General features: G+C 39.3%; 4 protein-coding genes across 8 annotated transcripts; 2 read left to right on the top strand and 2 right to left on the bottom strand.

The window, feature by feature from the left end:
* Window positions 1-3,409: 3,409 nt before the first annotated feature.
* Window positions 3,410-37,192, top strand: tepsin (TEPSIN adaptor related protein complex 4 accessory protein). Of its 3 annotated transcripts, none has more exons than XM_052033132.1 (13): window positions 3,410-3,638; window positions 7,238-7,310; window positions 11,838-11,929; window positions 14,425-14,518; window positions 24,883-24,950; window positions 25,150-25,234; window positions 25,912-25,983; window positions 28,471-28,665; window positions 29,029-29,197; window positions 30,474-30,587; window positions 31,933-32,011; window positions 32,803-32,937; window positions 34,755-37,192. In XM_052033132.1, exons 1-13 carry the CDS (start codon window positions 3,600-3,602, stop codon window positions 35,466-35,468), a joined length of 1,929 nt encoding a protein of 642 aa, XP_051889092.1. In that variant the 5' UTR covers window positions 3,410-3,599; the 3' UTR covers window positions 35,469-37,192. The 3 variants fall into 3 exon arrangements, with proteins under 3 accessions (XP_051889092.1, XP_051889094.1, XP_051889093.1); XM_052033134.1 differs by lacking the exon at window positions 34,755-37,192 and adding an exon at window positions 33,324-33,406; XM_052033133.1 differs by lacking the exon at window positions 25,912-25,983.
* Window positions 37,193-37,755: 563 nt separating this feature from the next.
* Window positions 37,756-55,972, bottom strand: si:dkey-21c1.1 (uncharacterized protein LOC100150256 homolog). Its single transcript, XM_052033113.1, has 3 exons — window positions 55,855-55,972; window positions 47,176-47,287; window positions 37,756-41,459 (listed from the first exon to the last, which is right to left on the bottom strand). Exons 1-3 carry the CDS (start codon window positions 55,869-55,871, stop codon window positions 41,235-41,237), a joined length of 354 nt encoding a protein of 117 aa, XP_051889073.1. The 5' UTR covers window positions 55,872-55,972; the 3' UTR covers window positions 37,756-41,234.
* Window positions 55,973-56,354: 382 nt separating this feature from the next.
* On the top strand, window positions 56,355-63,205 carry LOC127579990 (uncharacterized). 2 transcript variants are annotated; one of them, XM_052033111.1, is made up of 4 exons: window positions 56,355-56,500; window positions 57,622-59,877; window positions 61,385-61,495; window positions 61,771-63,205. In XM_052033111.1, exons 2-4 carry the CDS (start codon window positions 58,494-58,496, stop codon window positions 61,797-61,799), a joined length of 1,524 nt encoding a protein of 507 aa, XP_051889071.1. In that variant the 5' UTR covers window positions 56,355-56,500; window positions 57,622-58,493; the 3' UTR covers window positions 61,800-63,205. The 2 variants fall into 2 exon arrangements, with proteins under 2 accessions (XP_051889071.1, XP_051889072.1); XM_052033112.1 differs by having other exon boundaries at window positions 56,436-56,575.
* A 2,430-nt stretch (window positions 63,206-65,635) lies between these two features.
* Window positions 65,636-82,478, bottom strand: LOC127579957 (cleavage and polyadenylation specificity factor subunit 4-like). Of its 2 annotated transcripts, XM_052033045.1 has the most exons (7): window positions 82,354-82,478; window positions 81,063-81,113; window positions 77,699-77,851; window positions 76,747-76,842; window positions 74,080-74,173; window positions 68,926-68,965; window positions 65,636-65,908 (listed from the first exon to the last, which is right to left on the bottom strand). In XM_052033045.1, exons 1-7 carry the CDS (start codon window positions 82,454-82,456, stop codon window positions 65,795-65,797), a joined length of 651 nt encoding a protein of 216 aa, XP_051889005.1. In that variant the 5' UTR covers window positions 82,457-82,478; the 3' UTR covers window positions 65,636-65,794. The 2 variants fall into 2 exon arrangements, with proteins under 2 accessions (XP_051889005.1, XP_051889006.1); XM_052033046.1 differs by lacking the exon at window positions 74,080-74,173 and having other exon boundaries at window positions 65,774-65,908.
* Window positions 82,479-144,179: the final 61,701 nt, after the last annotated feature.

The following is a 144,179-nucleotide window of genomic DNA, read 5'->3' on the forward strand; positions in this document are numbered from 1 at the left end:
ACAATTATTCAGTCTTTTAAAACACTTAACTCATGCCATTAAATCATATCTGCAGAGTGTTTTATCTTAAGAATTAACATTTTTCCCCCCAATACACATTCCTTGGTTCATTATACTGCACTCCAGGGACAAGACTGGTTTAGTTCTCAAGTGATGTTGAAAAAACAAGCTAGTTTTGGAGTCTGGGATTGGGTGGGCAGATGGCAAGCCTCAGAGGCAGCTAAGATGGAAGCCAGAAATCCAGAAAGTGAGAGCAGGTTTGAAAATCCAGAACATTGTAGTATAGGCCTAATATTGATTGGTAATCACAGAAGGAATTAATGGGTTGAATAACTTCAGAGCGAAATAAATGATCATAGCAAGGCAATAAAAGACACCACTTAAGAAACTATGTGTCACTAAGAGGGCAAAATACAGTGGAAGAACTAAACCACATAGGAAATGATTAAATTAAAACTAAGGGTTCTGAAAAGAGAACAGAAAATGTTGAAAATACAAAAATTATCACCCATCCCGACAAGAGAAATACTGTTTAACACATGATTGCTTAAACTATTTTGACACTGAGTAACATGTAGCACCTTTTATTTATTGGAAGTTGAATTATTTTAGTGTCTCATTAACTTGCTGTCCAGTAATTAAATCTAGAGAGTCCTCCATGCATTCACCTTAGGCTGTTTCCACTGCCTTATCGTTATTATCAGCGACCCAGCCTCATTGCCTTGAGGTTCAGCAGTGATCAGACCGAGCTCCCTCATTCTCAACCCTGCCACCATCTCTATGCTGTCAGGCTGTCTTTTTAATGGTAACTCGTGAATTACGGAGCACAGAAACAGGCCTTTCACCCACCATGTCCATGCTGACCATCAATTACCCACCAACACTAATCCCATTTAACAACACATACAGTCCCTAGCTTTCTATGCCTTGGCAATTCAAGTGCTCATCTACATACTTCTTAAATGTTGTGAAAGTACCAGCATCCACTTTCCACTGAGGCAGTGCATTCCAGATTCTAACACTCACTGGGTAACAAAAGTTCTTCCTCAGATCCCTGTAAACCTGTTCCTCCTCACCGTAAAACTATGTTCTCAATTTTTGCATACATTAATCAGATCACCACCACGCACCCCACCCCCTACTCCAAGGAAAAACAAACTCAGCCTACCCAACCTCACTTCACAAGTGAAACACTTTCTCCCAGTGTCACAAACCAGCAACAAAAGAAACACACTGAGCATGATTCAGTGTTAAAAACTATTTTATTAATCACTACTTATGATAATACGTAAAATAAAAGTAAAAAATGTTAGTATGTTAGAATTCAAGAATGTTAAACCTCGAACGTTAACCCCAAAACTAAACTCTTCGTGTGTGTGTGTGACAAAGTCCAAAACTCCCAGTTCCTGAATGGTTCTTAAAGTTCAGTTCCGCAAGCCATAAGGTGAAACATGAGCAAGGGCTTCTTCAACAACCACCGTTGTCTGAAGATAAGATGTAGATGTAGAAAAACATAGAGAGAGTACATACGAAATCCAAATGTTCCACGATGGAACCCAAACGACACTTCAGTGTTTACTCGGTAGTGACTTCCTCACCCCGAAAAGCATCCGAACCGTGGTCGTCCACATACAAATACCTGTTTCCTCCTACAGGTCAGCAACAAAGTGAACTCCACCGGATTACTTCCAACTTCCATACATGGATTTCAGTGGCAAACACAGTTATTGTTTCTCATCCATCGATAGAGAAAACAAGCAGGCTGGTGTCTCTCTCCCTTCTCTCTCTCTCTTTTTCTTCTTCTTCAACAACGTCATTACGTCCTTTATCTTCTATTGACGTAAGCACGCCCCACACACACATACACACACACTCTCTATCTTAAAGGGACTTTCACTGAGTCCGTAACACCAGGCAACATCCTGGTGAATCTCCTCTGCACCTTCTACAGTCCAATCACATCCTTCCTCCAGTGTGGTTATCAGAACTGCATGCAGTACTCCAGCTGTGGCTTAACTAATGTTTTGCAAAGCTGTACTATAAACTTCCTGATCTTTTAGTGTCCTAACAAAAGCTAGTACCCCATATACCTTCTTCACTGCCTTATCTGCTGTGCTGCTGCCTTCAGGTGATCCTTGGACACATTACTCCCAAAGGGCCCTACCATTCATTGTGTATGTCTTACCCTTATTCATCCTTCCAAAATGCATCACTTTGCACTTATCAGGATTAAGTTCCATTTGCCTTTGTTTTGTCCATTTTACCAGATTAGCCTGCTCACTGTCAACTCCACCACTAATTTTTGTGTCTTTTGCAAATTTACTGATCTTACTTCCAACATTCATATCTGAATGTGTTGTATTTTTCTTCAACTGATATTTGCAAAAGACCAGGAGCTATCAATTTCATTTTTTTCCCATTTATGAGATTTGGCAGTGCTAGCAAGACCAACATTGATTGTCCATCCCCAGGTGACCTTGAGAAGGGACATAGAAAATTTATTTTCAGGTTAGGTGTACGACGTGCAGGAGAACCTGCAGGTGGCAGTATTCCCATGAGCTGCTGCCCTTGATCTTACAGACAGTAGAGGTTATAGGTTTGAGAGGCGCCGTCATAGTAGCCTCCGTGAGTAACTCCAGTCCAGTTTGTAGACAGTACGCATGGTATGTACCCCTCCATCCTGATTCGGAAATGTATTGCTGTTCCTTTATTGCTGCTCCTTTATTGCTGCTCCTTTATTGCTGCTGGGATCTAAATCCTAGAACACCCTCCCCAACAGCAATGTGGGAGGACCTTCACCAGGAGGACTGCAGCAGTTCAAAGTGGCAGCTCACCACCACATACTGAAGGACAATCGGAGAGGGGGGCAAGAAATGCTGGCCTTGCCAGCGACGCCCAGATCCAGAAAAATGAATAACTGAAAAAACTCCTGACGCAGAGTTTCGACCCGAAACATCGACAATTCCTTTCCTCCCACAGAGATGCTGCTCGACCCGCTGAGTTCCTCCAGCTGACTGTTCGTTGCTCCAGATTCCAGCATCTTTAGTTTCTGATGTCTCAACTAAGTCACCTCAGTCATCCTCCCACCCTACCCTCACCCTATATCTCGCTGCTGCCTCAGTGGTTACTGCTGCACATCTGTGGCCCTTCTTTCCGCTGGGGGCACTGAACACAAGTGATTCCGGAGGAGGGGGGGCTGACAGCATCGGACCCTGTGGTTTATTGGGCCCAGCAGCTGGGGGAAACAACTGCTGAATAAAGACAACATTCACCCACTTCTTCAGCGCACGCCGCCACGAACTGCGGGAACCTCCTGAGCCTTTCCCTGGTGCGGATCCACACCTCATTCCCCGCCATCGTCCCGAACTGAAGCGAGAGATGTCACCCCGCCAACCGGCCGTCACCGAGGCGCGGCCATGCCGCTGCCACCGAGCGTCGCGGCGGAATGACGACCTTCCCCCTCCCACGAAGCCCGCCCTCCGCCGGCCACTGATTGGCGGATGGCCCCACAGCGTGTGTGCGGGTGGGGGGCTCTGCGGGCAGCCGATTGGACCAGCGGCATGTCAGTCGGAGGTTGACGTGCGGCCGTGGCGGAGGTGATGGCAACGGTCGGCGAGAAGCTGGCGTTTCTGCAGAGAGTGAGTGGTGTTGGCCGGCGGCGTGTGGTGGGGGCGACTTCCACCGGGAAGGGGCCTGGTTGTAGCGTGGGGTCCGGGTCCGGGTCCGACTGCCAGTGACGGAGGGCTGGAAACGGCCGGCCGCCGCTCCGACTGGGAGGAGCGAGGGTGCAGCCTCTGGGTGACCGGGGGAAGCGCCTTGGCTCCCACGGACCCTTCTCTAATGGTTCAAGCACTGCAGCCGCTTCGTGCATGGCAAGATCCCACGGTCATGGCCAGTCAATGTGTTCTGTCACTTGCACATCTTATCCGTGGATTCCAACATCACTGAACACCAGGCTAACGCCCAATATAGGAGACATAAGAGATACAATATGGGAGACACAAGAGACAAGGAGACTGCAGATGCTGGAATCCGGAGCAACAAACCATCTGCTGGAGGAACTCAGCGGGTCAGGCGGTATCTCTGGGAGGAAAGGAATTCTCCACATTCCAGCATCTGAGGTCTCTGGTGTCTCCATTGTACTGCCCCACTGCGAAGTCTCTTCAAGGTATGCCAACTCTGAAGAAGTTTTCCTTCAGCCCTAACGCAGGATTTCGATGTGAAACGTCAACAATTCCTTTCCTCCCACAGATGCTGTTCGACGAGCTGAGTTCCTCCAGCAGATTGTAACACCCAACATAATTTTATGCGACCCGAATTCTGAGTCATTGATTCTGAGTTATGAATTTGAAAGCTACCGTGGCAGCTGGGGAATTTAAATACAAGTATTTCAATAATTCTAGTATTCAAATAAAGGCTAGACTCAGTAGCAACAATCACAAACTTACTTGATTGTTGTAAAACCCTGTTTGGCTGACTGATGTTCTTTGGGGAAGGAAATTCGTTGTCCTTTCTCTAATTTAGGTTATATGTGACTCCAGAGCCATGTATGAACCTTAATTCCCTCTTTGCAATTATGGGTAGACAATAAATTTCTCGGTTACCAGTGTTGTCCACATCCTGTGAATGACTAAAATAATGGTGGGGAGTGTGGTTAGAGCAAAATTATGACCACTAGTAATTATCTCAAAATATTGTAACATTAAGGATAGGTGTGAGTGAAGTTGGCAGATTTAAGTTCCTGCCCAGCTGTTTGAAATCATCCAATGTGATCTTTTGTGTCCACCTGAGAAGACAACATTTAATGTCTATTCTGAAAGATGGAATGTGCCTGTTCCATCATTCCCACAGTGCTCCACTAGAATATCAGCTGACAGTTCTGAGCTCCTATTTCTGTAGTGGGACAAACCCACAACCTCTTGATTTCTCTCTTGTAACTTGATGACCCTGCAAGGTATCAGGGCTTCTCTAATTCTATCTCCATGTTCTTTTCCCAATTTTAGTTGCTGTTCCATTGGTATCTATGGATTCAGCTGTTAAGACCCTCGGCTTTGCAACTCATTCCCTACACCTCTGCTTTCTGTCTTTATGAAGAACTTTAATAATGTTTACTTGGTCATCTTATTTGAGGTTCATCGCTGTGAATCAAGTTGGAATGTTTTACTACATTAATGTGCTATATGAATACAACTTGTTATTACACAGGTGGCTGTAAATTATCCTATGGCACAACTTATGTGCACAATAATGATTACAATTCAAAAGTAATTCATTGGTTGTAAAAGACTTGAGACATTTTCTCTATTCAGACATTAGAATAGTAAATCAACAACGTTTTACTAAGTTCACTTGCAACCTTAATGTCACTGAGTGTTGTCCTTGTTAATAGAGATTCATTTAACTCTGCAGCACCTCCTAAAGATGGGTTAAATTAAGCATATGACAGCCCATGAATCATTGCTTAATAATGAATTGCACTTTGTTTCCTGTATACATTTGCTCAGAGATGCAGCCCCTAGTACTAAAACTTTTAATGTTTTAGGTTATGACAGCAGCATGAAAGTGACTTTGCAGCAAATTCTTAAACTTATAGTCCACTTTCAGCACATATTTTCATCCTGGATACAGACAATAATTAACAAAGAAAATACATATTATTACTTTTCACAATATTGGGGTCTGAGAAATACTTTTAAAAAGTAAGATGGGGAAATCTGGAAATAAAAATAAACAATGTAGCAGTAAAAAGTGACTGTGAAGCTCTGCGTTGTTGTTAAAGCTCACTTGGTTCACAAATATCCTGTAGAAAGGAAACCTGCTGTCCTTGCCATTCAGGCTGATCTGTGACTCCAGTCTCATGGTTGATTTTTATCTTACCTGGGAATGGCCCATCAAAGTACTCATTTGTATCAGGGAATGAATGAGTAAAAAATTTATGCCTGCTAATCTGAATACAAGAAAGTTTCCCAAAATCAATAAAATAAATGACCTGATGATCTATTTGTGATGTTTGACAGACTGTTGGCCAGGCTGCTCATTAAACTCCTTTGCTTTTCTTCAATTAGTGCTATCAGATCATTATACAACCACCTAAGGAAACAGAGAGCCTTGGGTTCAATCTCATCTGAAAGTTCAATCTTTGGCAATGTGCATTTTCTCAGCACTATTCTGAAATGTCACCCTTTGTACAAAGGTACAGGCTTGAACCCTTGATTTCTGACACAATGGAAAGAGAGCTATCACCAACCCATGGCCTACATTCAACTTTTACTGTATTAAGAACAGAGCTGATAAACCACCTGTACAAGTTCTTGAACATATGTATGGATCTGGAGTTTAATTTTCCACTTCTGTATCACTGTTAAAGCAGAAGTATAACTACTCTTGAAGAGTAACACTGCTGTTGATTTTACTGTCCCCATTTGGCTGTTAGCCAATACCCTTTTTGTTTTAATTTTTAAGCACCATGGAGAGGAGTAATTTCTGAATGATTTGAATGGCCCATCAAACCTTGTTCACTAACACAATGAGCAAACTAGAAGGCACAATCAAATTGCTTTATTTTAAAAGTTCCTTTTGACCTAAAGTACTTTGGCATTTTTCCATTAAAATTTGAGATGGAATCATACAAGAGATAAAGCACACAGATAAACACTGAATTTAGCAAATTATACTAATTCACTCTGTGAAGGTAACAATGTAATCTTTTAATATATAAGTTTCTTCTATATTCGGAATAAATTTAGCAATGCACTTGATACTCGCTCATATTGGTGACTTTAATTATAATGTAAGGCCCATTATCGCCTTAAGCTTTGTTTTTCCCTCTGAAATCCAGCAGTTTTCACCAAACAACAAAATTGTACTTCTTAAGTCCCAGATTTTGTCCAGTTGCTGGAAATTCTAAATTTTTCCCATGTTACGTTCCTCCTATTGCTTAGATTTTTGGTACCTCCAAAACCTCTCTCATTGGTTTCTTACTGTCCACAGCTCAAATCACACTTCTAGTTGTGATATAAGATGTGGACACAATCATAGGCAGTTTGTATGATTTACAAAATGTATTATAACTTGCTTGACTTTGATCATTTGTAGATCATTAGGGTTTCAGTCTTGCAGAGCTACTATACATGCCACATCTCAACAACAGACATCATCTGCGACCCTGTTTTTGTGCAAAAGCTGGTTGCTGTATTTAAGCTCCTTTCACCTCCTTATTTTCATTGTTCCTTTCCAGCTTCCAGTGCTAATGAAAGCAACGTCGGATGATGAAATACCATGTCCTGGGTATCTGTTTGAGGAGATTGTCAGTATCCTTGCACATGATTCGTATAGGATTTGTGTAATCCTAATATTATTAATTATGAGCATCTGAATGGTTAACTGACTGATGTAGGTTTTACATTGCATTTATGAAATAAAGATTTGGAGTTATCATTATGATGATTATTAAAGCCTGCAGCTTATAATTAGGAAGGAACTATGTAAAAATAAGTGACTAAGAATGAATAATCATTAAAAAAACATAAGCCTATAAAATACTGCAGTACAATTTGGAAGTCATTCATTTTGCATAATAATGTATACACATGTAAGTAAAGCAATGATGTCCACTAGTGAATCCTCAATTTAATTATCCAGTAATTGTTATAAGCACCAGCATTTCTGGAACACATTTTAAGCACGTATCATTTGCAATCGGAGCTGAACATGTTTACTAATTTTGAAGCTAATTAGGTTTATGTGGTAATGAAGTTTCTTTTATTATACATTAACATTGTGAGTGACACCAGTTTTAATAAGTGGAGTGTTTTCATGATGATCTGGAAACTAAACCAAAGACAGAAATGTCAGTGTTTGATAGTGAATAGGAGCTGTCGTGGCAAGATACAGGAAATGCATTATCATGTTTGTGAACAGAGTGGAATTTTGTACTTTCATGAAGACTACTACATAAATAGCAAATACTGGATAAGAAAGCCTAGATCACAAAATTTAAGAAACAGAAACCAATTATTTTTTTGTGACTTGGTACTGTACAGTCCTCTGATTTTAGCAAATCACAACTCAACAGGACATATACAGTAAATGACAGGGACCTCAGGAGTGTTCATTTACAGAGGGATCTTGGGGTGCAAGTTCATAGCTCCCTGAAAATGATGACATGGGCTGACAAGCTGCCAGAGGAGGTGGTAGAGGCAGATACAATTACAATGTTTAAAAGGCATTTGGACAGGTAATTGGATAGGAAACAAATAGAGGCATATGGCCTAATGTGGGCAAATGGGATTAACATAGTTAGGCATCATGCTTGGCATGGACGAGTTGGGCTGAAGGGCCTGTTTCTGTGCTGAACAACTCTATGACTCTGACTCATTGTTCATGATCTTCGTGTAAATGATCAGAATTTTGCATAACACAATCTGTATAATTTCATCATCCTGGATTTATGCTGAACTTTTCTAAAGATGAACTCTTCAAATCGACAACATGAATGTGTATTCCCAATTGAAAAAGTTGCATTGTTCTAAAAATCTATAACATTGAGCATGGCAGTGATCATAAAGAGCCACCAAATGTAATTGTAATGGAAATATAGTGTTTTTATTTTGAATTCTAATTATTCCAGGGTCTTGTAAGAGTACACTCCATTTAAGTTTGCATCTGCTCTGTTGACTTTGGGTGGGCGGAGCATGTCAGGTCGTTGCTTATTCATTTGACCACCATATAAGTCTCCTGTATAACAACAATATGTAATTATAATGTGCCAAGGCACTTAGAGGAGCATTCTCAAACATTAAGCCACATACAATATTATGGCAGACCAAATACTTAGGCAAAGAGGTAGGTTTTAAGGAGTATACTTAAAGGAGGATAGAGAAGTGGACAGGTTAAGGGCCTTGATAGGTGAAGAGATAACTACTAAATGGTGGACCAATTAAAATCAAATGCTTGAAAAAAAATTGGGGATGTTCTGGTTTTTTGTAGGGTTGAAAGGCTAAAGAAGGTTACAAATTTTAAATTTTATTTACAGCGTGGTAACAGGCCCTTCCGGCCCAGTGAGTCCTCACTGCCCATTTTAAACCCAAATTAACCTACCCTTACGTCTTTGGAATGTGGGAGGAAACCGGAGCACCCGGAGGAAACCCACGCAGACACAGGAGAACGTACAAACTCCTTACAGACAGCGACGGGAATCGAACCCCGATCGCTGGCGCTGTAATAACGTCGCGCTAACCGCTATGCGGGATAATTTAATGAATGGGAGAATATTTTGTGGGGGAGGAAGAGATAAGAATTTTAAAATCAAGGTGTTTAACCTGGGAGTCATTGTAAGTCACTGAGTACAAAGATGATTGCCAAATAAGGTTTGGTGCAAGTTAGGAGATGGGCAGTATATCTTTGACCTCCAAAGTTTATAGAACAAAGGAGGCAGGTCAGGAGTATGTTGGAATAGTCAAGTCTAGAGTTAACAGCTACAAATGAGGGATACGGCAGCAGATGACCTGATGCAGAGGCGGAGGGAAAAGTTAAGAAGGTGAAAGAGGAGATCAGAATAATGGTAGATGTGTGGCTCACAGTTAATCTGGGGTCAGATATGACATTGAGGTTCCAAACAGTCTCCGGCAACTGCCAGGGAGAAATATGGAATTGATGTTTGTAGAGTGGAGCAGTGGATTTGATTATCTCATTAGTTAATTGGAGGCAGGTTTTGCTCAATTAATTCTAGTTAGCAGACCAAGCATCTGACAATGGCAGTGGAGGGGAGAGGTGCTGTGAGACAACAGAAAGCAGTCAGTATGCAGATTGAAACGAGCTTTGGTTTTGGATGGTATTGTCAAGGCGCAGTGTAAAGGAAACCAGAGAAGTGGTGCATGACTGGGAAGAGAAGTCACTGTAGATGACTCTCTGGGTGTGATGAGAATAGCTTGGACAGCAGCAATGTGAATATGCTCCTCTGCAGATGGAGAACAGTGAAAAGCCATACGAAGGTGGTGCGGTCATCTGTGTAAAAAAAAAAGCTACAGGCAGGCCTAAAGATAGCAGAATATTTAAACATATTCAGAGGAACATATTTGTTTATTTATTTGAACAATAATTTTAACTGCCCCGTGTTTATCTGGAAAAGTGAAACTGATCATTGTAATAGGCACTTTCTGGTTCCTCTTAATTGCAAACGATAAGTTCTTGACAATGGAGAATCAACAGGAATGAGACTGATTTTAAATGGATTCCTTCTGAAATCGTCAACATGCCTTCACTTCCCAGCTCCCTTTCTAGTTCTCCCCCAATTATGCGTTCTGACGCTCCCATCATGGCATCTTGCCAGCCCAAAAAAACAATTACTGTGACACATTGTTACTTATTGTCCTCCATGAATATAGAAACAGGAGGAAGCAGTTCAGCCCATCATGTCCATGCTAGCTGTAAAAGAGCAATTCAGCCTGTAGCTCTGTAGGTTATAACATTTCAACTGCATATCTTTTAAATGTTGGTTTCTATCTTTTCTGCCCTTTCAGGCAGTGAGTTTTAGACCCCCAACATTTCTCTTCATCTTTCCTTTAATGCTACCAATTACTTTAAATTTTTCTCTCTAGGTCATTGACCTTTCTGCTCACGGAAATGGATCCTGCCTATCCACTATCTAGGCTCATGTAATTTTATACTCCCGTTAATTTTCCCTTCACTGTCATCTGCTCCAAAGAAAACAATTTCAGCTGACCCAATAATTTCTCAAAGCTACAATTCTCAATCCTGCAACATCCTTGTAAATCTCTGTACCTCCTTTAGGGAACTGAGATTTGTTTGTGTCATATTTAATAATGGGAATATAATTTTCTTCTTACCTCCCCTCTTCCAATATTCAGCTTCATGTCTGATCCTTCAGTGCTCCAATCCAAATATCTTTTTTCTCCCCTTTATTTTCATGTTAATCTTTACTGACAAAATCTGTAGCCTTGCATTAGTTTTTATTTTAATTTTAATGTGTTTATATTTTGTCCTATGACTGCATAAATCCCAGATTGTCTCTGCATTGGCAGATTGCTTGTTGCACATCAGGTCTTCAATGAGTTGCAATTTCCTGTCGAGAAGATAGTATTTTCTGACCTTAACTCAAATTCTGTCCAGTTGAAGCTAATTTTATTTCATTCCTTAGCCTTGGGCTGTGTGAAACCATTGATGGTATTTGTGTCAACCCTGAGCTGTGGTTTCCTTTACACTTCGCCTCGACAATACCATCCACCATCACTTATTTCAACAACCAATCTCATTTTATTCATTTTATTCCCCCTCCCCGCATTTCGACCCTTCTGCCAATGAAACCCAGAATAACAATTAAAATCATTATCTGTTTTAGTTGTGTTGAAGCCAATTTACATTAATGATCTCTACATTAAATTTTAAAATCTTTATTTTGTTTTCCATCAGTTTATTATACCATACCTCTCGGGTGTTGTTTTTCAGCTTTATAAAGCGTGTGCATCCTTCCTTTCTTGCTCTATTATTGTGGCAGAACTTTTGGTTGCCTTTGTCTAGCTCACTGGAACTTGCTTCCTCAACCCTTTATTCCATTATTTCTACTTTTCACATCTCACCTTGCACATCTTTTATCAACCCTCTTAAATTTTCCTTTCTGGTTTGGTGTTTCTGTGGATTTTTCTTTGTAAAATGCCCTGAAATGTACTGTGCATTGAAAGTATGAAGCACTGATTGATGCTGTTTATCTAATTCTGTTATCTAGCAGATTGCTCTTGTCTGTATATGAGAGAAATAACCACACTTATGTGGACAATGCAAGTTTACTGGTTTTTTCCCATAATTGAATGGAACTACAGAGGTTTCTCATGAGTCTTTGGGAACTTGCCAGTGTCTACTCGAGTACCTGCTGGAGCGACTGCAGAGCAATTCCTGTAATGTCAAACTAAAGGTTGGTGGTGCTTTCTTTTGAGTTCATGTATTCTTTGCCACTATAGATCAAATATAGTTGCAAAGTTCTTGGTTCTCTGAAAAAACTTGTTTGTCTTCATTGATTTGGAGAACATTTCTTTTTTCTGGAAATGTAGTGCAACAACATGCTGGCACAATGTGATGTTAAATGGGATGGCTGGGGGATGTGGTGGGTGACATGTATGATGGTTATAGCATTTTACCGATCTGTCCTCCAACAGATCACCTGGATCATTGGGGTAGAGCCCCAAGAGAGTGTCAGTGGTTCTGTGGAACATCAATTTGATATGCTTCCTTAAGATGCCAGCCTTCATGGTGCTTCAATTGCCACCTAGCACTTATCGGTCACCAACACAGTTAGATCATTGCCACTCCCACCAAGAGCTGCTTAAGACCATTCAGCAAGGCCAGTTATAGTTTCTACCCCTGAAAGTTAATAGTCTTGTGCTAGTTATGCTGCAGTAATTGGCTAGGGGCACTAGGAAAGGTAAAGGCATGAATAATAGAGGAACTAAGAGAATTAGCTAATGTCTGTACAGTGGTTGACATACTGTGACTTATAAATTTAAGGATAAATTCAGGATGCTCTGATGGTCAGCAACAACGGGAAGGTAAGACCAAGACTGTGGATGAATTGGGGTTCGTCTTTAATTGTGCAGTTGTTTGAGTTGGTCATCCCTAAATGACCTTGAACACTGGGAGTTAAATGTCTATCATTTTGCATTGGGTCTAGAGTACCGAATGTCAGATTTCCTTTCCAGAAAGATGACAGTAAAACAAATGGGTTTTTATGACAATCCAGTAGTTTCAGTAATGTCATGATCTCATTGATGCAAGCTGTGTATTTATATTTATTTAATAATTGACAGAATTTAACTTCATCAGCTGCTGTGATGGGAATATGAACTCTTGTCCGTATGTTAAAGTCGACCCGCGCTTCTGGAAAGAATCAGACAACAACAGAACCAAAGAACTTACGATAAATGCTTTATTAGCTTTCGCTAGTGGGAGTGGGGAAATACAGAGACAGAGTAAACCATGTAACTCTAACTCTATACCAAAACCCACTCAAAGAAGACTCAGCTACAGCGTATTTTTATACCCTTTTTCGTGGGAAAGCTAGGTGAGAAACTACACTTACACAGGCAATTGTTTACATAAAGTTTTGAACATAACAAGATATATGTAAAAAATCTACTTCTTCCCACTTGCACCTGCCATTAAAACTAGACATAACTAAATCACACTATAGTGAGATCATTCTTTACCTTGAGAATCGTTTCACAGTGAGAACCATACTAAAAAGCATACTATTAACTCTTACACTGCCAGTCGTTAACCCTTGTGTTCCCAGCTATCTTTCACACCTAGATCATTAAATAAGATCTCTGGAGTACCACTCCTGTAATATTATCACAACAGTAGCCCAATAACATATATGTGCTTTTATCCAGGCCATATCAATAGCACCTTATTCGATATATGCAGACATAGCTATCTAAATACCTATCTACAAAATAAAAACGCAAATGCTGGAAATACTTGGAAAGAGATGTTGTTTGACTTGTTGAGTGTTTCCAAAGTTTTCTGGTTTTATTTCAGATTTTCAATATCTGCAGTTTTTTTGATTTTTCAGTTACCAGAATTCCCATATCTCTTTGTTGCTAAGCTACTTGTAGACATTCACACTTGATACGTTATCCACACCCTCGTGTTTTCTGCCTGATGTTATTTATCTGTTAGTTTTAAATTATACAATATGCTCTACATTGACCTTGGGCTAACTAATCTAAAATTGCCTGTCTCAGGATATTGCATACAATGTCTTAGTGCGATTAGTATTTCATTTATATCACTATTTCAACACTTTCTTTTCCCTCGTGAACAGTATAGAAGGTTGTCTTAAGTGCAGTCTAAAGTTTCAGTAAATTACTTGTAGTAGTTTGAAGTTTACAAATGGGGCATAAATTTTAGTGCCTTTTTATTAAAGCATTGCCAATAAAAATATCAGATGAAATTTAGAGTTAAAAAGGGGATAAATGTATGTTTATGACTTTGCAACAAAAGCAAAGCTAGTTCAGGTCCTTGATTTCCAATTAACTCTCTGCAATCTCTTTCTTTAGTTACTTTACCAATATAATTGAAGAACGTCTGGCAAATAAATGAATTGCAGAAGTTCTGTATGATTTTACTTGCTAAACAATTCCCAATGCTTAGACACAGAAAAGCTTTCTTTTCAAATCATTAAGTTTGTAAGGACTCAACATGTACTACCTATCTGAGAAATCTCATAATTTTGTCTGGTTCCGTAAAGGTCAGAAAGAGTATCAAACTGTGGATAAAATGTTTGTATTTATCTGCCCGCATCAACCATTCTTACATAGATAAAAATTGACCAAAGATGCAGCTGTATTCTGAAAGACTGCACCACTGTGCAACAAAAACTGTCTGCTCAATCTTTGTATTTATTGATAGGTTCTCAAAATATTGCAGTATGTCTGTGGCCATGGTTCCCCTCAGTTTACACTGGAGCTTCGGAGGAACGCCACTCTTATTCAGGAGGTAACAGGTAAGAGATAAAAATTAAATAGAAGCTTTAACAGACACTATTCTATTGCTCTAACAGAGTGCAACTTCAGCTTCAGTATGTAAAATAGAAGATGAAGATTAGCTGCCTGTAATATAGCCCACTGGATTTTCAAGGAACTTTAAGCAGTGTGTAAATATATGGAGAGTCCATTTCCATTTGATTTCCATTTGTTTTCCGTTCCCACCAATGTGAAAGTTCCACCCATATTTCTAATTTAAATTTCTCATGCTCTGATGATTGTTTGTTTAGTACTTTTCACCACAATTCTGTCTCACCACATGATGAGGATTGAAAAACCTGAAATGTTTTCCCAATTGGAAGGTTAATAGAATATGTTGCTTATTATTTTAATGAAAATATATTTTCTTCACATTGAGGTAACATACCACTCAGCTGTCTCTCCTTATAAGGGAATGGACCAGGCTGTAAAATCTTTACACTTGATTATTAGCAAAGTTAATTAGTCAATTGATATATTTTGCTATACAGTTTTTGTGATTTGGTGAATTTATCCCAGTTGGGCTGGCAATATCCACAATACGGGGCTGGCACATTTTTGACTTTGTTACATTAAATAAGGTGGACTCAGTGTTTTCTCTGTTAAGTCCTAACCTCCAGCAGTATTTTTGACAAAGGCAGTGAACACATATGAGGGTGAATAAGACCATTTCCGTTATGATTTTACAATGCTCCTCCGTTTCTTGACCAATTACAACTTAGTCGATTAAAATCTGTCTGGCATCCAACTTGAGGTGGTTTGAAAGACTGATATTTATCTGAATCTGTGATTCAATGTTCAGGTTGACGGTTACAGAAAATGCCTTTGTTTCAGCAGCAAAGATACACCCATGCTGAAAGTTGTTTGGTTATTTGTGTCCTCAGTCTATCACACTTACCTTTTGTTATGTAAAAATTGAAGTAAAATTCAATGTTGATTTTACAATTGGGAATTTAAATTCAGTTAATTAAATAATGTGGAACTTTTTGAAAAGTTAGTTTGAAAAATTGTGACTATGTCTCTACATTATCATTAAAAAACAGATAGTATTCACTAACGCCCTTCAAGGAAGAAAATTCAACTCCAGACCCAAAGCAATATGATTGACTCTTCCTTATCCTCTCAAATGACTCAATGAGCCATTCAGAATAAAAATAAAACCAGATGAATCACCCAGCAACTTCCTGGGCACTGATATAATGTGCCAGTCCAGTTGACCTTGCAAAGTATTCCTCACAAACTATGGGGACTGGTGTCCAAATTGGAGAGCATCCCACAGGCTAGTCAAGCAAAAGCCAACTCATGGAATTATACATTTCAGACGATATTGCAGACTCTTTCATCACAGTCCCTGGGTAGATCAAGTGCACAGGCATTACAGAGCCACCAGTTGTACAGTAGGGAAGGAGTGGCCCTGGGAGTCCTCAACATGAAGTCTCAGGGTATGAAAGCCTGATTACCACCTCCCTCTGCTGATGAATTTAGTACTACTTCATACTGAATAATAGTTGAAAGAAACTTGAAAGTGACAGGAGCAGATTGTACTCTGGGAGGCGGGGTTCAATATCCATCATCAGGTGTGATTTGACAGCACAACCAGTGACTAAGTTGGCCAAATCTAGAAGGACACAGTTGTCAGACTGGATCTATAGCACATGGTAAGTGAACCATTAGAAACTTGACTTTGTCCTCAGTAATTTATTTGTTGCAGATGGATCTGGCCATGATGGTGTTAGTAGCAGCAATCATTACTCCTGTGGAGGCACCTCAAATGAGGACAAGGGTTCCTTATATTGTGTGGCACCAATGTTAAGGTACAGGCAAGGATACTGGATAGAATGGCTATGACACCAGACAATATCCCAGCATAGTACAAAGACTTCTGAAAATCAATAGCAACTATCACCAAGCTGTTTCAGTATAGTAATTGTACTGGCACTTATCTAACAGTGGAAAATTGCTCAGGTATGATTAGTCCACAAAAAGCAGCTATTTACTGGGTTTAATTTCATCAATTAGTGATAAAAAGTGTCTGAAGCAGTATTTACTTAGATATCACATGCTCACAGATGTTCAGTTTGGATTCTGTTACTCTGCTCTAGTCATTATTATAGCCTTGGTCCAATCATGGGCAAAGGAATTCCAATAACATTTGACTCAACACCTCATATTCCATCTGGGTAATCTACAACCCAATGGTATGAACACTGAATTTTCCAATTTCACATAACCTGCACCCCCTATGTAGCTTTCTTTCTCCTGATCAACCCACTGAGTTTGACACAAAGGAGATTTAGTAACAAGAATCAAGGGATAAACTCTCCACTGGCAGGTGTGAGATGTCACACAAAGGAAGATGGCTGAAGTTTTTGGAAGTTAATCAGGATGCAGGAATTCTTCAAGACAGTGTACTGAATCAAACCATCTTCAGCTGTTTCAGCAATGATCTTCATTATTGAATTGGGGATCTTCAGTGATGATCACATAATGCTTAATTTAATTGACATCCCCTCAGACAGCTAAGTAGCCTTAAGTAAAGAAATTTCTTTTCATTGCTATGTGAACTGACCAATTCTTCATCTTGTGACTGTGACCCTTAGATTTAGATCCTCCGTCCTGAACAAACAATTTCCTAGCACCTACCCTGTCAATCTCTCTCAGAATCTTGTAAGCCTCATTGAGGTCCCCTCTCACTCTACTAAACTCCAGTAAATATGAGTCATCTACATTCAGACTCTCCTGTTCAGACATAAGAAAATGCCTTTCATTGATTATTAAACTAATTGAAATGATTAGAGGAAGAAAAGGGACTCGAGGAATGTTTTTCCTTTCTACTGGAAACATCTGTAACTTTGCCAAAAATGAAGCATTGTGCTAATCACATATCAGTTTAACCTATTTCTGAGTGAAAATATTCCACAGAAGCTACCTCCAAGGACTACTGTAAGTTATAAAGATGATTGAGGTTTTTCTTGTGTTTGTATAAGCCTAAAGTAGTTTTGTGCCTACGTTCATTTTACAGTTTTAATAAATCTTTACATGACAATGATTTGAATGTGAGGTCATAATTACGCCTGTGGTGATTGTTCATTACAATACAAAGGAACTTCATTTCCTGATTAAGTAAGAAGCCCAAAGTGTTGTGGAAAAATACAGATAAAAAGTGATTTGAACACATTTATATTGTCATTACTTAAGTGCTACAACAACTAGCAAGACCATATTGATTGAGACTAGCTGTAAAATGTCAACAAGAGAATCGTAGCACAAGAGGAGAATGTGGAAGGATTTTAAAAAAGGTACAAACATTTGGATTGTTAGGAAGAAACCTTGAGAGGAGATTGTGACTACCACCTATAAAGTGGTTTGAATATCATTATTTATTAACATGCAGGCAAAAGAATAAGCAATCAAAGCTATGCTTCAAAAATCAGCAGAATTGAACAGCTAGTTTTAAAAAAAAATGTAGATATTAACACGGGTTTATAATACAAGTTTCATTGTTATATGCTAGTATCTGACTTGCAAGTTGATCAGAATGACTCCCTTCACAGTTTTGGAAGAGGCATTAAGCTAACTGCCAAACTGACAGCTTAAACAAGCCCAAGTGCTTCAAGTGTTAGTGTATTATTGTTCTAGTGTAATTTCAAAGCCTCGTTGAACACGAATGAAGGATTAAAGAAAGTACTGAGTAAAGTTAGCCTTAACTTTAGATGTAAGGTTCAAATGACACATTGGACCAAATGTAATAAGCAAAAAGATGATCAGCAAATTGGCAAGTGCATACAGGCAGCAGCCTCACCGCTGGGCGGGGTACTGTTTACCATTGGGGAAACACAAGAGACTAGATGTAAGTTAAAAACAATGATGGTGAGTGGTTTCCCGAATGGAGCACTCAGATCTAGACAGAATTGGTCCCGGGAAAAACAGTACCCCTGCTGCCTCTGGTACCTCTACCTTAGTGTAAGATGTGTGTTGAGGGTAATGAGTGTGGTGAGGATTTGAATATGAAGATAATCCAGGCAGAGCATAGATATTTTTTGGTACTGATTTTGATATTTTAACCTATAGAGTCCCTGTCTAAGAATAGTTTTAATATTTTAATTGATGATCTTAAAATTTTAAATTCTGAAGTTTTAGATATTAAGTTTAAAGAGTGTATTTTAAGTTGTGGAAGGTCTACAAAAAATAGCATTCTGGAGTCCAAGGTTAGTGACATTGCTTAGTGTTTTTCAAGAAATCAAGGTTGTAAATCCCATCAGGCAGTTATGCTGTGAACAGTGTGCTGAGGAGTCTATAGCATTTAATGCTAACATATAGCAAAATATGCATAAATATTTTGAAAGAAAATGCCCTGATGTGTCGAATAGAGTTTAGTGTGAGCCGTGGGATAAGATCGATAGATAACACGTTATTGCATGCCACCATGCAAAATGTCAGGTCAATATAATTAAACAGAATGGCATTGGTGCTGGACAGGAAAGAGCTGGGTCTTTGCACTGTTCATTATGTAGTATGGATTTTGTTTTAACTAAAATTGGTTTGGGTCAATGTGAAAGGCATAGGCACCTGCTCATTTGCAACATAAAGAGGGCTTGAGCTGGAAATTTGTTAAATAGTTCTGTGATGCCATCGCTGTTGCTAAAACAGAAAGGTGCATCCTCATCTACTTGGATTGAGGAAGAGACAGACAGGTTATTAGAACTCGAAGTATGATGGAAGAAGGAATATTAATATGTTAACTGGTATCCAAAACAAACGTCTGATAACCATCACACAGCCAACTTTATGAGCAGGCATTCAGTGCTGGAAGAGAAAGACATTGGTTTGGGTGGGAATATTGAAGAGAATGATACAGCTGCAGACAGCGACAAAGATGCAACTGTTAAGCTGTTGTTGATAACAAAGAGTCAAATTTTGATATGGCAAATGTAGGTGTTTCTGGCGAGTGTGTAATCTCTCATGATAGATTTTCACATGATAGAGTGAGGAAGGGCAATATGAGTTATAATAAAGTGTCTATCACACAGTTTTATGGAGTATCAATATAGATTAAGAAGAAAGAAGTAAATAGTGGATCACAATATGTTGTACTCCTGTCAAAAATTTCAGCTTATTGGTTGGACAGTGATAACACCCTTTTAAAAAAGGCATGCAGGTTAAAGAGAAGAGGGATTTCCAACTTGTGGACAAGAAAATGATTTGCGAAATGTAAAAGTGAATGCTTAGAAATGCAGAAGTTGTTTAATGAAGATGAACGAGGATTAGCGAGACATTAAATAAGTGGCCCAGTTAACCTAGTCTGCCCATTAGTGCTCAGTATTTTAGAAGAATTTTATAATTTGTGATCAGTAACAACGAAAACTGCCAAGTTTAGTTCATGTCTGTTTAGAATGAATAATGACAATTTGTTAGATGTTACTAGTGTTGCTGAGTTTAGCAAAGCTCTCAACATTTTTAAAAAAGGAGAAACAGCTGCTGGCCTAGATTGTTTAAAACTTAGTGAGGTCAGGAATATGGATATTAAGATTTTAGTGCAGTTTTATTCTGTGGTAAAGTGCCAAATAGCATTAAAGATAGTCGACTATCCTTGTATTAAAATCTGATGACCTGGTCAAACTATAAAATACTGATAACTGGAGGCCTATTTCCATCAGCATTTTATGCAGGAAATTTACCAAGACTCTTACCAAGAGATTAACTGAGACAGTGATCTTAAATAGTCATCAAAAAGGCTGGGAATGCAATCAGAAAATAGCAATTTTAAATAATTTATTATTGGGGACCAAGAAGAATTGCAAGAAATCAGCTGTTGATTTGTAGATCTAACTGAAGATTTTAATTCTGTGGGATGTAAATAGTAAAAACTCTGTGTCTCATGGGGATCAGTAAGCATTTCATTGACCTTCTCATGGATCTCTATTTAAATTCAACTATAGTGATCAAAGGCAATGAGATGAAGACCAACCCGTTCCTATTCTTTACAATATTTTTATTAAATCCATGAAAAAAATACAGAGTACATGCATCAAAAAAGAAAGTAAAAATACTACTGAATACATTGTATTAAGTCGTACTTAGGATTACAGTACTCTAAATCAGTAATCACATATAGTAGTTAGTTAATAAGGAAAGAAAAAACTGAAATATTTTATTACAAAAAAAATCTACCCCCACTACCAAAATCCAAAGCTGTTAGATAGAAGAAACAGCAAGTTCCTATTAACCCGTTCCTATTAAAAGGAGGGTACAACAGGGTGATCCACTCTCCCCTATTTTGGGTAATATTATTAAGGACATTTTGTTAAGTTTTTTTAGACAAAGAGGGATGCAGTTTTCATTTAGACAAAGGCAGTACAAGATGTACCACCATAGCCTTTGCAATGATATCCTCATGAGTGGCTCTTACAAGGATATGGCTAAAAAATCTTAAGATCATCAAGAGATTTTATTTGAAAACTGGGTTCTAGTGTAGGGACATGTTCGGCACAGCTTTGTGGGCCGAAGGGCCTGAATTGTGCTGTAATTGTTCTATGTTCTATGGGTTAGAAATTAATGTCAAGGAAATGATTGGCTTTTATATGACTTCTAAAAATAAAACTTTTATATATTGTGAAGTGAAAAGTTAATAATAGTTAATTATATTTTATTGTCCCTAGTTCCTTTGTCAAATATTAGGGTGCCTGGGTAACCCCTGGATTAGTTGTATGAGTGATTGTTGGAGTGTTAGTGTAAGAATTTGACCATAACTAGGTTGAAACCCATATAGAAACTCATTTTGTGGTATTTATGATTCCTGCTTGTTATTATTCCTTGATTTTATGTGACAATTTGCAAAATACTTTATTAAAATTAAATGAAATTATTAGGAATATAGTTAGGAAGTTCTGACATTTATCTAATTGAATTAACAGTGGTATACTGTATTTGAGAACACAAGATGGGAGTTTGCCCAAAATGGAAGTACAGATTACCAATGCAAAAATTAGGAAGTTGAAAGGTTTTACTTTACAGGTTAGCAATGATTTGATCCCCCTTCCTTTCATTTACGTGAATATTAGTCTGGGAAATACTGTCAGTGGACATGAGAGTTTGAAATGTTTTGGGAAAGCTGAAATAAATAAATAGAACCTAGTTGCTGCCGATATTCATGGTAATTCTTGCAAAAAGATTAGTAACTGGCAAGATAGAGTCTACAGTATTAGGGGTTGGGATATGCTTTCAAATCTCCCCTCAGCTTTCTCTTCAAAGAAAATAGTTCCAGCTCCCCTATCCTTGCAGTTATAGGTGCTCATCCAAGGAACCATTCCTGTAAACCTTTTCTGGACCCTCTCTTATGCCTTCACATTCTTTCTATAATGAGGTGACCAGAATTGAACACACTCCAATTTAGGCTGGATCAGTGTGTTATGTAATGAAGGTTTAGCATGACTTTCCCACTTTTATATTTACTGCCTCCATTGATAAAGCCCAGAATTGTGTTTGCTTTATTAACAGCTTTTTCAACCATTCTGCCATTTTCAATGACTTGTGCGCACACACCTCCAGGTCTCTCTGCTCCTGCACCCCTAATGGAAGAGTATCCTTTATTCTAATTTCCTCTTCTCATTCTTCTTATTAAAATGTAGCATCTGCATTAAGCCTCATTTGAACAGTGTAAAATCTCTGGCTCATAAGTTGCTCAAAATTGAAAAGGAGTGTTTGGGATGATATTAGGAACTTCAAATCCATGTGTTGGGAGCAGAAGAAACCCAGCACAAATAGTGGAAGAAATTACCCACTACATCAAGCAATTCCTTCCCCATACAGTGTGTGGGGTCTGCAGATCCAAATGGCTTTGCCAGCCACCTCAAAATCCACAGAACTGGAGTGGAAGCAAGTCATCCTTGACCCAAACAAAAGAGAAGTTGTATTGCTGTTCACAAAATATCAAACAGAATAAACTGTCGGAAGAGGATCAACAAAATGGAAAGATCAAAATATATTCAATTTTGAGATTTAAATGAAAACCTCAAAATAACAGTAACAGGTTATGGGCCAAACGCTGGCAGATGGGATTAGCTTGGATGGCACATCTTGGTCAGCATGGACCTGTTGGACCGAAGGGACTGTTTCCGTGCTGTATAACTCTGTGACTCATATATTGTAAAAAAAAAATAGAAGAAATAAAGAACAAGTATTGCCAGTCTGAAATTACTTGCATTATGATTTATCTAGTCCAGTTGACTGCCAGAGAATGTTGTGTAAAAATTCCAGTTAAAAATTGTTAATGTTTAAAAACTCCTTCATAAGAACATTGTAAAAGATTTCCATTATTTTAAACTTTATCTTAATCTTAAACGAGCCTTTTTTTCTCAGATCTTACTGCAGATTGCATAATTTTTATCTGTTGTGTGCAGTTTTTCAGTATCATATTTCTGAAATGATTACCCAAAGCCATACTGGCAAGCGTATTGGTGTGTGTGCAGCTAATGCCTGCCTGAAGTATATAACATGTTGTCCTTCAGTGTACAGCATTGATTTGATGCTAGGACTGACAATGTGGAGCTCTACACTCCAGCTAAAGCCCTGTGTTATTCTGGCTGAAAATGTATTCAGCTCTGAAAGAACTGCACCACCCCATAACCTCCAGAGCTATTCAAGAGGATCATCATCTGCTTTGAAATTGCTGATTGATTTCTATTGGCTGTTGCCACGTTTGTACATCACTTTCTAAAGTGTCTGATTCACATGACTGTGTGGCTAGGCACAGCTGAAATGCCATGTACAAATTTGCCAATGACATCACTGTTGTCGGCAGAATCTCAGATGGCGATGAGGAGGACTACAGGAGTGAGACAGATTGACTGGTTGCATGGTGTTGCAATAACAACCTCGCACTCAACGTCAGCAAGACCAAGGAATTGATTGTGGACTTCAGGAAGGGGAAGTTGGGAGAACACACACTAGTCTTCACTGAGGGGTCAGCAGTGGAAAGACTGAGCAGCTTTAAGTTCTTGGACGTCAACATCTCAGAGGATCTATCTTGGGCCCAACACATTGATGGAATCACGAAGAAAGCACGCCAGCAGCTCTAACTTCGTTAGGAGCTTGAGGAGATTTGGTATCTCACCAAAGACTCTTGCATATTTCTACAGTTGTACGGTGGAGAGCATTCTGACTGGTTCCATCACTGCCTGGTGTGGAGCCTCCAATATGCAGGATCAAAAGAGGCTGCAGAGGGTTGTAGCCTCAGCCAGCTCCATCATGAACACAACCCTCCACGCTTCTTCGCCTCCGCCATCAGATTTCTGAACGGTCCATGAACACTATCTTGTTATTCCTCTTTTGCACTATTTATTTATGTTTGTAACTTATAGTAATTTTTACGTCTTTCTTCTTGTACTGCACTGTTGCAGCAAAACAACAAATTTCTCAACATATGTCAATGATGATAAACCTGAATCTGATTCTGATAAAGTTGCTTAAATCGAAGGACTCATGCTGAGAATGTTTTCTCCTGTCAAACCTAATGCATAAGGCATCTGCTCCCAGGAGTGTATGCACTAGTAAGTATTTCATGATGGGTGAATAGCAGAGTGCATGCAGGAGAAGTGGGGAGATGGAGAGAGGTGAACGGTTATCTGGAGTATGCCTTATCTACCCACGGTGCTCAGGAGAAACGGTATGTTAGATGTCTGCAGTTTCAGTATGAACATCCTCACTGAATTGTATCACCTGCTTCAGCCACAATGGAGCCTCTTTAAGAGGCACACACAGGGTTTTGATATTGGAGGCTAGCTTTAAGTAGTGCAGTTAAGTGCCAGATTTTCACCCCCCGTCCCCATTGAAATATGCAGCAATTCAACAGGGTGGATCATGCGCACTGCAGTCATTTTAATTAGCAGACAGCTCAATGTTGGCATGCCGCCTGCATTAGAAGCAACAGGCACGAATTAAACCCCAGCTCATCTTAAGGGACAATGGAATTTAGCTTCCATGGTGTCAGAATGGCCTGCTGCGTTTGTTTTATGAAGATTTCAGTATTTTCGCAATGAAATACTTTTCCAGTTATTATATTACAGTCCTGCACAACATGTCAGTTCCCAATTCTGGCTTGTGTGTTGTATCCACCGTTACACCTTTTTAAACACTGTACTACTTCCTATGTCTTTTTTGAATTGGGGTACAAGTTGAAACACAAAAAGGTGTGTTTGAATGATTATTTTAATCAAAAAATAAACTGTAACTTGTATCAGTGTTGTCATTTGTAACATTCTTCTCATTCTTGGAATAAATTTCATGTTCCTGACTATTCTGTATTGTGTAGTTTCTAATTAATAATTGGACTGTTTTCTTCTGCCAGTTTTCAGTGGGCCTCCGGATCTGCTTCATGGAAATGCTTTATACCAAAGAGTACGAACAACTGCAGAGGTATTTACATTCCTAAAGCTTGGATAAATTGGTGCGTTTTGAGAGTCATTTAAAGGTTTTCAAATTAATTGTGCTTGAAAATTACGGAATATTAATTCTGTGGATGTTTAGTGTTGTAATTTATGTTTTGAGTGATGCACTACAAAGAGGTCATGGAATCTGTGAGACCAGTGATTAATGTTGTCTTTTATTTTGGCAGGATTTAGCAAACTTGTTATTCTCTGATGCTTTGCCGTATCAATCTTCTTGCACTTCATCTCCTTCCCGAATGGGTCCACAGACAGGTAAAGCTTGTTGTTTATAACCTGGTAAGGTTTGAAATGCTCCAATTAATTTTGTAAGTCACCTTTCAGATTCTGACAATAATGATCTTTTGCCATCTCCATCAGCCCCTTGTTTGTAATTTTGTAATTAAATTTGAAAAATGTTGATTCATAATGATTTACTTTATTGAATTTTCAGGAAACTAGTTTAGTTAACTAGGTTAATATTGTTTAACTGTGTTTGAAGGTTTAAATGTATTAGTCCCAATATGCATTGAGATTAACTTAAAATGTTTAATTGACATTGAATTGAAACCATGACAGCCTATTGAACCAGATCCTATGTCTTGTGCAGTCTGTTTATGATAGTTTAATGTGTTGCTTCTAAATGTTGTTATTGTAAAGGGAATAGTATCAAATGATTAAGCTAATAACTGGGACTGTCTAACCTCTTTCTTTAAGGAAGATGATTTCTTCATTTAATTTCTGGGGTTTAGTTGACCACAGTGATTAGATAAAGGAAATGCTTAGCTCATCACTGATACATTCCAAGTAAAAGGTGTATTTGCATTAAAACTAAGTGTGTGAGACTGTGAGATCAAATTCTGGTTCAGTCCTGTATATAAGCATGTTTATAACTATAATGCAAAGCAAACGTTATTGGAATTTACTTGGAAAGTAAGTTACTGCTTTCATAGGAATGGGATCAAGCCCTTCATCCGGGTCCCTAATGCAAGGCTTTGGGTGCACAGCAGTGAAAATGCCTTCAGGTAAGTGTTGAAACTGATGTATCAAGTAGAGTTGAAACAACAAGCATTGTAAGTACTCAAGAATTCAGGCACACTTCTGGAGAGTGAAATAGTTAATATTTCGGGTTGATGGCCTTCTGTCAGACCTTGCATTGATGTGAAACATTAACTGTTTATTTCTTAACCAATGCTACCTGACCTTCTGAGTATTTCCATCATTTTCTATTTTATTTCAGATTTTCAGAACCGGTAGTATTTGTTTTGGATTATTGCTTAATTCACAGCCTCCTCTCTCCTTGAAACTAGGCCTTTCTTTCATGCCAAAAGAAATGCATACTATATCTCTGTAATGAATTATCCATTCACTTGCTTTGACATAAGGCATTATTTTTATTTTTGTTGACATTGTTAGGCATTGACTGGAATGAAGCCATCTGGGCTTAATTTAGTCACATTTTATTAGTGTTCCTCAGATTGTGCTGTTGAGCACAGATACTTATTTGATTTTTGACATTTGTATATTTTGACAAATTTCTATCTATGTGATTTGAGATTTATTTTAGGCATTTTAAACCTTTGCCCAATTTTAATGGATAAACTCCATGTCTTCGTGATGTGTGACAGTAGAATGGTGACTTGGCATATACTGTACGATGCCTTTACTGACCCATGTTCAGTGAGGAGTGTTAAAGCATGCCAGATGCAGCCAAAGATGTGCCTAAAATTTAAGACACTTGATGAAGCTGCAGCAGTGGACTATATGTACATGGAAGCAGCGCACTGTGCTTGGAGCTTCAAAACTAAGTTTCAAAACTAAGAGATCCAATCAAAGCTTTGCATTCCTACCATATCCATTCATTAACAGTGGTACACAATCATTTAATGAGAGGACTGACTTTGTGAACAATTCCATCCTTAATGATGGCAGAGCCTTGCACACGAGTGCAAATGACAAGGCAGAAGTACTTACAAAGTCAGTAGTGCTGGCTGGATGACTTGTCTAAGCCTAATCTGACGTTCCCTACACAGAAACTAGACTTTAGACAATTTGATGTGATTTACATGATGTCAAAGAAACAACTGAATGCACAGGGCACAGCAAATGCATCATTCTGCTATGATGCTCAAGTCTTGTACTCCAGAATTGGCTGGGCCAACTCAAAACAGTTACAACATGGATATCCATCTGATAAAGTGGATAAATGTCCAGACGCATCCTATCCACAGAGAGCCAGACAAGTCCGACATCAGTCCACTCAATTATCAGCAAAGTGAGGGAAAATATCACCAACAGTGGCATCAAGCATGGCATACAAATAATCTACTCACCAACGCTCAGTCTGTCTTCTGCCAGGATTACTCAGCCTTGGTCTCAGATATTTGCAAAGAGAGCTAAATTCTCTGGCTAAAGTGAGAGTGATTGCTCTTGACTTCTAGGCAATGTGTGATTGAATGTAGGCTGAAAACATTCATTATAAAAAGCTTATAATGATTGTTGGAGATCAGTTATCTCATCCCCAGGGCATTGGTGCAGTAGTTCCTCAGTGCAGTGGCCTAGGTCCAACCATCTTCAGATACTTATTAATGATATTCCTTCCATTTTAGGGTTGGAAGTGGTATGGATTTTATAGCCTTCAGTTCCAATCACAACTCTTCAAATGATAAACCAGTGTATGCTTTTGTGCAACAACATCCAGAGAACATTGTAACTTGGTCCAATGAGTGGCAGGTAAAATATGCACCACAGGTGGCAGGCAAACACTGTTTCCAACAAAAGAGTTTAACCATCTTCACTTAAAGTTTAATAGCATAAAAATTTCCCATCATTAACAACCTAGGTGTCACTATTGATCAGAAACTTAACTGATGCAGCCACATAAATAGTCTGGCTACAAGAGCAGGTCAAAGATTTTGAGGTGCATGTCAGCAGTATAATGGAATTCTTTCCATTTGCCTGAATGAGTGTAGTTCCAACTGCACATCAAAAAGCCCAGCACCACTGAGGACACACAAGCCTGCTTAATCGGCACTTCATGCATTACCTTAAACGTTTACTTCCAACCACAACCACTGGCACACTCTATCAAAACAGTGTGATTTGCAAAAAGCCCTGTAGTTACTCATTAAAAATTCTTCAACACCACCTCCAAAAACTGTGACCTCTATTGCCTAGAAATCAAAGGCAGTTGGTGCAATTTCCCTTCCAGGTCATTCATTATCCTGGTCTGGAAGTATACCGGATTTCTTTCGTCTTGACTGGATTGTGGCATTCCCTCCCAGTACTTTCATCACATGAATTGTAGCAGTTTCCAAAGGTGGGCAGTAAGTGGGCAATGAACCGACTTTGCCTGCAATGACCAATGTCCCATGAATGAGTTAAAAAAATGCTTTTCTAACATTTCCATATGTTGATTTATCAACTCTGTGTTATTTCACATTGTACTTGCTTGTTACGAGTCTGGCTCTTAACTTATAGTCAGCAATTAAAAATGTTAATATGTTTATTAGGTTCTGCCAGTGATGCTATTCTTAATAAGATACAGAAAGCAGCAGAAGCAGTAGCGAATGTTGTACTTCCTCAAGAAACCCCCCAAAACCACGGAAACCGTTGTAATGGTGAGGGCTACCAGCCAGTATTGTCAACCTCCTCTGAAGCAAAAGAAGTGAAACCTAAAAATCCTATTGGTGCACAGAGTGCAAAATGTAAGTTCATCTTCAGGCATTAGACAAGTTTCATTTGTACATCAACTTGCACTTGAACAAATGTACTGATGGACAAATGAACCTTTAAAGAAGTGTTTAATTTCCTCTCACTTCTCATTCTTTCCTTGTGGCACAAGCTAATTGACATTGCTTAACCTAAAAATGAATTAGAATTTTTTTTATTTTCTGCCCCCAATGTCTTTGTTTAACCTATAGTGGTAGCTTGTCTTTAAAATACAAGTTTTAAGCAAATGCAACAGCAGAGATGTTTGAAATCTGAAAGAAATCACACATTGAGGGACTACCATGTTTGTTCTTGTGGCTATATTTGATTCCATTATTATTACATCTCTTCCTTTACAGTAGCTCGTCGTCAACCTGGTCAACCAGGCGGAGGCTGGGAAGAAAGTGACAGTGGGCACAGTTCCCAGAATTCGTCACAGACTAATTATGTTTCAGACGGCAGCAATGGTAAAGCAGCTACAGACAGCCAGTCAGGAGGCAGTAGAGAGAGTGGAGACTTGATGGAAAGGTATATGACAACTTATTGCCAGCCTTTGCTGGAGTTAGTGTAAGCACAAATGGGGGCCTAATCTCTGATTAAAGAGCATCATCAAATGTATTTGAAAACATTAGAAAAGGTAACAGATGCCTGGGAACACAAATGTCTGGTGAATGAGATTCTTGTTGCACTGAGGATTGTGTATGGTGAACTGGATTTGTGCTTTTTTTCTGTGTGAACGTTCTTGAGTTTCAGTTCTTTACAACCTACAGTCATCACTGGGATGAATGGAGCAACTGAAGTATATTCAAGTTTGCTGAATGTATGTAGTTAAGCGGAAAAGTAAACTGTGAGGAATATGCTCAGGGATATGTAGACAATTGTCCCAGAGATGATAGGTCGAGTACAGTTGCCCAGAAATCGGAAAGCACAGTGTCAGGGAAAAGATCATTACGTGATCCAGTTTCAATGTTACTTCGAGAAACCATATCGATAATCATTTCCAGATAAAATTGAATCAGTTCTAAAATTGGGCCTGGCACTTCAGTTGTGATCCTCTCCAGTCTGACATTTTCCAGCATCAGCAAATACCATGACTCACACAATGCCCGTATCAATGCTGCACACAATGTTCATCAAGGGATAGTCTTTCTCAAACTAGGAGTACATATTGCAATGATTTGTTGCTTTTCTTGGCATTTAAATGTGAGCAAGTTCTGGCTCTTATCAGTTCTCCAATTCTGACATTGGAGAACTGATAAGAGCCAGAACTTGCTCACAGTTTTCAAGTCCACATAGAGTACTATTAATGACAAGTGTTTTCTCCAGCAGTCAGCTGCAGAGATGCTTGCTCAGTGAGTGCTTCGTGGTGACACACTGTTACGAGATATGTTGTTAACACTGTGACAGCGAATCAGTGATCTGTCAGGAGGCAAAGGCATGGCCATCTGTAAAGATCCCTACCTCCAGAGAGAGTCTTCTGAGGCACTATATCCAGCCTAGACCTCTGATGAGCAATGCTGAGGTTTTCCAAGTCTAACACCACATTCTGCAAATGGTCTTTCTAACAGGTTCTGTTATTGTCATAGCTTGTATGTTTTAAAGTGGTTAAAATAATATAACTAATACATTTTTTGTTATCTTCTTACTTGATATCAATTGATCTTAACATGGAGGACAATAAATATTTTGGTCCAATATAGTTTAATGCATTTCTCAAGAGAGACAAAACTACAATTGAATTTATGTTTGAAATATTTTGAAGGTTTAAACTGTTTTATGAGTCTCTTTGATTCTTGTTTGATAGAGTTGAATCAGTAAACCTGAATGACTGCATGCAGGAAATAACTTTGGTGAACAACCTGACCCAAGGATCTAATGTATTCCTGACCAGAGATGAAATGCAGCATTTTATTAAAGAGTGAGTATGATTCAGTTAATGAGCCATTGAATCAAATCACATAAATCAGTTTCTGAGATAAGTAGCCATCAGCAGATTTTTACGTATTTCACATACATTTTAATGGACTCTTGGTTGAAAACTGATGCATTTAAGATTAAAATCTAGACATCCCAGCCTGTTAATAAATTTGGGGTTCACACTCTTTATTCTTCTAATTCTGATTAAAACAATTTCAAGAATAATATTGTTTTAAAGGACGTTTGATTATAATGAATCATCTTAAGGAAATTCTCAAGAATTAATCCACAATGTTTAAGGTTAGTCTTCATTTCTGAGAAGAGTCTTAAATAAAAGGATGGCAAAGTGTCCTCACAGCTCTAGCAACCTGGGTTTGAACCTGGCTTCTGGTGCTGTCTATGTAGAGTTTGCACGATCTCCTGTGAGTGCATGTATTTCCTCCAGGTGCTTCAGTTTCCTCCCACATCCCAGAGACGCGTGGGTCAGTGGGTTAATTGGCTGTTGGAAATTGTTCCTACTGTGTCAATGAATGGTAAAATCTGTGGGGAATGGATGGGAATGTAGGAAGAATAGAATAGGGTTAGTGTGGAATTTAGTGTAAATCAGTGTAGACTCAGTGGGCCAAAGCTGAATTCTCTATGACCTTGAGTTGAATGCTGCTTTAGTCTCCCATCAATCTAAAAGGAAAATCCAGGAGATGCTAGAAAATCTGAACTAAAAATAGAAAATGCTGTAGGTCAGGTAGTTTTGCTAGAGAGGGAAATCAGAGTTAATACTTTTGGTCTCTTGGTAATGTAGCCCTTAGCATGACTTCTAAAATTCAAACTGGAGCATTACTGCTGCATTTAGGTTTCTCATTTTAGACGTGCTTTGGCAGCATTCCCTTTAGTCACAATATTTAAAACCAATAATATTTCCAAAACTGTTGAATCAGATAATTAGAAAATCCAAGTCACGGAGGCCTAAGTGCCCAGGTGCTTCTGAGTAGTTAATCAAATCAATTATAACTTGATGAATGCCTGTTTATGGACAGAAATGATAAACAAACAAACACATATGAAATGAGAATCAGTAAAAGACCAGCTGGAAGCACGAACTGTGTCCTGGAGCAGCTCATGCCTAGCATGAACCCATCTCTCCTGGAAGAGGTAACAGACTAGCAGGCAAAAAACTTAAGACTATCTTAATAGAAAGAGAAGGATGTCACCAAAAGTGTTGCATTTAGAAAATGCATTTCAGCATTAACCAATTAAACAACTGAACTGTTTTAAACTTAGTTTTGGGATATTTTGTTTTGCACAAATCATTTTGTAGTAACTCAGCATATTTTTATGATCAAACTCAGGTGTGGATTACTCAACTGTGAAGTGGTTGTGGAGCTTCTCAGTGAGAAACTGAAGGACCCCTCTGATGTCGTCAACATGGTATTTTCTGTGAAATTTTCAATTTTACCTTCTGTTAACAGAGGTTTCATCGTATCTCATTATCTCTGAATGTCTTAGAAATGTCACAGACAGCACAGATAAGGCACAATGTGGATGCAAGCCTTTCTCTTTCAAAGCTTGCAAATCAAAATGATTACACACATTAGGCTGATAAATTACCACCCTGTGCATGATCCCTGGAACCTGATGTTCAATACTGAAGATTTCCAGTTCTATAGAATTGAACCAGTGAAGTTACATGGTACTAAAAGTCTATTTCAGCTAACCAATTAAAATTGAAATTTAAACATCTACTAATGGGTGGTCAGGATTAATCAACAAACAGTTGTTTTTTTAAGCATGTGGAAAGAAGGGAAAAGGATGTTTTAGAGTCAATTAAAATGTATTCTAGGTGCAAAGAGAACTTGAGCCCAATGCATAAGTTATTGAATTTCTCCCTAGTGGTGCAGAGTTCCAAGGTTTCCTTTATACAAGCAAATGGACTGTCACTACTGTTTGATGCTGTTTCCTTGAGTTAGTAATTTTCCATTGTTGTAAAGAACCACTGCATCCACTAATTCATGAGATACTGCCATGAATGTTGAACTTCTTCATGAGCAATGGTAGACCTAGACCTCCACAGACATCTTGGATTCCTCAACTCGTGTCTGTTTTCAAAAAAAACCTGCAAGCAAGTTGTACAGCTTTACTTGCTAAGTTTTTAATGTATGCTTGGAGAACTTGCTTGTCATTTTTGATATATTCTTTCTGGTAATTTGTTTTTGCTGTAGCGATCGATGAACATTCTTACCACCCTGATGTGCTCTGACCTGTTATCAACTGACCAAATATTTGCAATTACCCACAAATGCTTGCAGCAATTGAGTGAAGGTGAACCAGGACCTGTGACCAATCGAGCCACAAAGGTAAGTTATCTGTCAGAATCGGACCATTTACTGCAGTTAAGAAAATGTTTTCTGTAAAACTTTTTAGCATTTATAATACATGAAAATACTCTCCATATGCCTACAATTTTAAGAACAATTTGAGTGATTCAAGTCTAATGTTCATTTTCTAGCCTAAAACAGTCAATGCTGTAGCCAGTTATTCACTGTTAATAATATTTCATTCTTCAAAATTGTACTGTATATTGTTACTCAATTTTATTTTCTTCTGATCAGCCCCCTTATAAACCTGTGGCTTGGTCTTGTTACCTTCAATAATATTACCCCAGTCAATTGGAATTCATAGTTCTGTAACATTTTTATAAATTATACTTCTGACATCTGAAAATGTAAATCTTAATTTTTAGCTGTGATTATTACAGTCCCACAAACTGGGCTGACATTTCAGTGCACTGTGGGATAGTGCACTAAAATGAGATGGAATCTTGTTCAGGTGAATGTAGCAGAATTTGGGTAAGACCAGATCTTATGACTAAAATTCTTCTTTCCACCAACACAACCTAAAACAAACCACCAGATTATTTATCATTTTTATTGCTTAGGACTCTAGTGTGCTTGATTACTTCCACGTTTGCTTACACATACATTAGTAACTGCATTTCAGAATCAGCTCTGGTGTGATGTTCTTTGGGGTGTCATACACACTTACTATATGCTTTTGCTTAACGATGGTTGGAGTATGCAAGCAGAATTTTCCCCTTCCGAATGAAGTACTACGGAGGATAAGGATTCTTGTTACTCCACAGAAGAATTGTCACTAGAACACAAAATCTTAAGCACCTTGCAAAGCCCCTTTCTGGACATATGTAGTAGATCCAATTTTTAGGGGATATGATTACTATTAGGTTCTCTCCCTCCATTGGAAAAGCTCCTAACTTTTCACCACCATCCTGGGAAGTGCTATGTAGAACTTGTGACAAAATCCAACAGGGATGTACTGAGTTCATTCCCCCTAGGGCCACATGCATACTCACATTGTCTCAGAATGTCTTGAGTAAGACTTCAAAAATGATGGCATTTTCTGCTCCAGAACATTATCCAGGAACTTCTACCAGAATCACACTTCTAGATGTTTGAGTTTAACCAAGGTAATTGCCTGGTTGGAAAGCTGCAAAATTCTCTTGGCATTCCACTGATTTCCAGCATAATTGCTGGGAGATTGCCAGAATGTTCCAAAGAAGCTGTTTAACAAAGCATTTGGTTGATGGTGGTCCTGTTATTTGTGTGGAAGCCAGTTCACTGTGGATGTGATCCAACCTGTAGAAGGATATTTCTTGATTAATTGATAGGAACATTGTCGAGAGAGCCTGGGCAAACTGTGTCCACTACTCCCACTCTGGTTGTAAGACCCAGAGCTTCTGTGAGCATGGGGCAGATTGGCACCACTGGACCAAAGTTTTGCTGGCTTTGGCTATTGAGTTGCTATCCTGCCTACTAAGTATTCTCTGGTGGGTCAGGACTGTGCATAAACCCTGTTGTAACCATCAGAATACCAATCCAAGGAGTTCGCTGTCAACTGCAAATATTAATAACTTGGAGACAGCATATGCCACAGAACTGTTCCCCAGCAAAGAAAAGGGTCATTAAAGAAGGAAAATTAGTTGGGAGTGGGCAGGAAAAAAAGTTCAGATATTCTTAAAAATGTGTTCAGTATTTGCAGGAACTAAGACCTGTAAGTTTGAGAGGATTTAAGGTCCCATTGGTGCACACCAAAGATGACTGGTCACAGCCATCAAAAGATTCAGAAAACATTGACATTTTGTTCATTTCTTTTGAAGATACTGAGGCAGTTTCAGGCTTTGAATGGGAATAAATCAATAACACGGGTTTCATCATCGGAAATCTCTCAGGCTGTTTCCAATGACACCTTGTCATGTAATGCTGCAACTCCTTTAATGGAACGCACTTCAGGGATGAAAGAGAAGATGATGGTTCCGCCATTCCAATCTCAAAAGACTTTCCATTCAGAGAAAAAACAGGTATCATCATTGTGCTTACCTTCATCTTCACAAGAAACAGAGTCACAGGAAAACCAAGACTCATTATTTCCATCATCAGAATGCAAAGCTCAAAATACAAACAATGTGACTGATACTACATGCTTTGTAGTGGATGCTGATAATAGTGACCCATGCTTAGCAACACCACCTGTAAACCAAAGCATGCTGGCACCGACATGCGAGCACAATTTCCATTGTGAGCAGCAGACCAGACTAACTGTGAGCCAGAGCACACATTCTGAGGACACAACAGGCAGTAGAATCTCTCTGTTTACTGACATGGTTCTTGTGGCGCATGAAGCACCTCGTCAGTGTCTGAAGGCTTGTCTTAACCAAGGATCTTCAAGTGAAACGCAGAGCTTAGCAGAACAGAACAAAATGTGCAATAAAACAGAGGTGAAGCTTCTGCACAGTAATCTTGGACAGACTGACTCTGAATCTAACCAACCATCTGCATTCTCATTTCTTAATACATCTTCATGCAGTGTCTGACTTTGTGTCAACTTGACCACAAACCAAGGTGAAATGAGTATTACACTTTCACGCAAGATACTTCTATTCCTGCCCAGACACACAGAAATTTGCCTTACCTGCTTATCAAAGCCCTGGTTTCCAAATCTGGTATTTGTACACTGGGATGATGTCAGAGACATAGAACACTATCAAGCAGCCAACTTGAGAACATTTGTTTCTCGAGTTGAGGCAGATTTGAAGCCAAATGATTAATTTTGTGCCTTCAAAACACCACACCAGAAATTTTAAATGTCGCTCTATTGAAGGTGGCTGTTTAACAATAAATTTGTTTGTGAAAACCATATTTAATTGCACGTCTTACATTCTTTTGCAGCATACTTCAGGGACTGTTTTTATATCAGTGAAATTGGAAAATATTTATATTATTTATGTAGTTTCATATCATGTAACAACAAAAGCATGCTCTAAAAGAACGTCTGATGAACAAAAGATATAAAAAAAGCACAAGTGCAGATTTCCTTTATCCAGTTGGGCTGCCAACTGTTATGATCAAATGCAAAATGAGGTGATTTACAATTTTGAAGATGGTGGCTTCTGACAGGTGTCTGCCTGTTCAGTTTGAGAAAGAATGGGTTCACTGTATTGGAAGTGCAGCTGATTAATAAAAGTGTGTTTTGATGATGTATTGCAAGTTGTGGTAACTTACTTCCTGCTTCATGGCAGCTGTAGATTAGAGATGTCACAGTTAAAAATAAAACGAAATGGTCTTGAAGGATGACACCCTGAAATAGAATTTTTAGAAAATGTGTAATTCTCACCTATTCCTAAACTTTTCTCTTTTTGGGTAAATGGCTCCTTTTTGATTGACATGAATACACCAGTGTTGGAAAAGCTGATACAGTATTGTTTCTTTGGTGATAAATAGCAACAGGTGTAGACATCATTTAACTCTGTGTCATATGTATCAAATTTGTAAATCTTGAATTGATGTGCAATGTAATCCAAAGATACAGTGGAGGTAGGAGAATGAGGAATATGTTTAAAGATAGATTCTTAAACTATACAAACATTAAAAAAGCATTCCTTCGATGTATCTGATTGATTTGTTTTGCTGTTCTTTCCCCATTTCTCTCTGCTGCCAATGTCCTATGCTGATCCCTACTAATTCTGTACACACTTCTGCCAAAAGCAGCAAAACCTGTCATTTTCCAGTTAGTAGAAAAGAAATATGTGGGAAAACAAGCCATCCCAATCTTCATTGCATCATTGAGATAATAACAGCACTATATGGTGTTAAAACTTTTATCATTTAGATGCTGTATTAAATATCGTTCCCTGGATGGTCATTTTTTTTTCTTACTGGAGTGGGGTACATTAGGCAGGGGAATCAAAAATTAGTAAGGCTCAAAACTAAAGCAACTGCCTTTATGGCCAAGATCTCTGGATTTTGCCAGCACTTCCAATTGAAGCAAGCAGTGTTTCAGCCATTTGAATGACTGTAAATCTTAGAATTCTCACTTATGCTTTTAAGTACTTTGTTCTTGGTCTTGGGAGTCCAGCAGTATAGCCCAGTCTTCAGGAGGTTGCTCAGTGTTAGTTTGAAGAAAGCACTTCTCCGAGACTATGCCAATCATGCTCTTGAGTGATGGTACTGATTCAGTCATATATAGTGTGAACTAAGAACTCCTAGGACATATATCAAAGCTATGAAATTTATCATTTATTGCTAATGGAACTGTTACCTGCCTCTACTACTTCCTCTGACAACTCATTCCAAACATTTCACCTCTGTAGTGTTTTTTGCATTTTACCACTCTTGTAGGTGATTTTCTAGGTAATCTGCTCCTTAGGATTTTTAAGTATCTATTTTGAGATCATTTTGTCCTGCTCTTTGGAATAACAAGAATGCTAATATCCTTAAGATTTTCTCCCTTTTCACTGCATATATTTGTACAGCTCATGGGGAAGGATGGAGGTTATTCTAATCTTATAGAAATTGTGGAGAAATCTGTAAACATATCATAAATCCAACTGCACCAGAGTACCTCTTAAAGCATCAGCAAGATTTCCAAACTGGCTGTCCACATTGCCTATGTGTAGTTTGGTATCAGCTGTGGCTTGTTAGCACATGCTTATGCTCAAGGAAGAGAAGTTGCACGTTAAAGTTGCATTTTACAAACCTGAGTATGAAAAGCCAAGTTGACCATTGACTATGTAGTACTGAGGGGGTGGCTGCACTTGCAGAGGTGCCATTTTTTTAACGAGACATTTAAATCTGCCTGCTTTCTAATATGGACATATGGATGTTTATCCCTGCTGTTGTATCCACTGTCTTATTCCCTCAATCAACATCACTTAAGCAGATAATTGGCTCATTATTACATTTTGTTTGTGGGAGATTGTAGATGTTCAGTTTTGTGACTATTCTTCAAAAAGTAAATGCCATGGAACCCCTGATAGGGACACAAAATGCAATAAAAGATCTTTTTAGGTGAACAGTGAATATCAATCTTTTTCCTTACAACCATAGAATATAATAGCAAAATGCACTGTCCTAAAACCCATATCCACAGATGAGAACAATACTCAAATTTCAACACTCAAACTAATTTCTGAAGATGTTCTCAGTAACATTTATATAATATTCATACCCACGTTATTCCTGGAATTCAATCTTATCAGACATCATACCTCAGCTATTAAATCCTTTAATTGGTTCTTCGGCCAACTATCAGAGAGCACAAGGCATCACATAGATAACATTCACCACTTTGGTTTCTTTCTTCCCTTTGAGCCAGAACCACATCTTGATTTAGTTCATGACATGAACTAAGTATCTTTTTCTCTATGATGTCACATTGAAGATCAACATATAGCTAAATTCTTGAACTTTCATAAGGAAACTTTTTTGATATCCCAAGTCTTAATGTATCTAAGATCATATCTAAATATTGCCAGAAGACCGCTTCAAACTCTGAGGAACAAAATGAGCTATAAAACTAAAATAAAGCAAGCATAGCGATTTGCTATGGGTTGGAACTAAGTTTCCCCAAAGTACAGAACCAAGGCAATCTCAAAGGTAAACATGTTAAAAAGGACAGTATAATAAAACTGGCAGTGCTTTCAATAACTCTGAAATCAAAGACAGAGGCATAAAAAATTTAAGTAAAATAAATTTTATTTCAAAATTGTTGAAAGCAAGAAATGGATTTCTCTAAAAAAAATTGTATTTTCTACAATAGGCTTTGCCAGTATGCTCAAGATCTTGAACAGCCATGATTTTTGTTACAGCTTAAATGTCCCAAATACCTATTTTTAATTCAAAACACTAAAATTGAACTCTAACCTGTGCAAATCCACTTATTTGTATGTTGTATGTATGAGGGCAAACAAAAAAAAATCCCCAAACTACTACTGGTTAAAATTAAAAATCCTAAAGTGGTTACTGTATGCAAGCCAAGTTAGATCTGCCTACTACTTTATTATTTACCAGGAGCTGATGTCAAAAGTTGTAAACACCACATTTGAGGTACAGTGGTCAGCATTCTGTTTCCTTTCCATTTGTGGTCCTCCACATATTGTTCTACTGAGATTTATTGATGAGTTAACTGGCAATGTTGGACATGCTGCTTTATGACAAAAAATATTAAACATATTTAAAGACAAATGTAATGGCTCTTCACTTATTTTTAAAAGAACTATTTTCTACATTACTTTTTTAACTTGCTGCCTCTCGAATGTGCTGCCTCAACTACCCAATGGTATGATTGTAAACAGGTAACTGCAAGCATAGAACCAGACCAATGACTTCAGGATGCATCATACTGCACCATTTCATCCTTGAAATTATGTTGTGATTGTGGATCTCAGTGAGATGCTTGTTGTAATACTGTCCCAGATGTTAAAAGAAAATCAACTGCGATACTCCAAGTTCTGCCATGAGAAGAAACTCTAACTTACATAAACTAAAATTGGTATCAGGTAGCAATTTTCCTCATCCAGCAGACCAATTTCTTGGTCATTATCAACATATGTACTCATTGGAGACAAAGTGCTGCACTTTAAAATGTAGTCATTTGTTCCCAATTCAAATTCATCAGTGATTTATTGAAAAATAAGAGTGCAATTAAACTGCAGAGCCCATGAATCCTGAAGGACAAATTAATGCATTTACTGATCAATAAGTCACTGGTCATAAGTAAAAGTTATTTAAAACATCTTAAGAGCAAGCCGTCCAGAATCTAATGCTATAATATTCTGAACTGCTCCAAGATGAACCTGATCTTCAATGCAAGTGACAAATTAAACAAAAAGGATGTAAATAATAAATAAAAACCGCACAGAGTGCTGTGCATCAATACCTGATCTCATGGCTACTTAGTGTCAAAGCTAATGTTCACATACTCTGGACTTCCATATCACTGTGTTCTTGATAGTATTTCAAATGATCTTATTAAATTTTATTGAGCAAAAATCGTTACAATAATTTTGCACTCATTTCTGAAGGATAAATTTGGTAACTTTAGTCTTACAAATAAAATAAAATTTCAGATCCTACAACAAATTAAAAAAAAATCCCTGACAAAAAACAAATGCACAGCTCCATTCCAAATTAAGATTCAGGCAGGTGCACCCTGAGGCTTTCACATAAAAATAGGAATGTCATTAAGTGTGTCATTGTCTAATACCTGTGTAATACTTTTACCCAAACACAACATTTTAGTAACTTCGACAACTATATTTTCCTATTGCCCTCAAGTTGTGACTCTTGTTAGGTACCTTCTCTTATGAAAGCTGTCAGCAGTTTTTTGACCACACAATTCACTGTTGCTGAGCTTCATGCTTTGATTTGCCTGAACACATCTGGCATGGATAGTCAGTAAAACCCATTCCACTGTTTGCAACCAAGGCCAATTAATAACAGAAACTAGGGAATCAAACCTCAAACCTCTGAACTGGCAGAGTAAGTTGTTCTCAGTTTTCTCACTGAGCCATCAATTGCATTTGCATGTTAAAGCTAAAACTTACATCTCTGAGAACGGTTTATAACTGTAGCCAGAATTTAAAGATTTTTTTTTAAGCATACTTGTTCTGCTTTAATGCAGTTTAGGATGTTTTTCCAAATGCATTCTCAACCATATGAAGAATTATATAGCCTCGGATTAATAGAACCATTTTGAATTTTTTTTTGGTTACACAGGATCCCAGATCAAATCTTTTGTACTAGCCTAAATAGGAAACTCTAGTTTACTACTTGCACTTTATGGGCTCCAGGAGTTATAAAGTAACATTGCAATCCTAGTGCATCTCACATTTTTTTTTAAAACCTTCAATCTGGCTTTAAAGCAGATTCATTTTTTTTAAAATGCAGTGGAAATACAAAACCATTTCTTTGATCAAGTCGAATCTACAGTGTATGAAATATAAACACCTTCTCATTGTTTCTTCATTATAAAACAATTCCAACAACTTGATGCATTATTATTGGGAGGACTTTGCTTAAATGTTGACTAATTCTACAGAGAATAGATTTAGTGAGTCAGATTTGTGCCAGACAGGGTAAATGAAGCAATCAAGGCTACAGTTGTGCTGTTATAGTCCCCACAATTTTGATATTACATACATCCAAGGGCATTTGAAGAGATGGTACTTTTTTTTTAAAACCAAATGGAGCAAAAAGGGAAAAGATTGTGCAATTTAAATCATCTAAGTACAAACATCCACTGCAAAAAAATTACATTTACAGTTCCCGTCCTTCATTGAAGGCACACAGTCCCAGTCTGGTCACGTTTGATGTCCACGCTGATGCAAGCTATAGAAGTGTGCCTCTTTCAGGATCTGATTGATTTGCAAGTATGGGCCTTGTGTAGACTGTTCAATGGAATCAGAAAATTGAAGCATAGTTGAGCTGTTGCCTGGCTTGGTCCAGTTTAAATTGGCTTCAGCTGGTAAGTGTCCATTCAGTCTGTCAGGACTACTGACAATGCTGCTGCTGTCACTGCTTGAGGACTGCAGAGAGTGAGAAAGAGAAAGAGGGAGTTAACTGCTAAGAACAAATGCTACAACTGTAGAGTATACACATAGAAATTTTAACATATCGATTTTCACATTGACTCATTAATACCTCTGTACATTATAAAATAATAGAAGAAAGGCAAATATTACACCTTGTTCAAGTTGCGCTGTTAAGAACAAACCCAGCACCTATAGGCTGGCAAATTTAACCCTAATTGTGGAGAAGGTTGTAGGAACAATAATCAGGGAAAAGAAATGAATAGTCACTTGAAGATGTGTGAATTAAAAGGATATTTAGGATGGACTTGTCAAAGACAAATCACATTTTTTTGGACAAAATAAGAGTTGTAGTAGTAGATGTTGATGTGGATTTTCAGAAGATATTTGCTAAAGTCCCACATAAAAAGGCTGATCTGCAAAATTGGTGTCCTTGAAATAAATGGGTCAGCAACAATCTGGGTAAGAAATCAGCAAAGAAACAGAAAGCAGGCAGTCATGATTAAAAGTTATTTTCCAGGGGGAGGTAGCCAGTCATGCTCCAAGGGTTGGTGCTGGGATGGCTTCTATTTTTGAGGTACATTAAAGTAAAATATAAGCATCTGTGGATTCCTCAAAGCTTGAAACTTTGCAATTTGCACTCACTTTCACATGGTCCATCTCTGGCTTTTCCCTTCCCTTCCTGTCTCTAACGCAAGAGGATTAGTTAGTGACAAATATCCACCAAGCCCACAGAATCCCACAGCTTATGCTGACTATAATTCGTCCCACTCTGCCTCCTCTAAAGACTTTATTCTCACCTCCTCTCCTCCCAGATAAAGCAAGGATAGTGTTTCTCTGGTCCCCATTTTCCATCCCAATAGCCTCCAATGCATTCAATGATTTCTGCCACCTTCAATGAAGTTCTTCCCTTTCCCCTCCCTTTTGGCACTTTGAAGGGAAAGTTCCCTTTGCAAATCCCCGATCTGCTACTTCCACTAACTACTCCCCTTCTTGTGGCACCACAGGAGTCTTTCCACTTGGAAGTCTGTGAACAGTGGTGTACCGCAGGGATTGGTGCTGGGGCCCTTGTTGTTTGTGGTAAATGTTAATGACTCGGATGTGAATGTAGTGATTATCAAGGAAGGATGTCTAAGACTACAATAGGATATAGGTTAGATGGAAAGTGTTGACAGATGGAATTTAATCCCAACAAATATGAGGCCTAGCAATTTGGGAAGTCAAATAGTGGTAGGACATGTACAGTAAACAGTGGAGCGCTAAGGAAAGTTGATGAACAGAGGGACCGTGGCATTCAAGTCCATAGTTCCCTGACAGGTAGATAGGACAGTGAAGAAGACATGTTGCATGCTTGCCTTCGTTGGTCAAGGCACAGAATATAAAAGTTGGCCATCGTGTTGCAACCTTACAAACACCAATAAAACCACACTTGGAGTTTTGTGAACAATTCTGGTCACCACACAATGGAAAGGATGTGGTTGTGCTGGAGGGAGTGCAGAGGAAATTCACCAGGATGTTGCCTGGATTGGAGGACTTTGGTTATGGGGAGAGACTGGATGGGATGGGCTTGTTTTCCCTGGAGCGAAGGAGGCTGAGGAGTGACCTGATAGAGGTCTATGAAATTTTAAAAAGCATAGATAGGGTAGATAGAATTCTTTTCCCCCACGATGGTTTCATAACAGAGGGCACGTTTAAGATGAGAGGAAGGAGTTTTAAAGGCAATTTGAGGGCTTTTTAAAAAAAAGAACACAGCAAATGGTCAATATCTGGAATTTGTTGCCAAAGGAGATGGTGGAATCAGATACAATCACTACCTTTAAACAAATACTTGAACAGGCAAGGCATAGAAGGGGACAGACCTAATACAGGCCAATTGGGATTAGTGTAGATGGGCAAAGAGGCCGGCATGGCTGTGGTGGGCAGAATGGCCTGTTCCTGTGCTATATAACTCTGACAATGAAATACAAAACCTGTCCTTTTATCTGTTCCTTTCCCACTATTCAGATATCCCCACAGTCCTTCTAAGTGAAGCAATGATTCCAATCTGCATACTGCATTCACGATTCACTAAGTTGTTTCCCCTACTTTGGAGAAACCAAGTGCAGACTAGATGGCTGCATTGCAGAGTACCTGTGTTCAGCTGCCAGGGGCAACTCTGAGCTCCCTGTTACCTGCCACTTTAATTTATCCCACTCTGACTCCCACTCTCCCCCTCGCAGGCTTCTTTAACAGTACCTCATCATCTTTCCATGCATATCACAGCCTCCCGGACTCAGTATTACATTCTACAACTTCAGGTACCTCACTTTCTCTCTATCAGAACTGGCAGTTTCTGCTGTCATATCTGTAATATTGGGTCAGTTTTTCTCCCCCCATGAGAAGACCCTGACCTGCTGAGCATTTCCTACAACTCTGCATTTCACAGCTTTTATGTTCCCTTGTTTGTATTTTCTCTTTCTAGCCACCTCATTTCATAGCTTTCATCTTCGTTTTTTCAGGCACCCTTTCTAACTTATCAACTGAATGACTCCATCTACAGCTTATCCCCACAGTAACCCTGGCCTCACCTTCTCAGAGATATCTATCCAATCATCACTCCCCCAATCTCTTTACAATATTTCCTTATTTACCAGTTCTGACAAATGGTCTTTAATCCAAAAACATTAAATCTGTTTCTCTTTCCACAGATGTTGCCTGATATGCTTAATGTTTTTAGCATTTTCTATTTTTTATTTTATACTAAAGAATCAGGAGTTGTTTTGCTGCAAGGTTGAGAGATTTGATAGAAATGGATGAAATCTTAACAAGTTAGGCTTGGTAAAGAGAGAAAATCCGTTTTCTCTCTTTACTGGCAAAACATCCAGAGGTGACTTGAGGATACCTTTGTTTATGCAATGACTTGTTACGATCTGGAATATAACACAAAGTGCAGTGAACACAGAATAAAAAAGAAATTGGATAAATACTTGAAGGTAAAAAAAATTAAGGCATAAGAATGAGGGAATGGTACTGACACTGTTGGTCTACAAAGAGGCAGCACTCAAAGGGCTGAATGGCCTTCCATGTTGTAACAACTCTATGCTATGCCTATTGTTAATTAACTACCTTCTGATAAATACCAGTATCAACTCCTCATATTTTAAAAAAGGTTGCATGTACATTCCTCTGAGGAAATACAATCAGTCAGCATTTGTAGCATTATGTCACATTGTCATGGTCATAACTATAACTGACTTAATAGTGCAGTGCATATATTAAGAATCAGAAACAGGCCCAATAAATGGTTCAACATTAAGAAATTAAATACTCATTTCAGATTGGATAAGCAATGTCAGAGTCAAAAAATATTAATCTTACCAGTTAAGCATTTAACTACATGACATCCTAATAAGACAAATGACATTGGAACAAACAAGAAGTTGAAGGAATTGGGAACATGACAGTAGTACAGTTAGCAGGTACCTGGTACCAAAGGTGACATCTGCTAAATCTGAGGGAAAACATTTCTCATTCTTTGAAGTCCAAATCCAAGTAGACTGTGTACTGGGCACAAGTGCTTTCATATGAATTTATTCACTCTGTTGTGTACTTGCTATCAATGATCCCACTGCTTTATCACTCACTCTTCATTGCTGATTCTTATTTCAACTTTTTGAAATTCTCAATCCTAAAATTGGAAAAAGCTTCTCCTTTGTTAGTGGATCTTGATCCCAAATCTACCAATTGAGCAGGATTTACCAAAACTCCAAACCTACAATATTCAAAATTAACCAAAACCATCAGTAGGCAAAGATACATTATGACCAGGGATTTAAGGGCCAGATAAACAAATCTCACAGGCATGATTCTGATAAGCTGCAACTTGTGAAATGAATGAACTCCACATTCATGAGGAAATTGCAACAGTAATACCTCAAGATGTCCCATGGAACATAGGCATGTACACACTTCCTCTTGATGTTGAATAGCTATAAATTGGCCAAACAAAACTGTACACAATGTATATGGCTGCAAGCATCCAATCTGTCCAATGTTAACCCAAAATGATTCTCAAAGTCCTTGTGTTCTGTTGCCATTTCCTTCAGTTGTTTCCTATGTATTACCTAATGTTAAAAAAAACACTGCAATCAATTTAACCAATTGGTTAACAAAAGGCAATAATGTTTTAAATTAAATTTCAGTTTGCTTTTAAAATTTCAGTCCCTTAACAGCTGGGAAGTGGGGCAGATATCATTATTATTGTTTGGATTATAAAGGCATAGTAAAGGGGAGGAAAAGACAAACTGCTGGAGGAACTCAGCAGGTCAAGTAGCATCTGTGGAGGCAGGGGGATAGTTGATGTTTCGGGCTGAGACCCTGCATCAGTGCTGCAGATACTGCTTGACCCACCGAGTTCCTACAGCAACACAAAAAGTGCTGGAAGAACTCTGCGGGTCATGCAGCACCTATGGAGGGAAGACAGTCAACATTTCAGGTTAAGACCCTTCCTCTGGACTAGAAAGAAAGGGGGAGATAGCCAGTATAAAAAGGTGGAAGGAAGGGGTGGAGCAAAAGCTAGCAGGTGATAGGTGGATACTGCAATTTGATTTATTCCTCTCCAGATTCCTTCATATGCAGCCTTTTGTGAAGGGAAAGCCCAGTGTTTCTGTCCTATTTGAAATGATTTATATGGAATGGGTTCCATTAATGGAGTACAATCCTTCCTAACCACTAGGTTCAGTTACTCCTGCAGGAACATGAAAACTGGTGCACGCAAGGGGTAATGGGGAGAAACTATTAGGGATGAGGAAATTTGAAAAAAAAAAATGCCAAGTGAATTATTGGAATTATTATTAATTTCCTCAAGGATAGGGTAAAAATAATTTTGAATATAATTGCTTGGAAATTCAATAGCACATTTTCAAATATGCAATTGAAAGATTGAATTATGTACATTATTGCAGATTTTCGGTTTGTTCTGCTTCACTCAGAAATTCCAACCCTTGTGGCTTGATTTCTGTGTCAGCACCATATGGGATGTTGTCATTTCCCATGGACTGGAGGTGCCATAGGTTGAAGGGTTTCTCCATTCGTTCTGTTGTTTAGCTCCACTCCAGTGAGAAGCATTTTGGAAGCAAGGTACAGCATTGCACCAGGAAGGACTGAGTTAAGTGCTGGGACCATGACACAGCCTTACTTAACACCAGCCCACACTCAGAATTAATGGCATTTAGATTACAGCACCATTTTGAACTTGCTATGTCACTGTTTTCTCACAATTATCAAGTGATTATGGACTTGTGCCCAGTGAGAAATTTAAATGAAGGCACCCATTATTAATGATACCACCTCCCAACACCACCTCATTTTTTGAAATCTAATACAGCTTCTCAGCTCTATTATTGTAATTAACACTTTCATCTATCCTTTTCTTAAAATAAAGATCACATAGAAGATACATTGTGCTAAAGAGCATTTTTGAGGAAAGGTTCATAAAAGCATCTCCATATGTAATTTACAAAAGTAAAAAAAAATGTTCATCAAAGTAAGTCTCTGCACAGGATGTAAAATTCCCATTTCTGGTGAGAAGCCCTGTGGATCTCCATATTTTTACCCTCCTCCTCCCTGGTGCGAATTATCACCATTAGGGAAAGGAAGTGTTATCCTAGACGTTGGTACATCAATTGTTCTCAAACAGTTACATAATACCAAAATTTTGCAATTAATTTCTAACCTCGCAGTCCCAGCTGTCTCTTGGTAGATCCTGCAACAAAGTATTGTTGCTGAGACGTTTTGGTGGTGGGACAGGCTGGCTTTCCTCATCTTTACAGCTCCGTCTTCGCTTCCTGAAATATGGAAGGGTAAGATTGAGTGGAGAGAAACAGAAAGAAAGTAGTATGAGGAGCCAAGTCTTCAAGAGATGTCCTTGAAATGATAACCAATCAAAATTTTAAAGCTATATTCAATGACTTTAAGACCAAGAATAGCAACTTATCCAGAGCTTCGAATGCAAGTTATCAATGCATGCAAATCCAGCATAGGTGTCAAACAAAACTACAATTTGAGGAAACGTGTCAATCCTTGTCATTCAATCTTGTGCTAGGTATACTAATATATCCCTACTAGGGTTATCTGGGGGAAAAGTGAGGGGAGCTGTGTTATGACATAGCAACAATTAGTTCCCTCTACACCTCCCCATTTCACCTTGAATCCAACCAGGAAGATTTAGTGCATCAGCTGCATCTCATTCCTAGAAATCTTGTTCACTCATTTTCAGTACCTAAATCTATGCACTGGTCACTTCTATTGGATCAGTGTCATTGCTCACTTCCAGATTTCCTCTGCACCTTGAGAAAAAAAACCATAGGAATGATGGAATTTCGAAGGTGAACAAATCTCAGATTCATCCCCCTACCTATCCAGACCCCATGATTGGTCAGACCAGCTTTTCGCCACTATGTTCTCTAGTTCTTGATTCCCAAAACCCTGGGAAAAAGACTGAGTGCATTCATCCTATCTATGCCCCTCATGATTTTATACACCTCTACCTCTCGTCTCCTACGCTCCAAGGAAGAAAGTACAAGCCTGTCCAACCTCTCTCTGTAACACAGTCCCCTCAAGTCCTAGCAACACCCTTGTAAATCTTTTGTGCACTCTTTCCAGTTTAATAATATCTTTCCTATAGCAGGATGACAAAAACTGAATACAATTCTCCAAGTGCAGCATTCTGTACAACTGCACCATGACCTCCCAACTTTTATACTCAATGCCCTGACTTATGAAGGCCAGCATGCCAAAAGCCTGACTCCACTTTCAGTGAACCATGTACTTGTACCCAAGGTCCTGTTCTCCAACACTCCCTAGGGCCCTGCCATTCACTGTGAAAGTCCTGCCTGGATTTGACATTCCAAAAGGCAACATCTCGCACTTATCCGAATTAAACTCCATTTGCCATTCCTTGGCCCATTTACTCAGCTGATAAAGATCTGCCTGTAATATTTGATAACCTTCTTCATTGTCCATTACACCATCTTTTTTTGTGTCATCTGCAAACTTACTAATCATGCCTTGTACATTCTCATCCAAGTCATTTTATAGATGACAAACAACAATGGGCCTCAGCATCGACCTCCGAGGCAAACCATTAGTCACAGGCCTCCAGTCTGAGAAACAACCTTCCACCATCATCCTCTGCTTTCTACCATCAAGCCAATTGTGTATTCATCTAGCTAGCTCTCCCTGGATTCCATGCAATCTAACCTTCCAAAGCAGGCTACCATATGGAATGTTATCAAAGGCCTTACTGAAGTCCATATACACGACATTTGCCCTCATCAACTTTCTTGGTCACATCAAAAAATTCAGTCGAGTTCGTAACACATGATTTCCCCCGCACAAAACCATGCTGACTACCCCTAATCAACCAGGCTTTCCAGATGTATATATATCTTATCCCTGAGAATCCTCTCCAGTAACTTACCTACCATAGATGTTGGACTTACTGGTCTATAGTTCCCAGGTTTTTTTTGCCACCCTTATAAACTAAAGGCACAACATTCACTACCCTCATCTGCTGGCACCTCACCCGTGGCTAACAATGACGTAAATTTCTCAGCTGGGGCTCCCGTAATTTCTCCTCCAGCCTCCCACAGTTCTTGAATATACCTAGTCAGGCCCCGGAAATTTGACCACCTTCATACCTTTTAAGACATCCAACACCTTCTCTACTGTAATGCAGACTATCCCCAAAACCTCCCCATTTACTTTTCCTAGTTCCAAAATAGTCATGTCTTTCTCCACAATAAAAACAGAGGAAAAATATTCATTAAGGAGCCTTGCCCATCTCCTGTTGCTCCACTCAAGATGTCCCGTTTGGTTTTGAAGGCCCTATTCTCTCTCTAGTTACTCTTTTTCCCTTCATATACTTATGTATAATTAGTATACTTGTCTTACTATAAGGTTACAATGTGACTTTTCAGGTTTTGTTTTTTAAAATGACAGCATGTGGCTGTTGCTGGCAAAACATTCCACAGCAACTGGGGAATTTGTTCAATGAATGAATTTGGAATAAAAGCAGTGTCAGGTCACTGTGGCCCATCAATTATTGACCTCTTGTGAAAACCCATCTGGTTCGTTGTGAAATCTGTAATCCTTATCCAGTCAAGCCAATAATGCCCTTGCTGGTGAAAAATGCCCTACTTGGATGGCATTCATTTAATGCATCTGAAATATGGAGGAGTTTGTTCTGTCGCACTGCTCTAGTCATTTTTACTTGCTATGACTCCCGGTTAGATTTCATATCAGCATAATCACTCAAATATTCCCATCTCTTGACTCAGCAGTATTCTCACTCCCTAGAGTTTTAAGTCCTACTCGAGAGATTTGAGTGCATAATTCTGACTCACACCCTGGCAGCTGAAAGAATGCTGCACTGCCCTCTTTCAGATGATATGGTTAAAGTAAGGCCTCTCTGCCTTCTCAAGTGGTTATAAGCTTCTACTGTGTTAAATACAAAAGAGCAGAATGTTTTTTTCACCGGTGTTTGCGGTTAGTATTTATCTCTGACCAAACTTTGCTGTATGCAAAATTAATGTCATATTTTGTACATTAGACCACATCTGGCTGATAGCTAGCCAGTGGTTCTGTGAAGTAACATCAGCTAGTTACAACGAACAGCATACATTATGGTCGTTTATTCCTGTGCACTCCGACAAAAAATATAGAATGCATCGGAGGTCAGATGCAGGTGCCTCTGCCCCTGGACTTGCCACTTTGTCCAGGGGTGTTGGTGTAAAGTGATGAGCTGAAGGGCACCATTCATTTAAAAGGATTGCTGACTTTCCATTAACAATGGTGTTCTTTACAAATTCAGTATGGTTTTAAATTAATTTTTCTTATATTTTCAGTTATACTGTTTGTTTTTAAATGCACATGATCCTTGGAGATATTTAGAAATACTGGGAAGGCCTTCTGACAGCTTGAGCCATGGCTGGGGCCTGAGTTTCCATGACCTCCAGCCTGCTTGCCCCCTGCAGTGCTCTGCATTGAGAAACAGCTTCAGCTGGCAGGATGTTAGGACCATGCAGGCACAAAAAAGGTCAATGCAACAGACTTCATGAAGAGATGAACGTGATGCATGGGTCACGTCTAGCATGTATCCAGTCCATTATGAGCATACAAATTCAGAGCAGGAGTCAAGACACTCAGCTCTTTGAACTTGCTCTGCTATCTAATTATATAATGGCTGATTTGATTGTAATTTCTTTGTAATATGCTGATTCCCCCCACCCCCCCCCCCCCCCACTTGCCCAATCAAGAACGCATGACCTCTGCCTCAAAATCATTCAAAGACTTGACTTCCACTGCCCTTTGAAGAGTTCCAAAGACTTGAGAAAAAAATTCATCTCATCTGTCTTAAATAGGTTACCACTTATTTTTAAAACAGTGACCCCTAAGGTCTAGGGGATCAACAACATTTATAAAGTACTTCTTCTGTAAAGTGGTTTAGAAATTCCAAAGTAGCAAAAGGTGCCACACAAAATAGAAGTCAGTCTGCCTGTGATCTTAAGTCTCCAGAATGTTTCAACCATAATTGATCTGATGACTGAACAATTTTCTCAGTGGAACAAGTGAGTATTTTGCTAACTTGCATGGAAAGAACAGCATGTACTTAAGTTCTAAAGCTGACCCTGGTTAGCTAAAATATATTGGAATGACTTTGTTTCCTCCTGTTTTTCTAAGCATAGTTTGAATCTGCACTAATGTATGGTTACATTTTTTGATGTACTTAGAACAATGATGCTGCCAATTTACATTTTCATCAAATGCAGTCAGTTGCATCAATTCTGCCTCTTCCAGTGAACTACAATCTATAGAGTTGGGTGCCAACCTGAGAGACCATTTTGTATTTTGGAAATGATAGAGCTAGATAAATAAACTTCAGCAGCCCAAACCTAATTTAGCATGCATTTTTGCAATACTCTTATCACATCGAACTTAACCGCCTGTATATCACAAAGTTGTTCAATTGGGATGGTAAATTACAAGCTCCATCTTGATGGTGAAACTTTGTTGTTTTAAAAAAGTTCATATTAACTATCTTCTAGTCCTATTGTCAAACTGAGTAATAGTTATCTTCAAGTCCTTCCTGCTGTCACATCCTGAAATTGTGTTTTCTTGAGCAGGTTTTGTTAGTTGATATAAATTAAATGGGGAATGTAAAAGCTACAGTCAGTTCATCTAGGTGATGATAGGCAGCATTTTCTTCAGAGAATAGTAATCGAATTCTGCAACTTTTCTACCTGATGCATGAGATGCCCTCCCCCCTCCCAGCCAACCCACCCTCAACCCCAACCACACATAAACACTGTTGACGTGCCATCATTAAAAACTGCAAAGCTCAGATTGGATGGTAGACAAAGGAATAAAAGGTTATGGAATTAATTCTGGAATTTGGAGTTAAGATATAGATCAGTCACGATATAATTGAATGACAGAACAGGATCAAAGGCTGGAGTCCATTCCTATTCCGATGTTGCTTAATACAGAGGGTATGATAACTCTATAAAATCTGTGTGTTTAGGGAAATTACATCAAGCTTGTAAAGAAGCAAGTGGGAAGGCTTGTGGAACAATTGTGTTCACACATCACAATGTTTACAAATCCTCAGATGAATAGATATAATTTCATATCAGAACTTATAACTTAATGTTTGTATTTTCCATTCAATAATTTGTCCTACAATAACTTCTGCATCAGTGGCCTTTCCAGTCAAGTCAATTGTGCTTTACATCTGCTCCAGACCAATTAAGCCCTGTCACTGGTTTGACTACCAATGTATTTTACCCGGGATATACAGAGACATAACACTCCTACATTAGAAATATTGCTTTTAAAAGGAAAAGAGGTAAAGAATCATGAGAAATGTACAACATATCCTTAATGATGCTACTGCAAGGCAAAACTTTATAGAATATGAAGGGCCCTCAGACATGAAATGTTCACTGTCAATATCTAACTATCAATGCTGCCAATACCTATAAGATAATAACAAACTTATGAAACTTAAAGGCAGATCTTGTGTAATACAAATCCAACAGAAAATTGCTTAGTGACAGATGTGACAAGGCTGCACGTAAAACTTAAGAGAAAGAAGCTCACCAACTGATAATATATTTGCTGTGACTGAAGCCTAATGCCATGATAATGTGAAAAAAACTAAGCTGGGTTAAACAAGATCATCTTGGCAATATGAGTAAATTTGAATGTGCATGTTTAAATTTAGAACACTAGTTTTAGAGTCAGCTACGGATCAGTTGGTAAAATGAACAGAAGGTTGAAGTTAAATCCTATTGCAGTCATTTGAGCACAAATAGATAGGGTGACATTCAAGTTCTGTGCCAAGGCAGTGCCTCTCTTTTGGAGATGCTTTTTTTGGATGAGATGTCGAAGTGAGACCTAGCCTGCTCTTCAGTGGTGGCAAAATATCCTATGGTAGTATTTTGAAAAGTAAGGGAGTTACCTCTGATATCATGGCCAATGTTTATCCCTACTCAATAGCACCTGAACAGGTTAACTGGTCTTCATCAAATGGTCATGTGGGAGCTTGCTATGAACAAATTGCCTACAATGTTTTCTACATTACACTTAAAAATTATTTTATTGGCTCCAAAACACTTAGGCATGGCCTCGTGTTGTGAAAGAAACTGCAAGTGCCTTTCTTTAAAGTTTTGTAAGATTTTTAAAGAAGGTTGAACACAGGCACCACAATAAACTTGAATGCAGTCTGTTCAAGTTTGGGGGGAAAAAATGTCCCAGACTGGATACTGAAACTGATTATGCTGGCATTACCTTCCTATTACAAGCCAGGAAATGCAAATGAAGAGGGCATTCAACACTTCTATTAACCATCAAGAAATGAGGTTCCAAACACAAGGCACTCAAACTCTCAACTCAGAATGTCAGACTTGCATCAGATTTATTCAATTTCTTAACTAGGCTGCACAATCACTGCTAAATTAAAAGCAAATCCACTTGGACCTGTTCTGTTAATTCATATCATGCTTGCATAGTGTTTCAATTTCATCCTATAATAGTGGGCTGAATTTAAAATTTCACAGAGGGAAAAAGGTGACATTTTAACACTATTCTCTTCATGATTGCTGGTTAACCAAAGATTGGGGATAAAATTCACAGGAATTTACAAGATTGTTGTGTGAAATTAAACACTGTACCACCACAGGGCAAGTGGTCTGTTTTGAGAATAGCTGACTCCAGTCCTGCAGAAATGTTCATTCATGCTTCTGCTACCTGTAGTCTTGACTATTCGAGCACAAACCTGGCCATCTTCATTTTTCAACCCTCCATTAACTTAAGATCATTCAAAAGTTTGCTGCCCATGTCATAACTTGTACAAAGTCTTGTTCAACAAATATCTTCAATGGCTCCTGGTTAAACAAACTCAATTTTAAAATTCTTATTCATTTTTAAAAATCTTTTCATAATTTTATTTCTACCATTCACCCACAAGTATCTGCAATCTCCTCCTGCACTCCAATGATATGCAGTCTCCTGCAATTCCGCTTTCTGGGTCATCTCTGAATTCAATGGGCAAAATTATGATGACGAAATGCCAGAGACTCTGAATGCAGAGACTGAAGGCGGAGGCAAATTGATCAGATGCCTGTGCATCTGTGTTACTGCTGGTCTTATCACTGGACAGCAGAGTACTGAAAAGAGAATTTATAAGGACAGAACATCCAGCCCCTCAACCTTACATCAGGGAGGGCTCGAGTACACACTGCAACTCAACTCATTTCAATGGGTTGCTGATCTTCTGGCAAAAAGTAATTAAGTTCCTTAAGTATTTTACTCCTAAAAAAGTTAGGATTTTAATGTTTCTAGTTTTTTAAATTTTTTTTATGTACATCTATTTTAGTAGTTTTTAAAAGTCTCTGACAATCAACTCATTCTGGTCTTCACATCCAGAAAATGTCAGTTCAGGCTATTGGACAACACTAGTGGCTGGAACTGAGCTAGATTCAGGAATGATCCAGCCCATTTCCAAAGCCTTAGGCTCCAGTATTCTCTCCCTTACCCTTTCCATCTCTTTCCCCCTTTGTGATATTCTTAAAATGTACTTCTTTGGTCAAGCTTTTCATTACGTGTCCTAATATAGACTTAACACTTTTTGCTCATTCACAGTCTTATGAAGCACCTTGTAATGTTTTGCTATGCTAAAGGGATTATATAAAAAGTTATTGTTTTGGGATCTAGGCATGGTTCCCAACGATATTGACTCACCTTTCTGCTAAACATCAACACCAATTATACCTGTTCACACTACCCATTAAAAGAAATCCCAAGATTGACAGATGCTGAATTTTACCACCAATGGGAAATTACTTAGTCTTTGCTCTGCAAGGATACCCATCAGATGGGAGAAACTGAAAAGCAAGGTAATTATCCATAGCAGAAAAAGCAAACTGACTATTATGTACCTCCAAGATATCATTATGAGCTTGGATTTGGAAACAAACTGCCCAAACAATGATGAAAAAGTGCATGACATAGCTATATAAAAGAACATTTTTGTCCTCCTCACTGGCTATAACTTGGCTAACCTACACACTTAAATCATTTTGCATTTATTTAAAGAGAAACCACTGGATAAAGGTGTTCATTCATTCTTGCCAACAACAAAAAGATGAGACTAATGGTGATACAAACATAGTGGAAGATCCCTGGCAATGTGACAGTGAACCTGTTTATTAAAAATTGCAGCACTTAAAAGCTCAATTGAAGAGTCACAGTTATACCAGCCCAGAGCAAACCCTGAGGGTTGATCAAAACCAAAATTCACAACGAGCTGCCACCATATTGGGAAGACAAGGGAAAGCAAAACCCTGAACAACCAATCTGTGGCTGAAAGGTGACACTGTCCCCTTATTCCACACCCCCCCCCCCCCCTCAACCCCACTGAGGTGCTCATGGCCGGGCAGGCGAGCGCTGGCAACAGATCAGCACAGACCTTCCTTCAGTGAAACGCCTGGAGACATGTATTGACACACAAGCCGCTGCCGCCTACGCCACTGGGCCTCGACACAACGGTTGCCACTCGCACTCGGCAGCCTGTCGAAGGCGGAGGCGCTTTCTAACGGGAGGCTCCCACCAGATCCGAGGAGCCCCGTTCCGGCCCCGAACCCATCCAACCGCCAACACCGCTGGTCGCCTCCCCTCGACACAGCAGGCCCGGGACCTCAAACAAACCACCCCCCCTCCTCCTCTCACCACCCCCTTCCCCTCCTCAGCCGAGTGACACGGCCCGACCCTGACAGCCCATTCCCCTCCCTCACCCAGGCTGGCATCGCAGCTGCACCGCAAGGCCGCGGGGGCAAACGGACCCAACACTCACCTGCCGTCTGATAACATCTAACCCCAGCTGCTGCTCGCTGCGTCTGCGCTGCCCTCAGGCCGGGGGGAGGGGGCGGAGCGGGGCGGGGGCGCGCGCCTGAGAGGCGGGGCCGCGCCTCCGACGCGTTCATAGTGACGTGCGGCGCCGTCCACACCCACTGCGCCTGCGCCGTCCGCTCCCGCCTCCTCCTCAGGCTGCTGCGACCGGGCGACCGGACGACCGGCGGGGGGCAGGAGGTTCTCTGCGGTTGGGAGGCCGCTGTTGGTCGCTCTGCCCTGCCTCCACCTCATTATATCTGTCACTCTCTCCTCCCTCCGCCTCGCTGACTCATTGACGTGGGAGAACTGAGAGCCACGCTAGCGGATGGGGTTGGGAGGAGTGCGCAGGTCAGCCCGGCCGGACCTGGCCCAAGGGTGTTGCTGTTCCCCCAAGGATTGAGCTGCTGGATGGTGTCACAGGCGTCGCAACTCAACAAGAATAACCTTCGTGCAACAAATAAACACCCGCTCTTTAAATCAAGGCGGATAATTTTAGTGTTTTTTTCAAAGTGAAACTGAAAATAAACATTCAAGCGCCACCAGGCGACTGAAAGAGTTAGAGGAGATGCCAGCCACATAGTGGGAAGGACTGAGAACATTCAATGTTTGTAAGTTTTCATCGAAGTTAAGATAGCTGCCCTGGCAAGTTGGGTGCTTCCACCATGCAGGGATGATTCATTAAGGTGAAAAGCAAAAAATTCTCATATGTTGAAAGTCAGATAAAAACTTGGAAGAGCAACTGTGGAAAGAAGCGGAACCTGATGATCATCAATCTGAAACGTTAATTGTTTTTTTCCTCTCTCCACAAATGCTGCCTAATCTGCCAAGTATTTGCCACATTTTCATTTGGTTATGGACTCCACCTAATTTCTTGATTTGGAACTCTTTATTTGCTCTAGATTGATGCACAAAATGTTGGGAATGTGTAATAGGTCGGGCAGTATTCTGCTTCTGGATTATTTCTGCCCTTTGTTTACTTTGTTTACCTTGTGTCATTTTTGTCCATTAGAATTTTATGACTACCACTGCTGAGCCTTGTATAAAGAGAAAGATATTTAAAATCATATGAAAGGCCCAGAACCAACTTAAATCAAATTAGCAAAATTATTTGATTATAAATCTCAAGCAACTAAGTAATTAAATTTATATTCAGCTCTTGTACTCTAGCCCGGGATTCTGTGCACGTTTTTAACCACTTTTTCAACTTGGCATGCCACCTTAAATCAAGCATATCCATATACCCTCAAATACATCATCTCTTATCCCCTTTCAGAATTGTACCCCCCAAGATTATATTGCTTCTTTTCATTCTTCCCAACAAAATATAATGCCACATTCCTGGGTATTAAATTTGGCTGATAAGAAAAAAATTGTATTTAGTAATCTTTTTCTTTTTAGTCTTGCCCCATTTAGTTTAACTCTTTTAGCATTGTGAATATTTAGTTAGTGGGGTTGACTTCCTTGTTCCAGCAGCTACCTAGCAAATGCCTAAATGACCCAATAATACAAAAGATACAATTTCTTTTCAATCCATTGACTTTGTTCTTTCTTTATTTTGGTATGGCAGAAAGAATAAGATAATACAATGTATTTCACAACCTCTGGATGTCCCTAAACACTTTGCAGTCACTTTACTTATGATTTCTTTCCAACGTTGTAACTTATTTACACACAAGAAAGCTCACAGATACAGTAATGAGATAATAACCAATGTTTTTTTCTTTCCCAGTGATACCAAGAGTTGGACAAGACACTGACTTTTTCTATGTGGCATCCTTTGGAGACGAGAACAAATCTGGAACTCAGTTGAATGTCTCACTTGAAGGGTGGTTCCTCAAGCAGTGACACATTTCTTTGATGGAGCTCTGGAGTGTCCATCTAGATTTTTGCCTTTGGAATCGGAAATGAAACTCAACCTTCTGACTGAGGACATCGAACCAAGTGCTAGACTGACTGGCAGATGAGCCATGGCTGCTGTGACTGAAAATAATTGGTTGAGATTATTTTAAAATTCTGTATTGTTAAAACATTGTTCCACTCTGTAATATTTGAAAGCAGAAAGGAAATTATATTCTGAGAAAAATGTCTTCTAAAATACAGATCATTGTGTTAAGACAAAAACTGGACTAGCCAATATCACTTCTAAGGGTGGAAAAGACTGAATAGAACTGTTTCAGGACCAGTCTGGAAAAGCTGTTAAAGACATTATTATAGCTTCTAAGCTCTTTCATAACCTAGTGTAGGTACTTTGAATCTAACTTTTAGCTTGATATATCATTAACATTAAATGTAAACCTGATATATTTTAATGGAAAACCTTTATCCATTAGGGATGGAGCTGATCCTAAAACTAGCATATTGTGATGAAGAAATATTAGATGATCTGACCTTTGGTGGAGGCCATTATATTAATGAACACTGCAAGTAAAAGTACAAACACTGAGATCAATAATATAGATACAATAATATTGATGTGGGGAAACACATCTTTGAAAGTGGTATTATAGATACCAAGTATGCCAACAGTTTCAGTTAATCAAGATCATTTCATGCACATAACACTTGCAGTTTAAGACTCTTATCTTTTTCTCCAATCTAAAAATGGAGAATGCATTTCCAAAAATACAAGTGTGTCCATTTTGTGGTAAACCTTTTAAGCGGCTAAAAACTCATCTTCCTCACTGTAAAATGATCAGAAACATGAAAAATAAATCAAATTCTAAAAAAGTTGAAATGCCAATTGAAATTGAACAGCCAAAATTAAGTAAGAAATTAGTAGGAACTCCAGCTCTGCCTAACACAAAAAAAGTTAAACCAAAAGCATTAATGCAGAAAGCAAAAACAGGATCAACAAACCAATGGAATAATTTAAGTGTTGGGAATGAATCATGTGCTCATGAACAAACTGTTTGGAATAAGGATATGGATGTAACACAGTTAAATCCAGGAGAATTGAACAACAGGGAACCAATGGGAAAAAAATATCAACGATCAGCTGGTTGGCCAGAAGAAACAAAAAGCAAAACAGAGTCAAGTGAATATTCTTTAAAACAAGAGCAAGACAAAATGGATGTTAAAAAAGCAATGACGAGAAAAAAAATGAAAAGTGTCAATAGACTCACAAATAGTAACTTTGTCAAGGAAGTACAAGGAAATATTGAGGATTGTTCACAAAGTGAATTTGGAAGTGCAGAAAAGACCCTTTTTCCAAAACTGAAGCCAATTGTGAAGGAAACAGCCGTGTGGGACTTGCAGAACCATCTCATGGTACCTCAGTCATCTACTGCTGTCAGATCAAATTCACTTAAGTCCATAAGACGAGGGACTGTGGTTCCTGAGGTAAACATAACATGTGATATTAACCAGAATGAAGCCACAGAAGGAATAATACGTGAAAAACATTCAATGAACAGCATCAAAACTAGTGTGTGGCATCACATAAAAGACAATTTCTGCAGAACATCAAGGATTGAAACAAACCAGAATTATATTTTAAAAGTAAACACAAGTGTGAACAGACATGTCTGTAGGGGTGGCACTTTAGAAGCTAGTCATGGTGTTGCAACCTGGGAATCATCCTCTGACAATCAAAGATGCAATACAATTTCTACTTCTATGAGAATGAAGGACTTAAATGAATATGAAGGAAACCCATATATTTATTATGAGGCTTTGAAGAAAACTGAACCTTGGAACTTGAAGGGATATAGTTTTGCACAGTCAGAATTTCTATACTTGTCACAACAAATAAAATGTTGGAACAAGAACATGCTTTTGTCTATGAGCTCCACAAAGAAAGAATATATGGATGAAAAGATTCTAAAGCCTAACCCCAGTGATTGGAAGAAAACCAGAATAGGAATGGAATGGTTTCCCGATCTGTATCCAGGATACCATAGCATTGGATTGAGCATGCTTCCTAAGCAAACTAAACATTTGGAAACACCTGTAAGGCTAACTGCTTCTCAGAGTGAAAATGTAAAAGGTACAATGAACTGCTATCTATAATGTTCACAACCTAGCTGCAATAACATGACTTAATACCATATTTAAATCCATATTTGTTTTGCTTTGGGGGAATAGAATTCCAACATAGTCAACGTGAAATTATGTATTTTTTCTTATACTTCCCATAGTATCATGGGAATTAATTTTTATTCTACATGCTTTACTGATTCATGTCTATGCTTCCTTTCTATGGATGTATGGATGACCAAATATTTATATGAAAGATGTAGTCATTAAAGCCAGACAGCAATTTAATAATAACTCAGCTTATTTAATAATAACTCAAATTCTTTTGCAGGTTAGCTAGGTATGGATTTTTTTAAATTGGGTTATCGCATTTTATATGTTATATAGTTTGTTCAATGAATCAAATCTAAGGCTTATGTGTATCAGGTTTTAGCTACATGGCTCATGCGTTTTTAGAAATGTAAATGCAATAGTTGAATTCTGGGGTTAACAAATAATACTTAGACAAATGGACTTAACACAACAAAGGAATTGCAAATTTCACTTTTTTTGTGATTTTGCGACTTGATGCAGCTTTCCCTTTGTTAATGGTGCCATTTGTGTTTAATAGCTCCATGATTAAGTTTACATTGAAAACAATTGTTTAACATCACTCATTTCTATAAAGGAGATTGCCTTGGACATAGTTTTCCATGGTAAAGATTAAGCAGTAAGAAAATTAATTTTTCAGCTTGTAAATATGCATAAACACTGGCAGTGTTTTCTGAAAGCATTTTTTTTCCTGGGAGGGGTGATTCTCAAAATAGACACTCTGATGGATGGTTGGAAATCAGGACGGTGCCATTTATTTTTACCTCTTGTTAGTGAAATAGTTGTACAATTCTGTATCTTATAAAGAGTGAGGAAATAGAAACATAGAGTAACAGCTCTGTGGATTAGATAATTTAAACGATCTTAGGTTTGATTTAATCAGTTTTGAAGAGCTCATGAATGAGTAAACTTGGAAATTACAGAGTGATCTTTGGATTTCAAGATAGTTTACAGCCAATGGATCAATTGAGTTATAATCACAATTAGAAACAATGGCCAGATAGTGCGAAGAAAACTCAAAAAACTGACAATGAGATTGTGACTGGATAATCTGATTTTAATTTGTTTGAGGAATAAATGTTGGAAACATTATTGATTGGATCTCCCTGAACCCTTGAATCACATAAAGGGTCTTTTTGGTCCACACAAGAAGGGAAATGGGACCTTGGTGTAATGTTTCATTTATAAAACCTCAACAGAAATCCTTCAACTTCTGGAATGGCACTTGAATCCATAATTTTTTGACTTTGGTCAGGTTGGTTAAATTTCTGGCACTGAGCCAAGGTCAATGATTGACGATCAGAACTGCAAAGTTAGAAACGTTCTACTTTAATATCTAAAAAGTCCTTGATGGGGACAATAGAAAAACAGCTGGCACAAATATCAAGAATTGAAGAGTGAATTATATTTAAACTTGTTTCTTGCAGGTTACAGTAAATATTACAATAAGTACATTAAAATGAGAGGAGCCAGAAGTGTGATCACCTTACTGGTGGGATACATGACATTCAGCTACATCTGGAATTATGAATCTGTCAGTGAGTATAGTTACACTTTCTGTGGGAATTAGTAAAATTTTTAATATTAACAATACTATTGTAATTTGAATACCAAACTTTCTTTTGCAGTTACATTCCAGAATGATTCAGGGGCTGGGAGTTGTTTTATAAAAAAATGTGGGTGAATATTTGCAAGCCTTCCTTCATTTGAAAAGTGATGGAAACATAGCTGTGTGTTTACGTAAAAGATCTGGTAAGAAGTTCTTGTTAAAAGCTATCAGTGTTTAAACAAGTTTAATAACATTTGTTTTTAGGTCATGAATACTGGAGAAAGGAGCATTGAAGACTCAGACAATCAATTTCCTGCTTCTGACAGATATGTCAGAAACAATGAGGAATAACTTCAAAAACAAATACAAGTATTTTGCAATGAATTTTAATTAATGTTCCTTTCACTGTGTAGAGTGAACAAGAAAAACATTGTTTCAGGATGAAGGTAATTTCTGAAGGGTAAAACCGAAACTGTGTAATAAAAGATTTTAATTGTAAATGTTACATTTTGTGCAAGTTCCATTGTAGATTGCGATTTTGGTTGTACATATAAAGTAATTTGAAATGCATTTATCTTTCCTGCAGCCAAGAACCTTTTAAAATATTACTTAAAAATAAATACATTGTTGAATAAAAGTGTCAACTAGAGAAATGGCAGCAAGTATCTTCAAAGTTTTTTAGGTTTCAACAACCCATCACTATCTTGTTCAAATTCTCTACTTTGACTGGGAAAATTCTGTATTTTGTAGGTAGTAGGAAATTTGCATAACAGTGAAAAGGTTTAAAATTGTTTCTGAAGCACTTTGGAGATGATTTAGTTTTGAAACATACTGGGGAAAATTGTCTGTACTTTTATCAAATGTATACCAGGAGGTTGACGAAGTTAAAGTGAAGTAATTAAACTGTTTGCTTATGGAATTTGACATTTCTCTTGGGATTTTTTCTGCTATACCATTATGTTGGAATTGCCTTTTATTTTCAGACATTGAAAAGTCAGGTTTTTGACACTGTTTTGGTGTAATGATGGGTGTTGTAATTGGAATTGGACATAGAAAAATACTATCAAAATATACCTGGCATAGATTTATCATGGACCAGATTGAAGATCTGTATCAGTGATTTAAAACAAACTAAGGACATTTAATCAGACACAGATTACAGTGTACTAGATAATTGTTCCCTTCTGAATCCTACAGGTACTGTCAGTGCCAGTTGATATGAAAAGTGGAGGTACTAATTCAAAACTACTTTTAATGAAAATCAAAATACAAGATGCTGAAGGTCTTAGATAAAAACAGAAAATTCTGGAAATACTCAGCAGGTCAGCAGCACCTTTGGAAAGAGAAACTGAGTTAATGTTTCAGGCCCCTCTGTCAGAATTTGCATTAACTCTGTATGTTTTCCACAGATGCTACCTGACCTATTTAATGTTTCTGGCATTGTTTTTATTTCAAAAACCTTTAAGCTTGCTTGGCTAACTTAATGGATTTTATTGTTTTCTTAAATTTATATTGCACTAAGTTTCCCAACATATGCTAAAGTCCCCCAAATTGCTAAATCTGTGATGCACCTTTTTATCATTGATGCATCAGTTTTCATTGAGGCGTCAGCAGTAGAAATGGTGAGCAGCTTCAAGTTCCTGGGCATCAACATCTCAGAGGGTCTATCTTGGGCCAACACGTTGATGCAATCACAAAGGCGGCAGCCAGCGCTCTACTTCATTAGGAGATTTGGTAATGTCGTCAAGGAGTCTTGAAAATTTCTACAGATGTATGGTGGAGAGCATTCTGACTTGTTGCAATACTGCCTGTTACGGAGGCTCCAATACACAGAATCGAAAGAGGCTGCAGGGGGTTGTAGACTCAGCCAGTTCCATCACAGGCACAACCCTCCCCATCTTTGAGACATCTTGAGGTGGTGCCTCAAGAAGGCGGCATCCATCATTAAGGACCGTCACCAGCCAGGACATGCCTTCTTCATGTTACTACCATTGTGGAGGTGGTACAGGAGCCTAAAGACCCACACAACGTTTCAGGAACAGCTTCTTCTCCTTCGCCATCAGATATTTGAACGGTCCATGAACAATACCTCATTATTCCTCTTTTGCAATATTTATTTATTTTTGAAACTTATAGTCATTTTTGTGTCTTGAACTGTATGTTGCCCCAAAAGAACAAATTTCACCATGTCAGTAATAATAAACCAGATTCTGATTCATATAAATCTCTCAGTGCTTGGGAATTAAGTGTAGGCTTTGTGGGTCAGTCCTCAAACTCTGGTAGCTGTGAACACAAGGATCATTGAGCAAAGAGAGCCACATTCACCATCAGATCATTGCTCTAGGAGTAAAACCAGTAGTCCCATATAGAAAAGTTATTGGCAGAGCACAGTAAAGAGAACCCATGTTGTAAATGGCATTTGACCAGGCCATAGGCTGGAATTACATTCTTTGAGGCTTCACATGTGATAACGACATCTGATTTACATGATGGTTGATCACAGCCATCTTTTGAGACTGATCAGCATCAAATATTCTTCAACTGGTGGGGGCAACTCCTCTAATTCAGCTGCTGCTAAAAGCAGTTTTACTTTAGTAAACGCTTCAGGTTAGGATATGCTTTTGAAATGCCAGCTGAAGAACTTTCTTGTTTGTGTTGTTTTCCATACTGCCACATTTGAGAACTAGGCTATAATTGAACTCAACCATTATTCATTGGAAGGTTTCCTTAAATGGCATTAAAATAACATTGTACTGTAACCCAATCTCACTGTGCAGGGATTGGAATCAAATGTCCAGAAGGAGAAATGAGATCACCTCACATGATGGGCAGTCAATTGGTTAAGTAATTTGTGAAGGTCTGTTATAGTTACTTAACCCATTTCACCAGGTCATTTCAGGCTATATTTTTTTTAAAAACATTTTTCAGACCTGATGATTTTAGAATGTCCTTTTGGGAAAAGGTGGAACATTTGACAATGAACATAAAAAGCATTATCAAGAAAAATGTTCTGAAGGAGAGAATTGGTTTAACAAAGTTAATGTCATAAATCATGTTACTTTTACTTAAAATAAACCCAACATATAGTGCAGATTAGTATTTCAAATTAGAATATTTACAGTTGATGTTTTTCTCAGCTGATTTTGTTTTCTATGCATTACTATGGGATTGTTCGGTTTTGCAAACCACTTTGGATTCACAAGCAAGCTTGGAAGTCTCCAAGTTTATCCTGTGTGCATTTATCTTACACTGAGTAGATTTGACTAAAGTCTACTTGTTAATTGGGGTTGCAAGGATGGAAGAATTGGCAGGTGAGGAAATAGTTGGCCCTGTGACCATTCAGATTCTACTTCCAAGTGTATGTATGTGCAGGTGTCTATTTCGTTTCGTTGCATGGCCTGGCAACTTTGTCATGGTTCAAACATGAATAACGACTCCTTTTTTGAGTATCATGAAATTACTCCGGTGACATGCTCACAGCTGAAGTAGCAAAGAAAATTGGTGACAGAACTAGATGGAAACAATGATCTAGTGCAATTATCTTGTATCCAGTGGAGCAGTTTTTCTCTTTTATTTTTGCTCAAGGATGCAAACAATACAATCGCAATAGATCATTTTTTGAACTCTTGTAATATTGGTTAAAGAAAGTCCTAATCCAATGAGAGTCTTAGATTTCATATCTATTTACAGTTGCTCTGATTAACATGTCAGTGTCTGTTGCCTTGATTCTGGTTGCTGCATTTGTTAGCGTAGTGGCCCTTCTCCCAACACTAAAGAAATAGAATACATGAGAGAAGATAAAGACATGTTATGACTAAAGCAGTAATATTTCCTATAATTTAAAGAAAGCATTTGATTATCAATTAGCTCCAGCTTTTAGAACTGATTTTAATGAATTACATTCACTTCTATATTGTAATAAGAACTCAAATGTACCACATTTTTAAATAAATGAAAAAACTTTTTGAAATGACATTTTTTTTCTCCAGAGTAATTAATCATATGTAGTTCCAGCATGTCCCAAAACTCAGGTTATTGAGTGTGGTTAGAAAGAACAAAGGTAGAAGACAAATGCTTTTTGAAAGCATTTTGAGTGTCTCCAGACCCTCAAACAAGTAGAACTAGAGATGCATGAAAATTTTTTTTTAGTTTTAGAAATCTCTGAATGGAGTAGATCAGTCAGTAATTCCACCAGCAAAGAGCTGGTACTAGCATGTGGTAAAAGTAAAAAGCAAAACACATTTTCAGATGGCCAAAATCCAGTCAATGGGAGTACATGCCCTACATATTAAACAATAAGATATACCTTGAAGCACGTCACTTTGTCAAGAGCCTTGTAGCCTTGATAGAATTTTTTCTCTTGTTTGCTGATCAAAGGATACTGAGAGTGCATATCCATTTCCTGCAGGGGAACAACTTCGGCTTTTATTGTTCGATCAACTAGCATCATATCCATCTTATTTGAAGTGTTAGAAGCCACATTATTAGTACTCTTTAAAAAAAATATTATTGATCATTGACAACCTCAAATTCAGACCAACTGTCATATTTAAGTCCCAGCAACAGGATTCACGATACACTGTGAAAGTCAATTACTGGTGCACTTTTCTAACCATTTTATTTATTATGCATTGATTAGTTTATTATTGCGATTAAAGTACACATTTTTGGAACAATAAGATAATTTGCTGGGATGGGGCAAGTATCTCTGAATGTATTGAACTGGATTATTGTGTTCTCCGTTTCTCCTGCAGCCAATTATTGCCAAAATGTTTTGGAGACCCAATTAAACCACAGTGAGCAGTGTAGGATTTTGGAAGTGACATTGTCATGCATCATTGACAAACATGTAGAATAAATTCTGATTTTAGCCATTTGAATGCTCAGCCATTATTTAACCTCAAATCCCATTTGGGTTTTTAAATCACAAATCTGTTATATTTTAAGGTATTTACTCAAGTAATGCAACAGATATGCATCTATGTATTATTATTGCTTTCCAGTCTTAGTGAGCAAATCTGTTTCAAATTGACATCCTGTGTTTTACTGGACAAACGTTAAAAACAAATACAAGATCTGTCGGAAATAATTATTTAATCATTCCTTGCTCCCAAACCTGCCTCTACACTCCATGCAATTGCTGTTTCTCTAATAGTGCTCCTGTTCTCCTAAGCTAAATTTGCATTTTCTGATGCATCCTTCACTGAACTAAAATTGTACCAAAATACTTCCTGAAAAATATAGTTTGAATTGATGGATCATGTTAAAATTAGCAATTGATGCTATTAAGCAACCATTATAAATGAATCAATACAAATACAATAGAATTGGAATTATTACAGCACAGAATGAGGCCGTTAACCCATCATAACTCTGTCAACTTTTGCTCAAGGAATCACATCAGACCAGGTTGGAAAAGACTGGATTGTCTTAAGGACAAGGGTTCACCAATATCCTTAAGTTAAGGAAATCTGCCATCTCCATTCAGCATGGCCTATGTGTAACTTCAGACCCACCAAACTCTCCGCCAGAGTCAAATTGCCCAGCCAGCTGCACAGTTTCATCTTAATACATTCCAAATCCAGTTCAAGAAAGCAGCAGCCCACCACACCCTCTCATGGATAACCAGGGATGTGTGAATTAGCTTTCAAAACTTAGATTTTATGGAACAGAAAACTTGAATCTGCTTGTATGTTGAAAAATAATTTGTGCAGATTAAATGTCTTCTCACATTTCTCTCCCACATTCTGTGTGCCTTTTGCACATAGTCATTTATTGATTTACTCAGAGGAATTCCTTCACTAATTTATACACAAAGGCCAGTACCTGCAGCAAGATAGCATGCTATGGATTGTACCCGAAGCCTTGTTTTCCCTCCAATATATCTTTGCCTCCTGCACCTGTTTAATATTGGAATTCTCAGACATACAAATTTAACATTATATGTACAGAAAGAATAGTCTGTCCTAAACAGTGCACTTGCAGAAATTTCAGATGCTTGGTTATTGCTTTTGCTGCACTGAACTGAACCTTGGACGGACCAACAAGAATGCTCCATCCCTGTGGACATAATCCAGCTCTGGTTCAGCAGCCATCCACACAATAAACATGCTTGTCAGCACGGAAAGAAAGATTTTTTTTTAAATATAAAGTGAGCTTCTTCCAAAGGTCCAGTCTCAAATCGCTGTCATACCCTTTCTTACTTAATGCATTTTCTCCACTAAACTTCCCGTCTCTCTCTGTCTCTCTCGTTTTCTCTCCAACCCCTAAAGCAGGGTTTCCTTACACCAGACACTGCTTTTGTGATTAATCCTTTTTAAAATTGTAATAACCACTAAGTCCTGGAAACATGCAACAGGTTGGACAACATCTGAAAAAAAAGTTAATATTTCAAGACAATAACTCTTGTTGCACTCCACCCAAATGCAGACTGACCAGATGAGTGTTTCCAGAATTTTCTGTTTTGATTTTAGATCCATCAGTTGCAGTACTTCCATTTTGTAGCATTTAATTCTGCAGATATATTGTCTGTACTTCAATCTTTTACTGTTTTTTTGGTTTGATTATTTGCACCCTCACCCCACCCACCTCCCAGTTCCTTTCTCACTATGTAGAGGAAATTATTCATCTTTGGATGCAAGCATTAAATGTGGAATAGTATTAAATAGCAGTTATACTCAACTTGAGAACTGGTTCCAGAATGGAAGAGACCACAACAGGAGCCAGTATGCTCACATGTATTTACTATTAGCAAACAAAGATAAAATTCTCCCCATCATGTTTCCAATTGATACTAGAAGGCTGTTGTCATCTCTATTTTAAATTCAATACAACAAACAGAATGGATGTCACTGATTGAGTTGACTGTGGTGTAATTTAACAGTTGAATTATGTTGCAGGATCTGTCCTTGAGGTAATTGAAATGGTACATTTGTGCTAGATTGAAATTAGAAAGAGAGTTTAAAGGTTTTAAATTAAGATAGAAAATATAAATTTAAAAACTAGTGGGATTTAATTATAAAAACACATTAGAAACAGTGATAAATGCTCTGAAATAGTCTGCCAGGCTAGGAGAAGCTGCTGGCTCTTGTCCTTGACCTTTATGTGCGTAATAAATGAGCATTGTATGAGTTTAAACAGCTTATATATTACTTGCTAAATATTCTACAGTTTTATGTACTGTTACAATGAGAAGCATTTAGTCATTGGGACATCACCAAAATAACATGACTAGCTCATGTTTGCTGCAAATTCTGCAGCTGAATAATTAAGTCATTTCATTCCAAAGTTGATTGTCTGAGGTGAGTGTATTAATGATTTAATACTCAAACCATAAACCTGATTCAAGTATCATAACAAACAATCCACTGGCACTCCAATTGATATTAGTGAATTTTAAAGGATTTTTTTAATACCTACCTTTGTTTCCATGTTCCATTCAGTAAATTCATTATTTGGGCTAGAAAAGAAAATACAGAAAGTGAGCATGGTTGTTACATGGAAGCATTTCCCCACCACTTCCCTTCCCATGCATCTCTTACTTTTGGCAAATTGAAAAGTTCATTTGTCTGCTTTGAATTTCACATTGCTTTCAGCAGTTGAGGAATGGAGATGAGGACGGTTACTTGGGGGTGGGTTTCAACAAAGGGAAGGGTATTATTATTGATTGTTAGAGCTGGAAAGTCTTTCTGCAGACGATGCGTGAAGTGAGAACTCGCATTATATCCTCAGAACACTTCAAAAACAACACACATCTTAATTACTTCTGAAGTGCAGTCATTCCTGTTGGCAATTAACAATTACAAATTTGTGTACAGTAGGATTCCACAGTGAACAAATGAGATAAATGAATAGTTCCTCCTGGTGCAGGGGAAGCCAGTGGGTAGGCACTGTGGGAATCAGGAAGAAAGGAAAACATGACAACCTAAAGTTATGATTACACAAAACAAGGAGCCTACAGGCAAATTGTTAATGTGTGTTTTATTCTTTATTCTCCTAGTCTCATTTATTTCTTTGTAGTAAATGGAGGCATTACAGGGCACCTTACTCCCACTGATCTCATATCCTGTGCCATTTAGGAAGTCCAAGATGCTTCTCATATCCTGGAGGAGCTTGAGCTCTGGATTTCTGAGTTTAGCAGCAGCTGGCATTGCTACAGAGTACCCGTGACACTGAGACCTATTTGGTTAGCATGCAAAAGCTGTATGGCCACCTTAAGGGTGTGCAGGTAGGGGGAAATAGGCAACTGCTAAACACAGGGACAATCAGTGCAGAGTTCCCCAAATTAATCTTCTGTTCTAACTGGCATTCAGCTCTGAATGCTGGTGAGGTTGAGCGTTTATCCAAATCAAGCCTATATACAATAAGTGGCTTCGTTGCACAGAGATTGAATGCCAGGCAAGAAAGTGTGAAAGTGGATCAATACTTAGAGAGTTATGCAGGTGTTTCTGCTGCTATGGACATGATTCAGTAAGGCCTTTGATAAGGTCCCACATGGGAAACTGGTCCAAAAGGTTAGGGCCACTGGGTTCCAGGGTAAGTTGGCAAGTTGGATTGGCAATAGGAGGGTGTTTTTGTGATTGCATGCCTGTGACTAGTGGTATTGGTGCTGGGACCCTTGTATTTATGATATGCGAGAATGATTTGGTTGTGGATATAGGAGGCACGATCAGTGTTACGCAGATGACTTGAAGATTGGTGGAGTTGTTGACAGTGTGGAGAGTAGTCTAAGGCTGCAGGATGATATTAATGTGTTGGTGAAATGGATTGAGAGGTAGCAGATGGTCTGATCTTGATACATGAGGTGATGCGTTTTGGGAGTACTAATCAGGCTAGGACTCACACCTTGAATGGTAAGGTCTGAGGGAGCATCAAGAAACAGAGAGACCTTAGTGTACAAGTCCAAGGATCTCTGACGGCAGCAGCACAGGTAAATAAGGTGGTTAAGAAGGCCTGTGGGATATTGGCCTTCATTAGTCAGAGCACCAAATACAAGAACAGGGAAGTTATGCTTCAACCATATAAAAGATTGGTCAGACCTCAGCTGGAGTACTGTGTACAGTTCTGGTCAGCATATAATAGGAGAGGTGTGATAGTGCTGGAAAGGGTGCAGTGAAGGTTCACCAGGATGTTGCCTGGGATGGAGCTTTTTAGTTACAAGGAGAGATTGGAGAGGCTGGGTCTGTTTTTCCTGAAGAGGAGGAGGTTAAGAGGGTACAGGATTGAGGTAAGTAAAATACAGGGATATAGATAGGGTAGACTGCAGGAAACTTTTCCCCTTAGAAGTGAATAAAACTAGAGGACATTGATTTAGGGTAAGAGGCAAGAGATTTAGAGGGGATCTGAGGGGGACCTTTTTCACTCAGAGTGTGACAAATACCTGGAATGCACTACTGGAGAGAGTAGTGGAAGCAGAGTCCATGACAGCACTTAAGAAGTGTCTAGGCAAGCACTTGAATCACCTAGAAGGCTACGGGTCAATGGTGGAAGATAAGATTAATACAGATGGGTGCCCACTGGTCAGCATGGACACGGTGGGCCAAATGGCCTGTTTCCCCACTGAAAGATTCTATAAATTGGTACGTCGGTATCATGTCACCATTTAAAAGGAATTATTGAGAGGGAAGGTGAACCACTTGATGTAATCCATTTCAGTACCAGTGACATACTATAAGGAGGGAGATGATCCTGCAATCAGATTTTATGGAGCTTGGAAAGAGGTTATTAAACAGGATCTCAAAAAGAAAGTAGCAATTTCTGGATCACTCCTTATATCACACACTAATGAGTACAGATTGTGCAGGGTTTAGACCAAACTTGACTAAACAAGGAAGGGATAAGTCTCCTGAATCCAGAGCTTTCCGGTTATCAAGGACTATACAAAGTACAAGGAAGCTAACTTCAGATATAAAGAGCTCAATTTTGCCGTAAATTTTGAGGATAAATTTACAGGGATTAAAGTAAAAAACAAATAACTGTGTCAAGGGGGACAAGAAAGGCACAAAGATGTTATGAATATATAAAGATAGAGTAAGGCTAATAAATTACCACAAAAATAAATGGTGTGTGAAAGCAAAAGTAGTTATGATTTTAAATGAATACCTTTCTCCACTTTTTACGAAGTAGGAATGGCGTGCTAGTAGGCAGTGTGGTGTCAACAGTAAGCCATTGTGGTTTTAAAGAGTAAAGAACATTGGGAGAACATAAGGCATTTAGTATATTTGAAAATGGGTAAATGACAGGTCAAATGTATTGCAGGCTGTTAAGAGAAGTAAATGATGAAATAGTAGAGGTCTAATCATTATTTCCTAGTTCTTTCTGGCTATGGTTGTGATGCCTGAAGACTAGACATGAATGTTTGAAGTGAAAAAGGATCAGACCAAGTAATGAGAGACCAATCAACCTATTGGAAAAAGTTCTGAGCAATATTATTAATCATTTAGAAAGATACTGATTAATCAACGACAGTCAGTTTGGAAAGGTCATGTCTGATTAACATTGTTTTCTCTTAATACAACAAAGGAGGCCATTCAGTCCATCAGATCCATGCCAGTTCCCAGCAGAACAATCCCATCACCCTCTCCATAATGCTCTGCAGCTCTGCAACTTATTCTCTCTCATGTCCATCAACCCCCTATTGAGTCTTTTCGCTTCTTAAGTATACTAAGGGGTAATTTATAACAGTCACTTAACAACCAGCATGTCTTTGGGTTGTGGGATAGAACTGGAGCAGCTGGTGGAAACAGATACAGTCACAGGCAGAATGTGCAAACTACACACAGACAGCACCTGAAGTCAGAATCAAACCCACATAGCCTGAGCTGTGAGGCAGCAGTGCTAAATGGTGTGCCATTGTGTGTCTTGTTTGAAGTAACAGGAGTGTTGAAAAGTCTAGGACAATTGATGTAATCTCCATAGACATTACCAGGGCTTTTGCCAATGTCCCATTTAGGATGCTGTTCAGCAAAGAAACAGGTTAGTTCAAAATTAGCTCAGTTGCAGGGTGGAAAGGGTTATATTATGATATATATTAGACTGCAAGTCCACAAGTACCTGAAAATAGCAGGACAGGCAGATGGTGATTAAGGCACATAGGATAGGTTCTTTTATTGACCACAGCACGGAATGCAAGAGCTGGGAGGTAATGTGAAATCAGTTTAAAACGTTGGTTTAGTCATAATTAGAGGAATATGTATGGTTCTGGTCATCATAAAGCAGGGAGAACATAACTGCGCCGGAGGAAGTACAGAGTTACAAAGATGTTGGCAGGACAAAAATTTTTAGCAATGAGGGAAGTTTTTTTAGTCTGCAGTCTATTTTTGGAAATAAATTTATTTTTGAAGGGAAATTTATCTGATGTGCACAAAGTTATGTGGGCTTCAGCAATGTGGATAAGAAGCAGCCATTTTCTTTAGTCTGTAGCGATGGATTTAAAGTTAAGTGGTGGAAGGATTAAAAGAAGTTTGAGGAGAATTTTGTTTTCATCCAGAAACTCCTTGCCCGAATGGTAGAAACCATTATTTGGAGGATGTGCAGTACTGCAATCAACAGATCAAGAATTCTAAAGTGGGATGAGGCAGGATTGCTCTTTTTCAGCTGGCATGGGGACACTAGGCCAAATAACCTCATCCTGTAACTTTAAATAACACCAAGAGGGAGAACTCCCTGATTTAAAATGCCATGGAACCTGACATGAACAAGATGACAGTGTTTTAGTTTAACATCTCAACTGAATAGCATCTGCAACGAGGCACACTCTCACTGCTGCCCTGAAGTGGCATCTTGACTAATGAAGTGACAATGGAAGCAATGATCACTTTAGCCATATGCGAGTGCTGCTGATTAATTTAGAAGATGCCTCTATTACATACATGGAAATTTTAATAAAGGTGACCTGACATTCAACTGCTTTTCTACATAGCTTCATATAACCGGAAATATTTGATTTTAATTTTCCACCAGATCGCAGATGAAACTGGAGACATTGATCATACATCCCCTCAAGCCAACACTTCCTTTCAATAAAGAAATGGCTGATCCTGTGCCTCATTCCCTGATGTGTCCAAAAATCTGTCCCTATCAGCTTTGTGCATACTCAATGATTGTGCCTCTTCAGCTGTCTGGGAATTCCAAAATTTACAACCTGCTCCACAGAATTTTTTTCTCATGGTTGAAATCTTAAAATGAAATTATTCCACCTGGTTGTAGATTCTCCAACTTGAGGAAACTGCTTCTTATTCATCAATCTGTTAAGCTTTCTGACAATCCCATACATCTCAAAAATATCAGGTTTCATTCTTCCAAAGTCCAGTGAATTTAGGCCAACCTTATTCACTCTCTTTTACAGGCCAAGCTTCCCTATGCAGGAATAAATATAGGGAATCTATGTTGCATTGATTCAAAGGCAGGTACATCTTAGACAAAATTGCACACAGTACTCCAGAGAAAAGTCTCAACAAGGCCCTGTCTAACCTCAAACTTTCTAACTTCTGTACTCCACTCCATTTGTAGTAAGGCAATCATGTTTCAACAAGCCAAGAAGAATGCTATTCAGTATAACTGTGTAATACCTACTGTGAAAATTTGCATTCAGTTCCTTCAGGGCAGAAACCAGCGAGATAATTCACACACATTACCTTCCTGGTGTGTTTATTTTTGCACAGAGGGCCTGTCACAGAGACCAAAAAGTGGAGAGATAGGGATTTATGGTGAGTTATCATTATTTTTGTAAAATTTAAAATCAACCTGCACCATTGACAATGTTAATATATTGTCAAATCCCATTTATCACTTTAAAGAAAATCACATTCAATCACATCTGAATATGTACACTTCACCCTTTGCTTACTGCAATGATCATTGAATAAGCTACTTGAAATACAGATGACAAGCTATTTACTGAAGACAGGACAAAGTACCTGTCTTGTTTAAGGCCAGTCCAGGAGCCTTGTATTTCAAGTATTCAGCTCTCTGAGAGATGTTCTCCTTATTCCTCAGTCAGAGAATTTACAAACAGAAAGCCAGTAAAAGAATCATTGAATGCAATAAAATTCATATAATGGAATGAAAATAAGTTAAAATACAAAAGAAGCAAATGAAATTTAAATTCTTTTTCTGTTCACATTCACAATGAATTATAAAGAGCAGATGTAAAACTAATAGACAAAGCAAAAGGGGCATCAGCTGTGTCTTGTCCATCAGGACTGGGAGTGGAGGGCCACCTCAGCAGGAAACTAATCTCAGGAACCCAAGAAACAGGAAATTCAGGAGTCATATGATCGCAAAAGGCAGGAGGGCACGTTACTGATGTCAGGGAAACCTGCAGCTCCAGTCTGCCAATTAAAGCAGCCCATTTTTATAAATTGTTGGTTGGACATCTGGCACCAGCTTGTAGAAGCAATCAGTTGCAGAGATCTGCAGTCCATACTTTATGCAGATGTAAAGAAATACACCCACTGAGTATACCCAGGGAGGTACTCTGAATACTATTGAAGTCAATGATGATATCAAGGAATGTATGTTAATTGGTATTAAGTAAATGATTGACAATGGTACATTTTGAAGGACCAACAATACAGTCCAGTATCTGTGCTGAAATAGTAGCAATTCAAATTCATTACAGTCCAAAGCAGGATCTGAACTCTTGTTCTCTAGATCACTATGTTCAGGACTTCACATTACCAGTCTCACCACCACACTGCCAGCTACATTTTCTTGCATCTGACATACAGCAAATAACAATAAAGAAATTCAGAAGGCTTTCAGAAACAGATAAATATTTCAGCAATGCAAATGCAAAGAAAACAAAAGTAATCAGAAATACATTGAGAAATCATTCAACAGAACAATATTGTGGCCCAGGTTTTGCTGACTGTGGCATTCAACAGGCCCCACCCACAATAAGATTCCCTATTGCTTTGCACTTTTCTCATTGGATCTGAAAGGTCAAATTTGCCAGCCTTGATTGTCCTAAACCCAGCTGTAGGGACAGTGGTAGGGTCAGGTATGAAGTTGTTTGCACTCAAACTGCTGAGAGAACCTTTGATGAACAGCAAAATTCACACCTCCAGCTTTGCCATTTATCTGCTAAAAGTATTCAAAAGTGTAAAATATTTAAACTTTAAAAATTAAAATTAATTTTTAAAAAATCACTGGGAAGACTGAAATACTTAAAAAACCTTGCTGCAAACAAATAATTAAGAAAGTGGCAACTTATTCTTACTTTTCTTTTTCTCAGTATTAAAACCTCCATTGAAATAAATTGGCTCAGATCAGCAAGTTTAACCTGGTTCCGTGTCTATGAGGTGTATACCGAACCCAAGTTTTAGGGAGTCACAGCAAGATAGTGCTCCACTGTTAGATGCCATACAAATCTTGTGATGGTGTCCTGCCAGATTTACTTTTCATAGTGTGATAGATTGGATATGATCTGATGTGATGTGATTAATGGCGTGATCTCTAATCTCAAAATCTGACTCATATCTGCTTTGGATTTGGAAATTAACTGATATCTGGTTTTCAAAGACACCAGTGTCAAAAACTTTGAGAGCTGGGTGATGATCCAAAATTCATAACAAACCCTGAATTTTTTTAAAGAATGAACTAACTAATCTATGAAGGTGTCCGTAGAAAATTGGAACAACACAGGCTCACATCATCGGTTGTGAACAGATCCTGCAAAAAGCCAGAATGATTTGCTGGGCTGAATGGCCTCCATCTCTGTTGTATACTTAAGTGAATATCATTTAACTGTACAGCTACTGATATGACATAATGAATCCTCAACAAATAGTAGGCAACAGCATTATTCCTGTGTCCTGTTGTCATTGTTACTCTATTACATCTATTGGTAGCCAATTTTATCACAACCTTCCTTAAACCACAATTGAACTCCAGGGTGGCAATGTACTATTTCATTTAGATAAACTTTAGATAAACAATTGAATGTGTCATATTCCAATTCTATATCCTTGCTCTACTGATAGCCAAAATAAGTTAACGAAAATTGTTCATTTTGCTATATCTCTGGAATTGAGATCAAAAGCAGAACAGGAGGAGGAGAATCCCTCTCTGGTTGATCATCTGCTGATGAATTCTGATTATATCATGTACTTGTTCATTTTCTTGCAAAGGATTCTTGCACTGTTTTGGTTCTTTCAAAGAATAATATATTTGAATTCTTATTATGCCAAAAGTATTAATGAATGTAGTATTGACGATAAAGGAAGGCAAAATGATTACCATTTTTGCAGAATCCCTGGTCATACCACGGACAGTCTTGAATTTTCACTTCTGAATCAATGTGCAGGAAAGGGCAGTCTCTCTTACTGCATTCCCCTGCAAAACAATGAAGTTATGGAATGAAAATAATGTGGATACTGTACACTGAAATTAAACAGAAAATGCTGGAAATGCACAGCAGTTAAGGCAGCATCCATGGATGGAATTAACAGTTCAAATCAATGACCTTTTATCAGATTTCATCCAGTGGATAGGGATACAGAATGGATTGCAATTTCTTTCCCCAGTATCGTTGGTTCCCAATCTTAGCCAAATGTTTGAGGAAATATTAGAAGGATGAAGACACATTGATGCCTAGATATGAATTACTTCAGTAACATATTGCCAATTAGATTTAAAGAGAAGTAGTGATGTTGGTGGCACCAATATTTCATTCTTTGTAAGATAAGATATCTTTATTAGTCACATGTACATCAAAACACAGTGAAATGAATCTTTTTGCGTAGTGTTCTGGGGGCAGCCACACTTCCAGCGCCAACCTAGCATGTCCACAACTTCCTAACCCGTACGTCTTTGGAATGTGGGAGAAAACCGGAGCACCCTGAGGAAACCCACACAGTCACTGGGAGAACATACAAACAAAGACAGTGGCAGGAATTGAACCTGGGTTGCTGGCGCTGTAAAGCGTTACGCTAACCGCTACACTACTGTGCCTGCCCTCCTCACCTCCACAGGTAATTTTGTCTCAACTTAAACTGCAATGTTCCATACTTACCACTTTCTTTCAGTAGAACTAACGAGATTCATAAAAATGCCTCCTTAAAAAAGAGACTACATGATTTAACATGAACACTCCTGCTCTTGATATTTAAAATAACTTCAGGTTTGACAACCGGTTTGAAATACCAAGGGTAGGAATTTACATTTATATATGCATAACAATAAATCTTACCATATTTTGAATAGAAGTAGCACCGTGGCATTTTTGTCATGTCATATTCGTGCAAAAATTCACACTGATCCCCCCTTTTGCACAGGCCTCGGAGCCAATGTTTGCACACAACAGACTTTTCACCAGAGCTATGACGAAAGGGGCACAAATTTTCTGTAAAAATCAAAAGGGCTGGATTAATGACAACCACAGTTTGATTAACTTTTATAAATTTTCTGCAAATCTGTGCAGACAGAAAATTAATGGAAAAGGAACCCAATTCAGACTGCAGTGAGGCCATCATACAGGAGATGTCAATGGGAAGGCCACTAATTTGTAGTCTTCATGCAAAAGTTGAAGAAAATGCTCCAAACCATCCAATGAATGGGACTAAAATACACTCTAGTTGGCATTTCTGAAATGCTGGCAATGTCTTCTTCAGGGGGGCAGGCTGTCTCTGACATCTACATTGAAACACAGAAGTTGGAGACAGGTTGGAGAGTGGATGCTGGCACATCTGGCCTCCCACTGCACTATTGGACTCACCACCAAGTCTTGAGTGGTGAAAAAACTGCTGAGCCAAGGGGCTGGATGGACTTTGCCTCCAGTTCCTCAACTTTAAGCCAGCCATTGGTGACGTAGGCAGTGCGATTGTATTCATTTGATTGAGGTCACCAACCTTGATTAAAAAGATAACTACAGGTAATTTCAGCTTTAAACTTTGTGTTTCATTATTTTACTTAGACTTTATGATTTTAATCAATTTCTGATAGTTTAAGGTATTTAAAGTAAATTTACTTTACAAATAATTTAATTCCATCTTGAAATGTCTCTGATCAATAGAAATAGTTCAAAGATCTTTACTGGGAACTACATGTATTAAGGCTATAACAATAGCCTGGATGTGGGGGTCTCAGGGTCAACAGCTGAGGCCTAGTCACCACGTGGTCTGCTCTGCCTTTAGGCCGACTGTGAACTGAGGCAGATATCAATTGGTACTACACAGCCACAAAACATAATGGTGAAAAGGATGGATCAGTGGGGCTTGGGTGCGAGTTTGAGAAGAGGCAGCAGATCCAATTGAGCATGACCCAGCCTATTGAATTTCACATGTTGAAATAAGAATTAACATTGGCAGTCACTGTAAAGGCAGTAGTCTTAATCATAATTATTGTAATGAGGCATTCATTCTCCCTTTTGAGATTAAGGATGACTTGCTTCCACTTCAGCGAGTTCTGAGGTGACTAAGGAGGCCAATGTGTGGACTACAAACTCTTCCATAGTTGTGGCAGGTAATAGTTGACAGGAAAAGGGAGGTTGGGTTGGTTGTAGGTGTGTAATGTGAGGTGTTGCACTCTTTTCAGTGCAACACAGGGCTTCTGTGTCCTCCTGTTGAATGGCCTCAAGATTTTTTAATACCATCCCAAATGCACCTGCTCCACTTCGAGCAGTCGTAGGGCAGGGGTTGCCAGAAATCAGTGGAGATTTGCATTTCAAGGATGCTTTGAATCTTTTTTCTGCCTGCTTAGTAAAATCATCTCAATGACAGAGCATCCGTTTTGGTAGTCTGGAGACAGCAGACACAATATAGTCTGCCTAATGTAGCTGAGAGTAATTTGGGCCTGAATGCTGGGAATCTTGATCAGGGAGAGGATGCTGACATTGGTTTGCTTATCCTTCCAGTGAATTTGGAGGAGACAGTGTTGGTGGTGTTTTTCCAGTGCCTTGAGGTGCCCACTGTAGGTAGTCCTGATCTCAGAAACTTATGAGAAGGCAGAGTTTACTGCTAGTCAGTAGACCATGGGTTTTGTTCCAGGTTTAAGTGTCTTGATGTAATGCAAAAAGTTAAGCCTTGCACTCAACATTCTTAAGACCAGGGTCTCCTTTTCTGTAATTTGAAAAATATACTTTACCCATAATAATACATGCAGGAAATACAATCAATTTATGTCTAACTCTATATTTGTTGTCCATCAAATCAATACATCATTTTACAATGTTCAATGCTGCTCATGTTTCCTCCTTAAACAATGCACGTGTGAAGCATCAGAGAGGCTATTATACTGGGCCCAGCCCCTTCATGACTTGTGGCAGCAGGATCTGAGATAAAAGTACTCAAAACTGTGTTCCTTCCCCAAGACTAAAGTCCTCTACCAACCTCCTCCTGACCAATTAAGATTCATGGTGAGATATTGTTGATGAAATATGGCATGACCTTCATTGAACCAGCATATCTTTTGGTCAATTGAGGAAAAAGATATTTGAAAATCAAGACCTCATGCCTAGCACGAAACTCATTGGTCATTATACATTTTGTAAATCACACAAAGCTAATTCTGCATTTGTTGATGGAGTTAATTGGTCATCGTACACCTTAATGCCTGCCATCAAAGTAGATTTTGAATGCTTTTCTAGCTACTTTTTACATGCTTTCGCAGCAAACTGTTGTGAAGAAATGAAAATTATCCCTGTCCAATACACCTACAAATGAGCTCAAACATCAAACAGCAAGAATTTCAATTCTCACAAGCTCACCAAGTTAAGAACAGACAAAATCAACAATGTGCATGTTCAACGTCCATTATCACTGCCAGGGGTTGTTCATGCAGGATCATACTAATGATATCCCTACATACAGAGTTCTAAGGCTCAAGTTAATTGGGTGTAGATCTATTGTATATATACATATTTACTTATTTATTGATAATTACTCATCTTCAGCAGCAACAATGCAGTAAGATGCCATCAACCAGTAGCAGGGTTGGGCAACAAGAGAACATAAAAGTGCCCTTTAAAAAAAAATGAATTGAGTTATTATCAGAAAAATGTGGGCCAAGATTGTGCAAGTCCTAAATATGTTTTATGGCCTTAACGTAATATCAGTTACACTGAATGAAAACGTACAATATTTTGCAATTATAGCCAATTTTCACCTAAAGTTTTGAACTGAAATTATTTGTCATAAGGAAGAAGCAGTTCATTAGGTTAAAGTTAGAATTGGGAAGTATTTGGATTCCAACTTTAAACACTGCATATATTTATATTTTTACATTGCTTGAAAACTGTTTTTGGGCTTGCTTACAAATGTTAAATATTCAAACATACAGTAAGCAAGATGACTAATGACTAAAAAAATGGCTTTGAAAAATTAAACCTAGTTCCATTTTACACCAGTCATATCGTCAAGCAGCCTGATATCACACAGGTCAATGTTCACCTTACATTCCCAAGGTAATGTGCTAAAGACAGTGCCAAAGAGCATACCACACAGGAGCCAAGGGGCGTTTCCATTCAGGGATTTACCATGAGTCAAAAAAATGACAGGCATTTTTATTTGCAAACAAACAAGTCATATTCTGGGCTCTTGCATTGATCAATATCTTACCTTTTAAGCATTCACCTTTAATAAAAAACTCACAAACCGCTGAACCAGATTCTGCAGAGAAAAAAAACACTGTATTCGGTACTGTTCTCTTAGTGGGCTCATCCAGCCTTTTGGTTTGACATTTACTTGTCTACTCAGTTCTCTCCCATGTTGTTCTTGAGTTAATGGATTTTTCACATCTCTGAAGTTATCCATGTTTCCCAATATCCACTGGCAATAAACATTGCCATAATTTATCGTTCTCCATTTACTGGATTACAGATGCAGCAACCTACTTATGTAATGGTCTCAAAATAAGTCATTGTAAATCATTTGATTGCATAATGAAAAAGTTATAATTGCACTCTGGACATGTGAATGCATACAAGTAACATTCCATTTACTTCAATTGAAATGCATTTCATTATGATTAAGAAGATGAATGTTTTTATAGTTTGAAGCACAAACTCAGTGTAAGAGTTTGAAAAAGAACAAATCACGATATTCAATTGCAGGATTCAGTGGTACTAAACAGATTGATTTGCTCCTCTTTTAGGCAGGCAGATGGATTGTACCCTGACATACTGCAGATCCCTATGGCTTATTTCTTGAAGTTTTGACCTTGATATAAAGGTTTGAGGGGTTCACAATCACCCAGTTCTAGTATTATCTACCTGGCCCCTAAAATACTCAGCTATTCAATCGCCATTTCTAATGGGGAAAACAAAAGGCATACTCATCTAAAGAAGCCAAATGATTAAATGGCATTTTGCCATTTATTGCCATTATAAGATGATAGAACCCCAAAAATTAATATTAAAAGACTCAATTTACAGGTGCTGGTATAACACTGTGACTATTACAGTTACTAAATAAAAAGAGGAATAATGCTGACAGCAAAATACAAAACCGAAGTAGGGATTATGTTCATACAAGTTTCAATTGAAACCTTGTGACTTTAGTTTCATAGTGTCATTAGGAGATAGTTTTCCACTGTAAACGTCTGAAACTCATATTTCAAAATATTGTGTGAAAAATAAATAATGGGACAGTGGATTACTTGAGGCATCACTTTCAGTAAGGATTAAAGGTTTCAGAAATATTTCCTCGAACTATTCTGAAAACCTAATCTCTTTCAGAGTAAATGCGAACATTAACAAATAGATTATTATAAAAGCTAGAAAATGAAGTTAGTTTCAGTACATTTAGATTACAAATAGCATCCTTTTAAAACCCTAAAACAACAATGAATCATTGGAAGATGCATTTATTTTTACCCAGTTTTAGTTCTGCATTATAATTTGTTCCTTACTGTCCATGCCTGAAAATGGTAAGTCCAGAATTCCTCTCCGTTGCTCCAGGACAACTTCAAAATCAAACCTCATCTTTTGCAAACTAGCTATCAACTCTTGCATTTTTCAGTTTTTTTAATTCAAATTCTTTCTTTCAGTTGTTTTCAGTAAGCTGAGGGAAACAGCCATGTGACTTGGCAAACTTTATAAACACACCAGTGACCAAGGAATGATGGGACCTCTTTTAAAAAAAAATTACGTTTGAAAATTATTTTGTCTAATAAGCTGCTGATTATAGTGTGAATACAGATCAGCTGAGTGTCAGTTTAATTGAATTACTTCCAGTTTTGTTGTGGTCACGTGTCCTGATTTAATAGGTACTGAAACTTAATTAGCTGTTCTCTGAGAGGTGAGTTTTTGTATTGGTGTTGGAGTTTATTATTTGAGGGAATTTTCTGGAAAATAATTGCTGCAACAATAGGCTTCCAAAGTATGTTTAGAGTTTTATCTCTGCAAGCAGAAATGAATAATTCTAATATTTGTGTCAATGTGTTCTTTTAATTTTGTCATAGTTGTATGAGGTATAGTTGGCAGTATAGAACTTGTGGAGCTGAGTAATCCATTCTTTGTTTACAGGATGGTCTAGAGGAAGAATCTTAAAGAATGCATCAGACACTGATAAGAATGATGTGGAATGCACATACTGTATCTGTCCATTGATTTTTTTGAAAAAGCAATTGAAACTAACCTTCAGAAACTCCTTGATGGGTTTAGCAGGTCTGACAGCACATGTAAAGACCTTTGGTCACTGACCTGAAACAGCAGCTCTGTTTATCTCTTAACAGTTGTTGCCTGACCTGCTGAACGTTTCTAGTGTTTTCTGTTTTTGTTTCGCATTTTCAGCATCTGAACCATTTTGCTTCTGAAATTGAATGTATGTAATTTGAATTTATTTGTTCACTGTTGTTTCCAATCTCCTTATACACTGTTCATTTGATACCAGTTTGGAATTTCTTAGGCTAATTCATATACCGGTTGGTAGATTCACACAGTGGGTGTAGTCCTTGGATTTGCATCATTAGACCCTCCACTTGGTGTCCTGTTTTGTCCAAAGCAATGTTTGATTTTTAACTGCCCATTATCCAGATGACTCATTGCTGTACTTTGACTGGATGGAACAAATCGTATAATCATCAAGACATTCATAGAGGGAAGAGTAAATTCTGACAAGTGTGTTTAATTTACATTCTGAAACAATGTTCAGAGGAAATGGTTGTATTCTTACCTAAATAATGGAGGTACTTCTGTGAATGATGAAACCAATCATTGAAATATTTTGTGTTGTTCTTCGCATGGCTCCTCATTACCATAGAACTGCTGCTTCGTCTTTAGCCTTGTTGACCTGGACTTGATGTACTGATACAATATGGTGTGAGATGCAGTTCTAAATTCCTTTGAAGATAGGCCTTTCAATTATATTCAGACAGTCAACTAGTTGCAGGCTTCTAAATACTAAGGTTCGTGGGTCATTCAGATCTTTATCACTCTTGACTTGAGACATTTGTAAGTTTTCAGACAGCTATCTAATGTAATGTTGGGGAAAATTGGATGATGGCTCTGTACTTAACGTACATAAAATGGTAATTAATAGTAACTTGTAAACAGTAAGGCAGAAATTGAAGAGTTGATTCATAACACAAAAATGCTTCATCATTGTTGTTATGTAATATGCTTTGTTTTTTTTGAAAAGTATTCCAAATAACTTCAGAGCAAAAGATAAACTGCTGGAATAACTTAGTGGGTCAAGTTGCAACTGTGGATGTGAAGGGATGGCTGATATTTTGGGTCATGGCCCTGCAGCAGAAAGAAGATAGGCCACATATAGAAATGGGAGAGTGGGACGTAGGGTGGAAGGTGATAGGTGGAACCAGATGGGTGGGAAATCATGGGAACATAGAACCAGGTGAGGGAGGAGGATGTCCTGAAGCATCAACAATTCCTTTCTTCCTACAGATGCTACTCGACCTCCTAGGTTCCTCCTGCAGATTGTTTGTTGCTCCAGATTCCAGCACCTGTAGTGTCTTGTGTCTCCAATGCTCTAGGTGCAGGCTCGCCAAGGCTGTGGATAATTGTAAGTGGTGAATGGAGTCTACCACCTCACAAATTGCCCATCCTTCTGCCCCATCTATGGAAGAATCTGAAGTTCTTGTATTGTTACCGTTAGCCACCTCACAATCCACAAAACAGGAGTGAAAGATGCCCAAAATGAAATATATTTGCAATAATTTATCCTTGTTCTATACATAAAACTGCTTGCAGTGAAATTAACAACCCTTTGCCTCATTGCTGCTTGATACACTTGTACAGAGTTCCCACAAACTGCTCTCTTCATTATAGAAGTCCTTCACTGGTAACTGGGATAATTTCTTTTCTGATTTGGGTGATGTCTGTCCCACATTACAGCCAATAGCAATATTTCTTCATTACAGTTTGAGCAATTGACTCCTGATTCTGTCTTAAAGGCACTAATGGGATTGCCCTGCACAGCTAAGGTGGCCCACACTCTGTACCTGGCTTATTCACAACTTTTTTTTTGGCGATAGTACAAGACAAAAAAAAAATGCACAATGACTGCGGTACGTCTATGTTAATTCTGGTGGATGAGGCAGATTAACTTGGAAAAAATTGTTTCCATCGCTGCAATAGCACTATAGTGCAATTTTGTCCATTATTCCCTGTACATAAAGTTTTGTTTTTACAAAAATGTACCTTTCATGAAATTTACAAATACAATATGTCAGTCATATGTTACCATTGATGGTACAAGATATATTCCATTTGCTTACAAGATTTGTATTAACGTGACATCAATGTTTCTTTCTCATACATTCTGGGTTTTTTTTTACATGGGGCCCAACCTTGGAGTGCAGGGTCTCAAACTGGCCTTTCCCCACAGAGCCATTTCAGTGGCTGCACCAAGCTTCAGCCTTTCCCTCAGCACATGCCCTGGACCTTGGAATTTACAAGATTTCATCATGGGTCGCACTGGAGAAGATCAGCAAGTTTTGTGGAGACAGAAGGCATCTTTCATCATTAATTGTCTTCCATCAGCAGTCAATATTTGTCTCGCTGTGTCTCTCTTGGAGCAGGCCAAAGAGCATGGAGTCCTGTGCCATGTTGTTGCTTTGGGTTATTCTCAGCAAAGATCATTGCATCCTTTTCCAGACCTTGTGGGCAAACACACATTCCAGAAGGAGATGGATGATGGTCTCATTCCCACTGCTGCTGTCTCGAGGGCAATGTGGGGTGGCGCTGAGACTCTGACAGTGCCTGAAGGATCTGACCGGGAGAGCCCTTCTTAGCACCCACTGGGCAAGGTATTGCTGCTTGTTTAGAAGTTCTTCTGATGAGTCAGCCTGCCAAATGACTTTGACAATCCACTTGGGGAACTATCTGATGGATCTATCATCTCCTTTTTCCACAAGGCCTTGCGGGCATCCATGCAGACCAATGCCTGATTGACTTGCTCAAACCTTTCTGAAGGATAGGTAATACAACACAGGAAGGTCAAACAGAATGGAAATTTCCATAGCAGCAGAGCCAGACGTTCTTTGCACTGTCATGTTCAGATAGAACCTCACCATGCAGTGACATTTATTATTTGTTTTTCAGTATTTTATTAGGGCATCATTGGCAAGGGCAGCATTTATTGCCCATTCATAATTAACCTGAAGGGTGATTGCTGAGCTATTTCAGAGGACATTTAACAGTCAACCACATTGCTGTGGGTCTGGGCTCATGAATAGGCCAGGCTAGCTGAGGATTATACATTTCCTCCCCTGAAAGGCATGAGAGAACCTTTTTTATTATTATGACAGTCTGGCTTTGCAATGATGACCACAAGACTAGTTGAGTTTTATATGAATCTCACAGCAGCTGCGGTGGGCTGTGAACTTGGGGATCTGGATTGTTAGTGCTACATGTCTGGTTCCTAAACCAGTAATGTAATCAGTCCACCATTGTTGTCTGTATATCCAAGGTCTATCCACAGCTTTCTGCGGCCACAAAAGTTGCCATCACATTGCATACATTCTCCCTCTTTCTCTGGAGGATTGTATATTTGTCTCAAAAGATATGGTCTATTTTCAATCTCCAGATGAGAAGGAAGATAACTTGGGTAACTATTGACAGTGCGGGATTTGGGCTGTGTTCTTCCAAAATAGCATAAGTTTGAATACATAAATTACTCTCAATTCTGACAAAGAATTGCAGACCTGAAACATTGACTGTTTTTCTTTGCACAGCTCTTGCCTGACCTGCTGAATTTTGCCAGTATTTTCTGTTCTTTTTGTTTCTGAATGCTCCCTTCTACAGGTTTGGTCTTAAAACTGCCACTGAGTCGAACTGCTTCAGTTAATAGCTATCCTGTCAAGTGTATGTGGTTAAAATCTAATGTTTTCTAGTTTGCATGTTTATTGTGGTCCATTGATGTGGTCATCGTGGAGTTCAGAATAACTTCCTTTGTGTGAGTCTGACAAGTGAATTGAAAGATATTGACGATCAAGTTGGTCTAATCAAATAAAACCCACACTGTAAAACCATTGTATAACGATGGAGATTGATTGTGACCCTTGCACACTGCTGTCATGTTCCTGTTATTGGACTTGCAAAGTTAACTGGGATAAGAAATATTTCTTGCACCTGCCTTGGACAGTTGAAATAATCTAAAGCAAATAAAGCTGTCACCACTAGATGACAGTAATGCTCTCTACATGCATTTTTAAATAAGTTCAGAACTTGAAGTCATTTGTGTTTTGTGTTAAAGACGGGGAAAAACAAAAGAAACTTTATTAATGTTGTGCTATCAAGGACATTAACTGTGACAATATAGTAAAGAAGTTAATGATTGACTACCCATAAAGCCTTAGTGACTAATGATACAAAGCATTCATGGAAGCCTCACCATCTCAGACTGTAGTCCCCGACAAGTTATGCTATGGAAAATAGACTGAGTTGTGACCTGAAATGTGTGCTGATTTTTTTTCCATAAATGTGCACAATAATAGAATTGCAAAGCTTTTCCTGACCTTCTAATACATTTTACTCTGTAACATCAACAGACTTGGTGAAAAGAAATAAAAACTGAAAATGCTGGATAATTTGGGAGGTCAGTCTGCATCTGTGAGAAAGGAGACAATTAACTTTTTGGGTCAAAGACGCTTTTACATGACAGGATGAGAGAAAATGAGTTAGTTTTAAAATGCAGGGAGGGTGGCTGAGGGATGGATAGAAAAAATTACCTTTGAGAAGGTGAGGTACTCAAAACATCCTAATAACAAATTTGCGACAAAAACAAGGATGCCAACGTTAGCTTTACAAACATTGCAATTGATTGGACATTTAATTTTAATGCATGGTTGAACATGAAGGATTTTTTTGTTCAAGATACTGTTATAAAAAATCTTCTGTTTGGATGACATTTGTGTGAAGGAATGCATGTAGAGTTGAGAGGAAGATTCCCAGTTTTTGCATAAAGTTTTCTTCCCCAGAAGTACCAATTTTTATTGCAAAGGAACTAAACCTTGTATTCTAGCAATTAACATAGTTACTACACATTAAATGTACAGTATAAATGTGAGCAGCATTTATTAAGTACATCTTTAAAGAAAAAAAAATTACCCCAGGGCACGTTGCCAGGAGGTGGAATAAGAGATCAGGAAGACAAATAATTTGCCGTTGTAATGATGAGACTTGGCATTCACTGTTATTACACCGTGAAATTGACAGCAGCTTTGGGATTTCTGCACATAGATAGTTTTATGTGGAATTGGTCTGTTGAGGTTAATCCCACTTCAGTTCATGAAAAATCTGGAGGACCCTGTCACTGACTCTGTTCTGTTCCATGAGCTCCAAGTTTTGCACTCTTTTCTATGCAATCAAGAGATATTAATTAAATACCTGAAGTATTGCCAACTTATGAAGTAGTCTCCCTGTGAAACACTTGGAAACCAGGTCAGAGGGCATGGGATCCAGGGAAGCTTGGCCGTGTGGATTCAGAATTGGCTTGCCTGTAGAAAGCAGAGGGTTGTGGTGGAGGGAGTGCATTCAGATTGGAGAGCTGTGACTAGTGGTGTCCCACAAGCATCGGTTCTGGGACCTCTGCTTTTTGTGATTTTTTTTTTATTAATGACTTGGATGAGGGGATAGAAGGGTTGGTTGGCAAGTTTGCAGAAGACACAAAGGTTGCTGGTGTAGTGGATAGTCTGGAGGATTGTCAAAGATTGCAGAGGTACATTGATAGGATGCAGAGCTGGGCTGAGAAGTGACAGATGGAGTTCAATCTGGAGAAGTGTGAGGTGGTACACTTTGGAAGGACAAACTCCAAGGCAGAGTACAAAGTTAATAGCAGGATTCCTGGTAGTGTGGAAGAGCAGAGGGATCTGGGGGTCCATATCCACAGATCCCTGAAAGTTGCCTCACAGGTGGATAGGGTAGTTAATAAAGCTTATGGGGTGTTAGCTTTCATAAGTCGAGGGATCGAGTTTAAGAGCCGCGAGGTAATGATACAGCACTACAAAACTCTGGTTAGACCACACTTGGAGTACTGTGTCCAGTTCTGGTTGCCTCATTATAGGAAGGATGTGGAAGCATTGGAAAAGGTGCAGAGGAGATTTACCAGGATGCTGCCTAGTTTAGAAAGTATGCATTATGAGGAGAGACTAAGGGAGCTGGGGCTTTACTCTTTGGAGAGAAGGAGGATGAAGGGAGACATGATAGAGGTATACAAAATATTAGGAGGAGTAGATAGAGTAGACAGCCAGCGCCTCTTTCCCAAGGCACCAATGCTCAATACAAGAGCACATGGCTTTAAAGTAATGGGTGGGAAGTTCAAGGGAGATATCAGCGGAAGGTTTTTTACCCAGAGAGTGGATGGGTCATGGAATGTGCTGCCTGGGGCGGTGGTGGAGGCAGGTACATTGGTCAAATTCAAGAGATTACTAGATAAGCATATGGAGGAATTTAAAATAGAGGGATATGTGGGAGGAAGGGATAAGATAGTCTTAGGTGAGGTTTAAAGGTCAATACAACATTGTGGGCTGAATGGCCTGTATTGTGCTGTTCTGTTCTATGTTCTATGGAACTGTTATGCCCTGTTGCATATGGTCCCAGCATTATGACGTCACAGTTGCTGGACTCCTGGTATCCCTCTTGACGAATGCCTGGCAGCACTCAAAGGCCAGAACTTGCTAGATTGTTGTGAGTGGCTTTCTTTGAGGTCAGAAGCAAGCACCTCTGACTTTGTTACTGACCTGATAATCCTGGCTAATAAAAATGACCAAAAGCTATGTTGAAGAGAGATGATTCTAAAAGTGCAAGGGTGGATTTAAGAAATATCAAATTTGGTTTCCAAGGTGACAGAGGCTCCAAGATTTAAAAAAAAATGTGGGGTTGGGAGAAGTTGGTTTTGGGTAAATACTTAGTAGCGGCATACGACTAAATGAAATTGTGGATATAAAGTAGCTCAAAATCATGAAGAAATCAGTAGGAGATTTTTGCACTGTGAATGGTGTAAATCAGAAATTTTGCTTTTTGTTTGCCAGTTGCTTAACTTGTTTCTCCTAGACTTTTTTCAGTTAGCAGGATTTATAGCCTGTCATACTAGAACTTAATTTATAAATCACAGATCTTAGAGAGCAACGCATGTCCCGTAGCTAGCAACATCACCTGCTAGGCCAGGAGGGCTGTGCACAATTTGGGTTGATATTTGAGTACTACACAGTCCTGGATTGCCAGGGTGGCTTTCTCCTCTCAGTCCTTTTGGCTATTGAAAGATCTCCTTGGAAGTTCTTTGGTTTTAGTTATATATTTCATGTCAGGGTGACTTGTTAACTTGAACATAAGAGCTGCCATATTTACTAGCTAGTCCCAGCAATAAGTCAGTAAGTATGTGAAAGGCACTGTAGAAATGTAAGTATTATATTGATTTAAAGAGCATGGGGTTTCAAAAACAAAATAAATTTCAATGGACATCAGTTTTATCTGGGTTGCTGTAAATTCTGGGAATGTGTTCCAAAGTTAATGTGGGATTGCAGTCCCTCGATAAAATGACATTTCTGCTAATATAAGAATTGGCTTTTCACTGGAGATTGGACATTGAGTATTGGCAGACAACATGACCTTTTGACTGGGTATTTTGGTCTGTTCCATTACTAATGGATTACAAGGAAAATGAGTGGGAGAATGAGATTTTTCCTATGAGCCAGCAAGGATTTGATGGATGGAATGGCCTCTTGTGTCTGTATAGTTTGGCGTGTTGAATGTGGTATGCCACACCAGTTGAAATGACTGGGCCAGATTTCATTGATGGCTAGCTGATTGGTTGCAGTATACAAATTCATTTAAGAGTTCCCTAAATGTAGCACAGAATTGAGGATGTACTGTCGGTGAGCTGGCAGTGTGGCTGATCTCCTGCATCGTCCCTGGACCTGCTACTCAGCCCAGTGTTGGTTCTGGAATGTTCTGAGCTGAAGGGCTGAATGCACTTTACAAGTGGTTCATCAACTCTTCGCCAGCCATAGCTGGAGTAATCAGTGAAGCCTCATTCATTGATTGGGGCTGCTGATATTAACAAATGGCAGGCATGGTACTGTAGAGGTTAGCATAACACTATTACAGTGCTAGCGACCTGGGTTCAATTCCGGCCACTGTCTGTGAGGAGTTTGTACGTTCTCCCCATGTCTGTGTGGGTTTCCTCCGGGTGCTTGGGTTTCCTTCCACATTCCAAAGGCGTACGGGTTAGGAAGTTGTGGACATCCTATGTTGGCACAGGAAGTGTGGTGACATTTGTGGGCTGCCCCCAGAACACTCTATGCAAAAGATGCATTTCACTATGTGTTTCGATGTACATGTGATTAATAAAAATACCTTATCTTAATGGGTAAGTGCCCTAATTCATTTTTGTTTTTAATTAATATTGATGTTTCAATTAAGATCAATGTAATGTGATTTTAAATTTATTATTTTGTTAAATTTTTAAGATGATTGAAGACATATAGAAGCATTGAAAATGACCACCTGACAGCATGTGTTGTTTGGTTGGTTTCCACTGCCTGTGGCCTAGCTACCACTTGTCAACTGCTTCACCTTGGGGAATGGCCACACAACTGAGGCTGACAGAATGTTGGGAACTATGTACCTGGAAAAAGGCTGGTAAGGCCACAGTGTCCACAAGAGCTGTGGGCAAGGCCCAGCATTAACTGGTCTATTGAGGCTTATTTTCCTCTCTTGGGAACATCTGAGTTAACTGTACCACCTGACTATGATGTCACGTTCAGGTAATTTTGCTTGGATTGGGTTAAATCTGTTGCTATCCTCCCCTTGATTTGGCAACAGGTAGTAGTTTTCTTTGGAGTGGTTTGTGGATCCAGATTTAAAATGATCTAGATTGATATAAATTCCAAAAGAAAACAAAGTTAAACCCTGTCTGCAGAAGATAAACTAGTTAGCATTCACTTCTGGTTACAGGTAACCAGTTTTTGAGAGAGTACATTCTCAAAGTGCACTTGTCTGGGAATATCTCTTCCACCAAAATACTTACATGAGTGTTCTAAATGCCATGGAGTTCTCTTTGACCTTCCTTCCTTATTTACAAAGCAGATGACTTTTATCAGATATGTTTTAATTGCCTTGTTTTAAACCTTAATTGGCAGAGATGTGAACATGGAATGCAAATACAAGTTGACTGGTATCACAGAGCAAACGGGCAGCCTTTCAGCCTGTTCTGTCTGCACTGCCTTTTTTAAAAGTGCAATCTAGTTAGCCTCTGCCTTTCTAGCTCTCTTATTTTATACATTTCAAGTACATTCCTCGGTCTCTTTTGTTCTAAATAAAAACAATCTTTCAGTAGCTGGTCTCTTCTTGTAACCTATAGTTCTCCAGCCTTGGGAAACATTCTTGTAAATCTCTTCCTTTCACCTTTGTAATGTTATTATATCCTTTATGCATTTTACAATGCTGATGTACACTTGTGTGTTTGCTGGAGCAGTACCTTGTGATATCCCAGTCTTTGCCATGATCAAACCAGAATTCTGGAAAATATTAATCAAAGGGCTGGTCCAGTTGTTTTGTAGTCTTGCTAATTGTTGAGTGTGGGAATGGCAGGTGAAAGATTTATTTGCAAACGGATGTATTTGTTTTAGTAAAGCATCCCTCACAGCGTAAAGTCATTGCAATGTACTTCACAGCAGCTTGCACACTCTTAGGCACTCTAGTAATGTAGAAAATGTGGCAGATAATTTAAGTATAGAAAACTGTAGTAAGCATTAATATGATAGTAACCAAATAATTTTTTTCAGTGATGTCGGTTGAAAATATTGGTCAGAACATACAGGAGAAATCAGAAATAGAAATGGGTTAGGCCATTTGGTCCCTTGCGTCTACTCGCTGTTCAATAAGGTTGAAGGTGATCTTCCACCTCAATGCCACATTCCTGCACTAACCACTATTCTTTTAAAATGGTGCAAGGAATCTGTTACATCCACTTTGGAGTGTAGACAGGGTCAAAGTTTAATGTCAATATGGAAGGCAATTTCCCTGAAAATGTATCACTCCCTCTTTACTACACTGGAGCAGGGGCCTGAATTATGCGCTCTGCAGATTATGTACTCTGTGGGATTTGAACCTACGTCCCTGAAAGAGAGATGAAAGTGCAAACATTATGCTATGTTTGACTGTTCCAGTTCGTAACCTTTCTTATGTGGTTGGGTCAGGTACTTTACAATTTCAATGGATCTATTTTCCTGCTGTGAAAATTAGAAAATAAAACCAGATTGTTTTGGCAGATGGCTATCAGTTCCCTGGGCTGTAAATGGTGCATTAAATGTGGCCCCAATCATTTGAATAAAGTAGCTAAACTTTGCTAGTGGGTAAGTTCAGCTGGGGAATTCAAAATCAAGAAATTAAATAAAGCTTGGATCAGTCAGTAACGATTACATTGTCACAAAAACCCATCTACTTTACTAATGTCTCTCAGGTAAAGAATCTGTGTGCTTATCCTTCTCTAGACATATCTCTTGATCTTTATCCCATTTACATTCCTTTTATGACTCCAGATCCACACCAATATAATTGACTGACTTTCCTTCTGAGATGGTCCAGCAAACCACTTGGTTCTGGCATAACAGACAATAAATCTCAAACTTATCCTTGTAATGTAGAGGGCGGCATAGTAGTGTAGTGTTTAGCGTAACGCTATTACAGCGCCAGCGACCTGGGTTCAATTCTGACTGCTGTCTGCGTGGGTTTCTCCTGTTTCTCCCTGTGTCTGTGTGGTTTTCCTCCCACATTCCAAAGATGTACTGGTTAGGTGCTGTGGGCATGATATGTTGGTGCTGGAAGTGCAGTGACACTTATGGGCTGTCCCCAGAACATGCTATGCAAAGATGCATTTCACTGTGTGTTTCAATGTACACGTGACTAATAAAGAAATCCTATCTTGTTCTCATTCTGTGAACAAATTTTGAAAATAGTCCCACATTCTTACCATATCCTCGATAAATAAATTTCTCCTGAATTCCCCAAAGGGTTTATTACTGATTGCCCTTTGAATAGTGTTCTCCAAAGGGGAAAACATCTCTGCATCTACCCCATGAAATCCTTGCATTATCTTAATCACTTCCACCCTCTCACCCCTCAGCCTTGGTTTTTCTATAGAGAGGGAATGAAAAATCCAGCAAACTTAGTTTGAATGGAAACTGAAAGGGGCTGAGATGTACTTCCCAATTTTCTTTAAATCTTCATTCCAATTGGTCCTTAAACAAGAATCAAGACTATTTCAATGCCATGAATTGACTGGAAGTGATAATAATCACATTCCAGTACTAAACTTAAGCAATTTAACCATGTCACTGAGGAGTGCACTTGTAAAAGTTAAGTTGGCCACAATCAACCTTTCTTGTCAATTGGATACCTTCTCACGTCATTGTTTATCCTGACAATGATTTAAGAGATGTTACCAGAAGACAATTTCATCACTATGCAACCATATTTAGCATCTCTGTACTATAAATGTACTCATCGTTGCAAGGTCATCTGGCAGCTCCCAAATCTTGCTTGTCAAATCAGTGGTGTAGATCATTGACTAAATTCCAGAATAAAAATCAATGCAATTGATTAAAATGTCTTCCCAAGTGTTGCTACATCTGTTCCATTCAATAGCAGTTTGTATTGTTAACAGTTCTTACAAGAGCTGTGAAAGGTCAATGTCAAAAAGTATCACTACATTACAGCAATTAAAGAAAGTTTTATTCTCTTCTAAGGTAAGCAGCAGCGTAAATTCTGATGTCTCATACAGAAATACAACGTCCCTCCTATTTCTTACTCTCGTCCTTCTGTGAGGGAAGGGAATAGATGAGAGTTGCCCTTGTAATTGCCTTTCAGCCCACCAGCCTCCACCTCCCAGGGAATCATCCTTCACCATGCCCTGTACCTCCAACATAACATCACTAAAAAAAATCCTTCCTTTCTCCTCCATTTTCTGTTTCCTTTTTCCTCACTTTCCTCTAACAATTCCTTTTGGCACTTTCCTGAACAACTCTGCTTTTATCTCCTTCTGTCCCATTGGTCAGAGCCTCACTTTCCAAACAAGCAAACAATTTACTTGTATTCCTTTCAACTTATGATACTATATTCACTGCTCACAACGTGATCTCCTTGCACTGAAGAGCAAACACAAGTTGGGTGACCAATTTTCACTACCCCAACAGTTCAGTCTACAGGAATGGCCATGAACTGCCGTCATTTTAATTCTTTGTCCCACTCTAATCTTGCTGTCCTTGAGCAACTGCAGCCCAAGGTGTATCCCTTCCTTCACTATCCTTACTGAAATGTAACCTTTCCTGTATTGCTCCCTGTCACGGTCTATTCCTTTTGTTCTTTATGCTTCCCCATCCCCATTGTTTTGTCCCATCTTAATTCATGTTATCTTTAACTTTTCTTTCTAGTTCAATGGAAGGTCATCAACCTGCAGAAATAAGTTTGTTTCTCTCTTCAGTAGCTGCCACCTGACTTGCTGAGGGATTCCAACATTTTCTGGTTTTATTCCAGATTTCCAGCATCAGTAGTGATGTGTTGTGACAGAAGTGCAGAGGGCATGCATTTAAGGTGAGGGGTAGGTTCAGAACAGACCTGAGGAGTAAGTTGTTATTTACTCAGTGGTGGATGCCTGGAATGTGTTGCCTGATAGGGTGGTGGAGGCAGATTCATTGGGGACTTTTAAGAGGGGCTTGGATGGGCACATGAATGAGAGGAAAATGGAGGGATATGGTCGTTCTGTAGGTAGGAGGGAATAGCTCTGTCGGCACAGACATTGTGGGCCAAAGGGCCTGTTCTGTGCTGTACTGTTCTATGTTCTAGAAATAGTGGGATAGCATCTTTGTTCTGATTTGTGCCAATGTCATTCCTGAACTTGCCTGAATTTCCATCCTGACCTTGACAATGGCTCATTGTTCTAAAGTATCCTGCCAATCAAATGAGCGTACTCCAGCAACTAATGTGCAACATGCACAATATTCCTTTAGGGTCCTCTATATTATTAATATGGAAATTAAAGTTTGCAAACCATCATTTTAGCACAGCAGATTGAGGATTTTAAAAAATATATATTTTATAACTTCTTTTAGTTGTAACATTCTGGTGCCATGAAATCATGTCTTCAGGCCCTTCTGTGCTTAAAACCTTGGTTGTAAGTTTACACCCAGACAGAACCTGCATAATTGCAGGAAACCTGCAGTGCCTTGCTTCTACATGGGAGCAGAGTTACATTAATTAGCTAAGTAGGATTTCAGCAGGTAGAACTTCAGAGTGGTGCAAATGATCCAAGAACACAAGAAAATTGAGCAGGATTAGGCTGTCTGGCTCCTCTAGTCTGCTTCACCATTCAATATTAATGTGGCTGCCCAACCTCAGGCCTCAACTCCTCTGTGGCAGATTCCCATAGTCCTTAATTCCCCAATCTTTGGAAAAATTTATCTGCTTCCACCTGCTAATTACTTATAATGTTTGAGCCTTCACATCAGACAGAGAATTCCAGAGATTTGCTACCCTCTGCAAGGGGGATAAAAATTCTATGCACCTCAGTTATAAATGACCAGTCCATTATCTTGAAACTGTACCCCTTGTTTAAGATTCTCCCACTAATGACAACATCTCAACATCTACCCAGCTATGCCACCTTAGGATCTTGTCTGTTTCAACAAAATCACCTCTAGTTCTTCTAAACACCAAAGAATACAGACCCAACCTGTTTAGCCTCCTCTTGTTAGGACAATTCTCTCATCCCAGGAATTAACCTGGTGAATCTCCTTTGGGCTGCCAACAATGTTACGATATCCTTGCTTGGGTAAAGGGAACAAAACTGTGCAGTGCTCTGGGAGTGGCCTCAACATGCTGCACAGTTGCAACAAAACTTTCTTGTTTCTAAACTTCAACCCCTGTTGTATTGAAGGCCAATTTGCCATTTTCCACCTTACAATACACCGCTAACTTCTTGTGATCCCAGCACTAGAACACTTGGATCCCTCCTGTATTTAATCATTTGTAGTCTCTTTCATTTAGATAATGTGTCTTTTTGATTCCTCTAATCAAAGTGCACGACCTTGCACTTTCTCACATTAAACTCCATTACCAAGTTTTGCCCACTCTCTCTACCTATATCCAGTTGCAGAGTCACAATAACCTCATTGCAATGTGCCTACCACTTATTTTCATATCATCAACAAGCTTGCTGCTGCCTCTTCCAGTTCATTATTATAAATGGGAAATAATTGAGAACTAATAATTAATCCTGGTGGTACTCCACCAGTTATCTTTTCAGGCTGGAACGATCTATCCACTTACTTCAACTCTGCTTAACACATAGAAACCAGTTTTCTATTTATTCCCTCCAATACCCTGAACACTTAATTTGTGCACCAGCTTCTTGTGTGACACCTTATCAAATATCTTTTGGAAATCCAAATACACCACTTGCACAGGTACCCCTCTATTGATTCTGCTTGTGTCCTCAAAGAACTTGAGCAAAGTTGTCAAATATGATTTGTCTTTTGTGAATCCAAGTGACTTGGTTTGATTATATTAAGATTTCCTAAATTACGTAGCTATTTCAAGGCCTTCATGAAAAGTTGTTATGTTGGTAATATTTTGACTTGTGGGCCTCCCTGACTCCAGGCTGCTGAAATTGGTGGAGATGCATCCATAGAGGCACCAAGCACTGGGAGGCAAGGAGACCAAGTTCAAATGATGGAAGGAGTTTTCAACAATCTAGATAACCCACCCAGCAGCTCCTGTATACTTGTGGCAGGGTCTGTGGATCCCATACAGGACTTGTTAGTCACCTCTGTGCCTACAGAGCTGGACTGGAAGCAAATTGTCTTCAACCCCAAAGATGCGCACAAGAAGTATTTTTCGTGATTGAGGGTTGATGGTGGGCCTCTGGCAGGACAATGCAGGCCATTATTTGGACCTAACTCCTATCTGCCTATGTGTATTCCTAATGGTATTTAAAGTGGGAATTTGATGGTTTTTTTCCCCAACTCTTCCACACCTTCCCACTTAATATTATTGTATTGTTCTGTGGTCCTTTGTAATCATTCCCCAGCAACACTATAGGAAGAATTGCAACAGTTCGACAAGAGAGCTCGCCACCACCTTCTTGAGGGCAATCAGAGATGGGCAATAAATGCTGGCCTTTTTGATCCCAAAAATGAATAAATTGTAGTCTGTGATCAATCTGTATGCTCATGAACCCCAATGATAGACCAACTTGGGAAAAAAAATTATGCATATTTAAAGATTTGCTAAATCAACATGTATAATGAGCTGATGCTGCCAGTCAGCTCTTTTAAGTGATATCTGAAATGTACTTCATTCAGTCTAAATAATGGAAAAGCAGAATCTTTAATATCGCTTAATGGTTTTTCTCTCATCAGATGGCTGTCCGTAGATTCGTGCTTGCAAATATTTTGCTATTGCTCCATTCTGAAAAACACAAGTGACTCTTTTTCAAATATGGTTCATAGAGCCATCGAACCACGGTTTAAAAAGATATTCATCCCTTTGAGGGTCTGTTGGTTCTTTTGATGAGTAATCCAGTTAGTCCCAATCCTCCCCTTTTCTCTCAGAACCCATCCAGCATGTTAATAGAATGATAGAAACTTGTAGCACAGAAGGAGTCCATTCAGTCCATTGTCTCCTAAGTGTTTAACTGGTAATGCACTTGGTATTCACTGAGAATCTAAAATGGTGCAATAGAATTTTTTGAGGTTATTATTTTCCAATGAAATTCGGAAATAAATTTTTAATATTCCTCTCTTGTATCCCTTCTGGGTTCTTTCCTAAGGCCTGGTTTGAAAGTTGAGTTTCCTGCCTGAACTCTACTAATTGGATAATTTAGCCTATAGAGACCAGAAGTATGAGAGCAAAAATGTTAATGCATTTACTTAAATTATAATTTTTCATAAACCTAGTAGCTATATTACTCGTGCTTCATTTTCAGATATAATGTGGATGTTTAAGATGTGTTATGATCTGTCTTTGAAGAATTGCAATACTTTTTTTTAAATGAATAGTGTGGTCAATTTAACCAATTTTTGTAAGTCTGGAACCTTTGAATGTTTTGAAAATACAGACCAGAGATGTGGATTTTGGACCTTTTCATGTATTGGGATTATTTTTAATGTACATTATATATCCTCCTATTTTTGTTTTATCAGTTTAGAGTCAATGTCTGTGCTTTTTGATATACTGCTCCCTTGTTTACTGTTTGGGATGTATTTCCAGGGACTGGACCTCAGTGGAATTGGTGCTAAAAGTGGTCATTATGGCTGGTGTGGTGAGTGTAGGCCATTGCTGGAGACTGTCAGCGGCTGCTCCATGTGTTGAGAGACTGTGTTTGGGTTAGATGGTCTGAGGCCACAGTTTGGGCTAGATACCTGAGAGAAACCTCTGGGGTGGGGAGAGCTGTGCGGCCAAACATAGAGGGGGAGACGACTGCTCCCTTCACATCCAACATGAGATTAAAGACTGCAGGATCAGGATTGTTTGTCAACCTGTGAGGCAAATTCTCAGTCCCCAGCAATGTAATGCACATACTGTGTCAGCCAGGCTACAGGCAGCCACTCCACATTACCTTGGTGTTAAACTCCGCACTGAGCCATGGGGTGATGAGATCACTGTTTTATTGCTGCAGGAGTAGGTGTTTGTTCCAGATTCCTGATACAGCAGAATATGGCAGAAAGTCTGAGGTAGATGTCCTTTCCTAATTTTGGTGGGGTATGTACTGATTAACGTTGGGACTGGAGGACCAAGAGTACTGTAAAGAATCGGCATTCTGAGGGGTAGCGATAGACAGGGTACTGGTGTAATGCTCTCGCTCAAGTAGTGTACATTTTTCTCGTAATTCTTGTCCATGTCACAGCTCTTACCCCGTCTTTAACTTTGTGAATTTGTAGATCATTTGGCTTCTAGTTCTGTCTTACTCAGTTTCCCTCTTGATGGGTTACTTGTGTGTGTTGATTATCTTCCATCAGATTACATGATAACAGTGCACACATACTTCATGTTCTTTCATATTGATTGGAAGGATGGATTATTTTCAGTAGTTCTTCAAAGGAGAATTCTGTTGTGTTGCTTGCAGGGTCATTTGGCACTTGTAAATGCTGCTTTCTTTTTCATTCCTATTTCCACTTTTAAATGATTCTTCTATTTATTCTTTTAGGCTTGCTTCCTCTTCAAAAGTCCATCTCTACACAAAACCCGGATCTTCACTAAAATTGCTCTCCTGTCTGAGGGAGATCTTCCAAGTCATCCCTTAAGTACCAGGTCATGACACAAGCTAAAGCTTCATGTCTGAGAACTTTATTTTTCCTGTTACTGGTCCTGAATTTTTATCTCCTGTTACATCAAGTTCAGATTTGCCTTCCTACATTCTGTTTCCCCAATCCAGCCTTTTTTCAGTATGTTGAAGTTGGGATTACTTTTTATTACTGCTTTCTTGATCCATTTCCTACTCCCCCTTTCTCAGAAGGTCAAACTGTAGCATCCAGTTCTAAGCACTGAGAAGTTAAGGTTTAAGTGACATTTACAATATATACATTGTATTTATACAGTACATACATCTGTTGATATCAGTATCTTTAAGCATGGACATGCTATTCTCCCGGTCACGTGTGTGTGTGTGTGTGTGTGTGTGTATGTAGTGTGTGTGTATGTGTATGTATGTACTGCAGCCCTGATTGGTCTAGCAAATCTTGTACGTGTCTCTAGGCGGCAATATGACATTCCCACAGTCTATAAATATTGCTTTAATTCTCCATTTCACACCCACCCAGATCTGAGATAGATCTGCTGGTTGTGTGGTGTTGCAACAACAACCTCGCACTTGATGTCAGTAAGACCAAGGAATTGATTATGGACTTTGGGAAGTGGAAGTCGGGAGGACCACTCCAGTCCTCATTGAGAGGTCAGCAGTGGAATGGGTGAGCAGCTTCAAGTTCCTGGGTGTCGACATCTCTGAGGATCTATCCTGGGCCCAACACATTGATGCAATCACAAAGAAGGAGTGCCAGTGGTTCTCCTTTGTTAGGAGTTTGAGGAGATTTGGTATTCCACCAAAGACTCTTACAAATTTCTATAGATGTACAGTGGAGAGCATTCTGACTGGTTGCATCACCGCCTGATATGGAGGCTCCAATGCACAGGATCGCAAGAGGTGACAGAGAGTTGTAGACTCAGCCAGAGTCTACCAACCCTCCTCACCATCGAGGACATCTTCAAGAGGTGGTGCCTCAAGAAGGATGCATCATCATTAAGGACCTCCACCATCTGGGACATGCCGCCGCCTCATTACTACCTTCAGGGAGGAGGTTCAGGAGCCTGAAAACCCACACTTGATGTTCAGGAACAGCTTCTTCCCCTCTGCCATCAGATTTCTGAATGGTCCATGAGCACTACCTCGTTATTCCTCTTTTGCATCTGTCTGTCTGTCGTCTTGCATTGTACTGCTGCCTCAAAACAACAAATTTCATGACATATGTTGGTGATGATAAACCTGATTCTGATCTCTTTATCAATGCCTAATGTAAACTTGAGGAACAGTGCTTCCATTTTATGATTAGGAGTGCTAGAACCCCTGAGCCTTAATGTTGAGCTTAACAATTTCAGTAAGCTATCTTTTTTTTGTTTTCACAACTGTGGCTGTACCTTTTTGTTTCAATTCACGTTTATTTATCTCTATCATTTTGTCCCAACTGGTGGGTGTTAAAATGATTGACTGACTGCTACCCTGCCATCTCTGGTCTACATCCAGCCATGGACATTTCCACTGTTCTCTCCACCTTGGCCTCTGCAACATAAAGTCTGCTTGTTTTCTCACTTCTAAAGTTCCTTGACCTGAAATGTTGACTCATTCTTTCCCCACTGATGCTGCCTGGTCTGCGGGTTGCTTCTGGCATCCTCTGTTTTTGTTTTGGTACAGATGAGGTCCCAATATGTAAACAGTTTTAGTGCGTGGATGTGTATATATGAAGACATTATAAATTGCCACAAGGATGGTAGTTTTTCTTTGGAGTTGCTGAAGGAATTGGTTTTCACTTGGCAAGTTACTCAGCTGAGTTTCTAGCACCCAAATTGTTTTTTATCCCCCTTCTGTGTTTCCCCGATGACCACTTGTATGATGTCTTAATTGCTGAAGGCCTCTATGTATTGAGAAGAGTATACTGTAATGTTGTGGCAAAGAATACTGTTTTGCAACACTGTGGCATGGGACAGTGTTTTAGACATGTCACCAAACCACAAAGTGCACCAAATTTAGCTCTGTCAGTGTGGAATACGAGTGTGACAACATGTTGCCCTGACTGGCTTTGTCAGGAGCCTAGGTTTGCGTGACTGAGTTTATGACCAATTTAGTCAAATGCCTGCAGATGCAAGGCTAAGATGAGCAATACTAAAAAGGCCATTCAGTAGTCATTGATGTGGCTTGCAAGACCTCTTCAGAGTACATGTAGAATTTTGCTACAAAGGGAGAGACAGTTTCCTGGTGCTGGTGGATAGTCACTTAAAGGTGAGCCACATGGATTCCCTCATTTGAACAGCTCATTGGTTTTCAGTTTTGTTGTAATAGAAGGAAGACCCAACCATCTTGTCTTATTGTACCTACTCTACTGTTCAGTAGAATCATGGGTCATTTTTACTTCCACACCACTTTCCCATGCTAACTTGAATCCTTTGACAGAATTTTAGATTTTAGTCTCTGACTTCAATATGCTCAGCATTAGAGCCTCCACAGCCAAAATTCCAAAGAATCATCGTGCTCTGAGTGAGTAAGTTTCTTATCACCTCTGTCTTGATTGGCTGAGCTTTTATTTTGAGACACTAAACATCCCAGATGAGTCCCTTCAAAATTTTGTATATTTAAATAATATTCCTCGTACAACAAACCTGCAACCCCAGGAATCAATTTGGTGAATTTCACTGCACTCCTTCTATCACCAATATATCTGTCAAATATATATCTTTCCTTGGGTAAGGAGACCAGACCTTCGCACTATATTTCAACAGTGCTTTTTGTTTTAGTTGTAGCAAGTTAGCTCCAGCCATATACTCAAATCCTTCAACAGTAAAGGCCAAGATACCATTTGCTGCCTTAACCTTCAATTATTTATGTACAAGAATACCCAGATCCCTCTGTATCCTACTACTTTGAATTTCTCACTATTTTAAACAAAGTGCTCTGTCTTTCTGTTTCTCTACCAAGGTAAATGACCTCACATTTTTCCAGATTACATTCTTTCTGCCATTTCCTTGCACTTAGCCATTCCATAGCCCCTGAAGCCACTGTGCATCTTCCTCAGAGCCCACTTATTACTGCACCTATTTTTTTTCTATTATCAACAAACTTGGAAATATTACACTTGATCTGCTCATTCAAACCAATGATATAGATTGCAAACAGCTGGAATTTTAGAGCCAATCTCTATGCCACTTGCCTGGTCACAGTGTCTTAAACTGAAAATGACTCACTGATATTTTACTGATCTATTCTGGGTGCAAATATCATGAAAAGGATTGCTTTCAGATATGCCCCTGGCTTTTCTTACCATCCAGCTTCAGTTGGTGCAATTGAGAGGCATTAGGATTATTAAGCAAGCACATAAGAAGCAAATGTTGCTTGGAATACTGGAAGCTTGGCAGGAAATGACACTTGGCCAATTTCTTGTTGAAACACTTGCCATGGCACAGAAGGAGACCATTTGGCCTATCAGGTCCATGCTGGGTCCCAGAGCAATCCCATCTGTCCAATTTCTGACTCCTAGTTTCCTTGTAGCTCTGTCATCTATTCTTTTTCACAACTCCCCTTTGATTTTTCTTTGCCATTTGCCCACACTAAGGGGTAACTTACTGTCACCAATTAACCTACCAGCCCACTTTTGGATGTGGAGGAAACCAGAGTATCTGGAGGAAATCCATACAGTCATTGTAAGAATGTGCAAACTCCCAAAAGCCAGCACTTGAGGTCAGGATCAAACTTGGGTCCCTGGAGCTGTGAGGCAGCAGCATTAATTGCTGTGCCACCTTGCTGCTCTTCACCACCATTTATATGCATCTCCACAACTATTAATGAAGAGGACTCGTTTGAATCTTATTCAGTGAAATTTTGCCTTGAGAGTTGAACTGAATACATTGAGTTAAAACATCAAAATGACTCCAATTAGAAGGAATGCAGGTTTTTGTTTGTAAAAGGAATGTGTCTGTGTTCTTGGCCCAATTGTGAAATTATAAGATCAGCCATGATCTTAAGTGATGTAACAGACTTGAGGGGCCAAGTGGCCTATCAAAATTCACGTCTGCAAACATTGATTTAACACCAAAACCTGTTAGGAGATCATGAAGACTCTTTTAAAAACTGATTACTTGACTAGATTTGTAGCTGTCGCTCATTAAATATTACTTGTACCTCAGTGTTGCTGCATCATTGCCACATTTTTGAAAGTGTGTCTTAAAGCATGGACATGCTGTTTTCCCTGTATTCATGTGTGTGTTTACACTATGATGCGATTCAATAGGAGAATCATATAGTGTGCCTGTTTCGCAGCAATGTAATATTGTCACAGCTGAGGAAAGTCAGTCTGCCTGCTTAAAATCTCAGTATGCAAAGTTTTTAAATATGCTGCCTTGTAAATAACTCCCTACCATGTAAATAATTTATGAATTTTATGACTTTATGAAGAAAAGGAAGAAAACAAACTGCCTAGATTGTGACAGAATAAATGCTTGGGGGTGAACAGAATCACAATTGGGTTTACTATTATTGAAATTTGTTGTTTTGTGGCAGCATTGCAGTTCAAGACATAAAGACATAAAAATTACTATAAGTTACAAAAATAAATCGTGCAAAAGAGGAATAACAAGGTAGTGCCCATGGACCGTTCAGAAATCTGATGGCAGAGGGGAAGAAGCGGTTCCTGAAATGTGGACTGTGGATCCTCAGGCTCTTGTATCAATGGTAATAATGAGAATAAGGCATGTCTTGGGTGGTGAGGGTCCTTAATGATGGACGCTGCCTTCTTGAGGCACCGCCTCTTGATGGTGGGGAGGGTTATGTCTGTGATGGAGCTGGCTGAGTCTACAAGCCTCTGCAGCATCTTGCGATCCTGTGCTTTGGAGCCTCCATATCAGGCAGTGATGCAACCAGTCAGAATGCTCTGTAGAAATTTGCAAGAATCTTTGGTGACATACCAAATCTCCTCAAACTCCTAATGAAATAGAACTGCTGGCATGCCTTCTTAGTGATTACATCAATGTGTTGGGCCCAGGATAGATCCTCCGTGATGTTGATGCCCAGGAACTTGAAGCTGCTCACCCTTTCCACCACTGACGCCTCAATGAAGACTGGTGTGTGTTCTCCTGACTTTCAATTCCTTGGTCTTGCTGATGTTGAGTGGGAGGTACATGATGGTAATGACTTAAAGGGAGCAAAGCATTTTGAGACTGGAGCAGAAGTGTTAACTGTGATTCAGGGGAGTCTCCTCTTCCTCCAAATACAGATATGTAAAAGAGATTCAAGGAATCTTTCCCACATTTGGGAGCAGCTGCATTAAAGGAATACTGTATATAGATACTGGAAGTAAGCTTTTTTTATTATAGCTTTAATTATCAAAGATTATTCTTAAGACTGTTTAAAAATAGACTAAAATGAACCAGCAAATCATTTAGATGTTAAGAAGGTAATTAAGGACGGGCAATCTGAAGATATTTTGTTACTGGAGGAATTCGTCACTAGAGGGCACAGAAGTAGCATCATTCATGAGTTTATTTTGAAATGTGAGTAGGATTCACCTGATGTAATGTGCAGAGACAAGTCCTTTCTGCTTGCACCAGAAGGTTGTCTCTAATCTTGTGGCCACATGCTTTTGTTACTGAGTACTTCAGATACATTTTGCATTTGTTGTGCAGAGAATGAATATATTTTGATGTTGATCCTTTTTAATGTATTAGATTTCCTTGTTTTGCAGTGAGAGACATATTTTCTAAATTACTTGAAACCAGTAACCTTTGGTAAAATTGTAAAATGGTTTGTACCTTCAGCTTCTTGCCACTTTTTAATCGGAATAAAATAATACACAATTGGGAAAGAGGGGATTAAATAAATGGTGAAGGGGCTGGACAGATTGATATATTTTGATGGAAGGGACTGCATTTGCAAGTTAACACTGGTTGCACTTTCCAGTGATGATTGACAAATGGATACTCATCTGTGCTTTTCAATATAAAGCCCATTATGGCATTACACTCTGGAAGGATCACGTGTCTCCCTATGGTTCTATTACTGAGTCTGGCCATAGATAAAATAAGTGACAGGCTCCTTGAGTTTACCTTCCTGAACAAGTGGTTGTTTTTTAATGCGTTAATATTCCAGGTCTGAAGCCAATAAGCTGCTTAAACACTATTATCTGCAGTCTGGTCTTTAAATGTGTCTCCGAGGTGATAAAGGTGATGCTACACCCCACAGCAAATAGATCATTCAGCCTTGGTACAGAAGCTAGTTATACCCATGAGTTGCCAGTCCCCTCCAATTAGCAGAGCAGTGGCAGAAAGCTTCAGAGCAGGGGGGGAGAGAGGAGAAATAGAACTGCCTGGTGAAGAAAAAAATCCACTCTTTAAATTGAGCTGAGCTTTCCACTCGCATACTGAACAGCTGCCTATGTGTGGAGAACCTTTTTAACTTTGTGTAAATCCAGGACTTGTGAAACACACACCACTTTTTTTTCCTAATCACATTTAATGTTTCTCATTCCACATTGAGTGCATACCTTTTGGGCTACTAAACATAGTGGACTGTAGTGCTTCAATTTACAATGTTAATTTGAAGATGTTGCAGTTTCAACTACTTTTTGCAGTTCCAGCATCCTCTGTGGTCCCTGTTTTTTTAAAATATATATAATCAATTTTAACTTCTATTTTGAGTGTAACCATGAATGGGAATGATTGAAACACACTGATTTAATAGATGATGCATTATCCATAGATTTAATTAAAACAAGACACTCTGGGGTAAACACATGCAGTGAAGATTCAAAGCCTGTAATTTGGTAATACTCTGCAAGTTGTGGATTTAAAAACAATGGAGTTGCATTTAAGTGTTCTTATAAATGGTAAACATTTTTGTTTTACTGTAACTAGTTTTGAACACTTGGAGGGGCACCTGACTATTCACTAGAAAATGGAAGTTGTGTGGCTAGCTGAAGCTAAAAAACACGTGTTCTGCAAGCATAACAGTAGTATTCTCCTCCTGGCAGCCAAAGGTAGGGGGGAAATCCTCAAAGCTAAGGTTGGTGCACATATTGTATTGCTACAAAAACCCAGTCCCCCCAGCGTTTTGTCTTAAAGCTTCCATTTTAAGCTTTAGACTTCTCGTCTCTGCTCCCATATTAACCACTGTGTTATTAATAATCTGGTATTCTAAGACATTGGGATTCCTATTATTACCAAAGGAGCTATGCCAGCATGTGGTTCAGTATGTTGTATAATAGGATGTAGGGAGATGATTATAATATAGGTTTATAGACAAGTCTTGAATAGGATCAAAGGTCCCCTTCCATAATAGATTATACACAGGAGCTATTGGTGCTGAGGATACTTACTTTGAAACGTCAAGGTATCTAGTTTGAGAGCTTGTTGCTTTCAATGGAGTTTGGTTTTTAACTAAAATTTGTTGTGGGTCAAGAATCTTTTCATGCTGACATTAGGGACGTTTAAAAATAAATAATTCAAAGGCTTTTATGCAGAATTGCTGGGCTTTAATGAAAGGCTCCTTTTGTTATGAGAACCCTCTGTTTAGAATGAGAAATTAAAGCTCTCCTGCAGTTGTGTTGTGATAACAGATTGGTGTATTTGTGAAGAGAAAGTCTGACTCTGGTATTTTCGTTCCAGTTTGCATACGAGGGAATCCTGATAGAATCCGGATGGGAAGAGAAATAAGGCAAGTATTGAAACACTCCTGCACATGAGTGTCAGGAAAATCTTGAGTGTTTTCAATCCGTTCTATGGTCTTGTGTTGATAAATGAACCTTGTGTTAGGTGTTTTCACAAGAGAGAAAACGTGTAGGTTTTCCTGAAATGTGCTTGAAAAAATTTCAAAGACAATCCAAAAAAAATCGTAGATCTTCTCCATTAGTTGTCTTCTGTATATTTCTGATCACATAATACAGTGAACACATTAATTAACTGCATCACTCTGGTTTGTGGGTTATCCACTCAGAAAGGAATTGGTACTGATCAATAGATCTATAATAACACTAATTAATGTTTTTATTGAATTCAGTTATGTCAAGGTAAATTGGATAAACCTTCTGTATCCATGACTGAAACTGAAGAGCAACTTGTTAGGCCAAATTGTTCCAGCATCCAGCCCACTGCCTGAATTCTCCAGCTGTGGGGCCCATCTGCCTACTTCCACTGACCTGATACAGAGAGGCAGCTGAGAAACCCTCTGAAGCTGACAGGATCCCATGAAGCAGTGCAGGCCATAAATAGTCACTAGGCCTTGGGCGATAGATCCCTTGGCTCTGTTCCTCGAATGCCTTGATGGCCTTTTGTCATCTTGCTGTTGTCAAAGTCTTTGAAATATTTTTAACTGTCTCTGTCAATTGGAAACGTATTAAAAGCTGTTCAAACAGACACTGAAAAATGTAATTAAAAATGCTTTTCAAGTACCAGCAATTAATTAAAACGTACCAGAGCAAATTTTTAAATAAGACCAGTTTGTGTGCTCTTAGTGTTTTATTTGGGGTCAGAGACCTATTTGTGCTGCTTTTACGAGCCATCCCCAGAATAGGGCTGATGGGCCAGACACATTTCATGTGTGCCTCCCACCCCCCCCCCCCCCCCCACTCCCCACCCTTCAGTACTTCTGTGGGCTGCCACTAGTGAGTGCAATGATGTAGTGGCTTGTCTTCCAACTTCTGCATTTCAGCAAGCAGTTAAAGAGGAGGTGAGCCGCAAGCTGGCTGATCCCCACTGAGCCATGATCCAATCCATTATCAGGACACCTTCCGGCACCTCACTGAACCATTATCCCTCGTCGTAGTTGGTCAAGGGATATTTTCTGGAATGGACAAACAATTTTTTCTTGTATCCTTCAGACCATCAAAGCTTGTTTTTTTTGGGGGAGAAAAATGAGGACTTTCTCAGGTAAAATATAAACTTCAGAATGGGCTTCATGGGTTAATCATCTAATTTCCAAATAGCACAACAACTAAAAATGTTCACATCTATTTTGGTGTAGATTTTTGTATATTTTCTTTTGGCTGAATTTGTAACTTGGTCTAGAGGCTTTTGAATTGATTTATTTTAAGACTTAATTATGACAAGACCATATTTATTGAGCACGTTTGGTTTTGTTGAGAAGATGGTGATAGGGTTTCTTTCTGAACCCAATGATCTTGTGTGGTAATAATGGTCAGTAGCCACAGATTATGAAATACATGTCTGAACCAAAAATGGCATCTGACTTGGAGGTTCACTTGATCACACAATGCTCTTGCCCTTCACTTTGGTAGAGGTTGCAGGCTGAGACTTGCTGTTGAAGTAAACTTGAGTTCGTGTATTGTGCTCCATCCACACCTAGTACTGAGCTTTCTGTGTTCAATTCTGTTCACAGTGCTGCTGCTCAATAGGGCTGCTTGGTTAAGGATGATCTTTCCAAGTGTTGTTGCAGCACTGGGATTGATGCTGAGACTTCTGGATGGCCGATAGATGGCATTTATTAGCTATTAGCTGCTTCTCATTGAGCCTGTTTGTGTAGACAATTGTCTATTTGATTAATGTAGAAACAGAAAATGCTGGATTTTCAGCCGATTGAGTGGTGGATCTCCAAACGTGACTTTGCATTTCTGGTCACCTGTCACTTTAACTTCTTAACTTTTTATTCCCAATTTAACACCTGTCCCACTGCTAACGTGACTTTTGTCATTGGGCTCCTGTACACTGAAGCACTTTGTAGAAGGCTGATGAGGCATTTTGCAACTTTCTGGACTTGACTTTTAAATCCAACAATTTTATACTGAGTCACTGTCCTTTTTTTTTATTATTATTATTTCTCTCCTTCCCACACCCCTCACCCCCACCCCCCAACTGCAGCTGTTGGTTCTGCTGGTCCTGTTTCAAACTTTCTCCCTGGGACTACCTTTTTGTTGCTTTACATTTTAATTTCATTTTATTTCTACCATCATTGCATTGATGATCTAACTTCCACTGTCTACCACAGACCTTGCCTTGCTATTTCCTCGCCTCCCTCTAGACTTGAAACCTGTTCCATCTCTCCAGTACTGGTGAAGGTTCTTCTGCTGTTTCTCCCTCAGCCTGAACAGCTGAATATTTTCAGCATTTTGTGATTCTATTTTAGAGTATCCAGAGTGTTTTTCCATTAATCCTTTTCTGCTTCTGGTTGTTGTGCTAACCCTAAGGATATTGATGGTAGGAGACTTGGCAACATTTGTGGGGAAGTGGTTGAACCATGATCTTATTACAGATGGTAATGAGGGGTTGTGTTTTTTTTGCATCTGTTATTTGCCATTTGTCCAAATGATCTTGTGATTGAGGGAAGTGTTTAGAGAAGGAGCCTGCAAGAAACTCTGCCAACAAGTTTGACGTGCAAATGCAGATGAGATACTTGATGGTGTTTAAACGTGTTTACATTCTTAAATTGCTGCTACTTCATTTCCATAATTGCAATACTTGTTTCTTCCGCACCAAGATACACCAGCGTAGTCAGATATCTTGCAATGTTCAAGTAATAGATAACCATTAGTTCCTGTCTCCTATTGCCTTCCCCACAGTCAATACCTACAATAACCACATTGTAACTAATTTATCCTTGGGTTAAAGCTCCTGTGGCTATTTCCCCTAAGTTTACATGGTTGTTCCTTCCCCTGCCCTCAATTATGAAATTAATTTTTCAACAGTTGATGTTGGCAATATTTGCCAACTGTGCATGATGGCATCAGGAGACTAAGTAAGCTCATTCCTGAGTGAATGATTTGCTTTATAGTAAGTCCTCTCTTGGGCCTCACCAATGGCACACCTTGTCCTTGAAAGAAGAAGAACAAAAATACATAGCATCTGATGCATCATTGAGATGTCTTCAAGCACTGCATGCTGCAGATTAGTAGAGCACTGGATGTTATGCAGGTTGGGTCATTGGAAGCAATCATTGTATCTGAGCATATTTTACTGTGATCAATTCATCTGTAGTTGAGAAGCGAGTGTTATGTGGTATTCACATTTGTTAAAGGCAGGAGGTTTGTGGAGTAGGAGGAGAATCGTCAAAATGTCTGAACTTTTTTTTCAATTGTGATCAAGTTGAACTGTAATTGAGCATTGAATGTAACGTAAGGATTTACCAGGGCCACTCTATTGTGGGGAGCAATGAGGGAATTGCAGAAAACATTGGGTCTGGCTATCCTTTTGTTTTAAATTTTGTGATCATTAAGCGATAAAAATGGCATCTTTTCTTACCTTTTTGTTTACTCGTCTATTGCTATTGGTCAGTTGCTAAAAGTTTGCTCAAACTGTTGCTTATGTTGGAGTGTGAATGGCTGCATAGGGAAAATACTTGTTGATTTTAAAAGCTGTTGTGGAGTTAGTGATGTTCCCTGAAGACTCCGCTAATGCCTCTTGTCCATGAGCTGCCCAAGCGCAGATGGAGGTGATGATGTGATGTCCTGTTCACTTTCTGCTACCTCTTCAGTGGGAACTGCCCAGTATCAGTTAGTTCCTGTTAACCTGAAAATACAGAACAGATGGCTGAACTCTGACTTTTTAACTATGTCGTCACTTGAATATGCATTGATTCTGAAAGGAAGTCTAGAGCCTGGGGTTGAGAAAGATGTTTAAAACGCCTGCCTTGAATATGATGATCTAAATGATTTAAAAATTATCTTTAAATAGTGGGGCATGCCAGCTGTCAAGACATTTGGAGGAAGGGCGTTAATCTGAAACACTAACTCTGTTTCTCTCTCCACAGCTGCTCCCTGACCTGTTAAGTATTTCCAGCATTTTCTGGTTGTATTACACTTGAGGGTTAATACTTCTCTGACTGATAACTAACTTGCAATGAACGGAGGTACTTCCAGAGTGAGAGTGCATGCACTTCCTAAGAGGTTACAGAAGGCATTTAAGAGAGATGGAACCTTTCATAAGGAGCCTGCACACTGGCCTTGGATGCTGAGGACAATACCTGAATAGTTGCTGTTGATTCAGGTGATGTCAGCTGGAGTCAAAGCTACCACACACTAACAATGGCTTAAAATCCCACTTGTGTTTACCTACCAAGCCATGGGATAAAAGTTCTCTCACTCCCTTCATCCATCCTTTCATTTTCTACTTGGTGTTTCAGGTTTGTGGCTTTGTAACTATTCTGCAATCAACACATTTGACTCTACACATTAGACAAATTCAGATGCTCCAGCTCTTCATGTGAGATGATTTGAGTGACAGATTCCAGCATGACCATCCTCAGCCGGCAAGTGTTGAGCAAGCTGAACGTCACCTACCCCTCTCACATTACACTGCAATTGTTCAACTGATGGAGGGTTTGTGAACTCTGACTATTTGGCTCCCGCATCCATAACCCAACACAATTGCCCAGAAGGCACATCTCCTCATTGCTCTCTTGTTGGCCACTGCAGATGCTCCAGCCTATAGACAAAAGTGACATATCCAGGAAAACATGGTGATCTTGATTTGGAGAGAATAATGTAAATCAACAATACTATAAAGTTCTAGACCCTGAAATATTTAACAGGGTTTCTCTCTCCATAGCTGCTGCCTAACCTGCTGAATATTGGTATTTTCTGTTTTTATTTTGGATTTTCAGTGCCTGTGGTATTGTTTATTTGGTTGAACTAATGGGTGACAACAAAAATTAAGAGAATGCTACCTGGACATCCAGTGACGGTTGGGTACCATTGATGTGTTTGATGATAGTGGGCTTTTAAAACATCTTTGTTCACTCCATTTAGATAAATGACAGGCTTGATGAAACTATAATAAATTGTCATTGTGAAGATCCAAACGAAGATTCACTTTCTAATTAATAAGTGTCTCTGGCGCATAACTAATTGATAAAAAGCCAGAAAGCTTGGCCTTGGGGAGGAGTGCGAGAGAGGAAAATAGACGCTCTCATCAACGGTAGAAGCCTGCTAAATTTTGAAAAGTGAGGGCATTTCAACAGAAAATTTAGGATCATGTTGTTAAATCCAACTCAAAACATCAGTTTTTAATTGTACTTCTGTTTTTTTTCAACTACCTTGTAAGATCCTATTAAATATTGGGATGTAAAATGGAATTGGGACCAAGAATTTATCTTTGATTTTTTTTTAAATCAAAAAACATCCAAAACTCAAACCACTAAGAAATGTGAGGCTTTGCGTGCCCTAGTTTGCATTTTAAATAAATGTACACCTTCATGGAGAATGTTGGAGGAGTGGTGCCTCAAAGTTAATGAAGTGTTATTTGCTCCTCTGCTTGAGAAGAAAACAACCAAATGTAATTATTTTTGTGGTTTCTTTCAGAAGTCTATCTGTAATGCATCAGATTTTTTTTATCAGTATCAACAGGACAAACACTTCCAGGTTTGCACTTGCTGCAGCATCATACAGCCATGTTGTAATGCCACTCTGGGGAGCAGTATCCGAGTTCAATAATTGTATTTTGGAAATACTGCTGGAGTTTTAATTATCAGAACTTGCTCAAGACATTGTAGTACAATAAAGCATTTCCTTTTTTGGCATCAATTAATTTTAACTCTCATTCAGTGCTGAGTGTTAAAACAAAGAATTTTGTGGTATCTCCAGAGTGATCTGATTTTTCTAACTGTACCAAGTAAGAGATTTTTATTCTGATCTGAATAGAAAGACATTTCAGTCACAGTACTCACTGTTGTTTGTATCTTTTTCCAATTGCAGCAATACTGCTGCTTTACTCGAAACTTGCACTGCTTATGAGGGAACCAGTTCAAAAATTTTCATCACCTTCCATGTGAAATATTATCAGAGGAGTTGAAAATGGAAGGATGTCCTTCTAAGCTGCTCTGTACCTACCCTAACTTGTTGGACAGAATTGTGTTGATGGCTAATGAAATGTTTTGTAGCGGACCACCAGCTAGGTCCTATGTGTTCTTTCTGCATTGGCATTCAATTCAAGGGTGGCACTGGAAGAAACTGAGCTGAGGGTGGAGGCATTTCATACTACTCCTTCCTTCTGCTAAGGCTGGTGGCTCTGTTGTAACCCCATTCGTTGCATGGAGTTGGTGAGCTCCATGGAAAACGTAAACCAAGTTGAGTGGTTTGCTTTTCAATTTGTTATACAACATTTACAAGTTGAGTATGTTTTTAATTAAATTTTAAGTTTTTTTAAAGTTGCATGTATTTCAACCATTTCTAATTGTTCTTGACCATCAGTGGAAGATGTATCAGGCAGTCCATAGATGATCCTCAGTTAAGCTGTTTGAGGTCTGGATGCACAGGTAAATTGGATTGAGGCTGTCCCATAATAGATGAACATTAGGCTCGGAATCTGACTTGCTGTTTCCTCAATTTCCCTCTGCTCTGGCTTGCTGAGTTCAATTGCGATCCTGTCCAATCTATTTCCACCCTTCTCTCAGTTCCTGCACCATTCAATATCCAATCCATGAAGACTATCACGTTGGAGATTGCCCCTCTGGTCTGCTATCACCTTGGAGGAAAAGACAAGAAGCAAATCAAGCTTTAAGATTCTGAGAAACCAAGCCGAGAATGGGAGAGGGGTGACTGAGGAGTGAACTTTTTTTTAAAAAAGCAATTCAGTTAGGTTGGCGAAACACTACCTTTACTGAACAAACCCACATTGTCTGTCCTTAATGACCCTGCACCTCTCTAACAGCTGATGTTGGGTGTCTGGCCTCTTGCTGTTTAGTCTATTCCTTTTTGGTTTTTTGACTAAGATACCATTAGCTGTCTTCCACCCCTTTGACACCATGCCTGCAGCTCTAGAGGATTGGAAATAATGGTCAGAGCCTGCACTTTTTATTCTTCCTTGCTTCTTGTAAGAGCCTGGAATACATTTTGTTAAATAAGGGCAAATGTTAAATGCTGTTCTTGCCACATCTTGTGAATGACTAATCAGCTTCACTTTTCATCTCCCAGCTTCAGAAGATAACTTGAAGGCTGTCTTTCTCTTTGGTCTTTTGATCAAAATTCCTGGATCTTTATCTGCTCTGTGTCTAATTTTTGGCTCTGTCCTTTAATGTCCTGTTTCACAACATTAAAGTTGCTTTACGAGCGCAAGTTGTGACCAACTGCTGCACTGCTAATAGGCCAGGTTTTACTTGGTATGGTTCACACCTCAAGTTCACCCCCCACCCACCAACCATCTGCTATTTATGCTGCAACACAGTACCAGTCCATTTTGAGGGTTGCTGCCTAGATGGTCCTAGGAAGTGTAGTGCTCCATGAGTAGTGATTAGGCCTCAGCTGTCTGATTGATGTCCCACCCAGAGACTGCCCTGGTAACCCTTTGGTGGATCATGCTTTTAAAAACTTTTTCAAATGTTTTTAATTGTCTCCAATCAAAATGTAAAAATAAACTTTAAATTAAATGAAATAAGGGATGGGGAAAAATGGCACTTCACACCTTTTCAGGTTGGTGACCCCGTTCAAGTGAATGGGGCTGTCCAGGAATCACGAGCAATAGCTGGTATAAAGCTGAGGAGCCAGGTACAATATGCATCTGGCCCCCTCAGTGTTGTATACTAAGGAACTGCTGCTGGGTTCCATGTGGGGATGAAGAGCGTGTTGATCTGCAAGGTGCTGGCTACCACCTTCTGATCTGACAGTAAAAGGTGAGCACATTTTGGGCAGATATATCCAGGTACTGATTTTTTAAAATTATTATTAGAACAAAGACAGCAATAGTCAACAATAAAATTTATTCCCAGTATCAAAGGAGTTTTCTGTGTGTTATTGCACTGACACTGGATTACTTAACATAATTTTTGACTGATTATTTTCCTGATTAATATTTTATTATGCAGACAAGTTGTTATTATGTAAAATCTCTTGGTACTGAGCTGATTTACATTTATTTCTGGTCAGGGTTTTGTACAAATATAGATCAAAATATTTGCAATGGGACTAGACGCATTAGATAATCCATACAGGGAAATGTCTGCCGTAAATGTGAAGACTGTCTACTGTTGATCCATCTAGAAGCCTGTAATGGAGACAATGGCACTGAGCAATAAAAAGAAAGTTATGAACATGAAGGGGAATGAGCAAGAACAATAGCAAGAGTAGTTAGCAACACAGACACAGTATTTGCCCTTGAAAAAAGCTGCCCAGCAAGATTAATGATACCTGCAGCATGAATTTTCACTATCCCACTGTTAGTTTCTATGAGAGGATCCTTGTCCTCTTATGATTGCAGTGTATCAAGCTTGCTGATCAACAAATCACAGTGAAGATGTACCGCAGACAGCAAACCAGGAAGTGGAAAGCAGAATATGGCCCTCTTATTTTGATGCAGAGAAAATAATAATTGAACCCAACACATTTGGTTAAGGTAGAAACTGAAATTTCATAAACCTTGGAGAAATGTATTACAACCTGCTTCTGAGGGAATGACATGGATCAACATGCAGAAAGGCACGAGTTCATCAAGGACAGATGACATAGGTTTGTTTGGGGAATTTGATTTGGTTATTTGACAGTTGATTTTGTTCTTGAAGAATTCTCTGCTCTCCTGCAGGCTCCTACTCCTTCCAGATCCACCTCCCAGCTGCTTTCCTTGAATCTTAAAACTAGTTGTTCTTCTATCTTCAAAATTTTTAGTGTGTGGCAATGTACAGATGGATTTTTTTTAGGACTAGGAAGGTTACTAGGCAATAATCAAGGTTTATAAGTTCATCCTTAAAAGGTTGCATGCAAGTCTTGCACAAAATGAAATGCTTGCATGGTGTTTTACAGTCATAATATTTTGCAAATACCTAAATTACTGGCCAGATCACTGGAGAAGACACTAAATGGCACTACCTGTGGAGGAGGGGAGAACATGAGAGTTTAGCTGTTCACGCACATTCTCCAGACACTGTCAGCTTCCCCATATATCAACAGAAGTTGCTGATTTGTTTATTTCACTTTTTTTTCAGGGTGTGGACTTGGGCTGCAAGGCTAGCATTTATTGCCTATCCCTAATTTTCTTTGAGAAGGTAATGATGAGCCATCTTCTTGCAGTCATTCTGGTGAAAGTACTCCCAAATTGTTTTTTTTTGAAAGGTTTGGGCATGGTAGCACAGTAGTTGGTGCTGTTGCTGCACAGCTACAGTAACCCAGGTTTGATCCTGACTCTGGGTGCTGTCTTTGTGGAGTTTGTACATTTATCTCAAAGACTTGCAGGTTGGCTGCTGTAAATTGTCCCTTGTATAGGTGGGTGGCAGGAGAATCGGGGTGTTGATGGGCATCTGCAAAAATCAGAATGGGAATGATCTGAGATCCAGCGAAGAGTGTATGGACTGAATGGTTTTCTATATCATTAGAAAATATGAGGACCCAAAGGTGATAAAGGAGCAGTTACATATTTCCAAGCCATGGGTGTGTGGCTTGGCATGGAACCTGCAGATGGTAATTTTCCATGCACATGACACGCTTGATCTTGATGGTAGAGGTTGTGAGTTTGGGAAGTGCTGTAATCTATATAACTAACTGCAGCACAATTTGTAGAAGGTACACACAGATGCCAAAGTTCACTGATGAAGCTGAAGGGTTAAGATAGTTAATAGGATGCCAATTATGTGGGCTGCTTTGCCTTGGATGGTGTTGAACTTATCCGGGGAAGTTTAGAGTATACCATCACACCACTACTTCTGCCTGGTAGATGACAAGAGAATGGAGAAAACCATTACCTCCCTTTTCTAATAATCCTTTCCCAATGATATTTGAAGATGTATGTTATCAAATGCCTTGTTCCATCTAACTTTCTTTTGGTGTCTTTTCTTTTGTGTCAATACAGCTAAATAACAAAAAGAATACCATCACACCACTACTTCTGCCTGGTAGATGACAAGAGAATGGAGAAAACCATTACCTCCCTTTTCTAATAATCCTTTCCCAATGATATTTGAAGATGTATGTTATCAAATGCCTTGTTCCATCTAACTTTCTTTTGGTGTCTTTTCTTTTGTGTCAATACAGCTAAATAACAAAAAGAAAAAGATATTTGGGAACAATGTGAGGTATGAAGCAAATATCTGAGCAAGGATTGGAATATTGCACAGTGTCAGGCTGACCTGATGGATTGTGGGTTAAGCTATTTACACTTGCAGATTGATTCTTTTTCTTTTGCTTGCTTTACTTAAAAGGAATTGCTACTTTATAAAGACAGAAATATTACATCATGCAATGTAACAGATGATGGTTGATTGCTTGTGGCATTGCTAATGGGCTGAACACTTTCCCTCAGGTGCAAAGAACTTGAGATGAGCAAGCAAGTATGCAGTTCCACAAGTACTTAGAGTGGCAAAACAAGTACTGTTGGTGGCATCTTCACATCACATTTTGTCTGATGAAAGAGTGCTTGCCATCTTCCCCATCTAAATATGGAAGTGGTTCTTTGTTACATTCCAGCAAATGTAACAAATGTACTTTTGATAATTTAACTGTTTCTGTCTAAATGAGCCCAACAATAGCATTACAGAAACTGACACAGCTTCTATACATTCCTGAAAATTACTGTAGCTCGGCAACATTTTTAGAGCAGACCAGCAGTTCTGCAGAGAACCGGATAACTCTGGTTTATTATCCAGGATGATCCAGCCCATTATTTGTCAGCTGCTGAGTTGTGCTGTGCGAGAAATTCTTTCTTGTGCCTTTTTCATTTGGAGATGATTTTGCTGCTTTGCCATACTTGGCAACTCTAGTATTTTGCTGGTCCTGAGTATTTTCAGATTGCAAGCTTCAGTTAGACAGATGTTTGTTGTCACATCTGGTATGCATGTGCAGCCCTGAGGCAGGGCCTTCTGCTTGCAGTGACCTGGAGATTGCTTAAATGTTCCTGGGGCCCTGGCAATTTTCATAAATTACTGAGGTCTTTGAGTCAATCTGGAGAATTTCCAGGTCTATAATCTTTGATAAAAATTATTTCACAGATGTCATTTTGTCCACTGTTGGAATTTATGAACAGAGAATCTGCTTTAATTAGAGTGGCAAAATCACAGAATTTTGTATTAAGTTTGAAAATGATTTATTTTAATATGAAACCCAGGCCTTAAATCCAACTAAAGCAAACCATGAAGATATGAGGCACGAGTTGCTGTGATAGATTAGGCAGCTACATTAGAAGGTAGGACAGTAGGCAAGCACCAGTTAACCTATGAAGGACTAAAACCTAGATCTCAGCTAATATATATTCCTTTTGGGGCACAAAAATTCAGAGTTAAGGGTAATATCAGAGAAAAGAAAAATAATGTTGATGCTGTTAAATAGTTGGAAGGATGAGGATTGAGAAAACATTGGAATTCAGCAGAGAACCAAGGCAATGATAAGAAAAGTAGAATATGGAAGTAATCAAGCAAGAATCTTAAAAACAGATTGTAAAAGTTTCTATAGCTGTAATAAAAGGAATAGATTATCAGAACTTAATGCAAGTCCTTCACAAACTGAAGGAAAATTAATATTGGGGGAAAGGAAATGGTGGAGACATTAAAGACAAACAAAATATATTTGTTTACAGAAGATGGCACAAAAGAATCCAGGTCTATAATAGCTGAAATGAATTGCATTGGCAAAAATGAAGCACTGGAGAAATTAAAGGGACTGAGATCCAATAAAGGAGACACAAGAAATTCTGCAGATGCTGGAATCTGGAACAATACACAAAGTGCTGGAGGAACTAGGGTAAAGGTAGGTCCGATTAAAGACAAAGGTGGGAGAATGTGCCTGGAGGCGGCGGAAGTGGGAGAAGTTCTCAATGAATACTTCTCTTCGGTATTCACCAAGGAGAGGGGTCTTGATGACGCGGAAGGGAGTGCTGGTAAGGGTAATGTTCTCGAGGTTGTAGATATCAAGAGAGAGGATGTGTTGAAGTTGTTAAATAATAGCAAGACGGATAAATCTCCGGGGCCTGACGGGATTTTCCCCAGGCTGCTTCAAGAGGTGAGGGAGGAGATTGCTGAACCGCTGGTAAGGATCTTTGAGTCCTCGTTGTCCACGGGGATGGTGCCGGAGGATTGGAGGGTGGCGAATGTTGTCCCCTTGTTCAAAAAAGGTGGTAGGGATAGTCCAGGGAATTACAGACCTGTGAGCCTTACGTCTGTGGTGGGTAAGCTGTTAGAAAGGATTCTAAGGGATAGGATCTATGAACACCTGGAGAATCATGGACTGGTTAGGGACAGCCAGCATGGATTTGTGAAGGGAAGATCTTGCCTCACAAGCCTGATAGAGTTCTTTGAGGAGGTGACGAGGAAGATTGATGAGGGTAGTGCGGTGGATGTGGTCTATATGGATTTTAGTAAGGCGTTTGATAAGGTACCTCATGGTAGGCTTCTTCAGAAGGTCAGAGGCCAAGGGATCCAGGGAAGCTTGGCTGTGTGGATTAGGAATTGGCTTGCCTGTAGAAAGCAGAGGGTTGTGGTGGAAGGAGTGCCCTCAGATTGGAGGGCAGTGACTAGTGGTGTCCAGCAGGGATTGGTTCTGGGACCTCTACTTTTTGTGATATTTATAGATGACTTAGATGAGGGGGTGGAAGGCTGCGTTAGTAAGTTTGCGGACGACACTAAGATCGGCGGTGTTGTGGATAGTGTGGAGGGCTGTCAGAACTTACAGAGGGATATTGATAGGATGCAGAGCTGGGCTGACAAGTGGCAGATGGAGTTCAATCCGGAGAAGTGTGAGGTGGTACACTTTGGAAGGACAAACTCCAGGGCAGAGTACAGGGTAAATGGCAAGGTACTTGGCAGTGTGGAGGAGCAGAGGGATCTGGGGGTTCATATTCACAGTTCACTGAAAGTTGCCTCACAGGTGGATAGAGCAGTTAAGAAGGCCTATGGGATGTTAGCTTTCATAAATCGTGGGATTGAGTTTAAGAGCCGCGAAGTGATGATGCTGCTTTACAAAACTCTAGTTAGACCACACTTAGGGTACTGTGTTCAGTTTTGGTCACCGCATTATAGGAAGGATGTGGAGGTGTTGGAGAGGGTGCAGAGGAGATTTACCAGGATGCTGCCTGGATTAGAGCGTATGGAATATGAGGAGAGGCTTAAGGTGCTAGGGCTTTATTCACTGGAAAGGAGGAGAATGAGAGGAGACATGATAGAGGTATATAAAATATTGAGAGGAATAGATAGAGTAGACAGCCAGCGCTTCCTTCCCAGGGCACCAATGCTCAAGATGAGAGGGCATGGCTTTAAGGTTATGGGTGGGAGGTTCAGGGGAGATGTCAGGGGGAGGTTTTTCACCCAGAGAGTGGTTGGTGCAGGGAATGCACTACCTGGGGTGGTGGTGGAGGCAGATACATTGGACAGGTTCAAGAGTTTGTTGGATAAGCACATGGAGGAATGTGAGATAGAGGAATATGCGGGAGGAAAGGTTTAGATAGTGTGAGGGTGGTTTGATGGACGGCACAACATGGTGGGCCGAAGGGCCTGTTTTGTGCTGTATGGTTCTATGGTTCGATGGTTAACTCAGCAGGTCAGGTAGCTTCCATGGAGGGAAATAAACAGTTGATGTTCCAGGCCGAGACCCTTCATCAACCAATATGTCCCAGGTTCTGATGATCTTGATCTCCATGTTTTGAAAGACTTGGCAATCAAGATGCTGGATATACAGTACTTGTCATTTTCCAAAATTCTATGGATTCTGTATTGCTTTTCACAGATTGAAAGATGGGAGAAACAACCCCACTATTTAAGAAAGAAGTGGCAAGGAAAGTGAGGAACTAGAAAACACTCATCCCTGCGTCAAGAGTAAGGAAAACGTTGGAATCTGTTATGAAGGAAGTGATAATAGGTTGGGTAGAAAATAACAATAGGATTGCCATAGATTCATACACCATGGAAGTGTGCTCTTCAGTCTGCTCAACCCACACCAATCATCAAGCACTTAATAGGCAGTCAACCTAGAAAGGGAAATTAAATCCGACAAATCTATTGGAGATTTCAGGTTGCAACTAACGGAATAGAAAAGGGGAAACAAGTGAATGTGATGCTCTTTGACTTTAAATAATATGCTACATAAACACATTTGACAAAATTGGAGCATGAGGCTTGTGGGGGGGGGGATGTCTACAAGCATGGATTGAGAATTTGTTAACAGACAGAAAATAGAGAGTAGGAATGAATGGGTCATTTTCAGGTAGAGAACCTGTGATTAGTGGTGTGCCACAAGGATCAGTGTTGGGACTCAGGTTCACAATTTATATTAATAATTTTGATGCAAGGACCAAAAGCAATGTATCTAAGTTTGAGGGTGTGAACATCACTCCAGCGGAGAATGCGGATAGGCTTCAAGGGAATATAGATGGGCTAAGTGAATGGATGAAGACTCTAACTATACTACTCTTTTTTTTTGGCGACAGGAATTTAGTACCTGTTTTGATAAGTGCAAGGATTGAGGCTCCTTCAGTGTTTCCTTCTGGATCCTCATAATTGCCTTGACTCGCCAGTCCTGTCCCTTTTTAATAGATCATTGGGCATTCATTGTGGAGTTATAAAAGGGAAATTTGTTGACAAATCTCAGTTTTTTTGAGTTCACAAAGAACAGTACATCACAGGAAGAGGCCTTTCAGCCCACAATGTCTATGCTGATCATGATGCTAATCTAAACTAATCCCATCTGCCTGATCATGGTCCCTCCATTCCCTGCCTGTTCATGTGCCTGTCTAAATGCCTCTTAAGCATTGCTATTGTATTTGCTTTCATCTCCATTGGTAGTGCGTTCCAGGAGCCTACCACTCTGTGTGTATATTTTTAAAAAAAACGTGTCTTTTAAATCTCCTTTTTAAACTTTCCCCTTCTCACCTTAAAGAGATGTCCTCTTGTATTTGACATTTCCACCCTGGGAAAAAGATACTGACCATCCTGTCTCTGGCTCTCATAATGTTATTCACCTGTCAGGTTGCCCCTTGACCTCCTGACACTCCAGAGAAAATCTAAGTTTTCCAAGCTCTCCTTGCAGCCAATACTCTCTAATCCAGACAACATCCTGGTGAACCTCCCTCCTTCTGCAGCCTCTCCAAAGACTCCACATCCTTTCCATACTGTGGCAACCAGAACTACACACGATACTCCAAATGTGGCCTCAACAAAGTTTTGTACAACTGCAACATGACTTCCTGACTTTCATACTTAACACCTTGACTGATGAAGGTAAATATGTCATGTGCCTCCTTTACTGCCCTATCTACTTGTGTTGCCACTTTTGGGGAGCTCCCAAAGCTCCCTCAGTACAAAGTCAGATCCGGTTATCTTCGAATCCACAGGTTCTATCAGGAGTCCAGGAATGAGTTGAAAACAACTTGGTGCTTCACAAAGTTTTATTGGAAAAGCTTAAAACAAAGAAACAGTCACAAAGCACATGGCCCTAGCTTTACTACTAGGAGATGAGCCAAGGGCTGAGCTAGGGCTGGGGTGGGGGTGGTGGGGGGAAGAGAGCAAGAGAGTGATTAACAAAATACGACACCTTTTATACCTGAGATAAGAGGTACTCCTTACCTAACAATAGTCCAATCAGGAAACCTATTGGATACCTGTAGCCAAACCAACCAGTGAAAAAACACATTCACCTGATGGACGAACCAATAAGCTAGGAAGCAGCCATTCCTTGTGCAGCCACTAGAGGTGTATTAAACACTATACATGTTTAAAAAAACCTAATTAAAACAGTCAAATTCAACAACATTAAGGGCCCTGCCATTTACTGTATACTTTTGCATTTGATCTCCCAAAGTGCAATACCTCACACTTGTCCAGATTAAACTTTACCGTTGCTCTGCCCTTGTTTCCAACTGGTTGCTATCCTCCTGAATCCTTTCACAACCACCTTCACTGTCTCACTATCCATAACTTGCCAATTCGTCTGCAAACTTACTAATCAGTCCATCTACATTTTTGTCATTGCTAAGACCTCTGTTGTTTGTACTGATTCTTACAGAACACCACTAGTCAGAGTAACAACCCTCCACCACTAGCCTCTTTATGGCAAAGCCAATTTTGAATCTAGTTTACCAAGTCGCTATGGATACCACGTGCCTTAATTGTCTGAATCAACCTACTACGAGGGATCTTGTCAAAGCTTCACTGAAGTCCATGTATGCAACATCCACATGTACAACATCTACAGTGGAATAAAGGATGAGCTAAACTATTGATACGGTATATTTAGATTTGCAGAAGGCCACATGATGCTATTCAGCAAAATTGGAGCATGTGGGATTATGGATAATATAATGGTGTAGAACAAGGATTGGTTAACAGACAGAAAACAAGGAGTAAGCACAAAAAGGTCACTTTTGGGTTAGGAGGCTAGGGGGTATAATAGCTGTCAGTTCTTTTCACAATGTATACAATGATTTGAAAATGACCCATGAAGCGCATAAACATTTGGTGGTGATTTAAAGGAGTATGCAAAGAGTTTGAGGGGAAATAGGCTGTGAATGGGGCAAGAATATGGTAGATGGGATTCGTTTTGGGGGGTGGGGTGGAGTTGAGGTCATCCACATTGATTTAAAAATAAAATGAAAAGCTGTGTATATTTTTAATAGTGAGAGATTATGAAGTATTGGTGTCCAGAAGAACCTGGGTTCCCCATACACCAAGAATTGGAAGTTAACATTCTGGTAGAGCAAGCAATTTGGAAAGCAAATGATGTGTTGGTCTTGATTGCAAGAGGATTTGATTTGCAAGAGTGACAACATCTTATTGAAATTATGTAGGGCCTCAGTGAGACTGTACCCAGAATACTCTGTAGAGTTTGGTGTCTCTTCATTAGAAAGGATATCCTGATAAAGGGAATGCAACTGAAGTTTACCAGATTGATTCCTAAAATGTGGGGATTGTTCTTTTGAGGAGAGATGAAGAGATTTGCCCGATCATCAAGTTTAGAAGAATGGGAAGTAACCTAATTGGAAAAAGACAAAATTCTTAAAGGGCTTTACAGGGTAGGTACAGGAACCATGTGGTGCTGAAAACTAATCTCAGAATGAAGGGCCAGCCATTCAACACAGAAGAGAAGCTATTCCTTCACCCAGGAAATCGTGAATATTTTGTGTTCTTAACCTAAGATGGGTGTGGAGGACAAAGTATGTACAAGATAGAGATCAGTAGATTTTTAGATATTGAGGGATATGAGATTAATATGTGGAAAGTGGTGCTGAGCTAAAAGATCAACCATGATCTTAAGTGGCAGAGCAGGCACATGGAGCCAAGTAGCCTGCTCTTCTATTTCTGAAGGTTTTTTTCCTAGATCTGCTCACTATCATCTTTGCAATTTATTCAAAATAGAGAATGTTACAAGATGGTGATAAATTAAAGCATTGGACTGAATTTCCACATAACTGTAACTTCATGTTCAGCATGGTTATAAGGAAACAATTCAAGAACATAAAGGCCGAGTAGAAATCAGGTTGAATGATGCTTGTATTGTTGGTGATGTGTTGTACATTATTGCTCCACACCATCTATTCTGTTAATTCTTTAATTCTGCTTAAAGCTCTGCACATCATAATGCATCATCCAGATTACTTTTAGAATGTCAAATGTGATTTATTGGAAGATAAATAGGCAGTTGAGACAAACATATGAAGGTTGTCAAGCAGCTGGTAAAGGGATTACAGTTTTAAATCAATCCATTTCATAATCGACCAGTACAAATATATTTTACTGGTGCTTAAGTCTATTGGTGCAGAGGTGTTTTTCAACAAGGCAGCATTAGTTGAGATCAAAGGCAAGACTGCTGTAAGAGGGTTTATAATTCTTGCCTGCATTTGTATCTTTCCTGAGGTCCAGGGGGATGACATGTCAGGCCTATCCTTCATGAATGACACACCAGCTCCATCCTTCATGGATATCCCTGAGGTAAAAACAAATTTAAACAATGCAATTTTCAGGATAATTACCACAAGGTCCTTTTTAATTTTGGCACTAATTAATTATGCTGTTTTCTCTTTAGTTTTAAAAATTGACAATTAAATCTGTGGTGAAAAACATGTTTATGAATTTAAAGCAGTAATTTACTTATTAGAATAATTAAATAATCATTAAAATTTAGGCCAGAAAAATGTAATGCCCCTAATACTACAGAAGCTTATGCAATTTTATTTTCACATAAATTTGAGAATTAGCTTTTGAAAATGGGTTTTGTGTTCAATGAGCATTGGATTTGGCTAGGTTTCTCCCTTGTCATTGGCTTGATATGCTGGAAATCCTCACCTGGACCTGTTGTGAGAACACCTGGACCCCAAGGACCACACAAGCTGGAGAAGGCTCTCCACTACTATTACCTCATTGTTAGGGGCTGCAAGTCCACTCTCCCCATCTTGTTTGTGTGGTGCATGGAACCCTTTGCCGAATCCATCAGGAAGGATAAGAGGGGTGACGTAGCCAGGCGGTGGAGGCACACAAGTTGAAACCTCCCTGTACATGTACATGGACGACATCACCGTCTTATGCCCAGATCCACAGTGAGTCCACAGACTGATCAGCATCTATGACCACTCTGAGTTGACATTGGGGGCCAGAGTTAACTGCAGGAAAAGTGAGGCCATGCTCCTTGGTAACTGGCCCGACTGATCCAATGCCCCCTTCACTGTCAGTTCTGACTACCTGAGGTGCTGGGAGTCTGGTTCGGAGGGGATGAGGCATGTAACAAGAACTGGCTGGAGCGGATTGGGAAGGTAAAACAAAAACTGGGGTTGTGGAAATGGCATTCTGTCAATAACTGGGAAGAACTTGGTCATCAGGTGCAATATGCTCTCAGGGCTGCTGTACCTGGTGCAGGTGTGTCCTGTTTCTTGTTCCTCTGCCTCGGCAATCACCCGGGACATCTTCCAGTTTATCTGGGGGTCCAAGATGGAGCAAGTCCAATGGGTCATGATGCACAAGTCCCCAGAGAATGGGGTCTAAAGTGTACTCAATGTTGCCCTCATCCTGATGACCCCCTTCTTGTGTGTGGTTGTATCAGGCTGTGTATGAACCCAAAGTATGTGGGCACCAAGTGTCACTACATGCTAAGTTTCTACCCATCCCTGGTGTTGTGGAAGATAGGCCTGGCCCTGTTACCATGCAATGTCCCAGTCAGCTGGACGTTGTCGCACTACCTGTCCTTTGTGGAAGAGTTCTTCCAAAGTAAACATCTTTTTGACCATAAGTCCATCAGGCAGTTGTCAGCATCGAATGTTCTGCAGATACTGCAGGACCGGGACACTATGAATATGGTGAGGTGGTTCCATGAGCAGACTGTGCAAACCATCTGACAGAATGCTACGTCACCAGACCTCACCAACATGCACCAAGACCTCGCTTGGCTGGTGATGACAGGGGCCCTTGCAGTCAGATCCTTCCTGTACAGACTACATATCATCCCCAATGCACGCTGCCCTCAGGATGACTGGTGGGGAAGAGTTGGTCACCCACCTCTTTGCAGAATGTGGATTTGCAAAGGAGGTGTGGAGACAGACGCAAGGGTCAGTGTCCCTGTTCATCCCCAGCAGCTGCAAAACACAGGACTCTCTAATCTATGGACTGTTCCAGGGGACACACCGAGACAGACACCAGGTGCTGCTAGAAGATCATCAAGTTGGTGAAGGATGCCTTTTGGTCTGCCTGAAACTTGTTGGTCTTGCAGCATGGTCAGATGTCTGTAAGGGAATGCTGCAGACTGGCACAGTCCAGGCTGCAGGAGTACATGCTGAGGGATGCACTGAAGCTCGGTGTAGCCAACGCTAAGGCTCTGTGAGGAAAGACTACAGTACAGGCTCCTTCCGCTACCACACATGGAGGGGTGGCATTGAGTGGGGAAGCCCCTTGAACAATGAAAAGAGCATACCACCCCAAGGGGCCACACGAGTAGCATGGTATTGGGTTTGGTTTCTTTTTATTTTTAACATAACAAGTTGACACTGCTGAATGTATGTAAAAGTTTTTTGCACTGTTTCTTCCTTTGTGTATATATATTTTTAATTAAGAATAAAGTTTATTTTTGAATTTTTTTTTTAAAAGTAAGAATGCAAGCTACTGATAGTGCCCACTCCTTGAATTCAGAAGAAAATATCCCTCAGCCTTAACTATCAACTCCATTGCATTTGGCTTGTACCCACATGTTATAAATCTGGTTTAAGTTTATTAAAGTATGTCTTTTGCTCCAGTGAAAGCAAATTAGATGTCTGCAGATTATAAAGGTACATTACAGTTGTTACACACTGCAGAATTAACCGAAGTGCTGAAATATGGATCTGCTGCTGATAGAGAAACAGAGGTCACCATTATAATCACAATGCTGGATCCTTGATTCTAATAATTATAGAAAGTTTATGGCAGGAAAGGAGGCCATTGAGCTGATTGTGTCAGTGCTGATTGAAAAGAGCTACCCAGCCTACTCTCTCCTTTAACACCAGGTCTGCAGCTGTAGCTCACAGCTGTTTGGGTGCACACCCATGTCATGATCAGATGTAATAACCATCGTCTTATGCAGTGAAAATTTATTTTTCTCATCTACCCTCTCATCCTTCTATCAATTACTTTAAATCTATGCCTCTTAGTTTTTTGACCCCTCTGTTGAGGGAACTAACTCCTTCCTGCATACTGTATCTAGTATTGTCATAATTTTAGATGTTGCAATTAAGTCTTCCCTTAGCCTCTGTTATTGCAATGAAAACCACTGTGCTAATCCGATCTTGTTTATAACTTTCCAGTCCTTGATAAATCTCCTTTGTATCCTCTAATTCATTTGGATGTTTCCTATAATATGATGGCCAGAACTGTATGTAGTACTTGAGCTTGGTTTTACAAGTAATTTGTATATAGTTCCAGCATAATCAATTGCCTTTTTAACCACTTAATTGACCTGTCCTATTTTTAAGCATATGTTCACATACACTCCAAGGTCTCTGTTCCCTCACTCAATATCCTCCCACATCATTGTGTTTTGCCCTTGCTTCAATAGACCTCCCTAGATGCTTTACCTTGCACTTCTCTGGATTAAGTTCCCTTCCACTTTCTTGTCCACCAACCAGGCCATTCATATCTGTCTGCAGTCTAAACCTTTCATCCTCAATGTTTACCACATGGTCAATTTTTATATAATCTGTAAACTTCTTTATCATGCTCCCAAACTTTATAAGGTGTTGGTCAGAACACACTTGAAACATTGTGAGCAGTTTTGGGCCCCATGTCTAAGGAAGGATGTGCTGTGGTTGGTGAAGGTCCTGGGAATAAAAGAGTTAACATATGAGGAGCATTTGATGGCTCTGGACCTGTACTCGCTGGAGTTCAGAAGGAAGTGGGGGGGGGGGGGGTGGAATCTCATTGAACCTACCGAATATTGAAAGGCCTGGATAGAGGGGACGTGGAGGGGATTTTCTAGTAGTGGGAGAGTCTAGGACCAGAGGGCAGAGCCTCGGAATAGAAGGACGTCCCTTGAGAACAGAGATAAGGAGGAATTTCTTTAGCCAGAGGGTGGTGAATCTGTGGAATTCATTGCCACAGATGGCTGTGGAGGCTAAGACATTGAGTATATTTAAAGCAGAGGTTGATAGGTTCTCGATTAGTGAGGGCACCAAAGGTTACAGGGAGAAGGCAGGAGAATGGGAGTTGAGAGGGGTAAAATAAATCAGCCATGATTGAATGGTGGAGAGGACTTGATGGGCTGAATGGCCTAATTCTGCTCCTATGTCTTGTGGTCTATACACTAATAAGTACATCAAAAAGCAAGGACTGATCCCTGTGGAACCCTACTGGTAACAGCCTTCATCATAAAATTACCTAACAATTGCCCTTTGCTTCCTATTACTGAGGTAATTTTGAAACAATTTGCCACTGTCACTTGGATTCCTTCTTTTATATACTTCACAAATATATCAAAGATTGATAGTAGAGATACTTTCCTAGAAAAATTCAACCATGGTCACTTGTACTAATGTGCTGAACTTTGGCATCAGCAAACTGAAATCAGTGAAATAAAGTTTGGAGGCAGATTACAAGATTTTCATTGGAAAGCTGTCAATTTGGGGATAATCTGCATCACAGATTGACTTCTGGGTCTAAGATAACTGGGATATCTAATCCTACAATTGCAACACCCACTCCCCAACTTTCCTTGCCTCGCTAATACCATACACAGAAGGTACAGATGTTTCGGGTCAACTGCTCTTTCCATTTTCTTTCCTTTTTTACTTTGTCCTCAAAGTTGGAGAAAGGTTCTCCTCAGAGCAGGCTGCAGTCTGATGGCAGATTATGGTGCCATTGAAATCAATTGGTTGCTTGCCCCTTTCAGCTTGTAATGTCTGCACCCCTCTTCTGGAGTTATGCTTTCTGTGCGTCTAAAGCTTCCACATCCTTAAGAGAGGGTGCAGAGGAGATTTACCAAGATGTTGCCTGGATTGGAGTCCATGTCTTATGAGGATAGGTTGAGTGAGCTAGGGCTTTTCTCTTTGGAGAGAAGGAGGATGAGAGGTGACTTGATAGAGGTGTACAAGATGATAAGAGGCATAGGTCGAGTGGAAAGTCAGACTTTTTCCCAGGGCAACAATGGCTAACACGAGGGGATGTAATTTTAAGGTGATGGGAGGAAGATATAGGGGGATGTCAGGGGTAAGTTTTTTATACACTGAGATTGGTGGGTGTGTGGAATGCACTGCCGGCAAAGGTTGTGGGGCCAGAAACATTAGGGACATTTAAGAGACGCTTAGATAGACACATGAATGATAGAGAAATGGGGGGCTAAGTGGGAGGGAAGGGTTAGGTAGATCTTAGAGCAGGATGAAATGTCGGCACAACATTGTGGGCCGGAGGGCCTGTATTGTGCTGTAATGTTCTATGATATTTCCTCAGAGTTCCAAGGGGCCTTTGGCCATGGGTGAGGTGGGAGCCAAGGCTTTGTTTGGTGAGATGAGATTCTTGCATCCATAGACAATATTGGGTCCAGTGGTGTCGTTATGAGCTTCATCGTCTCAGTGCTGATGACACTGAGCTCAGTGAATATGCTCACAATGATGCAATCAACTTCCCTGTTGCAACACAAGTTCTCGTGGAGCTCTCCAGCTTCTGCTATCATCACCAAGTTTTGCAACCATGGAGGAATATAGGGGTGACATTGCAAGACAGACTTGGGTCTTGGTGTTCTTTGATAGGTCACAATCAATGAAAAAACATCTAAGCAGTTTACTAATGGAAGCACTTCACACTGGATCCTGCACAATCTTACAGCTGATGGTAGCACTTTGAGAGAGGTGGCTGTTGAGGTAATGAGTGCTCAACTGTCTCCAAGGTATGTCCCTTGACAGTGATTTATGGTGGTTCATGTGCAAGGCCTGAGATAGGCTGATGGAGCCCTTTGGTCTTCCTGATGTTATCTGAGAATCCCTGGCTTTAGTAATTTTGTACAAAAAGATTGTGGCTGAAAATCGTTTCATTCTGCAATGATGGCACAGTCATTGGCATACTGAGGATCAGTAATGGATGCCTCTGAGATTGTAACCTTTGTGTAGAGATGAAGAAGTTTAAAGAGCTATCCATTCATTCTCACGGTAAATTCCAGTGGGAGGTGGTCTTTAACGAGGGCAAAAATGACTACTAAGAAGCAGGAGAACTCTGCTGCTGACTGGGGATGAATTGCTCACCACTTTCCTCCACTCATCCCATTCATTACCAGGATATATGCACCTCCAATAACTTCTACGTAACTCGGCCTTTGTAATTTGAATTCTCCATGAGCCCACTGAAAGCATGCATTGGGTGCCCCTCCAGATCCGAGTACACATTTTTTTCTATCTTTCGCCTGTCATCATGTCTGCTTTAGTTTATTGCTCCTACCTCCTGGAACTATTTAGCCTTCCCAATCTTGATTTCAACCTACAATAAACCTCAGCTGACTTCTCCTGATGCCCTTCCAGTCATGGCTCCCTCTTAGTTAAGCCTTCTTTTGGCATCCTGGGATGAATCCTTCAATACACTTGCTCTCATGTACTGTGCTGCTCCTGCAAAAAAATTTCGTGGCGTTTATACCCTGTATCTGTATGCGTATGACAGCACTGAACATGAATTGCCACTTCCAGCTTTCTCTAATTTCTCTCCAAGCTTCCGATCTCCCCCTCTCCCTCCAACTCCTCGTATTTACCCTTAATGTTAACAACTCTCCCTCTTTGAGCACTTCCCCCTCTCCTAAATGTCTGCCATCATCACCCTTTTCCTCAAAAGTTCAACTGCCCTTAAAGAGAAATTTGGACACATAATAATGAAAGACATCCACGTTTACATCTATGTTCGACATTAAATCTGGATAACTAATCATGGATACAAGGACTAAAGCAGTTGGGATTTACACTCTACCTCTCTTCATCCTTGCAGACATTCTTTAATTCTTCTCATTAACCAAGCTTTTGCTCATCTGGGTTAACAGCTCCTGACGTGGTTTGATGTTGAATTTTATTTGATTACTCTGCTGTGAAGTGTCAAGAAATATTTTGCCACATTCAAGGTGCTATAAAATACAAGTTGTTGGGTTGTTATTATAGTTAGGAATTTAAATTAATTGCAGAATGAACAGTGAGCCATTATGACAATCATTCCCAAGTTAAATATTTACCTTAATCACCACTAGCATCCTATCTGCAAGCTTACAAGGTTCAACAGCAAATACTAAACTGTCTTTCAACCTTGTAATTTTCCCTATTATAAAAGTAATTGTAAAATATAATAGTAAGCAAATTCATCTTTTTTGCAATTTCCTCTCAACTGTTTTTTGTAATATCATATTAGTATATAAAGGCTATCTTTTTGATCTCTTTTATCACCAAAGACTAGAATCATAAAGATGGAAGTGCTTAACAATTTATTACTCCCTCTTTGAGCACTGTATCACTAGAGCTTCATTAAGATTTAATATTATTTATCATTACACTCCTGGGTTATAGTGTCAAACATGATTAGTTAAAATATAGTCACATGATATCAAAGAAGATTTGCAGTTGCCTGCTAATTTATTAAAGAGGCCTTTAGTATCCCGCAATGCAAAATATAAACTTTGTCTTCAAATATCTTCTGAGTAATTTATAATGTTTTGCTCCAAGAGATAATGATTGGTCTTCAAAATTTGGGCAATACTTGCAGGAAAAGTGAGATAACAAAAGAATTTCTGACTTCTTTTATTTGTTCATTCAAAGAGAAGATAATTAATGATGCCTTTTAACCCCTCTCACCAAAAGTGACCTCAATTGAAACTCTACTTTGTTAATCTGCCTTGTTTATTGGATAAAATTCTCAATCCTGTTGGGGGCTCAGACATTTGATGCTATTTTCAACTTTTTTGTCCACTTTGTATGCAGCTACAGGCTTATTGATAAGACCACTGGTATCATGCAACTTTGCAATAATTATAGAATTGAGTTAGATATTCCAAAATTCTCTGCAGGAAAAACAGTTCAGTATCTTCTTTGATTATTTTGAAATACTTGAAATATTTAGCAAGCCAGAAAGCATCTGTGGAGAGAGAAACTGGTTTATTGTTTCACATCGATGATCTTTCATCAGAACTCTCTACACAGATGCTTGTTAAGAGTATTTCTGGTGTATTGTTTTTATTTCAGACATGATGCATCTGCTGAAATTTTAGATTAATTGAGTAATTTGCCTGATTTGTTTTTGGCATTTCTATACAAACATGAGCTATTTACTATCAATAAATATAAGCTGTTATTTCTTTAGCTTTCAGAATTTTTCTCACTTGCATTTGAACTTTGGACATAATTCAACAAACTTTACCACTTCACATACAAGTTAAAACATTATGAAATGTTAAACCATCAAAATTATTGAAGTGTAGAGCTGTCGTGCACTGTGAGGAAGCACAAGATTTAACATGAAGTATCTTTTCTAGGATCCCATTGGTTTCTGCCAATTAACTCCTCAGTGTTTGAAATGGCTTGATGTTGAGGTATATTGGTGCCAATGACTTAAACTTTATTCAGAATAAACAAGGCTTGATATGAATCAGTTTCAGAGTACAACCGAGAATTGCACAGTGTCATTTTACGTGGGTAGAGGTTGCAATTCCTTGTATTTGCTCCTGCTTTGAGTCCCACCCAGGTGTGTCATGTGGGTCATCATTTTGATTATTTAAACAAATTTTGTCTGAAGTCTTCCAGACCTGTTCACTTTGGGTATTTGATCCCCTTCTTGTACCTTCTACTACAAAACCCATGGAACTCTGCTAGACTAATCAGTAATTCATAGCCAGCTTCCAATTGCCCAGTTATAGAGGGAAAATGTCTACAAGGCAGATTGCCAGCTACCCAAGGTCTGACCTTGTAACATCTTCCCTTCCATCATTTTTCTGCATTGTTGGGTCGTTATTGGACACAGACCCTACTGCCCTGACCCAGATTTGATTGCCTTGGTGGCTTGTGACCCATAGTTTGAGGCCTATTATGCTGCTTATGGCTTACGGGCCAGCCCCCTCCCTTTATTTCAATTAATTAATCAGGTTGTCCATATTGTTCTCTGATTACTTTCCGTTTTAGTTTTTGGTTGAGGCAGGCTGATGGCTTCAGCTTTGTTCCTTCTATAATTCTTTCACTGGCTAATTATTAATGATCTACAGCTAATTCCCAATGACCTGCACCAGCTAACAACCACTATCTGTATGGTCCAGTTGTTTCTCACATGAACAAATCCAAATCTAAGCGAAATGTAAGAGTTTTACAACTTCTTATTCTGTGTATATATATTTCAGTTAAGTATTTTTAACAATCAATATAAAAGAGAGAATAGAGCATTCTCAGGAACTTGTAATTCCAAATGCAAAATATAATTCCTTTAGCAAATACTGGCCAAACCTTTTAATTAGATTGGTTAGATTATAACATAATTAATAGTATCAATCTATTTTAATGAGCCATAAATAAATGAACAGAGCCTCTTGATTCCAGCCATTTCTTTGCAAATGGGTGTTTAGTGTCTTTCCAAGGTTATTGTAATTCATTGAATTTACAGACCTCAATTTACCTTTGCCTCATGAGTCAAGTTCACATGGTCACAACTTGCCACTGGGATGAGGATCAGAAGACCAAGAAGAGAAAGTGAAAACAAGCAACCCAGAATACGATCAGATGGAAAGTAAAATTTTAAGACCAATGTGTAGAGGGAAGATTATGAATGAAAATTATCTTGGAAAGTGGGAGGAATGAAACTGGGGTGAAGAAAAGTTTTAGGATAGAATAAAGTAGGAGAGCACTAGGAATAATGTAAAGTATCAGTCACCTTTATTGTATTGGACATTTGTTCCGCAAATGGAGTTCAATGTTTTGATCAGTCGTGAGCTGCGAAAGAGGTTTGTGAAGGGTGTTTAGGTGGCCAAGGGAAAGAAATCCTGCTTTGATAATTAAAGGGTGCCTGGAAATCTGAAATAAAGGGAATGCTGGAACTAACCAGCATCTACCCCACTCTCTCTCCTACCCAGGGCCACGATGGGGTTTTCCTTGTTCTAAACCCCCCGTCACATCTCTCCACATCACACTTCTGTAATTTCCACCACCTACAACGTGATTCTGTCAACAGACATGACTTCCCAACCCCCCCCCATTCAGCATTCTGAAGGGACTGCTCCATCTGGGACTCCCTTGTTCACTCCTCTATCTTGAACAATACCCACTCATCTTCTCACAGCAACCTTTTCATGCCTCCCTGGGAGAGGCAACATCTCTTCCATCAGATAACCAACCTTTTGCTTGTGTTTGAACTGGGCACTTTTGATGCTTATTCAGTTTTTCTCTCGGCACAGAGGCTGCCTGGTCTGCTGGGTATTTCCAGCTCTCTCTTATTTCAGATTTCCAGCTGTTGTGTTCACAGATATCAGCATATTTTTTCACTATCTTATACCGTTGTTATATGCTATCTCACAGTTCCAGCATATTTTTCCCTCTCCTCTGTCCTTGTTCACGTCCTAGTATTTATGTCACCTTCAGCCAGGTGGACTGTGTAAACAAGGGTTCACCTCTTGTCTTCCAGCTGGCAAAAGCACCTTGGTGTCATTCAGTCTCTTGGTCTTCACCTCGGTCCTCTTCTTCCCACCCCTCTCTACAACTTGTATTATGTTTATCTTACAACTTTTCCTAATTTGATAGAAAGTCATTAGCCTGAAATATTAATTTGTTTCTCCTTCCATTGATGCTGGATAACCTGAGAAATAATTCAAACATTTTCTGTTTTAGAATCATAGATTTGTGCAGGACAGAAATGGGTCCTTCAGTCTACTGTGTCTATGCTGACCATCATGCTATCTATACTAATTTCACTTGCCTGCATTAATTCCATAATCCCTCCATACCCTGCTCATTCAAGTACCTGTCCATATGCCTCTTAAATGCTGTTATTGTTCCTTCATCTACTAACTCCCCTGGTGGCCCATTTGAGATACCATCTACTCTTCATGGAAAAAATTATCCCTCATGCCTAAAAAGAAATCTTTCTGGGGAAGGTACATGATGTTAACCTCTCTGTGTGATGAATGAAGTGAGGGACTTGTTTGCTCTTCATGCCTCCACCTGTGACAGTAGGAGGGGCCACTACCTATTGGAAAAGAACCAGGACTGTAGGTGTGGTAAACTGACTGCTGAATCTTTATGATCAAGCTTTAAAAAGGACAATTTATGAAGATGATTTTGCACTTTGTCTGAAAGACTCCCATTAATAATTGACTGCAGAATAATTAACATCCAGCTTGTGAAATCTTTCAGATCCATAAACCAGCAACATAGGGACCTTTTTTTAAAATTCTCTATCCTGTATTGGGGCCAAGCAGATATTACTCTAAGTTCTTTTGTATTATTGGTTTGGATACATTTGAACTTATTGCAGTATGTTGATGTGCAATAATAACCCATCAGATTTTTGGGTGTTCATTTGATTGAAGCACTAGATAGCGTCTCATCTTCCTGAACACGGTGAGCAGCGGGATTTCTTGTTATTCTATGAATAGCTGGAGGTAAGAAAAGAATATTAGTTAATAGGTTTAAAATGAGAACAGGATTACCAGGTTAGGCTTGTATTGCTTTAGATATGATGTTTAAAAGGGAGATTTAATTAAGGTATTTAGATTAATTAGATGTTAATAGGGAAGATGAGCAAATATTCCTTCTCCAAAGGAGACCATAACAAAAAAAATTAACCTTAAAATTCAAGCTAAGCTAGTCATGGATAATGTTGGAAAGCAATTCCATTCACAAGGGTCAAAATCTAGAACTATACATCCCTTACCCCTCACCCCCAAGTGTTGAGGTTAGGCCAACAAACATTTCATGACCAAGACTGACAGACTTTATTAATCAAGGGCATCTATGGTTCTGGAGCTAAGGCACATTGATTAACATACAGATCAGCTATTTACTCATTGAAGTCTTAGAACTGGCTCCAAGGGCGAGTCCTCTACTTCTATCCCTATAATTATGAGCTGCTACAGGAAATGTCAGTGGTAGCTATAGGCAATAGTAACATTATTTGACTAACACTCTTCTTAATAGGGACACAGTATAGTGACTTGGTTGCCTTCTTAATAGCTGTAATGATTCTTAACACTTTTATTTGACATACATTATGCACCAGTAGTTTCTATTTTATTCCTGATTTCACCGGAATGTTGTAAAGTGGGAGCTATTTGCTGAAGTTGTTTGCAATAACTTTTATTCAATTATTGCTTCTGTGGAAAAAGTTGAATTTTTTTTCAAATAGCTCTTGGACAATGATTTTGTTCAAACAAGTGAGGAGGTCTGAACCCATAACTTCAAAAATGGCTTTTCTTTTGAAGGAACTATGAAAGTGCATTGATTAATTTTGACAGCCCTTCACTTGCCAGGCACAAAAAACACTGACAGAAATACAAATTTATTGGTACCTCTCCTTGAGACAAGTACATTAGATTTGTCTTAATCAGCCAAAGGTTGATACTGCAGAGAACATGATCACAGTTATTATGGTTGAGATTGGCTTTATTGTGGCTTAAGGAGGCAGCATGTGTCCATGACATCAATCATTCTAATTGCCTTTTTGTCCGTATGGATTGAAAATATTTTTGAAATCTTGCTGGTTCAAGACCCAAGATAAAATGTACAAGACCAATTAGTTTGGACTATTGCTGTACTGAAATTCCAGTGTAACATTGTATGACTGTGGAGTGTTAGCTCTCTGCTGACCCACATGAGCAATCAATGATGTCACCTTCTCTCTATAAGAGCATGCAAACTATTGGAAACAGCTGCAAACACCTGTCTGCATGGCACTGCATGTTTGTGTTACTGTAGGTAGCCATAGATGACTGCACTTGCAAAACTTAGTGAACAGAGCTGAGTACAAGCAGCTCCAATTCAGCTGGATTTGCATATATTGGAAATGTCCAGTTCTGGAGCCAAGTGTGGGCTCTTTTAACAAAGGGTTGCTGGAATCAGTCAGCTCTTGCCTCCAGCAACTTCATCTGCAAGTGGGCTTGGCTGAACCTATGAATTGGTGAACTTGTTTTGCTCTCTCCATCTTTAGACAGCCATTTGGACCTTAAGGAATCCTACAACAAGCAATTCCCTTTTTTTCTATGAAACTGAAAGCAATAATCTCCATAGCTAATCAACAACAAGTAGGTGAAGAACCCTATTAACAAATATTTTGAGCAAGGCAACATGGACAACATTTATCCCTTTCCCTATGTCACATTTTATTTTAAAAAGCCTAGGCAATTTGGTTATTAACACTTAGTTGTGTGGGACAATGCTGCAGCAGAAACTTGTTATGCAATAATTAAACTTCATTGTCAAGCTGTGGAGACAGTCTGATATTGTGAAGAGATGTCTGTGAATGCATCTTCCCTCTTTGAAGGTTAGAAATCTATCTAAAATGGGGAACAGAGAAACAAAGGACTGCTGATGCTGGAATCCAGATGAAAAACACTGGAGGAACTCAGCAGGCCGGGCAGCATCTTATGGAGAAAAGCAGGTGGTCAATGTTTCGGGTCAGGACCCTTCTTCAGGACTGAAGATAGGAAAAGGGGAAGCTCAATATACAGGAAGGAAAAGCAGAGCAGTGATAGGTGGACAGAAGAGGGGAGGCAGGGTGGGCACAAAGTGGTGATAGGTAGATGCAGGTAAGAGATAGTGACGGGCAGGGGAGGAGGGGAGAGCAGATCCACTGGGGGATGGGTCAGAGGTAAGGAGGAAAAAAGGTGTAGAAGAAAGAGAGAGGCTAGGAAAGGGAAGAAAAGAAGCATGTTTATGTTCTGGTGGGGGGGGGGAGGGGTATGGGGATTACTTAGTGGGAGAATTCAATGTTCATGCCATTAGGCTGCAAGATTCCAAGACGGAAAATGAGGTGCTGTTCCTCCATTGTGAGCTTGGAATTCTCCTGGCAGTGGAGGAAGTCGAGGACTGACATATCTGTGCTAGTGTGGGAGGGGGAGTTGAAGTGACTGGCAATGGGGTTATGGACAGAGTGTAGGTATTCTATGAAATGGTCACCTAGTCTGCATTTTGGTCTCACCAATGTAAAGAAGGCCACAGTTAGAGCACCAAATGCAGTAAATGATATTAAGGGAGGTGCCAGTAAATCTCTGTCTCACCTGAAAAGACTGTTTGGGTCCCTGGATGGAGGTGGTGTAGGGGCAGGTGTTGCACCTATGGTGGGGACAGTGGAAGGTTCCCAGAGTGGGATGGGTGGGGGGGGGAGTGAGCTAGGGAGTTGCAGAGAGAGTGGTCCCTGTGAAAAGCAGAAAGGGGTGGGGAGGGGAAGATGTTCTCGGTGGTGGTATCCCTTTGGAGATGGCAGAAGTAGTGGAGAAGTTGAATACATAGGCTGGTAGGATGAAATGTGAGGACAAGGGGGACCCTATCCTGGTTGGGCCTGGGAGGGGTGGGAGTGAGAGCAGAAGTGCAGGAAATGGCAGAGATGTGGGTGCGAGCTCTCTCAACCACAGTGGGGGGGGGGGGGGGAACGCCATGGTTCGAAAAGGAGTTGGACATCTTGGATGTCCTGGAGTGGAAAGCCTCATCATGGGAGCAGATGAGGCGGAGAAATTCAGAAAAAGGGATAGCGTCCTTGCAAGACACAGGGTGGGAGGAGCTGTAATTGAGGTAGCTGTGGACGTCAGTGGGTTTGTAGAAGATTTTGGTAGATAAGGAATTCCTGAGATGGAGATAGAAAGATCGAGGAAGGAGAAAGAGGTGTCAGAGATAGTCCAAGTGAATTGGAGAGCAGCGTGAAAATTTGTGGTGAAATTTATGAAGCTGTCGAGTTCCGCACGGGTACAAGAGGTGGCACCAATGCAGTTGTCAATATAGCGGAGAAAGAGTTGAGGAATGGGGCCGGAGTAGGATTGGAACAGAGACTGTTCAACGCAGCCAACAAAGAGGCAGGCATAGCTAGGACCCAGGCATAGCTGGTTCCTCCAGCATCATAGTGCTTTTCATAAAGTGGGGAACAAATGTCCAATTAGTGAATTAAGACAAAATAACAGTGTGTGTGGTCCTAGCAGGTGGACTGAATCAATCCTCCCCAATTGGAGATAGAAGCAATAAGTGGACAGAACTAATTTCTTGTACAGTATATCTAACAGTGAATCATCTTGGCCTGTGCCCAGCTAACACAGCAGGCATAAAGTGTTTCCATGCCATAAAGCATGAACTAAAAAGGCAAGTGTGTGATCAAAATGTCAAAAACAGCACGGAATATATAGGTCAGAAAAGCAGCTTTCACATTCGTAAGTGCAGAAGTAAGTGTGATGTAGCTTAATTAGCTAGATGTATTTCAAATAGTTTTTCTTGTGGTCACTATAAAGCTCAGTGATACTGAGAACCATAGTGTGACCTTGTGTGGAAAGTAACCTGAAGTAGCTAGTCAGCTTATAAAGAGTTAACCCTTTTATCCATTTTGTACCATCTGCAAATAGTAGTTTACTGTTACAAGCTCTGCACTAACTCTGGCACAAGTTGGGTGTATTTTGAGGTAATATTGAAAGAAATAAAATGGACTAAATCACAATGGTCCACTTGCAATACAAAATGCAGAGGTAGAAATAATAAAATATCTCAATAATACAGCTTGGTACAATATCTATGAAGTAAAGTTTGTATCTGAAATCAAGTGTTCACGTATTATTCACAACTTGGCTGCCTGACAAAGCAGATATTCAGTAAGCTGCTTGTAAAGGGACTGAATCTTGTATCCCTCTTGACTTTGAAATCTGAACTGAGAGAAAAGAACATCAAAAGGGAGTCTTTCTCAATTATATGTGGCTGTTAGTTAGAACCAGGTTACAGAACCACACAGGCTGCCTTTGCAAAATAATGCTTACACAAATCACCTCTTGTTCTTGGTGATAGCTATTCCCTCTGTGTGCAGTTTACAAATCATGATCAATAGTAACTGTTTATCGAATTTGGGCAAAATGTTATGTTGAATGCTTGTGAAGAAATCTTCTCGAGCAGAGGTTACTTATCAATCTTTTGAAGTGACAATTGGATGTAAGCCAGGAGAATACATATTTCATCTATATTCAGACAAACTGTTTGCACACAGCTGACCAACTACAGATAGCACCTGTTCACGAGATGTGTTATAACGTAACCCAGAATGTATGCTTTGTTCTATTCTGTCACTGTTCTATTCTGTCACTGTTCTACAAAACCAAAAATCTGTTAAATGACTTGTCAATCATAATAAGATTCATTGTGGAGGTAATCACAACATTGAAATAAGCAAGTTCAGTAGGTAGTAACCACTATCTGCATAGATCAGGATAACCAATCCAAATGTGTGTGGTCAAATCAGATAAGAGAATATAGTCAAATTTTACCTAATCCATAATCATTGAATTGCAGAAACTTCTAGCACAGTGGGAGGTAACTCTGTCAATCATATTCATGCCAGATGCCAAGGAATTTAATGGATAAGCTCAGTTCCCTGTTCTTCGTAGCTTGATGATTATATCAAGTGCTCACACAAGTACTTTTTTTTAAATTTGCAAGTTTCTACCTCTCATTCTTTCAGACTGACAGTTATAGATCATCACCACTCTCTCCATGAGGGGAAAAAGTTGTCCTCAATTTTTCTTTAATCCTTTCTAATGCTACCTTAAGTGTATGCCCTCGATCAGGACTGGAAAATCTAAGCATTGTCAGCAGCCTTCAGAGAAGGGGTTACTGAAGAAGTATCTCAGTTGGCTTCATTTATCTCTGAAAATCTATCAGCTTGTCTTTAATTAGTTTGGTATCAATTGGACACTGTTGCAAAATGCCTAAAGTCAAACCTTGGGCATAACATTGATGCTTCAGTTGCTGGGAGTATTCCTATATTTGCAGAATATTAGGATGAACTGAAGCAAAGTATCTCGAGAGAAAACTCATTTATAGGCAGAAACCCAAAACAATAATTGGCGACAAATGGAACTATTTAATGCAATTGAAAAACAAATAAATTGCAGATTATGGAAATCTGAAATAAAACCCAAAATATTCTGGACAGACTCATCAGATCATGTAGCATCTGAGGACAGAAAAATATAGTTAATGCTTCAACTCAATGATCCTGCATCAAAAACTGCCTCACCTGTGGAATATTTTAATGCATTTTATTTAATATTCAGTAACTTGATTATTAACTTTAAGCAACAATTCTCTAAGATGGAAACAAAAAAAATCATTGCATAATGTGGGGCAATTTTGGGGGGGAAATCATATTGCTGTTTTGTGGGGTAGAATCTATCTTCATGTTAACATGAAGACTGAATAAAACTTTGTCCACCCAAGTGCAAGTCATACCTTCATGTGTCAGCAGAGACAATTGGATTCATTCATCCCTCATAAATATTAGAATAAATCTATTTACCATTGATCCAAGATCAATGTCCTCTGGATGTCTGGATTGTGAAGCACATTGTAGCTTACAATAAGTTTGTGAAGCTTGTTGACCTGAGATGCAAAACACCAACCGGAGGAATCAAGATCTCAATGTGACTGTTTATGCTTACAATGCAGTTTATATTGCATGTGTCTGGCTGGACATTATTTTCACCATTTCTGATGGATTCAATAGCCAGTGCACGTCTGCCCCAGAATCCAATTTTATTTTGTAGTATGTTTAAAATATCTGAAGTGGTTATTGCCTTAGTTTTTCGTGCTGTATTGTTCGTTTTGACCTTGAGTTGGTAAGAATTGGAGCTGAGAGTAAGAATAAAATGGTACCAGAGTACCTTTCCAAACAGTGATTCCTGGACTTCATCTTGAGGGAATGAAGCAATGGTAGATGGATATCTTGCTCCCCCACAGAATGTGCTTTCACATCCTGGGCTGATCAATCAGCAGAGCATCACTGACTGTTCTCCACATGGAAGCAGTTCAAAGTATTGCACCTCATAAAAGGGTTTATATTAGGGTTTCTCAAAATGAACTGCTGAGCAACTTCTTTGGCACTAACACATTAATAGTTTATATCTGAAGTTGAATTCCTTCAGAATAATTATTTCAAAATTCTATTGTTTTAACAAATGTATTGTTTTACTCGAGCTTTATCACATTTCATTTTCTACATGGAATCCTATGTGCATACACCAATCTTTCATTTGTTTCTGTAAAATGCTTAAGCTGGCCAAAATCAAAGCCTTGTACTTCCCAGTGTGTTATCTCACAATTCTTCAATTCACTTGGCAGCTTAGTTAGGTTGGTGACATTGTTATCATTGGATACAACAGATCTTCTACTAAAGGTGACAAACAACAGCTCACATTGAAAAGGGGGGAGATCTTTGTCACAGATCCTGCTGAATCTTTGTCGACAATGCCTTTGGTCAGATTCAGTCATTCTCCCATTGGTGATTGGAAAATCTTGGCCAGGTAATCAAACCCTCTTGTATGAAGGTAGTGTTATGAAAATCTTCTCTGGAGATTTTCATGGCTGCTGATATATGATTGTGTAGAGATAGAGTTATATTCCTGTTCAATGCAATCTCTCACTTAATCTAACTCCTGGAATTTGAGACTACACAGCAATGTAGTTTGTGGGGAATGATTACAGGCTTGGTTTGAAA

The sequence above is a fragment of the Pristis pectinata genome, chromosome 18 (assembly GCF_009764475.1).
Source record: "Pristis pectinata isolate sPriPec2 chromosome 18, sPriPec2.1.pri, whole genome shotgun sequence".
Lineage (NCBI taxonomy): Eukaryota > Metazoa > Chordata > Chondrichthyes > Rhinopristiformes > Pristidae > Pristis > Pristis pectinata.

Coding starts and splice junctions, on each gene's coding strand:
- tepsin (XM_052033132.1), top strand. CDS start 3,600: ATGGCAACGGTCGGCGAGAAGCTGGCGTTTCTGCAGAGA. Junction 24,951..25,149: donor GAGTACGAACAACTGCAGAG/GTATTTACATTC, acceptor TTATTTTGGCAG/GATTTAGCAAACTTGTTATT. Junction 32,938..34,754: donor TGACCAATCGAGCCACAAAG/GTAAGTTATCTG, acceptor TTTCTTTTGAAG/ATACTGAGGCAGTTTCAGGC.
- si:dkey-21c1.1 (XM_052033113.1), bottom strand. Junction 41,460..47,175: donor GAGACAGCTGGGACTGCGAG/GTTAGAAATTAA, acceptor CACTCTCTGCAG/TCCTCAAGCAGTGACAGCAG.
- LOC127579990 (XM_052033111.1), top strand. CDS start 58,494: ATGGAGAATGCATTTCCAAAAATACAAGTGTGTCCATTTTGTGGTAAA. Junction 59,878..61,384: donor TCAGAGTGAAAATGTAAAAG/GTACAATGAACT, acceptor TGTTTCTTGCAG/GTTACAGTAAATATTACAAT. Junction 61,496..61,770: donor CTGGAATTATGAATCTGTCA/GTGAGTATAGTT, acceptor ATTTGTTTTTAG/GTCATGAATACTGGAGAAAG.
- LOC127579957 (XM_052033045.1), bottom strand. CDS start 82,456: ATGCAAGAGTTGATAGCTAGTTTGCAAAAGATGAGGTTTGATTTTGAA. Junction 81,114..82,353: donor ACCATTTTCAGGCATGGACA/GTAAGGAACAAA, acceptor TTTTCTCTGCAG/AATCTGGTTCAGCGGTTTGT. Junction 74,174..76,746: donor CCAGGGATTCTGCAAAAATG/GTAATCATTTTG, acceptor TCTCTGTGACAG/GCCCTCTGTGCAAAAATAAA.